At 44.5% G+C, this 144,179-nt stretch overlaps 1 protein-coding gene across 1 annotated transcript; it reads right to left on the bottom strand.

The window, feature by feature from the left end:
- Positions 1–50,748: 50,748 nt before the first annotated feature.
- Positions 50,749–119,168, bottom strand: LOC127299835 (uncharacterized). Its single transcript, XM_071823326.1, has 3 exons — positions 119,083–119,168; positions 51,570–51,925; positions 50,749–51,335 (listed from the first exon to the last, which is right to left on the bottom strand). Exons 1-3 carry the CDS (start codon positions 119,166–119,168, stop codon positions 50,749–50,751), a joined length of 1,029 nt encoding a protein of 342 aa, XP_071679427.1.
- Between the last annotated feature and the right edge of the window lie 25,011 nt (positions 119,169–144,179).

Raw genomic sequence — 144,179 nt, 5'->3', positions numbered from 1 at the left:
GGAAGTGCGGACGAGCCTGCAACTCGGTTGGCACCAAGGTTAAGATATCTTATGGGTAAAGCAACACACCTCTGCAGAGTGTAATGAATCGTGACCTGTCACTCCCTGTTCCGGGTATGGAACTACGAACGCTGCCAGAAAGGAACTCCATGAAGTTCTAGTAAACCGGTGAAGGCTGACGGACATAGTTCTTCTGAATAAAAGCAACCTTTTGAAGAAATGGTTATGAAAACCTGCATTGGTATTAGAATTTCTGGTCTAATGCTGTAGCTAGTGCATTAAACACCTCTTTCCTATAATGAACTTGTTGAGTACGCTCGTACTCATCCCACTCTTAAATCCCCTGCTTAGATATGGAGGCATCGAAGGAGGATCTACAGTGCAACTCTAAGGCCGAGGAGTCAACAACTACTTCAAGAGACAGGACCCTGTCAGAGGAGTCAGATACCACATCCAACAAGGAGAAAACCTAGTTTAGCCATAGAAGGGAACTAGCTTCCTAAACCTAGCTCCTACTTAGCTAGAATCTATTCTTAGCCTCTATAGCTAGTTAAATACTCTACAAATAGAGTTCGTGATAAGACTAGACTACGAGTCGTTCTTCTGGAGTTTATTTGCAGCTTTACCTCATTGTAAAGTAGGAGGCTATGATGATCTTATGTAATAGAGTCAATATTGTAATTCTGTAGACATGCCTTGGACCCTCATATGTTTCTGTTGTACCACTCTGAGCGATATAATACTAGTGGAACAGTATTTCATTGGTGTTATATCAGACTTGCATACTACACCATGTAGTGGTATGCCGGGTCACCACAGTTGGTATCAGAGCAAATGCTTTGACCCTAGGATTAAAACCCTTTAAAGGAGACCTATAGGATTGGTAGTGTCTATAGGAAGTTTTCTTAGTTAAACCAAATGCTTCTTATGACTTGAGATGGATATTCACTTGAGAATAATCCTGACACATTTGAGTCAACATTTCTTTCCTATCTTTCCTAAGTTAGTTAGCTAATCCCAAATATATAGCACACCATTGAAGTCTGAAAACAATAAATGAGTAGATCACAGTTGGTATACAACACATGATAGTCCAAAGAGAGGATACAACCATAAGGAAGATATCCTATTGGAAGATGTGTGCCAACACATGTTATGTTAAGTAAGAATTGTTCAGATCTGTAATAGGAGTGATATCAAGTGATGAAGGTAAGTAAGATATCCTACTAGAATAGGTATACCAAGACAAGTAATGGGTAAGTAAAAATATCCCAACTTGTGAAACATTTGATAGTAAGTGGTAAAAATAAGTTAGATGCAGTAGTATAGACCATGATGAGTCAATCATGGGACGTAAGAAAGAGAGATAGGAAAAAAATATGTCTATTTACAGGGTAGAGTTGTTAATCATATATGATTCACCTGTGAATCGTTATGTGATGGACTAGAACATCATAAATACTTAGGAGGAGTACAATAAGAAGTCAGGTATTCATCAAAAGTGCCAGAACTGTGTTCCAAAAATATGTGAAGTGTGCCAAGCACATCATGACCATATGCTTATGATAGAAACGCTTAGAAGTAACTATATCCTAATAAATATGTATTCAGAGTAACCATATTAGAACTAGTGGTATCATACAAAACAGTCCTCTATAGCACTTATATATGGTATAATACTTTGTTAGTACTTCCAAACAAAACTAGGTTAACTTTAACTATCCTAGGCCACTTTGTTCCAAATTCATCACATTGCAAATGTGCAATTACGGTAAATGTTGAGATAAATAGTAGAAATCCACGTATTCGTGCTAAGTATCACGATATAAACCTATCTTATGTGGTCTTATATACTACACATCAGAACCTGATGTTTAGAGATGTCTTACTCAACTATTTTATTTAGGCTTATGATGGTGTGTATTATAAACACAAAGCTGAATCTTCTTGGATTTTTATTGGATTTTCATTGATTGACTAGATCCATACATGAAGTTTGACTTTGATATGCAAATGCATGTTGCAATATCAAGTTCTTACTTGATGCTATAGATCTAGAGGGTAATGGTATTCGTGTGAGGAAGTGACGAATTCTGAAGATCTTGAAGACATGAGGAAGGTTCATCAGAAGAAAGGAGTAAAGTTGTGGGAAGCAACCACAAAACTCCGAAGGAAGTATCAACCAAAACTCATGCTTTGCCTCAACAGAGGAGTACTTTAGTACATAAGAAGCTTGAAAGTGAGAAATATGGTGATTATGGTGAAGCTAAAGCAGATCCATAGTCAAGATGGAAGAGGGAATGCATGGGATATCACTTAGGATACTATCTATACTCATAGTGTCAGCTAGTGGTGTTCTTGCAAAATAAACCCTGAATGAAGGAAGATGATATATGAAATTATAGCAGATATAAGAAGACCACAGTTGGTATCAGAAGACCACAGTTGGTATCAGAAGACCACAGCTGGTATAGGGACAATATTGCGAGGTAAAGTAGAGGATGTCTCGTACAGTTGATCAAAACCTATAATAGAGTACAATTTCAAATAAAAAATAGCCACAATTGGTATCAAGTAGTCCATAATTGGATTATTCATACCAAGAAGTTGTGAACAAATAAAATTTTGTTAGCCAAATAACAATGACCTATAATCATTCAGCCGAAGGATTCACATGGGATGTCCACAATTGAGTGGATACACCACAAAGATTCTTCACAAGACCTTAGAAGAAGTACAAACCATAAGCTAGACCCAGACCAATATTCTAACCATAAGTCCAATGGTTGGAAGAAATGGAGTTGAAGACCATAAGAAAACTCAAAGATTGAGTTGGATTTACAATAACTCAATACTTTAAGCCAGATAGAAGCAGAAGGTCTGAACTGAGAGGAAGTTCGATCTTATTTTCATAAGATTGTTGAACACTACTTTCAGAAAGATGTCAGACCAGAAGCCGAGGTTCATACCTCGAGGAAGTAAGAAGTGGACTATAACTTGAGAAAGTGAGTAATAATTATGATAAGGGGTGGCCCGATCTTCTCAGTAAGCAACGGTGGTGATGATGATCACGGGGTGATGGCAGCGGAGATACACGATGATGAAGTGGAAGATAACTTGTATGACGCAACGAGATCTCTTGATTGGTCCCTGTCGCCAATGTAACAGCTCTCAACCCTGCAAGATATTTGAAACTCCACACACTTGCGCACGTAGCCGCTGACCACGAAGTGGTAAGTTGCAACCGTCTAATTCCCAATGGAACAACAGATCACACAAGACTTTTTCAGGATCTACACAATATCAAGCAATATGGTGTAGGGATTCAATAGTTTTGCTAGAGCAAACAACTAAGAACTAGGGTTTATCTTAAACGTGGTCTAAAGCAGCTAGGGGGGTGATACGTCTCCGACGCATCGATAATTTCTTATGTTCCATGCTTGTTTTATGACAATACCTACATGTTTTGTTCACACTTTATGATGATTTTATGCGTTTTCCGGAACTAACCTATTGACGAGATGCCGAAGTGCCAGTTCCTGTTTTCTGCTGTTTTTGGTTTCAGAAATCCTAGTAAGGAAACATTCTCGGAATTGGACGAAATCAACGCCCAGAATCTTAAAATCCCACAAAGCTTCCAGAACACCCGAGAGCCACCAGAGGAGGGCCCTGTGGGCCCCAGATGATAGGCTGGCGCGGCCAGGGGGTGGGCCGCGCCCCCTAGTGTGTCACCGCCTCGTCAACCTTCCGACTCCGCCTCTTCGCCTATTTAAAGGTCCCTGACCTAAATCTTCGATACGGAAAAGCCACGGTACGAGAAACCTTCCAGAGCCGCTGCCATCGCGAAGCCAAGATCTGGGGGACAGGAGTCTCTGTTCCGGCACGCCGCCGGGACTGGGAAGTGCCCCCAGAAGGCTTCTCCATCGACACCGCTGCCATCTCCACCGCCATCTTCATCAACGCTGCTGTCTCCCATGAGGAGGGAGTAGTTCTCCATCGAGGCTAAGGGCTGTACCGGTAGCTATGTGGTTAATCTCTCTCCTATGTACTTCAATACAATGATCTCATGAGCTTCCTTACATGATTGAGATTCATATGAGTTTTGTATCACTACTATTCTATGTGCTACTCTAGTGATGTTATTAAAGTAGTCTATTCCTCCTCCACGGTGTAATGGTGACAGTGTGTGCATCGTGTAGTACTTGGCGTAGGTTATGATTGTAATCTCTTGTAGATTATGAAGTTAATTATTGCTATGATAGTATTGATGTGATCTATGCCTCCTTCATAGTGTGATGGTGATAGTGTGCATGCTATGTTAGTACTTAGTGTAATTGCAATGATCTATCATGCACTCTAAGGTTATTTAAATATGAATATCGAATGTTGTGGAGCTTGTTAACTCCGGCATTGAGGGTTCGTGTAATCCTACACAATTAGTGGTGTTCATCATCCAACAAGAGAGTGTAGAGTATAGCATTTATCTATTCTGTTATGTGATCAATGTTGAGAGTGTCCACTAGTGAAAGTATGATCCCTAGGCCTTGTCTCCAAATACTGCTATCCCTGCTTGTTTACTGTTCTCGCATCCGTATCGTCTGCAATATTACCACCATCAACCACACGCCAGTTGTAGCATCAAGCTATTTTCTGGTGCCGTTACTACTGCTTATATACATTCATACCACATGTATTTCACTATCTCTTCGCCGAACTAGTGCACCTATACATCTGACAAGTGTATTAGGTGTGTTGGGGACACAAGAGACTTCTTGCTTTGTGGTTGCAGGGTTGCATTAGAGGGATATCTTTGACCTCTTCCTCCCTGAGTTCGATAAACCTTGGGTGATCCACTTAAGGGAAAACTTGCTGCTGTTCTACAAACCTCTGCTCTTGGAGGCCCAACACTGTCTACAGGAAAAGGAGTGTGCGTAGACATCAAGCATATTTTCTGGCGCCGTTGCCGGGGAGGAAAGGTAAAAGGTACTCACACTCCGGATCTCGGCTACTAAGCTATTTTCCGGCGCCGTTGTAAGTACTCGAAGCTCTTTCCTTTAGATCCTGCAATTGCATCTTTTTGTTTCTTGTTTATCACTAGTTTGGCATAATGGAAAGCAACATGGAGCTTTTTATTCTTTTTCCCGAGTTAAGACATGGATGGTTTGATGCGAAAATTAAAAAACCGATGGAACATATTAGTATGAATACTTTGAACACCATTGTTGCTAATGATATGGAAAATTCTAAGCTCGGGGAAGCTAGTTTTGATGAGCATGATCTTTTTAGTCCCCCAAGCATTGAGGAGAAAATTTACTTTGATGATACTTTACCTCCTATTTATGATGATTATAATGATAGTAGCCTTTTGGTGCCGCCTGTTATGGAGGATAAATTTGATTATGATTACAATATGCCTCCTATATTTGATGATGAGAATAATAATGATAGCTACTTTGTTGAATTTGCTCCCACTATTACTAATAAAATTGATTATGCTTATGTGGAGAGTAATAATTTTATGCATATAGCTCATGATAAGAATGTTTCCTTTGATAGTTATATTGTTGAATTTGCTCATGATGCTACTGAAAGTTATTATGAGAGAGGAAAATATGGTTGTAGGGATTTTCATGTTACTAAAACACCTCTCTATGTGCTGAAATTTTTGAAGCTACACTTGTTTTATCTTCCTATGCTTGTCACTTTACTCTTCATGAACTTGTTTATTTACAAGATTCCTATGCATAGGAAGCATGTTAGACTTAAATGTGTTTCAAATTTGCCTCTTGATGCTCTCTTTTGCTTCAACTCTTATTTCTTGGGAGTGCATCATTGAAATTGCTGAGCCCATCTTAATGGCTATAAAGAAAGCACTTCTTGGGAGATAACCCATGTTTTTGTTTTGCTACAGTAATTTTGTTTTATATTTGTGTCTTGGAAGTTGTTACTACTGTAGCAACCCCTCCTTATCTTATTTTATTGCATTGTTGTGCCAAGTAAAGTCTTTGATAGCAAGGTTGATACTAGATTTGGATTACTGCGCAGAAACAGATTTCTGTCTGTCACGAATTTGGGCAGGGTTCTCTGTAGGTAACTCAGAAAAATCTGCTAATTTGTGTGAGTGATCCTGAGATATGTACGCAACTTTCATTAAATTTGAGCATTTTCATTTGAGCAAGTCTGGTGCCTCTTTAAAATTCGTTTTTTACGGACTGTTCTGTTTTGATAGATTCTGCCTTTTATTTCGCATTGCCTCTTTTGCTATGTGGGATGGATTTCTTTGTTCCATTAACTTCCAGTAGCTTTGAGCAATTTCCAGAAGTGTTAAGAATGAATGTGTCACCTCTGAACATGTGAATTTTTGATTATGCACTAACCCTCTAATGAGTTTGTTTCGAGTTTGGTGTGGAGGAAGTTTTCAAGGGTCAAGAGAGGAGGATGATACAAGGTGATCAAGGAGAGTGAAAGCTCTAAGCTTGGGGATGCCCCGGTTGTTCATCCCTGCATATTTCAAGAAGACTCAAGCATCTAAGCTTGGGGATGCCCAAGGCATCCCCTTCTTCATCGACAAAATTATCAGGTCACTTCTCTTGAAACTATATTTTTATTCGGTCACATCTTATGTACTTCACTTGGAGCGTCTGTTTGTTTTTGTTTTTGTTTGAATAAATGCTTGTGTGGGAGAGAGACACGCTCCGCTGGTTCATATGAACACATGTGTTCTTAGCTTTTAATTTTCATGGCGAAGGTTGAAACTGCTAAAATTTGGTTTGCATATTTGGTCTCTCTAAAGTCTAGATAATTTCTAGTATTGAGTTTGAAAAACAAGGAAGACGGTGTAGAGTCTTATAATGCTTGCAATATGTCTTTTATGTGAGTTTTGCTGTACTAGTTCATACTTGTGTTTGTTTCAAACAACCTTGCTAGCCTAAGCCTTGTATTGAGAGGGAATACTTCTCATGCATCCAAAATCCTTGAGCCAAACACTATGCCATTTGTGTCCACACCATACCTACCTACTACATGGTATTTCTCCGCCATTACAAAGTAAATTGCTTGAGTGCTACCTTTAAAATTTCCATCCTTTATCTTTGGAATATATAGCTCATGGGACAAATAGCCTAAAAACTATTGTGGTATTGAATATGTACTTATGCATCTTATCTCTTATAAGTTGCTTGTTGAGCGATAACCATGTTCCTGGGGACGCCATCAACACTTTGTTGAATATCATGTGAGTTGCTATGCATGTTCGTCTTGTCTGAAGTAAGGGCGATTTACCATGAGTTGAATGGTTTGAGCATGCATATTGTTAGAGAAGAACATTGGGCCGCTAACTAAAGCCATGATCCATGGTGGAAGTTCAGTTTTGGACAAATATCCTCAATCTCATATGAGAATATTAATTGTTGTTGAATGCTTATGCATTAAAGAGGAGTCCATTATCTGTTGTCTATGTTGTCCCGGTATGGATGTCTAAGTTGAGAATAATCAAAAGCGAGAAATCCAATGCGAGCTTTCTCCTTAGACCTTTGTACAGGCGGCATAGAGGTACCCCTTTGTGATACTTGGTTAAAACATATGTATTGCGATGATAATCCAGGTAATCCGAGCTAATTAGGACAAGGTGCGGGCACTATTGGTAATCTATGCATGAGGCTTGCAACTTGTAGGATATAATTTACATAATACATATGCTTTATTACTACCGTTGACAAAATTGTTTCTTGTTTTCAAAACCAAAGCTCTAGCACAAATATAGCAATCAATGCTTCCCTCTGCGAAGGGCCTTTCTTCTACTTTTATGTTGAGTCAGTTTACCCATTTCTCTCTATCTTAGAAGCAAACACTTGTGTGAACTGTGCATTGATTCCTACATACTTGCATATTGCACTTATTATATTACTTTATGTTGACAATATCCATGAGATATACATGTTACAAGTTGAAAGCAACCGCTAAAACTTAATCTTCCTTTGTGTTGCTTCAATGCATTTACTATGAATTTATTGCTTTATGAGTTAACTCTTATGCAAGACTTATTGATGCTTGTCTTGAAAGTACTATTCATGAAAAGTCCTTGCTATATGATTCATTTGTTTACTCATTGTCTTTACCATTTCTTTGAATCGCTACATTCATCTCATATGCTTTACAATAGTGTGGCACCCCCGGGATCAGGGTTAGGCAAATACCAGATCTTCGTCTGACATAAGCCTAACCTAGATCTCGAGAGACTACAGTGAGAGAATCGGTAACACAATAGTGACTCTACGACTCAAAAAGTAATACAAGCTCATAATTGAGCAAAGAACCAAAACGTTACAAGCAGAGGTCACTGACCTGGCATACATCAATCAACGGAAGCGAAGTTATGCTATTAGACATAGCAAGATAGCAAAAGGCCTAAGAGGCCAGGAGCATAACGGCGACGTCCCAGCCCATAGATTCCAGGCTGCCACCTGGGAACCCCAAGCTACTCGTCGATGTCGACTAGAAACCACCATCTATTGGAGCAACTTCGTCTGAAACAAAAGCATGCAAAGCTGAGTACAGGGACTCAGCAATACTTAGTACAACCTTTTAGCAAAGCGGGTATGCAGGCTTTCTGTGGAGCTTCTTTTGCGTAAAGCTAGTTTTCCTTTGTAAGACGAGAGAGAGGAGAAGCTCGACTACTCAGAACCTTTGAAAGGGGATAAGAGAGCGACATCTCTAGCTCTACTGATCATCATATTGTATCCACCAAACTTCATCATCTCGAACCACTATCCTCGGATTACCCCCTCAACACCCGAAGAAGGTATCCGTAAACACACATTGTTTGCCAAGTTTTACGATCAGGTTCAAGTTGTCTATGATCACATAATCCATTCCCAAGTCGTCCGTAACCGTGGACACGGCTTTTCGAAAAGATTTAACCCTGCAGGGGTGCACAACTTTACCCACACGTACCAGCCGACTCTTAATGCCAGATCATAAGCTCTCTTCCTTTGAAAGCCGGCAGAGGGTGGCTGACCACGACCTTTACCTTGCTGTCGCCGAGACCATGAGTCACGCGCTAAGGATTGTTCCGCCGTAACGGGTCAAGTCCCGAAGTCGGTCCTTAACGATGTGAGCCAAGGTGGGTTTCCCCAGAGGCCGCAACCCCCAGCCACCACGACCACGCTTACCTGCCTGTTATGTACCTTTAACCCCCAAGCAAAATGCAATGCATATGACCAGGTAACGCGCAAACTATGTGACTCATGGAATCTACTAGGCAAGTTAGTGAGTCGAGAGGGTACCATAATAGGGCCTCGTGTGGTTGTACGCTCGATCTTGGTTCAAGAGGCGAGAACTCGGTTCCTAGGGTCGGCAGAAACGAATCAACCCACCACATCCCAATGTGGCCTCTCGTCTAAGCCTTTAATCATGTTTATCAACATCTCTACACTTACCACGTCAACCTGTCATGCTAGATTCATTTCATTGTATGGCTCCAGTCCGAAGACCGGAGTAGTATCGTAACAAACTAAGCATGGCTAAGCATAAAGAGATAAAGGCTCTAGCGACGCACACATGCCCAACCTAGTTATGCTAGGAGCAGTGGATCAGGTATTTGAGGCTACAAGGGTGGAACATGCAATAGATAGGATAACTCTACCTATCGATAAAAGAAAGTTGAATCGTATGCAATATGTAGGAACCAGAATAAAAGCAGTTCAAAATCATATATGAACCAGGCTAGGGCTTGCCTTTGTCCCTGACAAACCAAAGTGGATCTTCGATAAACTTGTACTTGACTTGTTCGTCGGAGAATAGGAATTGATCATCACTGTTGTTGATCTTCGTCATCTCAGACTCGTGCTTTATCGGTCGCGAAGAAGCGAATACTAGAAATAGAGAAATAACATTCAATACATGGCATCGATGCAATGCGCATACAAGGATGATGATATGGCATGTGAAAGTTATTGAAACTAACCCTATTGCATCATTGTCAAATTAAATGGAATTTCGAATGCATAAAACATTGCATTTCGATGACTTCCATAAAGTGGTATTTCGTTATTCTAACAAAATTGTTAATTGAAGTTGCTTAACTATGCATGATGATAGCATAAGTAGATAGGTTTCATTTTTTGAACATTTTGACATATTATACACATTTTTCTGATTTAAAATGAAATAGTTATGAATTTACAACATTTAACTCATTTTAAATCATTTCTGAAAATAGGGAAAAAGCAATATGACGTGGGCATGACGTCATGATGACGTCAGCCGGTGCCATCTGCGGCTCAGACGAGCATGGCCCCGACGATTGGAGGCACGAGGGACGCTGCGGAGGGGCGCGTTCGAACGAGGAGGTCGCGGGCGACCTGTTGTTGGCGGCGCCGCCCCGTTTGGGTCGCCGGAGCGACCGTGGCGGCGAGCAGTGTGGCGGCCGAAAGCGGGCGCACGGTGCTGGGCCAGCACAGGGGGAGAGGGGGAGGGCGACGGAGTGCAGGAGCACCAGTAGCTCACCAGGAGCGTCATGGTAGGCTGAGCGTGGCCGGGGGAGGCCTGCAGGCGTCGTAGCGGCCGTCGGCGTCCTCGCGGGCCGCGGAGAAGATGGAGTCGTCGGGGGTGATTCGAGCCCTCCCCGTCCGATTCCTTTGACGGGGAATCTCAGGGAGGCGAGGCAGAGCCAATAGCGGTGTCGGTTGGCCGCGGGGGTGGCTGGAACGGCGGCGACCAACGACGGCCGGAGCTAGGGTATCGGGTAGGCTAGGGAACTCGGGAGAGAGAGGAAAATTGGGAGGGAAAGGATAGGGGAGAGAGAGGGCTGAGGGAGAGGGACTCCAGGACGTCCTCCCCGTCTAGGCGGCGAGCAGGAGGTGGCCGGCGTCGGCCTCCCTGCGCAGGACACGTAGGTGTCTGCCTGGCAGGAGGAAGATGACAAGGGCATTTTGCCCTTAGCCCCCTGCCCTATTCTGTTTTCTTGAAACAATTAAAAACGGGCTAAACCATTTGCATTTACTATTTTGGGCTAAATTTTGAAAAGAAAAAACTTCCAAAATCTTGTACCAACATTGTGTGGCATCATTGATCATTTTTAAAAATATTACACAACAAGATTTTGAAGGTTTGAAACATTTCAAATAGAGGTAGAACTTTGGAATTTAGGTTTTCCTCTTCACTTTTAGAATGCAAATTTTTCCTAATGCATTTTACATGATGCTCATGAATGCACAAACAAATACTAATTAGGGTTTAGCAAAACAGGGATGTTACAACTCTATCCCCCTTACAAGAATCTCGTCCCCGAGATTCCTAAGGTAGGAAAAGAGAAGGTAACAAGGACTACACCGGTCTTCAACGAACTTGTCGACACCACGATGATCTTCTTTGTTGAAGAAGTTGATCCACGACACCATGAAGAAGTTGACCCACAACATCATGAAGAGCTCTTCATTTTACTTCTTCACTCTAAAAGAAAGAGGGAATAACTCTAGACGGTGGATCTTTACAAAGATCGAGTATCTCATGATCAACTCATGGAAGGAGTGTTCAGAAACAACATTTGAGCTGGCAAGCATGAAACACGTCAAGGTAATGAAGGAGACTAAAGAAGTTTCAAATTTGGTAGGCAATTGCTCCACGCTTGACAAGATTACGAAGGGACAAGGTAGCGAGGAGTTAAACTGCCTTTGATACCATGACGAGGCACTCTTAGAGAGGGTGACTCGTAGAAGCATAGAAGATTACCAACCAGAGCTACTTTGAATTTAAGAATCATAGTCAATCATTTGGTATGGGTACATGAAACGATTGAAGTGTATTCAAAAGGCTAGGGCCCTAGATGGCTGACGAATTCACACAACATGTGAATTGACTGGAACTTCAGGTATAAGCCAAAGGAAGGGGAAAAACTTCATCGAACGACGTAGCAAGGATCACGAGGAGTGAATTTCTCTGAACGAAGTGGTCATCACCGGAGAAATGATTTCAAGGGATTGACCGAGAGACATTTAGCAACTCTACTTCTGATGTTCTCATTGACGTTCTAGACACCAATTTTAGGCTATTCACGAGCCTTCAATAGGTCATCAAGTGAAGTTCAAGTTCAGACTTCGGAATTGAAAAGACATCATAAGGGCAACTCCTAGAATAAGTCACAGAAGATCCTTATGGAGTGTGGTTATTCTTGATGATTCAAGAGATTATGGCATTAGGCCTTCCGACTAATTGTGTTAACCACGACATCAATCTTGTCAGATTTACAAAGAGACCTATGTCAAAATCCTTGAGAAACACTAACCATCATTGCCGCTTGAGATTCAACTTAGGTTAGGTGTAAAGGTATTTTAGGCTCAGCATGTTTGAATGTAAGATTTGCAACAGTTACCACCAAGGTAAAGTCGCTAGATTCTCAAGACATGGACCACAATGTCAAGCTCCAAAGGATTTGAGCTAGATTGCGTAATACATGTGGTTACAACTACGATGGCAATTGCGTCCATATGACTTGCAATGTAACACAAGTGAGTCCTGGTGGGGACATCGTAGAAGATATTGAAGCTCTTAAGCTACTGCTCTTTCTTGAACAAAACTGTTAGTGGCTTAGTGTGCACAAGGAACTTTTCAAGCAAATGGAGGCAACAACCTTCCATCTCAAGAATACTTCGCACATGCCTGACCGACTTGCGATGCTTCCCGAGGAAAACAAAGGGAACTCTACTCGAATCCACGGCGACATCTTTCAACAAGTGCACGTGAACCAGAGAATGTCACTTCCAACATCCAGAACACATACTTCGTGATGACACAAAGAGGGTTCTCAAACGTTTCCAATATTAGTGGCAACTGTTCAATATGAACCTCTTTAAACATGGAGAAAATAGGAATGTCATCGATGGTCTCAACAACAAACTTATCAAGATAATCCAATGAGGGACTCATATTCTATATGGACTCGGCAGAATTATTGGTCAGACCAAAGGACATGAAGGTTGTAATAACCCAGAACATAGGAACAACGAAGGGTAGATTTAGAAATGGGATGTGCATTTCATCGCAAAACGGGGGAAATTTTCGCGCCTTATTGCAACTAAACCTAAGAGGGATCGAGGTTCTCTCTCATTTTGCACTTAGGGTTAGGCAATGTGAGTTAGGGAAATTTCGACATGATCTCTTTTGTAACTTGTTACTTTGGGGAATGTTTGCATTTGATAAGTGTTAAACAATTAACTATAAACATCACACCCTATAAACATTGAATTTAGAATTCAAACACAAGATATAAAATTCAAATCACTTTGAATTTCAAAGTGAATATCAAATAATATTTCATCAAGAATATAAACATTATATAATACAAAGCTCATAAACCAAAACTTGAGCTTTATTGATCATCAACACAGAATACATAGTCTTTACAATATTTTTGATACAAGAATTGATGTATAATAATAAACAGAAATGAAAAAGGAAAATTACAAGATTTTCCTAAACTAAAACCTAGACTAAATGCTTGAAGGACATCTTCTGGTCATACTCAACTTCAAAACCTGCAACACAAATCACAAGTGTTAGATAGGATATTAAGTGTTAGAAATTCAGTTTGGACAGAGTGAAAAACATCACAGAAATTCAGTTTGGACAGTGAACACTGTCACTGCACACTTGTGCTTGTCCAAAACCTGGACAGCACATGATAGGATCAGGCAGACCAAACCTGAGCAGCCACAGAGGGCTCAAGTTTCACCATAGCAAGGCTGTTGCTAGGCAAGCAACAGCAAGGCAAGGCAAAGGATGAGTCATAAAGTAAATGAGCCTATGTGTCATGGCCAGGGATGAAGTAGAGGCCATATAAATAGCACACAAACCCTAGAACCATGTCAGTCGACCACAATTGCAAATCATCAGGTAAGGGTGAAGCAAGAACAAGCACAGTTCATCCAGTTCATAACCAAGAACAGAAACCAACACAACTAACTTAGCCACCAGGAATCATGGTGACCTGAGAAGATCAACCAGAGATTGGAGGTGAAGGGCTGAGTACAGAAACCCCAAGTCTGCATCAACCAAATATTTCACACTAGGAGCTGGAACAAGGTATACCAAATACCTGGACAGTAAATCCTAAGCTATGAACCATCAGTAAACCCTAGATTTTCATCAGGCAAGCATATTAGCATTCATCTCAAGGATGATTCCCAAATATGCAAGCAAAGGTTGAGTAGCCACAAGATCCAACTATTTTGGTGAGCAACCAATCAGGAGCAAGGCCACTGAGGTCACATCACACTTAGCATCAACTAAAATGAAGCCAAACATAGCACATCATTATCCAGGAATGGATTCAGATTTAATTGCTTGCCAGATAATCATGAACATCTAAGTCATTTGCAAGCAAATCATTTAAATCATTACTGCATAAGCAGTTCATCATAATTTAATTAATACAAGCATGAATTTATCACAGATCCATGCTTAGCACTGACAGTAGCACACTATTAAGCAACACAATTTACTCACTGCACCATAACCACTGGAGCAAGTCCAGTAGCTTAAGTAAGCAACAGCATAGTGATGCTTGAGCATCAGTATCACAAAGGAAATTGAATCACTTAGCCACAGTATTAATCAGTAAGCCATTACTGACCTTGAATTGATCAAATGGATCAATTGCAGCAAGCCAAGCTACACAGGGAAGTTAGCCAACAAGCAAGGAATGATCCAATGGATCATTGGCTTGCATAGATAGCACTGAAGCAGATCACAGGCACCACTGGCACACACACAAGTGTCACTGATGCATCACAAATACACCTAGACAAGCAAGCATGATATACCAGTAAGCACAAGCAAGTCATAACCAAGCATAGCATGGCATAGTTAGCTTTTGAGCAAGCACAGTAGAGCATGGAAAGTACAGAGCATGCTAGGAGCAGCAGAGAAGCAAGCACAGCATGAATAGCAAGCAAAGCAGCATGTGCCAGTACCAGTAAATGGTAATTGGGTCATGAGATTGCAAGAAATGTGGTTACTGGTGAAAATTGCGCAGCAATAGCATGGCTCTGCGTGATCACAGGATCACCAGAGAGCAACAGAGCATGAGGAGGAAGAAGAACAGTGGCAAGGGAGGCACAGAAGAGAAGGAGGAGATGCAACACTTACTTGCGCCTGGAAGCAGAAGCTAGGGCATGGCGAGGCAGTGCTCGCGCGGCCCTAACAGCTGCGAGTCCAGGGTAGGCACCGACGTTACGCCGGCGAACCCAAACACGAACCCAACACCACCGTAGCAGAAGCACCTGAGGCGACGGCATGAGTACTGCGAGTGTTATCACCAGATTTTGGCCAAATCAGGAGGTGGGCCGTAAGGGAGATGGGCTTGGAAGATTACACATGGAAGATCTCTGAAGCGGCCTTGCACGAAGAGTTTGGGCTAGATTGCCCGTGTATCTTTAATTATAGTAGATTACATCTTAGATTAGAAGATAGAGTTTTACCCGTGCACGGTTAGGTGCACGCCTGAATTAGAAAGTCCCCTGGACTATAAATATGTATCTAGGGTTTATGAAAAAACAACAACCAACGTTCAACCAACAAATCAATCTCGGCGCATCGCCAACTCCTTCGTCTCGAGGGTTTCTATCGGTAAGCAACATGCTGCCTAGATCGCATCTTGCGATCTAGGCAGCACAAGCTCCACGTTGTTCATGCGTTGCTCATACTGAAGCCTTGTTGATGGCGAGCAGCGTAGTTATCATAGATGTGTTAGGGTTAGCATAGTTCTTCGCGTAACATGCTATCGTAGTGCAACCCTTGCATGTCTAGCCGCCCTCACACCTATCTCAGGTGTGGGGGCGGCACCCCGCTTGATCGTTATTTAGTAGATCTGATCCGTTACGATTGCTCCTTGTTCTACAAGGATTAGTTTAATATCTGCAATAGTTAGGCCTTACAAAGGGGTGGAGGATCCAGCGGCACGTAGGGTGTCGTTCGCTGGCCCTAAACAGGATGTTCCGGGGATCAACCTCTTGTTGGTTTTTAGGCCTTGTTTAGGATCGGCTTACGATCACCGTGCGTGGCCGCGAGGCCCAACCGTGAGTAGGATGATCCGATTATGCGGTGAAAACCCTAAATCGTCGTAGATCTCATTAGCTTTATCTTGATCAAGCAGGACCACCATATATTCGTGCACCTCGTACGAATCATGGGTGGATCGGCTCCCTGAGCCGATTCACAGGATAACCTGAGAGCCGATCGAGGCTCGTATTTAATGTTTACGTGTATGCCATGCAGGAAACTAAGCGAGGCATCTCCATCACCTTCCTGACCAGGTATAGGTCAAGTGGCACGCCCTTGCATCAGCATCGGACGTGTGACCAGAAGGCTTTGCGGGCCGTCGCTCGGAGGGACCTCAGCCAGCCGCAGCTCTAGGTTGTTCCCGGCTCTACGGTGTTGCCCGTCGCTGCCCGCCGGTGGGTTTCTGACGACAACACATTCTGGCACGCCCGGTGGGACAAGCTTCTACATCAACCACATCGCCATCTACATCTGAGATGGCGGACGGCACGCCAGTCACGTACGAGGATCTGATGGACGAGCTCAAGAAGAAGTATGACGAGATCAAAGTCATCCTCGAAGCCGACCTCATCGGCTCTTTCCACAGAACCCGTTCACATGGCATCAGGTGGAAGGGGTTCTCGCCTAATGGTGCACTAGATGGGATAGACCTCTCTGCCCCGTCGGAAGAACGCACCAGGTCCCTGCGGCGGAGATCAACTACTTGGTGGCTCACTCGCTACACCGCCACTCGAGAACCTGGTCAACACGTTGGAGCGTGTCGCTCTTCGCGTGATCCAGGAGATCATGAGGCACCGCACTCGCCGTCAGGACCAGCTCTCGGGACGCATCAAGGAGAGTTGCCACTCCAGTCCCGTCCACCGCTGCCATATGCGTTGGCAGCACCAGAAGTGCCGGCTACACCAGCATTCGTCGTCTACAAGATCGGTGGTGACCCTAGTGACTACCAGTTCTTGCCCGAGGCGCCTAAGGAGATCCCTCACGGGTACACGTGCACGTATGTGCCGATCGTGGCAACCGGGCACTCACAAACCAGGCCACAACATCGTGGACTTCTGGGAAAACAGAGGGACGTCGCCGACGTAGCTTGAGAAGCGTACGTGGCTAACTAAGTACGCCACCCCGACGAACCTCCGCAGCTCAGCTCCTGCAGTTGGCTCAGAGCTGGAAAAGCAAACATGGCTGGCTAGGTACGCCACCCCGGCGAATCTTCAGAATTCAACTCCGCAGCCCAAAGACAAATGGATCAGATCAGTACCATACTGAGAGACCAGTTCGGCATGGTGCCGAAAAGAAGGGCCATCGGCTATTCCAAGCCGTACCCCGACGATTACGAGATGATCCCGCTACCACCTAAATATCGGCTCCCTGACTTCTCCAAATTCAGTGGATCAGATGGTTCCAGCTCCATCGAGCACGTGGGCCGATATTTGGCGCAACTAGGACCGGCTTCAGTGTCGGATCAACTACGCGTGAGGCTCTTCTCACAGTCCCTCACGGGATCGGCTTTCGGATGGTACACCTCTTTGCCACCAGACTCCATCCGGACTTGGAAGCAGTTGGAAGAGCAGTTCCATATGCAGTACCATTCAGAGGCTTCCGAGTCCGGCATTGCCGATCTAGCACAACTACGTCGAAGCGCGGAGAAACCGTGATGAATACATCCAGCGCTTCAGAATCTTAGGAACCGATGTTATTCGGTTCGTATAACTGAAAAAGAAGCGCCGAGTTGGCGTGAGCAGGCCTCGCAACACAGCTCAAGGACATGGCCTCCCAAGCAGATTATCCCTCACTGGCGCACATGGTTCAGAAACTATCGGCATATGAACAGCGCCACCCGGACCTGTACCAAGACAAGTTCAAGCGTGCAGTAGTCCTGGTCGATGCAGAGGAAGACGAAGTTCCTGCGGGAGACCAAGAGGTAGCAGTGGCTGAATGGACTCGAGGAGGAACCCCCATGTCCTGCAAATGGGTAAAGCCACCAGGCCCGCCCAGGGGGTTTGATTTTGACGTGACCAAGACTGAGCAAATCTTCGACCTCCTGCTCAAGGAGAAACAGTTGACGATTCCTGAAGGTCTCAAATTCCCCACGGTGCAAGAGCTGAACGGAAAGCCATACTGCAAATGGCACAACTCGCTCTCCCATGCCACCAACGACTGTAGGGTATGGCGTCAGCACATCCAAGCGGCGATAGAAAAAGGGCGTCTAATTTTCAACCAATACGCCATGAAGGTCGACACCCAGCCCTTCCCCGCCGTTAACATGGTAGAGTGCACTTACCCTGAAGGTTGCCAGCCAGGATCCTCGTTCAGCATCAACATGGTAGGACCTGGGCACCACTCTGGCAAAGATGGAGACGAGGGCAGCTGCTCTCGTAGCAAGGACACAGAGGAAGCCGCTCCACGCGATCGGCTCCGTCATGATGGCAAGCGCTACGTCACAGAGGGAGAAGTGAAGAACATAAGATATCAGCGACCCCTCTCTGATCACCTCCTCAACAAATATGTGAGTCAGTATGACCAACGCCGACGATCCAGCGATGATGATGAAAGAGATCGTCTAGCTAGAGAAGCCAGAAGACATCGTCGGCACGATCACGATGAGGAGGAGCACGAGCGCCGTGCCAAAGGAGAATCAAGGGAGCAAGATGACAACGACAGGCACTGGGACTGCCCCTTCTTCGTATTAATCGCTGGGATTCAGGAATGAGCCGATTGCCCACAATCGGCAATTGCCCAGAATGCAACCAGAAAAAGAAGGAGGCAGCCAACGTGTCTGTGTTCAAGCGCCTAGGGCCTCTCCCGCCACAAAGCAAACGTGCTGAGTCCCCTCGGTGGGCAGATCTCGAGGAGTCCGAAGACGAGGGACAAGAAGAGGAAGAAGACAGGTACCACCGGCCAAGGTGGTGCCCTGATGGACTCAGCCGTTCACAAAAGCGCAGGGTTCAGCGATTGCGCGGCCTGGAGGAAGCCGAAAGGTTGTACTTGCATACGTTAAGGAAGGCACGACCTGATCTGGCTGCGAAAGTTCAGCGAACCCTGGACGAAGAAGGTCGTCCACGGAAAATGGAGTGGCGCCCCAAACAAAGGAAAGCCGATGATGAAACATCGGCTGGCACAAACATGGTGTTCATCCTCCCTTCGGAGTTCAGTGCTCCAGGATTAGACGAGGCACCTGTTGCACAATTTGACTGCGGCCCGAGGCCGGTTATCTTTGAGAAGCCACGAGAAAGAAGCTACAGACATCTGAAGGCCTTGTATTTGCGAGGTTATATCGATGGGAGGCCTGTAAATAAGATGCTGGTGGACACCGGAGCGGCAGTCAACATCATGCCGTACTCTATGCTACGTCGGCTGGGACGCTCTAGCTCAGATCTAATCAAGACCAACGTGACATTGAGCAATTTCAACGGTCAAGCGTCTGACGCACAAGGTGTTCTGAACGTGGATCTGACCGTAGGAAGGAAAACTATCCCTACAACGTTCTTCATCGTCGATAGCACGAGCACTTATGCTGTTCTGCTAGGAAGAGATTGGATCCACGCCAACTGCTGCATTCCCTCCACGATGCACCAATACATAATACAGTGGGATGGAGATGAGGTAGAAGTCGTCCAGGCCGATGATTCAGCCGAAATTTCAACGGCTGGCATGAACGCATGGGAAGCAGCAGGCCAAGAACCCCTCTCAGGTATCAATTTGGACGACTGCGAGAGCATCGACGTGACGAAGGGAAGGGTTAAGCTGGTTTTATCCACTGGCCTGACCATGTAGCTGAGGCAAAGCAATGAGCAAACGGGGCGAGGCTGATCCTTGTGATCGGCCCCAAAAATTATGAAGGAGCATTACGTAACCTTCATCTAACACTTCAATAGATATGGAGGCCGATTCCAGCGATCGGCCAAAATTATCCTCACCACATGTTCTGCTTGTGTTCGTCCTTGATCCTATCAGGAGCCGACGTGCGAATTACAGAGCCGATATCTGCCATTCCCTGACAGATTCGGCTCGGGGGGCACCTAAACACGATGAACATGGGAACAGGTGCAGGAGGACATGTGTGCAGCGAAATATTGGTGCCGATAGGAAAAATCGGCCAGTAAAAACACGATGAACATGGGAACAGGTGCAGGAGGACATGTGTGCAGCGAAATATTGGTGCCGATAGGAAAAATCGGCCAGTAAAATTTTTTTTTATCACAGCCGATGCAAAGCCATCGACTCTAGTACAGTTACACAAGACCAGTGGAACATCGGCGCCCAGTGGAAGGAAACTGATCGATGGGGGCAAGTCTGGCTGATTCTTCATGGTGGCTATCTCGGATTACCAGATTACCTAAGGTCAGAGCCTATTCTCGCCGTGATTGAGGCTCGGGGGGCAGCTCGCCCTGAAAGTTCTCTGCTCTGGGGAGCCGATTTCGTTGAAATCGGCTGGCTCTGCATCATGACTCGGAAAGCAGATGGTGGCATGTTTGGTTGACTCACTGCTGTTCTCACCTTAATGAAGGCTCGGGGGGCAACTGACTGTGCAGAAATTTTGAGGAACTGGTGTGTGGCAATCGGCTCATTAGCCATTGACCGAATTGACAATCGGCTAAATGAGCATAAAAGGACTCGGCAAAGTCAAAACTGGAGGAATTCTTCATTGATAAACAAGACTCCTTACAAAGAATAAGTCGATTGCTCAAAGGGAGAGGTACAAAAAGAAGGGTCTGCTGACCAAACTGCTACTACTAGACCTACACTAGTGGATCCTATCTACGGACCGTCGCTGCCCTCGTCGTCGTCCTCGGAGCTCTCATCGGCACTGCTGCCGATGGGCTCTTCGTCGCTGCTTCCGTAGCCCTCTATGGGAGCTTCATCCTCCTCGTCATCATCGCTGTCGTCGTCGTCCCACCACATGCGGAGACGTTTCGCCGGTGGGTAGCCCTCGAGGGAGTCGTCTTCGTCTTCCTCCTTCTCTTCTTCGGAAGAGGGACAGCCGTCCCAGGGGAGCAAGTCATCCTCGCTTTCCGATTCCAGTTCCCCATCGGCTAGGAAGACCCATAGGAAAGATCGGAGGAGGAAGAGGAGGAAGAAGACATGGTAGCGTAAGAGGGTTCTTTGGGTGCCAATGGCTGGAACAGAGAAAGGATGAAGAGGGCTAATCAATCGGCACGGTTAAATAAAGAGGAGCCTAGTAGAGATTCAATGCCGTTGCAGTTTCCGAGGGGGTGAGGCCAGAATTGTCAAATCATACAGAGAAGGTGAGAAGGCAAGCCATCATGATGAAGAATACTGCGACAGGTCTGCTCTGCCACGACATGACCCTTCGAAGGAAAAACAGAGTGGTTTTGAAATTATCATTGCCAAAACCAGGGGGGCATGTGTTATCACCAGATTTTGGCCAAATCAGGAGGTGGGCCGTAAGGGAGATGGGCTTGGAAGATTACACGTGGAAGATCTCTGAAGCGGCCTTGCACGAAGAGTTTGGGCTAGATTGCCCGTGTATCTTTAATTATAGTAGATTACATCTTAGATTAGAAGATAGAGTTTTACCCGTGCACGGTTAGGTGCACGCCTGAATTAGAAAGTCCCCTGGACTATAAATATGTATCTAGGGTTTATGAAAAAACAACAACCAACGTTCAACCAACAAATCAACCTCGGCGCATCGCCAACTCCTTCGTCTCGAGGGTTTCTATCGGTAAGCAACATGCTGCCTAGATCGCATCTTGCGATCTAGGCAGCACAAGCTCCACGTTGTTCATGCGTTGCTCGTACTGAAGCCTTGTTGATGGCGAGCAGCGTAGTTATCATAGATGTGTTAGGGTTAGCATAGTTCTTCGCGTAACATGCTATCGTAGTGCAACCCTTGCATGTCTAGCCGCCCTCACACCTATCTCAGGTGTGGGGGCGGCACCCCGCTTGATCGTTATTTAGTAGATCTGATCCGTTACGATTGCTCCTTGTTCTACAAGGATTAGTTTAATATCTGCAATAGTTAGGCCTTACAAAGGGGTGGAGGATCCAGTGACACGTAGGGTGTTGTTCGCTGGCCCTAAACAGGATGTTCCGGGGATCAACCTCGTGTTGGTTTTTAGGCCTTGTTTAGGATCGGCTTACGATCACCGTGCGTGGCCGCGAGGCCCAACCGTGAGTAGGATGATCCGATTATGCGGTGAAAACCCTAAATCGTCGTAGATCTCATTAGCTTTATCTTGATCAAGCAGGACCACCATATATTCGTGCACCTCGTACGAATCATGGGTGGATCGGCTCCCTGAGCCGATTCACAGGATAACCTGAGCGCCGATCGAGGCTCGTATTTAATGTTTACGTGTATGCCATGCAGGAAACTAAGCGAGGCATCTCCATCACCTTCCTGACCAGGTATAGGTCAGGTGGCACGCCCTTGCATCAGCATCGGACGTGTGACCAGAAGGCTTTGCGGGCCGTCGCTCGGAGGGACCTCAGCCAGCCGCAGCTCTAGGTTGTTCCCGGCTCTACGGTGTTGCCCGTCGCTGCCCGCCGGTGGGTTTCTGACGACAACAGCGAGCAGCACCCGCGCCAGGTCAACCCAGGAGCACACCCATCGTCGGCGAGGATGAGCGCTCGCCGGAGTTCGTCGAGGCGAATCTCCGCGAGATCCAGAACGGAGGCGATTCGCCAGGAGAGGAAGAGAAGGGGAAAACTACGCGGACAGATCGATAGATCTGCACGCGGCGGTTCTAGTTCGGTAGGTGGCTATGGCGGAGGAGCACGGCGATGGCCGGAGCGAGGCGGCGGCCATGGCGGCGACGCCATCGCCAGAGCGTCGCGAGAGGTTAGGGTTAGAGGTGGACGAGAGAGAGAGAGGGCCGAGTGAGTGAGAGCGGTGGGCCGTTCGGTGCCACCGAGCCGCTACGGGGCAAGCCTTAGTGGGCTGTCCCATGGGCTTAGGTCATTGGGCTGGGCCCAATAAGGTCCAGGGGGTATTTTAGTCTTTTAACATTTAATAAAAAGCCAGAACTTTACCAAATTTTAATAAATCAAATACAACTCTAAAAATCCATTAAAAATTGGATTAATGAATGAAAAATCAATCTTAACAAGAATAAAATATGAATGGAATTTATGAAACAAATTCAAAATTATGAATTTTAAAAATTTAAATAATAACTTGGAATTTAAAATTATTATTTCCTTGTAATTAAAATTCAAGGAAAAATCTCAAATAAGTTCAAATACTTATTTTCAAACATTTCAAAATGAAATTCTAATATTCCAAGTCATTTCTATTGAAAAGGGTATTTTTCCAAGAAAAATACTATATTCCTTTTTATTCCAAAAACTATAGAGGTAACTCAATAATTTCAAATTATTTTTGGAATGATTAAGGAAATCATCAAGTAAAATAGTTTTACTTTGAATTGTGTACTTTGTGTGAATTACAATGATTTATACTTTTAAATCAATTGTAAATTACTGTCGAAGACATAAATCTTAAACGCAACCCTAAATTGATATAACTCAGCGGGGTAAAGGGATCCAACATAAAATAATACATCCATGATTGCATTATTTGGATTTTATAACATTGTCCTTACCGGACAATGATGCTTCTTACAGAACCTGAGGTCCAGGTTCCATCAACTGCATTGAACTGCACTATCTCGCAGTCCACATGCAAGTTCACCCTTGCTCATGTCAATTTGAGTATTTTCTACTACTTTAATGCAAAGCTATATACTTATCATTCCTGCATCGCAAATGAAATGTTACTTTCCAACTATGAATATGACTATGTGGCTGGCAATGGAACCATGGTATGTGTTGATATGGTGGAGGTTCCATTGCAATGGGTTATATCACCCTAGGATTAATTACCAATGCCGTCCAGTGATTCTAGCGCCGTACAAATCGCGTTGACCATGAGATCTATAATGGCTCTAGGGAAGCCAGCCGTATCTTTTCCCTTCTGCACGCCAACGGATTGGTAGAGCCGGTGGGGTGTTGGAGGCACTTCTGCAATAGGTTGGGATATCCTTTTAAATCCCCATCCATTAGTGATGATAAGCTCTACCATCTATGAAGGATTGTCCGGAGTACACCGTGAGTAAAGCCGTATTATCGGGGGAAGTCTACTGGGGGTGTACGGTTGGACAAAAGGGTGGGTTTGCAGGCGCGGAGAAGGCGGTATGGGCTTGGATCTTTATACCTGGCCTCACACCAAAGGAAGTGTGAACGGGGGCAAGTCCCTGCGGATGGCAAAAAGGGTGAGATCTCTTGTGCGAAAAGTAATGCACCTCTGCAGAGTGTATCAAATTGTGGCTGTCACTCCTTGTTCCGGGAAGGGAACTGCGAACGCGGCAGGAAAGGAACTCCACGAAGTCCTAGTCAACCTGTGAAGACTGACGGGCATAGTTTTCATAATAAAAGCAACCTTTTGAAGAAATGATTGCAAAACATGCATTGACCTGCGATTTCCTGATCAATGGTCATAGCTAGTGCATCAAACACCTTTTTATTCTTTTAGAACTTGCTGAGTACCCCTGTACTCACTTTCTTTCGACACCCTTGCTAGACTGTGATCCGGAGGTGGAGGCCATCAACGATGGAGCACCAGAAGGAAGTTACGAGCTGGTCTACGAAGAACCTGATCTTACCGGCGGAGTGGAAGGCGTAGACTATGGGATAGTCTACGGACCAGATGACACGGAGGTGGAGGAGTAGTGACATACCCTAGCATCATAGAGCCGAGCAACGTAGAACTTACCTAAATAAGTTGTTGAGCTCTCTTTATATTTGTTATGAGTTGTAATCGTACTTAAGTAGTATCTTAGGGTGTTCTCATAGGACCTGTGAAAATACCAACTTGTTAAGACAATGTCTATAATAAAGTATGGAGTGTTATGACCTGCAATGTTTCTGTTGTACCACTCTGAGGGATATGGCAAATTGTGAAGAAGTCCCTTCGCAAAGATCATATCAACGACTTGTATACTACAACATGCAGTGGTATGCTGGGTCACCGCAGCTGGTATCAGAGCAAATGTTGCGACCTTAGGTTGGAAAAACCTAGTATAGGGAAGAAACCTGTAGGAGTCTAGTAGAAATAGTAAAGGATTCTCTAGAAATATGGTGATTATTCACTTGAGAATAGCAAAACCATATATTTTAGTGCGATAATTCTTTATTATAGCTATTATGATGCATTATCACTACTAATATTCTGTTTTTGTATACAGCCATAATGGCGAACACTTTTCCTAAGAGGACTTTGAGGAAGGTTGAGGGATGGCTTGGTGATTATGATGGACCAATAACAGCTCTCCTGTGTGGGATGCTGAAGGAACTTCATTGTGATCCACGGATACCTGTTATCAAGTATACCTACTATGATGGGGAAATCCTAGCCAAGTGCAGAGTATCGGTCCAACTACCGGAAAAACTGCTGATGAGTCGTATAATGCCATACGGAGAAGCCAAAACTATCACCACAGCCTACCACATGGGCCTATTCAAGGCAATCCTTGAGATAAGGCAGCATAAGTCAGTAGAACTGCTATGTTCAGAGTTTTCTCATATACCTCATGCCGAGGAAGATGAGGATCCCACTCTAAATCATTTGGTGTTAGCACACAGAAGTCCTGAAGCTGCAGCACAAAGACATGGATAGCTGTAAGTCTTTATTGACCACGATGTACCTTTTACACATGAAGATGAGAGGTGAGATTGACCACATGCTAGCTGAGTTCACGGACCCTGATAAAGTCCAAACTCGGATGCGTGATTTGAGGGCACAACCACAACATACTACACCTTTCTTTAGCCTAGACAGCTATGTAGATTTGAGTGACCAGTTATCCCATAAAGATCCACTCACACCCAACTTTGTTCCACATTATCCACATGTGTCAGCATCATATGAGTCTGGATATGGGGGAGATGATTCCAGGAACCTAAACTGCTCGGAGTCACCAATTGAGAATTCGACTGGTTGGCGTTTCAGGGAACCATTTGGAGATGAAGGAGAACCCATCACTTGTGAGTCAGAGGATGAAGGAGGCGCGGTTAACCAGAATGTTAACCAAAGCTTTGGGCAGGAAGAGAAAGACACCAACTCCATTTCTTTAGATTTGGAGATGGGGTTACCCAAAACATCCCAGTACGTCGTAGGTGAGAGTTCTGGAACTAAGAAAAAGAAGAAGAAGAAGATGAGGGGTCAAGTGAATAGGAATCCTCCATGGATGACAGGAGAAGATGAGTTGTATCCCACTGGGGATATATATGAGTCTTTGTCTAGTTACTTTGGCATGACAGATCTCTGTCTCGGCACTTCGTCCGATTCAGACTACATACCTACGGGAAGAACCTTCATTCCGGACGGTGTTCGGAGGACAAACCGCTGTACCGGATGGACCCCAGGGATGTACGCGGAGGCGAGCTATGATGACGAGGAGTAGAGCTCCGAGGAAGAATAAAGTAATCTAGGTGGTATTGTAATAGAGCGTATTTTAAATTCCCGTTGGCTTGGGCTTTGAGCCAAATAAGTGGTTTATATGTACCACATGTAATATAAGTTTGTGAGTGTGTTATGTATTATACAAAGTATATGCATAATAAATGTTTGTTTTGTATTTGCTTCTTGATTTCATTGTGTGACTAGTTCTGGGCATTGAGTTGAGCTCAGAAAGCATTTGCATGGTGTAATTATGAGTAATCGCTCTTTGTTACAGGACTAGGGGAAAATGGCGTTAGTAGAAACCGAAGAGGCTCGCAGAGAGCGGGAAGCAAGAGAAAAAGAGGAGGCAGATGCAGCAGCTAGAGCAGAGAATGCACCACCACCACCACACCCAATGATGCACCCAGACTTCCAACAGTATATGAGGTCAATGGAGGAAGATAGGAGGCGTTACCAGGAAAGCCAGAGCAAGAACATGCAAGATTTCTTTACCCACGTCATCAATGATAGGGGTAATGAAGGCAAGGGAGTAACTCTATCGGACTTCCAAAATGCAAGACCACTACCATTTACATCAGCTCCAGAACCAATGGACGCTGAAGATTGGCTTATGGATACGGAAAGGAAGCTGAAGACCGTTGGTTGCAACGATGAGGAGAAGATCAGATATACCACTTATCTGTTGTCAGGACCAGCAGCGTCATGGTGGGAGAACCTTGTAGCAGTACACCCTCCTGATAAGGTGTTCACCTGGGAGGAGTTCAAGAAGAAGTTTCGGGAAGCTCATGTTCCGGACAGCGTGGTGGAGCTGAAGAAGAGGGAGTTTGACGAACTACGACAGAATACTGCACCCATTATGCAATATGTTCGGGATTTCAACAGGTTATCCAGGTATGCACCTGAGGATGTAGATACAGAGGAGAAGAGGAAGAAGCGGTTCATGAAAGGCATGAATCCATACATGAAGATGCAACTAAGGTTGGCACGGACTGCCGAATTCCAGGAACTGATTGACTCGGCAATCACTTTCGAGGATGATTACCGGCAAGTCCAAGAGGATAGGAGGAAGAGGGCTCGTATCGAGCCAAGGAAGTACCCAATCAGTAAACCAACACCTGATCGGAGTTTCAAACCCCGATACCGACCTACTACTGGTAATCAATACAACCGGGGAGGTCAGAGTCAGAATCCAATCAACCAAATCATCTGCAACAATTGTGGCCTGAGGGGTCATTTGCAGAAAGATTGTCAGAAACCCAGAATCATCTGTTATGGTTGTGGGAAGGAAGGACACATTAAGCCGGATTGTCCAAACAAGGCGTCCTGGAGCGGACAGAGCTCTGGAGGACGAGGTGGAAACAACAACAACAACCGCAACAACAACAACAACAGCAACCGCAACAACAACAACAACAACAACAAGAGGGGAAAGCCTTATGGAAAGCTGAATTGCACATCTTTGGAACAAGCGGAAGAGTCGGATCAAACAGTCTTAGGTACGCTAAGCATTCTTACTCATCCTGGCAAAGTATTATTTGATACTGGAGCAACCACATCGTTTCTTGCATTGGAGTTTGTGGAAAAATTCGGGCTTAGATGTTCTAAGTTAGAAACCCCTATAACTGTTCTATCCGCGGGGGGGACGATCTTAGTAACCCACGTGAAAGAAGCACAAGTCCTAACCATATGTGACTGTGTGTATTTCGCGGACCTATTCATCATACCCATGAAGGACATATCAGTCATCCTAGGTATGGATTGGTTGACAGAAAATGGAGCGGTGATTAACTGTGGAGACAAAACAGTATCACTTCGCAACTCCATCGGAGGTCGAATAGTGTTCCAAGGAGATAAGTACAGTGAGTTGGAGATCGGATTGGAACTAAATAGCCTGAAGGAGGTGAGAATTGAAGATATTCCTGTAGTGAATGAGTTTAAGGATGTATTTCCTAAAGAACTACCGGGAATGCCACCCGATAGAGAGATAGAATTCACAATCGATCTGATTCCAGGCACAGCACCAATAGCACAACCACCATATAAGATGGGGCCAAAGGAATTAGTGGAACTGAAAGCTCAGATTGATGAGTTAGAACAAAAGGGATTCATTCAAGAAAGTGTATCACCATGGGGTACACCAGTTATTTTTGTGGATACAAGAGATGGAGGAAAGAGAATGTGTGGAGATTACAGAAATTTGAACAATGTAACTATCAAGAACAAGTATCCTTTACCTAGAATTCAAGACCTTTTTGATCAAGTTCAAGGAGTGGGAGTCTTCTCAAAGATAGATTTAAGGTCAGGATACCATCAAATCAAGATCAAGAAGGAGGATGTACCAAAAACAGCGTTCGTATCAAGGTATGGACACCATGAATACTTGGTTGTACCATTTGGACTAACAAATGCACCAGCAATTTTCATGAATTTGATGAACAAGATATTCATGAAGTACTTGGACAAGTTTGTGATAGTGTTCATAGATGATATTCTAATCTATTCCAAAGATAAAGAAGAACATGCCAAGCATTTGAAGATAGTTCTGCAAACTTTGAGGGAACATCAGCTATATGCAAAGTTTAGCAAGTGCAAATTTTGGTTGGATAGTGTTGAGTTTCTTGGACATGTCATAACCAAAGAAGGCATAGCAGTGAATCCAAGCAAGGTTCAGTCCGTATTGGAATGGAAATCACCTAAAAATGCTAAGGAGATACGAGGATTTCTTGGTATGGTAGGCTATTATCGGAGATTCATAGAGGGATTTTCGAAGATTGCAGGACCAATGACCAAGTTACTCAAGAAAAATACTCCATTTGTGTGGACTGATGAGTGTGAAGCCAGCTTCCAAACACTCAAAGATAAGTTAACCACAGCACCAGTGTTAGCAGTTCCTGAACCTGGAAAGGATTACACGGTGTATTGTGATGCTTCCAAGAATGGACTTGGATGTGTTCTTATGCAAGATCGGAAGGTAATAGCTTATGGATCAAGACAGTTGAAACCCCATGAACACAACTACCCAGTACATGATCTAGAGTTAGCGGCAGTTGTGTATGCTCTGAAGAGTTGGAGACAATTTCTATATGGATCCAAGTGTGAGTTATACACCGATCACAAAAGTTTGAAATATTTCTTCACTCAGAAGGAATTAAACATGAGACAGAAGAGATGGTTAGAGTTGATTAAGGATTACGACCTTAAGATCAACTATACACCAGGCAAGGCTAATGTAGTAGCAGATGCCCTAAGTAGGAAGAGTACGGAGAATCAACCTACGGAATGGGAGATTCCAAAGGAACTTCGGAAAGAGCTAGAGGAGGCTCAGATTTTGTTTATTCAAGGTGATGATAAGGGAAGTATAGCAACCATGAGGATTATGGATGAGATGTATTCAGATTTGAAATATGAGATTATCCGGAAGCAAGCGGATGATTTGTTCATACAAGAGGAAATCAAGAGGATTGGTGAAGGAAGACCATCGGAATTCCATCTAGGGGATTTTGATTCATTATACTTCCAGAAAAGGATCTGTGTACCAGATGATCCAGAAGTGAAGTCAATCATATTAAAGGAAGCACATGAAACCCTTTATTCCATACATCCAGGAAGTACTAAGATGTATATGGATTTGAAGGAGATGTTCTGGTGGAACAACATGAAAAGAGAAATAGCACAATATGTCTCGGAATGTCATACATGTCAACGAGTGAAGGCAGAACATCAGAGTCCTGCGGGATTACTCAAACCACTAGAGATACCGGAGTGGAAATGGGATGAAATCGGAATGGATTTTGTTACTGGTCTACCAATGACTAGTAAGAAGAAGGATATGATATGGGTAATAGTGGACAGGCTTACCAAGAGTGCTCATTTCATAGCCGTAAACACAAAGGATACTGCAGAAAAGCTTGTGGATATATATGTGAAAGAGATTGTGAGTAAGCATGGAGTACCAAAGAAGATAGTTTCAGATAGAGGTTCAATTTTCACATCAGCATTCTGGAAACGACTACAAGAAGCTTTGGGATCCAAATTGGATTTCAGTACAGCATATCATCCACAAACCGGAGGACAAACCGAAAGAACCAATCAGATACTTGAGGACATGCTTAGAGCCTGTGCTCTGAACTTTGGAGGCTCATGGGAGGACCATTTACCTCTAGCGGAGTTCTCATATAACAACAGTTATCAGAGTAGCATCCAGATGGCACCGTACGAAGCATTGTACGGAAGAAAGTGTCGATCACCAATTTGTTGGTTTGAAACCAGAGAAAACAAGGAGTTTACACCGGACTACATCAATGAGAGACAAGACGTCATCGAGGTGATCCGGGATAGACTCAAAATAGCTCAGAGTCGTCAGAAGAGTTATGCCGACTTAAAGAGAAGAGATTGGGAACCGAAAGTGGGAGACATGGTTTATTTAAAGGTTAGCCCAATGAAAGGACTTAAGAGGTTCGGAGTGAAAGGAAAGTTAAGTCCTCGATATATTGGACCATTTAGGATACTCAGAATCGAGGAACAGCTTTTGAGTTGGAGTTACCAGCACAACTAAGTCAAGTTCATAATGTGTTTCATGTTTCACAACTCAGAAAGTGTTTGAAGGCACCGGATGATCCCATCACATATGAAGAAATAGAATTGCAATCTGACCTAACTTATGTGGAAAGACCGGAAAAGATCTTAGAAGTACAATGGAAGAAGTTAAGAAACAGAGCAATCAAATACTGCAAAGTTCAATGGCAACATCATCCTGAGCGAGAAGCAACTTGGGAGACGGAAGAAGAATTAAGGAAGTCTTACCCCGAGATGTTCAGGTACCAATCTTAACTTCGGGACGAAGTTTCTGTTAAGGGGGAGAGGCTGTAATAACCCAGAACATAGGAACAACGAAGGGTAGATTTAGAAATGGGATGTGCATTTCATCGCAAAACGGGGGAAATTTTCGCGCCTTATTGCAACTAAACCTAAGAGGGATCGAGGTTCTCTCTCATTTTGCACTTAGGGTTAGGCAATGTGAGTTAGGGAAATTTCGACATGATCTCTTTTGTAACTTGTTACTTTGGGGAATGTTTGCATTTGATAAGTGTTAAACAATCAACTATAAACATCACACCATATAAACATTGAATTTAGAATTCAAACACAAGATATAAAATTCAAATCACTTTGAATTTCAAAGTGAATATCAAATAATATTTCATCAAGAATATAAACATTATATAATACAAAGCTCATAAACCAAAACTTGAGCTTTATTGATCATCAACACAGAATACATAGTCTTTACAATATTTTTGATACAAGAATTGATGTATAATAATAAACAGAAATGAAAAAGGAAAATTACAAGATTTTCCTAAACTAAAACCTAGACTAAATGCTTGAAGGACATCTTCTGGTCATACTCAACTTCAAAACCTGCAACACAAATCACAAGTGCTAGACAGGATATTAAGTGTTAGAAATTCAGTTTGGACAGAGTGAAAAACATCATAGAAATTCAGTTTGGACAGTGAACACTGTCACTGCACACTTGTGCTTGTCCAAAACCTGGACAAAGACAGATAGGATCAGGCAGACCAAACCTGAGCAGCCACAGAGGGCTCAAGTTTCACCATAGCAAGGCTGTTGCTAGGCAAGCAACAGCAAGGCAAGGCAAAGGATGAGTCATAAAGTAAATGAGCCTGTGTGTCATGGCCAGGGATGAAGTAGAGGCCATATAAATAGCACACAAACCCTAGAACCATGTCAGTCGACCACAATTGCAAATCATCAGGTAAGGGTGAAGCAAGAACAAGCACAGTTCATCCAGTTCATAACCAAGAACAGAAACCAACACAACTAACTTAGCCACCAGGAATCATGGTGACCTGAGAAGATCAACCAGAGATTGGAGGTGAAGGGCTGAGTACAGAAACCCCAAGTCTGCATCAACCAAATATTTCACACTAGGAGCTGGAACAAGGTATACCAAATACCTGGACAGATCCAATTAATGGATCTGATCCATCACATATGCATGAAATAAGCATGGGATGAGCAGATGCTCATATGGGTAGATCATCACTTGGTTTTCACCAAGGATTACTGCCAGTCAAAAGCTACTAAAAATAGAAAGCATCTAGGTACAGATCTTGTACACAGAAACTAGCACACATGCACAGATGCACACCATAGCCAGATCACATGCACAGATAGCACCAGTAGATGAATTGCAAGGATTAGCAGCTAAGACTACACAGTAAATCCTAAGCTATGAACCATCAGTAAACCCTAGATTTTCATCAGGCAAGCATATTAGCATTCATCTCAAGGATGATTTCCAAATATGCAAGCAAAGGTTGAGTAGCCACAAGATCCAACTATTTTGGGGAGCAACCAATCAGGAGCAAGGCCACTGAGGTCACATCACACTTAGCATCAACTAAAATGAAGCCAAACATAGCACATCATTATCCAGGAATGGATTCAGATTTAATTGCTTGCCAGATAATCATGAACAGCTAAGTCATTTGCAAGCAAATCATTTAAATCATTACTGCATAAGCAGTTCATCATAATTTAATTAATACAAGCATGAATTTATCACAGATCCATGCTTAGCACTGACAGTAGCACACTATTAAGCAACACAATTTACTCACTGCACCATAACCACTGGAGCAAGTCCAGTAGCTTAAGTAAGCAACAACATAGTGATGCTTGAGCATTAGTATCACAAAGGAAATTGAATCACTTAGCCACAGTGACGAGGGAATACCTCGGCAATGCCTACGTATTGTAGACTAGGGTTTTCGGGAAGAGCGACGATGGAGATTCCGGGGACGAGATTAGGCACACGACGTACCCAGCTTCGGGTCCCCTCGGTGGAGGATCCCTACGTGCTGCTAGCAATCCAGTATATGATCATAGATGTGTTTACAGGGTGCCGCCATAGGCGGAGCTATGTTGTCTATATTTTGTCTATCTGTTGGCCTCTCCTATTTCGGGTGTCCTGGCTGGCTTTATATATGCAACCAGCCTAGGGTTTTTACAAGAGTCCTAGTCGACTACTTCTTCGGGTTGTCTCCATATTGGGCCGAGCCGAACCAGGTATAGTAATAATGGGTACCCGAAGGGTATGCCCATGTCAGTAGCCCCCGAGTTTATAGGGAAGTCGAAGACTTGCGTATAAACTCCAAGCATAACCATCTCCGAAGTCGAAGAAAAACAAGGCGAGGTCCAATGCCGAAGATCATGCGTAGATGATGTCGATGATTCTTGAAATTATTTTTCCTGTCGGGTGCGCGCCAGTGCTCCTGATAGGAGTAGCCCCCGAGTCTATGGACAAGTGCTTGCGCTTGAGCATAGACTCAAGTTGTACTACTCGATGAAGAACTTAACTATATTTCCGGAGAACTTGATGAAATCCATGTGCTCCCGATGGGAGTAGGCTCCACTCGAGTCGTAGAATCGAGTTGAGTCTATAAACCTTGATTGTCATAGATGCTGTCGAAGTTATTTTTCTATCGGGTGCGCGACCAGCGCTCCCGATGGGAGTAGCCCCCGAGGCTACAGCCAAGAACTTGTGCTTGGTTGTAGGCTCAACTCTTTATGCCGCTATATTGTCCTTCTTTCTTGAGCTTTTCACATTTATCGGGCGCGCGACCAGCGCTCCCGATGGGAGTAGCCCCCGAGGCTACGGCCAAGTGTTTGCACTTGGGTGTAGGCTCAACTTGCTTGTAATTTACTCCACAATTTTTCCTCTTTCTTATCGGGAGGGTGAACAATACTCTCGATAAGAGTAGCCCCCGAGCCTATGGGTAGGTGCTTGCACTTGGACATAGGCTCAAGTTGTACTACTCGATAAAGAACTTGGCGCAGGCCATATTTGTCGGGTCCAAGCCATTGCTATTTTTATTTGTTATCCATATCTATATTGTACAGGGATATTGGTAGTTGGGGCTGGTTCATCTGACGGATCAGGTACCGATTAATCGCTCTAGTGGCAATCCGCAAAAACCTACTTCAAGATCACGTCCCTGGACATGATCCCGGGATACTGGTGTAAACATCGACAGGTGCCGCTTAAGGTCTTACCATTCTGTCGAGTCCCAGTCATGTTTATCGGGTACCTAACGCGTCCGTTAGGATTTTTCTTCGTATCTGTTGATACGGATAAAAGTAGCGTAGCGCAGCTTCGGCGATGCCACGCCCAGCAGAACGGATCTGGGGTCTTACCTTCGCAAATTTGCGGCATTCAGAAATTGATCGCAACTTTGGCGTTCTGAGAATATATTGTCGAGTGCCTTGTTCGGCTGATGCAATGACCCATTTTGCGGGTTCTTCTATATTTTTCTCTCGGGCTTGATGAGACAGCCGAATATATTGGTTCTTCTATATTGTCGGGTACATCACCGATGCTCTTGCTCGGAACAATATGACGAGTCAATAGACCCGAAGATTTGTCCGTCCTTTTTTTTCTCTCTTTTTTTTTTTTTTTTTTTTTTTTTTTTTTGGTTCCTCCTTGATGATAATTTCGTCGAGTTCCTCCTTCAAGAAATTTTTTCCGGGTCCTCCCTAATTCTTCGGGTTCTTCCTGAGGATAATTCTTCGGGACCTTTTTGAGGACAATTCTTCGGGACCTCCTTGAAGATAATTTTTCGGGACCTCCATGAAGATAATTTGTCGAGACCTCCATGAAGATAATTTCGTCGGATTCTCTCAAGATTTCGTCGGGTACTCTTTTGAATTCGTCGGGTTCCTCCCTGAAGACAATTTTGTCGAGTTCTCACTGTAGACAATTTCGTCGGGTTCTCTTTTATATACTTTGAAATTTGCTTTCTCCTGCACAAATGAACAAACTTTTTCTATCTTTTCCTTGACTCTCTTTTTCACATGCGGTGTCAGATGCTCAGATTCAATGATATGTAAAGTAAATTTATGCCGCACAGCCCCCGAGTGTCGTGTGCGGCAAAAGTAAATGATAATCAACTTTATTAAAAAGAAACACTTAGCTTATTAGATACGACGGAGTTAACGGAGATATGCCGTGTAGCTAAGTCGATGAAGTCTTCGAATGAAACCAAGAAGTCGAGCCGAAGTAGGAACCACCAAATAGCAAAAAATAGATGTCGCCAAATTGTTGATGAAGAAATAGCCGAGCCCCCGAGCGTTGCTGGGGTGATGTCATGATTGTTGTTTAGACGCCATGTCACCGTTGTTACCCGGGGTGAAGTCGTTGTCGAGCCCCCGAGTATTAGCCGTGATGTCGAAAGAAGTTGACGGAGTCGCAACGTCATATAAGGTGAAGCCATTTAGGATGAAGCCATTGTCAAATAATACAATATGAGTCCATGAAGATGAATCCAAGATGAAGTATTTGATATGAATCCATATTGAAGATTACGCCATTAAATATAAAGCATATATTGATGATAAATCCGTCGATATCATAGAGGATGAATCCATTGACCCGAAGAATCCAGTAATAATCGTAGAAGATGAATTCACTGATATCAGAGAGGATGAATCCATTGATCCAAAGAAAATAGTTCCAGTAATAATCACAGAAGATGTATCCATTGATGCCTCGGATAGTATTGTATAAGAAGAAACCAATGATAACCCGAAAAATATATCCAGCATGCCGAAGAAGATAAATCTACTAATCCGAAGAAAAATAATTTCACTGACCCAAGATGCGTAGGGTAATAGAGGAAACCGATGATAATCTTATAAGATGAATCCAAAGAAGATGAATCCAGTAATCCAAAGAAGATAAATCCACTGAGCCGAAGGAGATACTTTTACTAAGTCAAACAAAATAAGTCCACTAAGCCGAAGAATATGTATCCAAAGCCGAAGAAAATTAATCCGCTGAGTCCGGAAAAGTTATATTCACTAAGCCTTTCACTAATCCTGAAGTACATCACGTAAGTAATATATATTTTGCGAAAAAATCCCGATAAATTTTACTTCATAGTATCCAAGTAATCAAGTTTATTTTTATGGTAACAATGTAATGGTGCAGCTTCCGATTGGTTGGGAGCGACGAAAATAAACGATAATCAACTTTGAAAAGGAAATACTTAGCTCTATTATTGGATGCGACGAAGTCGGTGTAAAAGTAGGTCATCCGACAGATGGAGTCGATGAAGTGGACACAGCCGATGAAGTGTGCCGTTGTTGTCAAAACGTTGAAATTTTCTGGATTCGCGATGAAATTGCTGCTTGATATCGACGAAATTGACTCTATCGAAGATGAACTTGAAGGATGTTGGCGATGAACTCGACGGATTCTTCCACGCAGTTGCGATCTCGACATAGCTGATAACGATGACTTCTTTTTCTTGACTTCGATCTTGCCGATGATGTTGACGATAAATCTGATGGATCCCGCCCAGATGACAAAATCCAGTCGTCGCAAATTCCCACAGACGGCGCCAATTGACGAGGGAATACCTCGGCAATGCCTACGTATTGTAGACTAGGGTTTTCGGGAAGAGCGACGATGGAGATTCCGGGGACGAGATTAGGCACACGACGTACCCAGCTTCGGGTCCCCTCGGTGGAGGATCCCTACGTGCTGCTAGCAATCCAGTATATGATCATAGATGTGTTTACAGGGTGCCGCCATAGGCGGAGCTATGTTGTCTATATTTTGTCTATCTGTTGGCCTCTCCTATTTCGGGTGTCCTGGCTGGCTTTATATATGCAACCAGCCTAGGGTTTTTACAAGAGTCCTAGTCGACTACTTCTTCGGGTTGTCTCCATATTGGGCCGAGCCGAACCAGGTATAGTAATAATGGGTACCCGAAGGGTATGCCCATGTCACACAGTACTAATCAGTAAGCCATTACTGACATTGAATTGATCAAATGGATCAATTGCAGCAAGCCAAGCTACACAGGGAAGTTAGCCAACAAGCAAGGAATGATCCAATGGATCATTGGCTTGCATAGATAGCACTGAAGCAGATCACAGGCACCACTGGCACACACACAAGTGTCACTGATGCATCACAAATACACCTAGACAAGCAAGCATGATATACCAGTAAGCACAAGCAAGTCATAACCAAGCATAGCATGGCATAGTTAGCTTTTGAGCAAGCACAGTAGAGCATGGCAAGTACAGAGCATGCTAGGAGCAGCAGAGAAGCAAGCACAGCATGAATAGCACGCAAAGCAGCATGTGCCGATTTCAAGAATGGTAATTGAGTCATGAGCTTGCAGTAAACAGAAGCACAGGAAAATTGCGCAGCAATAGCATGGCTCTGCGTGATCACAGGATCACCAGAGAGCAACAGAGCATGAGGAGGAAGAAGAACAGTGGCAAGGGAGGCACAGAAGAGAAGGAGGAGATGCAACACTTACTTGCGCCTGGAAGCAGAAGCTAGGGCATGGCGAGGCAGTGCTCGCGCGGCCCTAACAGCTGCGAGTCCAGGGTAGGCGCCGACGTTACGCCGGCGAACCCAAACACGAACCCAGCACCACCGTAGCAGAAGCACCTGAGGCGACGGCACGAGTACTGCGAGCAGCACCCGCGCCAGGTCAACCCAGGAGCACACCCATCGTCGGCGAGGACGAGCGCTCGCCGGAGTTCGTCGAGGCGAATCTCCGCGAGATCCAGAACGGAGGCGATTCGCCAGGAGAGGAAGAGAAGGGGAAAACTACGCGGACAGATCGATAGATCTGCACGCGGCGGTTCTAGTTCGGTAGGTGGCTACGGCGGAGGAGCACGGCGATGGCCGGAGCGAGGCGGCGGCCATGGCGGCGACGCCATCGCCAGAGCGTCGCGAGAGGTTAGGGTTAGAGGTGGACGAGAGAGAGAGAGGGCCGAGTGAGTGAGAGCGGTGGGCCGTTCGGCGCCACCGAGCCGCTATGGGGCAAGCCTTAGTGGGCTGTCCCATGGGCTTAGGTCATTGGGCTGGGCCCAATAAGGTCCAGGGGGTATTTTAGTCTTTTAACATTTAATAAAAAGCCAGAAATTTACCAAATTTTAATAAATCAAATACAACTCTAAAAACCCAATAAGTTCAAAATTATGAATTTTAAGAATTTAAATAATAACTTGGAATTTAAAATTATTATTTCCTTGTAATTAAAATTCAAGGAAAAATCTCAAATAAGTTCAAATACTTATTTTCAAACATTTCAAAATGAAATTCTAATATTCCAAGTCATTTCTATTGAAAAGGGTATTTTTCCAAGAAAAATACTATATTCCTTTTTATTCCAAAAACTATAGAGGTAACTCAATAATTTCAAATTATTTTTGGAATGATTAAGGAAATCATCAAGTAAAATAGTTTTACTTTGAATTGTGTACTTTGTGTGAATTACAATGATTTATACTTTTAAATCAATTGTAAATTACTGTCGAAGACATAAATCTTAAACGCAACCCTAAATTGATATAACTCAGCGGGGTAAAGGGATCCAACATAAAATAATACATCCATGATTGCATTATTTGGATTTTATAACATTGTCCTTACCGGACAATGATGCTTCTTACAGAACCTGAGGTCCAGGTTCCATCAACTGCATTGAACTGCACTATCTCGCAGTCCACAGGCAAGTTCACCCTTGCTCATGTCAATTTGAGTATTTCCTACTACTTTAATGCAAAGCTATATACTTATCATTCCTGCATCGCAAATGAAATGTTACTTTCCAACTATGAATATGACTATGTGGCTGGCAATGGAACCATGGTATGTGTTGATATGGTGGAGGTTCCATTGCAATGGGTTATATCACCCTAGGATTAATTACCAATGCCGTCCAGTGATTCTAGCGCCGTACAAATCGCGTTGACCATGAGATCTATAATGGCTCTGGGGAAGCCAGCCGTATCTTTTCCCTTCTGCACGCCAACGGATTGGTAGAGCCGGTGGGGTGTTGGAGGCACTTCCGCAATAGGTTGGGATATCCTTTTAAATCCCCATCCATTAGTGATGATAAGCTCTACCATCTATGAAGGATTGTCCGGAGTACACCGTGAGTAAAGCCGTATTATCGGGGGAAGTCTACTGGGGGTGTACGGTTGGACAAAAGGGTGGGTTTGCAGTCGCGGAGAAGGCGGTGTGGGCTTGGATCTTTATACCTGGCCTCACACCAAAGGAAGTGTGAACGGGGGCAAGTCCCTGCGGATGGCAAAAAGGGTGAGATCTCTTGTGGGAAAATTAACGCACCTCTGCAGAGTGTATCAAATTGTGGCTGTCACTCCTTGTTCTGGGAAGGGAACTGCGAACGCGGCAGGAAAGGAACTCCACGAAGTCCTAGTCAACCTGTGAAGACTGACGGGCATAGTTTTCATAATAAAAGCAACCTTTTGAAGAAATGATTGCAAAACATGCATTGACCTACGATTTCCTGATCAATGGTCATAGCTAGTGCATCAAACACCTTTTTATTCTTTTAGAACTTGCTGAGTACCCCTGTACTCACTTTCTTTCGACACCCTTGCTAGACTGTGATCCGGAGGTGGAGGCCATCAACGATGGAGCACCAGAAGGAAGTTACGAGCTAGTCTACGAAGAACCTGATCTTACCGGCGGAGTGGAAGGCGTAGACTATGGGATAGTCTACGGACCCGATGACACGGAGGTGGAGGAGTAGTGACATACCCTAGCATCATAGAGCCGAGCAACGTAGAACTTACCTAAATAAGTTGTTGAGCTCTCTTTATATTTGTTATGAGTTGTAATCGTACTTAAGTAGTATCTTAGGGTGTTCTCATAGGACCTGTGAGAATACCAACTTGTTAAGACAATGTCTGTAATAAAGTATGGAGTGTTATGACCTGCAATGTTTCTGTTGTACCACTCTGAGGGATATGGCAAATTGTGAAGAAGTCCCTTCGCAAAGATCATATCAACGACTTGTATACTACAACATGCAGTGGTATACTGGGTCACCGCAAAGGTATACTCAGACGAGACATCATGAGTATAAACATCATCAAGATAGTCCTTGAGACTGAGTTTGATTTGACGATAGCCCAAACTCAAATCAAATATGGGGAAGATAGCATATCCATAAAGGAGATACTTTCTGACTTCAACACAAGCACTAGACATCCCTTTATGAAGGAACGAAGTTGGATAGAGATTTTTTCTTTCAACTCTCCAAATTGTTGTTTAAGCTCAACCAATTAGTCATGGATATCCAGTATGGTTTCTTGGAGAATGAGTGATTCAGAGAACCAGCTTACTCATGAACTCGACAACACGGTCATGTAACAACATGGCGATACTTCTAGAAGACAACTAGAATATCACGAACCACCGGTATATCACTGAATTCAAGAGGGGAACTTGCTTTACAAAGCAAACGATATGGTCTTGAGAGCTTCAGCATAACCTAACTCTTTGACCGAAGATGTGCGCCTGAACGAATGGACTTGGCAGCACAATCAAACTTCGCTTAGTAATTGGCGAACCAATCCTGCTAAGAATGACACAAATGTCCATGGATTTCGAAACAATAAGAATTGCTAAGAAAATCTCGGATAGCTACATCAATACGCACACCCCAACATTCCCAAGCACGGACAGCTCGGAGGAAGGGCGAGTAAAGATATGTAAGAGCATCACTTCATCAATAAGGCCATGAGACTCAGCACGACCTCATGATATAAAAGAGGGTGATAATCTAAGGTAGAACAGAACAACAGAAGCTAATGAGGCATCTTAATTTGCGGACTACAACACTTTGACCAAGTCCTAGAAATGGACAAGGTACTGGAGTTTGTTTCTCCTGACATGCCAAAGTGAAATGTCTTGACGAAACACAAGAGTAATATGCAGTGTAAAACACCAATGCACATTTACAACCTTGTTGAAAACTAGCAAACAAAGGTCGGAAAGGAGCTAAAGAGGAGGAACATGATCAGGAACAGGAATCCTGAGCTGTAGATGCACAAGATAACACTTTTGTGAAACTCATGCTGAAAAAGGAGGTGTGGTGGAGTCACAAACATAGATATAAGACTCTGAAAGAGCATTCTTGTCGTGATCCATTTAGTTTGATGAAAGAACCTCTGCGATAGCTAGTGGAAGGGAAAGTCCTTTGTTGCCGCAATTCAATCACGACAAGTAACCACAAGCTTGAAGGATAGCTTCATTTGAATTTAGCCAGCCCGATGTAATGTTTGAACATTAACACCAGTGTTTAATGGAATTGATCTTGGGTTAAAGGCCAGCTTCATGTACTAGGATTCGGATACCAGAATCTAGCACAATCGGGGACCTTCGGTTCAAATCCAAGGATTAAAAACCGAGAAAGGAATACTAGATGAGTGACACGAAGGACACTGCGAGGTAGTAATCATAGTGTAGCTTCTAGAAGCAGTGCAACGCTTCCGAAGTACCAAGCAAATAAAAGGAGGCATACAAGGCAAAAGGAAACCTCGGAGCCTAGAACAGAAGGATGTGGAACCCACAAAATGGAGAGATCATGATGGAAAGGAATCTCTCTGTTGAAACAGAACAAGGAGGATGTAGAGAACACACATGACTCTAGAGAACTCTGCACTAGATCAACTGGTTTAGAAACAATATGCCTTTGAGGCACCTAAGTTTGAAAGACTAGAAGAGATAGAAAAACTTTTAAATCAACACAAGGTAAGGCACCTTAAAATTAGAGCGATACCAGATAAGGAGTAAAAAGAATCCTAATCATATTTTCACAAATACTTTTAGCTTACAAATAGTTTTCACAAACACTAGACTCAACATCGACCAGTAGAAAGGGTTTTCCTACAGGCAGTCCTGCTCTGATACCAAAACCTGTGGCACCCCCGGGATCAGGGTTAGACAAATACTAGATCTTCGTCTGACATAAGCCTAACCTAGATCTCGAGAGACTACAGTGAGAGAATCGGTAACACAACAGTGACTCTACGACTCAAAAAGTAATACAAGCTCATAATTGAGCAAAGAACCAAAACGTTACAAGCAGAGGTCACTGACCTGACATACATCAATCAACGGAAGCGAAGTTATGCTATTAGACATAGCAAGATAGCAAAAGGCCTAAGAGGCCAGGAGCATAACGGCGACGTCCCAGCTCATAGATTCCAGGCTGCCACCTGGGAACCCCAAGCTACTCGTCGATGTTGTTGGGGGGATAACCCCCGGTATGCCAAAGGCATGCCAAACCGGATGGTTTGAGCCATCAAGATACCGGTTTAATGTTCTTGCCGGAAGCCTAGTAGGAATCCGGGAGAGCAAGGCTAAACCGGTATCCCCAAAGGGGTATGCCGGAACCCGGTATAGAAGATACCGGAAAGGAGAGCCTGTCGGCAGGTCTGGTCAAAGATTCTCTTCAGAGCAAGAAGACAAGGATGAGCCAAGCAAAGTAACTTTATTCAGAGCCCTGGCGCCAAAGAGAGAGGTGACGTCCAAAGAAGCCGGAGGACATCAGCAGCCCTGATAAAAGAAGGCCCCGGTGTCATCTATGGTTAAAGTAGCTTTGTACAGTAGCTCTGTAAAGTAGTTTGTCCAGTCAAAGATGCCGTTAGGGTTTCTTGCAGTGTAAGCCACCCTCTCCCCTATATAAGGAGAGGGGGCAGCCCATCTTCACAGGCAAGTGGGTACGCGTGTATGTAGGAAGGCAAAGCCTGTAACTTGTATGAATCTAGGAACATGGTGATCTAGAGGGAGTTCTTCCTTGTGTCTTTCTTCTTCAACCTCTGGCCTTGGCCAAGTTCTTGAGGAAACCATCCGGAATCTCTTCCCACCTGATCGCAAACCCTCCCCCGAATCCTCTTGCGTCCATTCGGCCCCAATCTAAGCCATCCTATGGCATCTGCTCGTTCACCACGACGACAGTTGGCGCCCACCGTGGGGCCTGAAGTGGCGCTTGATGGAGTTCACATTCGGGCGGGCGTTCTCGAGATCTCCGGCGAACGTACGGTGTCCGCGTTGGTGCAGAGCATCTACGCCATGGACTTCATCAACGACAACGCGGGCTGCTTCGCCAACGGCGGCGTCTTCCCCAAGAACGGCCGCATCATCGAGTTCGGCAGCCATCGCGTCTACTTCGGCACCGTCCCCGTGCGCCAGCGCCTCTCGCCGGTGCTGGTGGCACCGGACCCGCCAAGATGGCTCTGTGCTGGCCGCGCCGCCGGCAGCGTCGAGGTAATGATGACCGGTGTGGCTGGTGCAGGAAAGGAGGTTGCGGCTGAAGGTGCCGGTCGCGCGGTTTCGACCCGTGCGGCTAAGCCACCGCTGGAGCGCGGCGCAGGCGCAGCGGGAGCATCATCCGCGCCACCGGAGACACCGCTCCAGGCGGCGATGAACGTCCTCGCCACCCCCATCGCGCAGAACATCGATCCGGCAGCGGCTCAGGCGGAGCTGGAGGCGCAGCGCCAGAAGATGCTGGAGAGCGGCAAGGACATCGTCAGGGCGCAGCGCGAGCTGAACCTAACCGTACGTGAGTATAACGCTGCCCATGGCTTTGCTTCTGTTAGCGCGCATGCTGCTAGGATGCCGGAAAACCGGCTAAAAGCTCGCAACCTAGATCAAGATTTGCGCAAAGAGATTCTTACCGGCAAAAGCGCCTCTGCATCTGTTAGCATCGTGGAAAAGCCTAAGTATAGCAGCCCGGATAAAACTATAAAAGCTGCTAAGGCTGCAGTAGAGCTATGTGAGTCGCTTTCCGGAGAGGCTTTGGTAAAGCAGCAAGAGCGTGTTAGAGAGCTGCTGGAAACCATTGAGCAGCAAAATGCTGAGCAGCTGGCTAAGCTGAACAAGGCAGCGGCCTCAAAATCCGCGCGTTCAACAAAGAATGCCGGTAGCAAATCCCATGGGCAGGCTTCGTCCCCCCATCCGGATAGAAGGAGAGAAAAAGAAGTGAATGCGCAGCAGATGACCGTGTACGATCCGGTTCTTGCCGGAAAGCAACAAGCCGGGCAACACGATGCCGGTAGAAAAAGCCAAGGGGCAGAGCGAGGCTACGCCAGAGGCTATGCCGGAAACAATCATGCCGGTAGATATGAGACCGAGCAAAACTATCGAGCTGCAAGGGCAGCGTACGACGAGGAGGAAATGGACCCCCCAAGGTACCGGCAGGCAAGGGCCGCGGTACCGGAATGTTACGATGAAGCCGATTCCACCAGACCGGCAGCATACCGGAACCCGTTGGGAGAACGCTTGGGAGAGAGATACTTACCGGAACGGGATGCGAGGCACCGTCTGGATAGAGTGTACTTGTCAGAAATGATCGAGGAGGAAGGTCCTCCAGGTCCAAAGTGTTTTGGCCCAAGGATCATGAAAGAAAAACCACCGGTTCGCAACTTTATGTTGCCCCGTGACACAAAAACGTATGACGGCACCACAAAGCCGGAAGATTGGCTCGCGGATTACGTGACCGCGGTATACGTTGCAGGCGGTGGAGGAACCGTAGCAGGAGGAGGAAACCGGCGTTGGGCCGTGAGAATCATACCATCGTTTTTGGTTGGACCGGCAAGAATCTGGCTAAACAACTTGCCGGCAGGAAGCATAAATGGCTGGCTGGATTTTGAGGAGGCCTTTGTGAGCAATTTCAGCAGCACCTATCAGAGGCCAAACAGGCCGCAGCAACTTGCTCTGTGTGTGCAGCGTCCAAACGAAACAGACCGGGATTATCTGGCCCGGTGGAACACCACAAGGAACTCCTGTGAAGGGGTAATCGAGGCACAAGCCATTGCTTGGTTTAGCAGTGGATGCAGAAGAGGTTCACCGTTGTGGCAAAAGTTGCAGCGCAACATGCCGACAACGTTGGCAGAAATGATACGTGTGGCGGATAGCTATGCGTTGGGAGACCCAACGCAGCCGGCAGTGCAACCGGAGCCGGAACAGCTGCGCCACGAACAGCATCGGGACAACCGGAATAACAAAAGAAGAGAAGAGTTTCCGGATCGAAGGTACGGTCCGCAGCAAGTTGCTGCTGTGCAGGAAAACTTTGAGGCCAGCGACAGCCAGAGGCAAAAAACCGGATCGCAGCCATGGGCGGGTCCTAAGAAACAATGGGTGGAAAAGAAACCTTGGGTCCAGAAGAAGAACTGGCAAGAACCCGCAAAATACACCATGGAAGCTGCCATGGATCAACCTTGCCGGTGGCACACGCCGAATCCGGCACATCCGTCAAACCATCTGACAAAGGATTGTACCTGGACCAAGTACTTGATGCAAAAAGGAACAGTGAAAGATGCGCGGCCACCGCAAGACATGCCGCGGCAGCAACAGCAGCTACCGCCACCACCACCACTTACCGGGGCAAACGCCTTACCGGTGCAGCCAAACCGGCAGCAGTACCAGCAAGTTAACCGGGTGGAGCAAAATGATAACCAGCCACCTCCACCGGCACCTTTAGGCCGGAATGTTTACGAAGATCCGCATCTGTGCTGTGTTGTCTTTGTCACTGAGCCAACAGACCGGCAAAGTGTACACCGGCGCTCCATGGAGGTCAATGCTGTGATGCCGGCAGTTCCCAAGTACATGATGTGGTCCAATCAGGAAATTACCTGGTCATCCAAGGATCACCCAAAGATCATGCCGAATCCGGGTGGATATGCTCTTGTTGTGGACCCGATCATGAAAGGGCCGCAAACTCGAGTGAAGTTCAGCAAGGTGCTGATAGACAATGGCAGTAGCATCAACATCATGTACAAGCACACCATGCAAACGCTGGGCATAACAGAAAACATGCTTCAGCCAACGCGCACAACGTTCCATGGGATCGTCCCTGGCTTGTCCTGTGCCCCGATAGGAAAAGTTCGGGTGGACGTGGCATTTGGAGGACGTGACAATTGCCGGGTGGAAAATCTGGAGTTTGAGGTGGTGGATCTGGACAGTCCCTACCATGCATTGCTGGGGAGACCGGCGTTGGCTGCTTTCATGGCCACCACTCATACGGCTTACCTCAAGATGAAGATGCCGGCACCTCGTGGGCCATTGACTCGTGGTGGGAAACTATAAGATCTCACCGGAAATCGCATCTGCCGGATCAAACCTAGCAGAATCGCTGGTGATCGCGGAGGAAAAGAAAAGAATGCAGACAGCTGTTGCGCTGGCTCAATCCTCACAAATGAGTTTGGCGGCAATGAGTGAAAACATGGGCACACCGGCATTCAAGCCAACCAATGAAACAAAGAACATTGTGCTGGATCCGGCTTACCCAGAGCGCACCGTTCGTATCGGCGCCGGCCTTGATCAAGCATAGGAAAGCGCGCCGCCTTCCTCCGTGAGAATCGAATATCTTTGCCTGGTCAACTGATGATTTGGTAGGTGTTCCGAGGGAGCTGGCTGAGCACTCTCTAAACGTCCGGAAAGATGCCAAGCCGGTGCGGCAACCACTGCGTCGGTTCGCTGAAGACAGAAGAAAGATCATAGGAGAAGAAGTAACCAAGCTGCTTGTTGCCGGATTCATTGTGGAGGTCACGCACACAGAGTGGCTGGCCAATCCGGTAATGGTTGAAAAGAAGAAAGATGAGAACCTGGAGGCAAAAGCTCCGAAGGTGTGGCGCATGTGCATCGACTACACCAACCTGAACAAGGCTTGCCCAAGAGATCCTTTTCCTTTGCCACGAATCGATCAAGTGATTGATTCAACTGCTGGGTGTGAGTTGTTGTCCTTCCTGGATGCTTATTCCGGTTTCCACCAAATTCCCTTAAATAAGGAAGATCAAATAAAAACTGCGTTCATTACCCCGCACGGGGCTTATTGCTATGTCACTATGCCTTTTGGGTTGCGCAACGCTGGTGCAACGTACCAGCGCTGTATGCAAAAATGCTTGTTTGATCAAATTGGAAAAAATGTGCAAGTCTATGTGGATGACATCGTGATAAAAACTAAGGTAAAAAACACTTTAATCGATGACATCCGGCAAACATTCGATAACCTAAGGCGGTTCCGGATGAAACTCAATCCGGCAAAATGTACCTTTGGTGTCCCCGCCGGCAAGCTGCTCGGTTTCCTGGTTTCAAGCCGGGGCATAGAAGTTAATCCGGTAAAGATCCGGGCGATAGAAAGAATGGCTATCCCTCGAGAGTTAAAAGATGTGCAAAAGTTTACCGGAAGCTTGGCATCGCTGAGCCGGTTTGTAAGCAGGTTGGGAGAAAAAGCTCTGCCACTCTATGCTCTCATGAAGAAATCTGACACGTTCGTCTGGACCCCTCGAGTGTGAGACGCAGCGTTTAAGGAGCTAAAAACGATGCTAGCCACAGCACCCATACTGGCTTCACCTCTAGAAAGGGAGCCTATGCTGTTATACATAGCAGCAACAAACCGGGTTGTGAGTGTAGTGGTTGTGGTTGAAAGAGAAGAGGAAGAAAAAACCGTCCAGAGGCCGGTATACTACTTGAGCGAGGTGCTCTCCCTCTCAAAACAAAACTACCCTCACTTCCAGAAAATGACTTATGGCGTGTACATGGCCGCCACAAAACTCAAGCACTACTTTGAGGAACACCCCATGAAGGTGGTGAGTGAAGCACCAATTTCCGACATCATGTGCAACAAAGATGCCAGCGGCCGGATTGCAAAATGGGCGATCCAGATATCACCGTACGTGCCGGTATATGAAAGAAGAGATGCCATAAAATCACAGGCTTTGGCTGATTTCCTTGTTGATTGGGCGGAGATGCAATACAAACCGCCGCATCGTAGGATAGAATACTGGAAGATGCACTTTGATGGATCTAAGCTCAAGGAAGGTCTAGGTGCCGGTGTGGTGCTTACTTCACCAAAAGGAGACCACCTCCGGTATGTTTTGCAAGTACATTTCAGGCATCGAACAATGTCGCTGAATATGAAGCTTTGATCCATGGGCTTAAGGTCGCAAAAGAAATCGGTGCACACCGGATCATTTGCTATGGCGATTCAGACCTTGTGGTACAGCAGTGCTCAGGAGATTGGGATGCAAAAGACGCCAACATGGCCTCGTACCGGTTTCACGTGCAAAAGATTGCCGGATTCTTCGAAGGATGTGAGTTTCACCATGTGCCGCGAGCAGAAAATGAAGCCGCGGATGCTTTGTCCAAATTGGGCTCATCTAGGCAAGAAATTCCTCCCGGAATAGCTTTGGCTCACCTAAGAGTGCCATCGATCAAGCCGAGCCCGGAATCAGAATCAATTTTTGTACCAGAGTCACACGTAGTACCCATGGATATCGATGAAGGGAACCTGGGACTGCTCCGGCAAGCTCGGGACTGCTCCGGTAGGCTCGGGACTGCTGTACCCATACCGGAAGAAACGATGCTGGTAGATAGCATGGAGATAGATGCACCGGTGTTTTTGGTTCGAGAAATACCATCATGGGTTAAACCTATTAAGGAATTCCTGATCAGCGGCACCTTGCCGGCTGACGAAAATGAATCAAGGAGGATACAAAGAAGGTCCAAAGCTTACACATTCATCAATGGTGAGGTGTACAAGAGAAGCGTTACCGGTGTCCTTCAAAGATGTGTGGAACCGGAGGAGGGAAAAGAAATGCTTGAGGAAATTCACCAAGGAGAATGTGGGCATCATGCTTCATCAAGGGCTTTGGTAGCAAAAGTATTCCGGCATGGGTTCTATTGGCCCACTGCTTTGGAGGACGCTGAGGATTTGGTAAGAAAATGCAACGGCTGCCGAGGTACGCCAAGCAAAACCATACCCCAAAGATCCGGTTTAAAGACAATACCGCTAACATGGCCATTCGCTGTTTGGTGCCTTGACATGGTTGGACCATTCAAAATCGCAAGAAGCAGCATGACTCACATCTTGGTCATGGTGGATAAGTTCACCAAGGGGCTGGAAGGAAACCCTATCGCACAGTGTGATGGGCATACAGCTGTGACATTCTAGAAACATGTCATTTTGCGGTATGGATACCCGCACACAATCATCACTGATAACGGAACCAACTTTGCACTAGGTTTGTAAAAAAGGTTCTGTGAAGAAAAGAACATCCGGTTGGATTTGTGCTCGATGGCACATCCACAGTGGCAATGGCCAAGTAGAAAGAATGAATGCCTTGGTGCTTTCCGGTATCAAGCCTAGACTCATTGATGCGGTGGAAAAGTCACCGGGATGTTGGCTCGATGAGCTACCATCAGTACTGTGGAGTATAAGAACAACTCCAAACCGGTCTACCGGATACACTCCCTTCTTCATGGTTTATGGAGAGCGTAAGCGGTGATACCAACCGATATCATCCATGATTCACCAAGGGTACAACTCTATACTGAGCAAGAGGTCAAAGAGGCCAGAGAAAACGATGTGGACTTGCTAGAAGAAGCAAGAGAGCTGGCTTTGGCAAGAACAGCCATTTACCAAAGAAACCTAAGACGCTATCATAACCGGAAGGTTAACCCAAGAGTTTTCCGGGAAGGAGATCTTGTACTTCGCCTGGTGCAGCAGACCAAGGCCGGCATAAGCTTTTGCCACCGTGGGAAGGTCCCTTCATTGTAAGCACGGTGCTTCACGATGATGCATACTACTTGATAGATGCACAGGAATGGAAGAAAGGAAAGGCGGACAGGTCCGGCGAGGAGAGCAAGCGTCCATGGAACGTAGCTCATATGCGTCCTTTCTACTCTTGAAGTGGTGGTGTAAGAAGTTCCTTTTTGTACCTTATATGCTATGAATAAAAGATGCCGGAACCTTGAATGAATCTCGGGGACTACCCCAACTTAAGTTGCATGTAACTTGTCTATTTTTTCAGTTTACCGGTTGCTTATTGAATGTTTTTTCTTTCCGGTTTAGTAGTGTGCTAAATCCTACCGGAGTCTTCGACTCTGCTGCTGTCCGCAAACCGGCTTCATGGCAAGCAAGATAAACCGGTAGGGGATAAGCACATGAACTGCGAAAAGGGAGAGCAGGAAAGAACAATCTGAAAAATTTAATTAACCCCGGTTAAACCGGTTTTTTGCAAAATTTCAAAGTTATTTCTAAGTTCAAGAAGATGCTTGTTTGGTGAAAGAACCTTGTGCTCATACGCCAAAGAACGCCCAGAGAAGGCAGGCAGAGCCAAGGCAAAAGAACCAAGTATGCATCAAATTGGATGCGGAAGCAATTGAGAAATCTTTGCGGTGCAGGATAAAAGCGGAACCAAAAGCAAAATATGCTAAGGCAAACTCATAAATACTTAGCTACCGGTATAACTTACCGGCAGGAAATGTTGTAGCACAACCACAGGCAAACTTAAGTTTTACATCATAAGCCCCGGCATTCCGGGGCAGAATTTAACAGATATTGTCTTAAAGCAACAGGACCAACAGATATAATGAGCAAACACTTCAAAGGGAATCATCATGCGGCAGGGGTTTCCGGAGGAGCAGCACCGGCATCAGCGTCATCCAGAAGCTCTTCTTCGGCTTCATCCTCCTCCTCGTCGAGATAGTCCGTGACGCCAGGAGGGGGAGGGATGAAGGTGCGCATGTCGGCATACTCCGCGATGCGGTACGCGCGATCCTGCCGCTTGGCGGAGAGGATCGGGTCCAGATCCGTTTCTGCACCTTCGCGCACACCGGTAAGTGCGTCCAGGTTGAGCTCCGGGTACCAGGAGCAGGCGACGCGGAGGGCGGAGTCCGCTCCAGCGCGGGCAGCAGAGCACTGCCACTCGCGGATCCTCTTGCCGGCACCTTTCAGACGGTCGCTGATGAGGGAGAAGGTGTCCGGCACCTCCTCGCCAGGCCATAAAGTCCTGTATAGCTGGGTAGCTACATCAGGGATGTCCGAAAGATTGCGGTCTATGCAGCGCATATGGGACACCCGCGCGTTAAGCGCGACCAGATGGTCCTTGGGCGTCCATGGCACGGTAAGATCCGCTTGGCCTTTGTCCTTGCGCTGCGCGTCGACCTTCTTGACGGCATACCTCTGCGAGTCCGGAAAGAGGCCTGTGCAAAGAAAGAAAAAGCTTAAGGAAAAGAGTCCGGAAGAAAAAGAGACCGGAAGAAAAAGAGACCGGAAGAAAAAGAGACCGGAAGAAAAAGAGACCGGAAGAAAAAGAGACCGGAGAGAAAAGAATCCGGAAGAAGAGAGACCGGACGGAAAGATAGCGGAAACAAAAATGGGGTCGAAGGAAAAAAGGCTCGTATGCAGTAGTCAAAATGTAAAAGAAAACAACTTACGGAGGGCAAGTGTGTCGGTCTGCAGGATCAGCTGATCGCACTCCTTGTGCCCCTCCTCCAGCCGCGCGGCCTTCTCCTCGGCACCCTTCCGGGCCTTGGTCATCTCCTCCAGCTCTGCCCGCAACACCACAGTGGCATTGCAGGCATTCTCCAGAGCCTCGTCCAACTTGGCCGCTGCAGTCACTTCAGCGGCCTTGAGGGCCTTGGCGTGGTCAAGCCCCAGCTGAATCAACTGAGACTTGAGCTCCTGGTAGCTGGTCTTGAGGGCGTTTAGCTCCTCCTGGTGCTGCCGGCTGAGCTCATCCTTCTCCCCCAGAATCGGAAAAATGAGTGTTAGCAAGGCTACACTAGTAAAACTGAAAAGAAACCAAGTTCAAAGGAGAAAGGAAAAAATAGTACGTTGGGCCGTGGCGAGCTGCTCCTTGAGAGCATCGATGGAAGCTTCCGGGATCACTGTTGAACAGAAATTGTAAATATCACAAGGAAAAGAGGTTTCCGGTAGCAAAGATGCCGGTGAAACGAAAAACTTACCTTGGCACTTGTCATGTGCCTCAGCGAGCTCCCGGTGCTCCCATAAAAGCTCCTCGAAGAGGGCCTTCCGAGTGTCAGCGGTGACCTGTTCAAGAAAAAGAAGAAATAAGGTAAAATTTTGCGCTAAGAACAAAGTTCTTAACCCGAAACTCGGGGACTGGCAGTGCCGGTTTTGAGTTTCTAAGTTAAGTTTTGCGCTAAGAACAAAGTTCTTAACCCGAAACTCGGGGACTGGCAGCGCCAGTTTTGCGCGTTTCTAAGGTAAATTATGTGTTAAGAAGAAGAGGTTCAACCCGAAACTCGGGGACTGGCAGTGCCGGTTTCACGCTAAAATCTTAAGTTAAGTTTTGCGCTAAGAGCTGCGCTCTCACCACAAAACTCGGGGACTGGGAAGATAGACAAGAGAGAAACCGGCATGAAACTAAGGAAAAGATAAAGCAGAACCGGAAACGAAGAAACCGGCAAAGGTTGAAAGTTAATAGAACATACCGTCAAATTGTTCGTGGAATCGTACCACGCGCTGTCAAGCTCTTTTACGGCAGCCCGGAGCCGCATGAAGTGCTCCTCAGAACACCGATCCCCGACAGGATCAGGTGCCGGCAGCCGATCCTTGCCCATGCCGCGGGTCGCCGGAGTGATGTCCGCGGCGTTCCACTTTTGGGCATACGGCAGGAGGTGCCCCAGGTCCCGGCCTTGGCGCTGGAACTCCGTAATGCGGCCGAGGAGGCCGGTGGCCTTCATGCTGGCGCTTTTGGCAGCCTTGGAGACGTGCAGCACCAAGGGCTGCTGGCCGCCCGAAGGGGCGCTGGAGGCCGTCGCCTTCCCCTTGATGAGCTTGGAGGGCTTGGGCGGCGGCGCGGTAGAAGAGGCCCCGGAAGTCTTAGCCGGCGGCGCGCCAGGAGCGGCCTTGGAGGGCTGGGCGCGAGGAGCCTCAGGCGGAGGCATGAGGATGGTGCGTGGAGAAGGGGGAGCGCTAGGAGCGTCACCCGTCTTGGAGCCTTCCGGCGCGGAAGATTCCGGCGCGGAGGTTGTCTTTTCGAGGACGGGAGGAGCAAAAGGCTCCGCCCGCCCGGCAGCTTCTTCTTCTCCGGCGCCGGTGTTGCTGGCGCCGGTGTCTTGGTGTTCCGGGAGGAAGGAAAGATCCTCCTCCGTGCGGTGATCTGACAGTGAAGGGGCCGCACGCCCCGAATTAGTTGTGCCCCCCGAAAGGGAGGCAGAGGTGTTGCCGGCACCAGATGGTGCCGGGCTTGAACGAGGAGGAGGGGTTGAGGTCCTTGCGGATCCCTCAGAGCCCGATGGCCTCGGGCCAAGTTTGAGAGCGGGGCTGAGAAAAAGAGAAAAGACAAGTGGTTGAGAAAAAGCAACCGGAAAAGGAACTTAGCAAAAAAGGAGGCAAGCCGGAAAAGGAAATTACCCGGAAGCGGTTGGCATCGCTTTGCGCCCGTAGCGGCGCACGCCCACTTCTTTCTCCCCCAAGGGCTCCGTCCGGAAGCGCTTGGAGGGAGGAGCATGGCTGGAGCCGGCAGTAGATGCCGGCTGCTTGTTCTTCTGGCCCTGGGCCATGAGTTTGTCCACAAACTCAGGACCGGCATCGGCGCGCAGGGGCGGCACGCGCTCGTGGATCTGTGAGTTGGATATGGCTAAGAAGCGATTCGCAAGAAAGCGATAATGGCAAAGTATAAGAAGCCGGAAAAGAAAATACCTCGAGCACAACCAGCTCCTCGGGGTTTCCGGTGGGCTCCGGCGGGTCCCGGCCAAGGCGTGCAGCCGGGGTCTTCCCCATCTTCAGGTCCTTCCAATAGATGTAGGGATCCGGTCGAAGGAGTCAAAGGCACGCTTCGAGAGGTCCTCGCGGCTCTGCCTGGATAGAGGGGAAGCGGTCCCTGGCCTGAAACAAGGTAAAAAAGAAGGTTAGCAAAAGCAGAAACTTACCGGCAAAGACAACCCCAAGTGCGTAATCTCTTACTTCTTGGGTCGGACGGTTAGAGGAACTGAGGGGAAGGAGGCCCCATTCCCAAGTAAAAGGCATAGCAGTTTGACAAATCTGCTTAGCCTTGAGAACAACATCTTTCTTGCTGAGAGCACGGCCGGTGATCTTGGTAGGATCGCCTGGGCCATACATCTCGCTCATCCTATGTGCGCGGCGCTTAAGAGGAAGCACCCGGCGCGATATGAAAGTCCGGATGACATCGTCGGAACAGATGTTGGTCTCCTTCTTCAAAGAGGCCAAGAAGCGCACCACCCGATTGGTTTCGGCATGTTCTGTCCTCGGGTTGTAGCTCCAGTTGGCTCTGCTGGGGGGCCCCTCTTGGTATGGAGGAAGGTTGATGCGATCGGCGCGGCCGGTGTTCTTCACGTAGAAGAAAGTTCCTTGCCAGGTGCGGCAAGACTCGAGGCCGGTAAACTTAAGAAAAGTGCTCCCTTGGCGGGAGCCGACGATGCAGGAGCCGCACTGCACGGGCGGCTTGGGCTTAGGAATCTCCTTGCCCTGGACGGAGTTGATCCGCAAGTTGAAGAAGCGGGCAAACGTCTCACAAGTGGGACGAATGCCGATGTAAGCCTCCATGAAGGTGGCATAACAAGAGAGATAGAAAATGGCGTTGCCAGGAAGGTGGTGAGGTTGGAGTTCGTAGAAATCTAGGAACTCCCGGAAAAAAGTAGAGACGGGAAGGCCGAAGCCACGCTCAAAGTGAGCAAGAAAAACAACAAACTCGTCGTCTTCCGGATCCGGTTCGATCTCGTCATCCGGAATCCGACAGGAAACTCCTTCCGGAATCCTTCGAGACCGGTACAGCCAATCAATCTCGAACTCAGTAACGTTGGAGCCCATCCAGGCTCCGCGAGTGGGTGGGGAAGGCTCCTCGCCGGAAGATTGGCTGGAGCTGCTAGAGGCTTGGCCAGAGCTGCTGGCCTCTTGGCTACCGGAAGCTTGGCTAAAGCTACCGGATTCTAGGTTGCCGCCGGACTCTTGGGGGTTACCGGATTCCTGCTGGCTGCCGGAATCGGTTTCCATTGGATCTGAGGCCGTAGATTCACCGGGAGAAGGTCTACGGCGCTTAAGAGAAAGGGAAGAAGAAGATGCGGAGGAGGATTCCTCGTCGGACATCGCGAGGGTAGGTGGAGAAACAGAAATCCCAGACTCGAACCCCGCGTGAAGATCTACGAGTAAGAGGAAAACCAAAGAAAAAGGAGCAAATGAGAACACCAAAGGCTCAAGATCTGGAAAGCAAGCGAACGGCGAGTAAAGAGAAATTAATACCAACCTTGAGCGGCGCGGTCGCTGGGGAGAGAGTTTGCTGGCGAAGAAGCGGGTCTACAGCCGCCGGCGAGCACCGTCGACGGCGAGGCGGAGAAGCTCGCGAAGAAGCACAAATGCGGCAGACGCGAAGAAGTTGCTGCCGAAGATCTCCGCACAGCGAAGTCCGGCGGCGGCACGGCGTGAGTTCGCCGGGCACCGAAGCTCGAACGGGCGACGGCGGACGGAGAGCGGCGGAGGCGCAAAGGCGTGGAGCTCTGTGCGCGAAGGAGAAGAATGCGAAGAAGATGAAGAGGAACGGGCAGTTGCGTTTATATAAGAGAGAGAAAGTGAGCGTGGAACCGCTGGGCCGCGGCGGTTCGCCTCGCGGCCCACGGCGGTTCGCATCATGGGCCGCCACGTGTCAAGGAGATACACGCAAAAACAGGAGGCCACACGGAGATACCCAAAGGATCCGTAGCGGCTAGTGGGATCCGCTGCGGTGCATTTAATGCGTGCGCGGAGTCGAAACGATGTGACGGCGGACACCGGCGCGTCGATTACTGATGCGCATGTCACTGCAGGCGCGGGACCCGATATATTCTCGACTTCGCCGAGGAGGGAGTAAGGACACAAGGTGCCGTAGAAAAGAGGTGCGGAACAAGCCTTGCGAAGAGAAGAAAAGGAACAAGGGTAAAGGTGCCGGAACCAAGCTCAAAAGATGAGTGACTAAACCGGTATCTTAAAAAGATGAAAACCTGGCATGGTCCGTAGGATAGAATCCTCCAGACTATACCAGCTTCGGGGACTAATGTTGGGGGGATAACCCCCGGTATGCCAAAGGCATGCCAAACCGGATGGTTTGAGCCATCAAGATACCGGTTTAATGTTCTTGCCGGAAGCCTAGTAGGAATCCGGGAGAGCAAGGCTAAACCGGTATCCCCAAAGGGGTATGCCGGAACCCGGTATAGAAGATACCGGAAAGGAGAGCCTGTCGGCAGGTCTGGTCAAAGATTCTCTTCAGAGCAAGAAGACAAGGATGAGCCAAGCAAAGTAACTTTATTCAGAGCCCTGGCGCCAAAGAGAGAGGTGACGTCCAAAGAAGCCGGAGGACATCAGCAGCCCTGATAAAAGAAGGCCCCGGTGTCATCTATGGTTAAAGTAGCTTTGTACAGTAGCTCTGTAAAGTAGTTTGTCCAGTCAAAGATGCCGTTAGGGTTTCTTGCAGTGTAAGCCACCCTCTCCCCTATATAAGGAGAGGGGGCAGCCCATCTTCACAGGCAAGTGGGTACGCGTGTATGTAGGAAGGCAAAGCCTGTAACTTGTATGAATCTAGGAACATGGTGATCTAGAGGGAGTTCTTCCTTGTGTCTTTCTTCTTCAACCTCTGGCCTTGGCCAAGTTCTTGAGGAAACCATCCGGAATCTCTTCCCACCTGATCGCAAACCCTCCCCCGAATCCTCTTGCGTCCATTCGGCCCCAATCTAAGCCATCCTATGGCATCTGCTCGTTCACCACGACGACAGATGTCTACTAGAAACCACCATCTATTGGAGCAACTTCGTCTGAAACAAAAGCATGCAAAGCTAAGTACAGGGACTCAGCAAGACTTAGTACAACCTTTTAGCAAAGCGGGTATGCAGGCTTTCTGTGGAGCTTCTTTTGCGTAAAGCTAGTTTTCCTTTGTAAGACGAGAGAGAGGAGAAGCTCGACTACTCAGAACCTTTGAAAGGGGATAAGAGAGCGACATCTCTAGCTCTACTGATCATCATATTGTATCCACCAAACTTCATCATCTCGAACCACTATCCTCGGATTACCCCCTCAACACCCGAAGAAGGTATCCGTAAACACACATTGTTTGCCAAGTTTTACGATCAGGTTCAAGTTGTCTATGATCACAGAATCCATTCCCAAGTCGTCCGTAACCGTGGACACGGCTTTTCGAAAAGATTTAACCCTGCAGGGGTGCACAACTTTACCCACACGTACCAGCCGACTCTTAATGCCAGATCATAAGCTCTCTTCCTTGGAAAGCCGGCAGAGGGTGGCTGACCACGACCTTTACCTTGCTGTCGCCGAGACCATGAGTCACGCGCTAAGGATTGTTCCGCCGTAACGGGTCAAGTCCCGAAGTCGGTCCTTAACGATGTGAGCCGAGGTGGGTTTCCCCAGAGGCCGCAACCCCCAGCCACCACGACCACGCTTACCTGCCTGTTATGTACCTTTAACCCCCAAGCAAAATGCAATGTATATGACCAGGTAACGCGCAAACTATGTGACTCATGGAATCTACTAGGCAAGTTAGTGAGTCGAGAGGGTACCATAATAGGGCCTCGTGTGGTTGTACGCTCGATCTTGGTTCAAGAGGCGAGAACTCGGTTCCTAGGGTCGGCAGAAACGAAACAACCCACCACATCCCAATGTGGCCTCTCGTCTGAGCCTTTAATCATGTTTATCAACATCTCTACACTTACCACGTCAACCTGTCATGCTAGATTCATTTCATTGTATGGCTCCAGTCCGAAGACCGGAGTAGTATCGTAACAAACTAAGCATGGCTAAGCATAAAGAGATAAAGGCTCTAGCGACGCACACATGCCCAACCTAGTTATGCTAGGAGCAGTGGATCAGGTATTTGAGGCTACAAGGGTGGAACATGCAATAGATAGGATAACTCTACCTATCGATAAAAGACAGTTGAATCGTATGCAATATGTAGGAACCAGAATAAAAGCAGTTCAAAATCATATATGAACCAGGCTAGGGCTTGCCTTTGTCCCTGACAAACCAAAGTGGATCTTCGATAAACTTGTACTTGACTTGTTCGTCGGAGGATAGGAATTGATCATCACTGTTGTTGATCTTCGTCGTCTCAGACTCGTGCTTTATCGGTCGCGAAGAAGCGAATACTAGAAATAGAGAAATAACATTCAATACATGGCATCGATGCAATGCGCATACAAGGATGATGATATGGCATGTGAAAGTTATTGAAACTAACCCTATTGCATCATTGTCAAATTAAATGGAATTTCGAATGCATAAAACATTGCATTTCGATGACTTCCATAAAGTGGTATTTCGTTATTCTAACAAAATTGTTAATTGAAGTTGCTTAACTATGCATGATGATAGCATAAGTAGATAGGTTTCATTTTTCTGAACATTTTGACATATTATACACATTTTTCTGATTTAAAATGAAATAGTTATGAATTTACAACATTTAACTCATTTTAAATCATTTCTGAAAATAGGGAAAAAGCAATATGACGTGGGCATGACGTCATGATGACGTCAGCCGGTGCCATCTGCGGCTCAGACGAGCACGGCCCCGACGATTGGAGGCACGAGGGACGCTGCGGAGGGGCGCGTTCGAACGAGGAGGTCGCGGGCAACCTGTTAGTGGCGGCGCCACCCCGTTTGGGTCGCCGGAGCGACCGTGGCGGCGAGCAGTGTGGCGGCCGGAAGCGGGCGCACGGTGCTGGGCCAGCACAGGGGGAGAGGGGGAGGGCGACGGAGTGCAGGAGCACCAGCAGCTCACCAGGAGCGTCATGGTAGGCTGAGCGAGGCCGGGGGAGGCCTGCAGGCGTCGTGGCGGCCGTCGGCGTCCTCGCCGGCCACGGAGAAGATGGAGTCGTCGGGGGCGATTCGAGCCCACCCCGTCCGATTCCTTTGATGGGGAATCTCAGGGAGGCGAGGCGGAGCCAATGGCGGTGTCGGTTGGCCGCGGGTGTGGCTGGAACGGCGGCGACCAACGACGGCCGGAGCTAGGGTTTCGGGTAGGCTAGGGAACTCGGGAGAGAGAGGAAAATTGGGAGGGAAAGGATAGGGGAGAGAGAGGGCCGAGGGAGAGGGACTCCAGGACATCCTCCTCGTCTAGGCGGCGAGCAGGAGGTGGCCGGCGTCGGCCTCCCTGCGCAGGACACGCAGGTGTCTGCCTAGCAGGAGGAAGATGACAAGGGCATTTTGCCCTTAGCACCCTGCCCTATTCTGTTTTCTTGAAACAATTAAAAACAGGGCTAAACCATTTGTATTTATTGTTTTGGGCTAAATTTTGAAAAGCAAAAACTTCCAAAATCTTGTACCAACATTATGTGGCATCATTGATCATTTTTAAAAATATTACATAACAAGATTTTGAAGGTTTGAAACATTTCAAATAGAGGTAGAACTTTGGAATTTAGGTTTTCCTCTTCACTTTTAGAATGCAAATTTTTCCTAATGCATTTTACATGATGCTCATGAATGCACAAACAAATACTAATTAGGGTTTAGCAAAACAGGGATGTTACAAATAGTATGATTAAGATTATGTCGGTAGCATGTCACTTCAGAAATTATCTTTGTTATCGTTTACCTACTCGGGACGAGTAGGAACTAAGCTTGGGGATGCTGATACGTCTCCGACGTATCGATAATTTCTTATGTTCCATGCTTGTTTTATGACAATACCTACATGTTTTGTTCACACTTTATGATGATTTTATGCGTTTTCCGGAACTAACCTATTGACGAGATGCCGAAGTGCCAGTTCCTGTTTTCTGCTGTTTTTGGTTTCAGAAATCCTAGTAAGGAAATATTCTCGGAATTGGACGAAATCAACGCCAAGAATCTTAAAATCCCACGAAGCTTCCAGAACACCCAAGAGCCACCAGAGGAGGGCCCTGTGGGCCCCAGATGATAGGCTGGCGCGGCCAGGGGGTGGGCCGCGCCCCCCTAGTGTGTCACCGCCTCGTCGACCTTCCGACTCCGCCTCTTCACCTATTTAAAGGTCCCTGACCTAAATCTTCGATACGGAAAAGCCACGGTATGAGAAACCTTCCAGAGCCACCGCCATCGCGAAGCCAAGATCTGGGGGACAGGAGTCTCTATTCCGGCACGCCGCCGGGACGGGGAAGTGCCCCCGGAAGGCTTCTCCATCGACACCGCTGCCATCTCCACCGCCATCTTCATCAACGCTGTTGTCTCCCATGAGGAGGGAGTAGTTCTAATCGAGGCTAAGGGCTGTACCGGTAGCTATGTGGTTAATCTCTCTCCTATGTACTTCAATACAATGATCTCATGAGCTGCCTTACATGATTGAGATTCATATGAGTTTTGTATCACTACTATTCTATGTGCTACTCTAGTGATGTTATTAAAGTAGTCTATTCCTCCTCCACGGTGTAATGGTGACAGTGTGTGCATCGTGTAGTACTTGGCGTAGGTTATGATTGTAATCTCTTGTAGATTATGAAGTTAATTATTGCTATGATAGTATTGATGTGATCTATGCCTCCTTCATAGTGTGATGGTGACAGTGTGCATGCTATGTTAGTACTTGGTGTAATTGCAATGATCTATCATGCACTCTAAGGTTATTTAAATATGTATATCGAATGTTGTGGAGCTTGTTAACTCCGGCATTGAGGGTTCGTGTAATCCTACACAATTAGTGGTGTTCATCATCCAACAAGAGAGTGTAGAGTATAGCATTTATCTATTCTGTTATGTGATCAATGTTGAGAGTGTCCACTAGTGAAAGTATGATCCCTAGGCCTTGTCTCCAAATACTGCTATCCCTGCTTGTTTACTGTTCTACTGAATCTGTACTGCCTGCAATATTACCACCATCAACCACACGCCAGTTGTAGCATCAAGCTATTTTCTGGTGCCGTTACTACTGCTCATATACATTCATACCACCTGTATTTTACTATCTCTTCGCCGAACTAGTGCACCTATATATCTGACAAGTGTATTAGGTGTGTTGGGGACACAAGAGACTTCTTGCTTTGTGGTTGCAGGGTTGCATGAGAGGGATATCTTTGACCTCTTCCTCCCTGAGTTCGATAAACCTTGGGTGATCCACTTAAGGGAAAACTTGCTGCTGTTCTACAAACCTCTGCTCTTGGAGGCCCAACACTGTCTACAGGAAAAGGAGTGTGCGTAGACATCAGGGGGCGTCCTGGGCACATATATAGGCGTCCGGGACGAGTTCTGGTCGAAAAGATACAAAAATAACCGACCCAGAATAGATCTGGTCGAGACAGACTCGGACGAATCCGGTCTGGAATCCGGTCAACCGGGCCAGGGACCGGATCGGCCGGTCTGGCGTCCTGTCAACCGGGCGGCAACTGAAAGTTGCGAGGTTTTCCGGTTTTGACCCGGTACGAGGCAACGCGTCCGGTTGGCGCCCGGTCAACCGGGCCAGGGACCGGACTGGCCGGTCTGGAGGCCGGTCTAACCGGGTGCTGGACCGGCCTGGACGTCTTCTTCTCCTCTCGCGCATGCCTCCCGCTCCTCCCTCGCGCGTCCATGAGATATCTTCATGTCCAGCTCCATGTCCAGCTTCACGTCCATCTTGACGTCCGTCTTCATGTCCAGCTGCTCCTCTCCTCCTCGTGCGATGCTCGTCTCCTCTTGATACCTGATGATACATAAGTAATAGGACTTAGGCAGTATAAAGTTCTCATCAATCAAAGTACCTTTTAGAAACAAGTTCACCTGTTGTTTAAGTAGCTTCGTGATACGTCTCCGACGTATCGATAATTTCTTATGTTCCATGCCACATTATTGATGATATCTACATGTTTTATGCATACTTTATGTCATATTTATGCATTTTCCGGCACTAACCTATTAACGAGATGCCGAAGAGCCAGTTGCTGTTTTCTGCTGTTTTTGGTTTCAGAAATCCTAGTAAGGAAATATTCTCGGAATTGGACGAAATCAACGCCCAGGGGCCTATTTTCACACGAAGCTTCCAGAAGACCGAAGGAGTCACGAAGTGGGGCCACGAGGTGGCCAGACACTAGGGCGGCGCGGCCCAAGCCCTGGCCGCGCCGGCCTAGTGTGTGGGCCCCCTGTCAGGCCCCCTGACCTATCTCCTCCGCCTACTTATAGCCTTCACCGCGAAACCCCCAGTACCGAGAGCCACGATACGGAAAACCTTCCAGAGATGCCGCCGCCGCCAATCCCATCTCGGGGGATTCAGGAGATCGCCTCCGGCACCCTGCCAGAGAGAGGAATCATCTCCCGGAGGACTCTTCACCGCCATGGTCGCCTCCGGAGTGATGAGTGAGTAGTTCACCCCTGGACTATGGGTCCATAGCAGTAGCTAGATGGTCATCTTCTCCTAATTGTGCTTCATTGTCGGATCTTGTGAGCTGCCTAACATGATCAAGATCATCTATTTGTAATGCTATATGTTGTGTTTGTTGGGATCCCATGGATAGACAATACTATGTTATGTTGATTATCAATTTATGTCTATGTGTTGTTTATGATCTTGCATGCTCTCTGTTATTTGTAGGGGCTCTGGCCAGGTTTTTGCTAGTAACTCCAAGAGGGAGTATTTATGCTCGATAGTGGGTTCATGCCTCCATTAAATCTGGGACAGTGACAGAAAGTTCTAAGGTTGTGGATGTGCTGTTGCCACTAGGGATAAAACATCGATGCTATGTCCGAGGATGTAGTTATTGATTACATTACGCACCATACTTAATGCAATTGTCTGTTGTTTGCAACTTAATACTGGAAGGGGTTCGGATGATAACCTGAAGGTGGACTTTTTAGGCATAGATGCATGCTGGATAGCGGTCTATGTACTTTGTCGTAATGCCCAATTAAATCTCACTATACTCATCATATCATGTATGTGCATTGTCATGCCCTCTCTATTTGTCAATTGCCCAACTGTAATTTGTTCACCCAACATGCTTATTCTTATGGGAGAGACACCACTAGTGAACTGTGGACCCTGGTCCATTCTTTTACATCGAATACAATCTACTGCAATACTTGTTCTACTGTTTTCTGCAAACAATCATCATCCACACTATATATCTAATCCTTTGTTACAGCAAGCCGGTGAGATTGACAACCTCACTGTTTCGTTGGGGCAAAGTACTTTGGTTGTGTTGTGCAGGTTCCACGTTGGCGCCGGAATCCCTGGTGTTGCGCCGCACTACATCTCGCCGCCATCAACCTTCAACGTGCTTCTTGGCTCCTACTGGTTCGATAAACCTTGGTTTCTTACTGAGGGAAAACTTGCCGCTGTACGCATCACACCTTCCTCTTGGGGTTCCCAACGAACGCATGCTGTACGCGTATGAAGCAGATTTTCTGGCGCCGTTGCCGGGGAACTGAAGAAAAGAAGACTTCTAACTCCCACGTCAACTACACGCCAGCAAACAGATTTTCTGGCGCCGTTGCCGGGGAGATCAAGACACGCTGCAAGGGGAGTCTCCACCTCCAATCTCTTTACTTTGTTTTTGTCTTGCTTTATTTTATTTACTTTCTTGTTTGCTGCATTATATCAAAATACAAAAAAATTAGTTGCTAGCAATACTTTATTTACTGTTTTGCACCCTATAAAAAACACAAAAAAATTAGTTACTTGCATTTTACTTTTGTTACCATGTCTAGCTCTGCACCTGTTACTTCTTCACCTGAGGAATTAGTCTTCACTTTTAAACAAGGGATGAGGAGAGTTTTAAAGATGCTTGGTCCAGAATTTTTGATTCTTATCGTAAAGCTGAACCTCAAATGACTCTAAGTTTGCTTCTTAGTAACTTTAATTTTGGTCTTATGATTCGCTATAGATATGCCTTGGATGCTATAGTGGGAGGAGATTTCCTTCATTGCAATGGGGATCAAGCTTTTAATGCCATAAAGAAGTTGGTTGCATCACATGATTCAGCTAATAACTTTGATTCAGCCCTTATTAGCATTTATAATAGATTAAACACTCTTGAGACAAGTGCATCTCGCTTGCACGAAAATTATAGCTATGTTCGTAACCGTCTTGATCAAGTTTTAGTGAACTCTGAACCTTCATTATGGGATCCCACTATTAAAGTTGTATTCGGTGATCAAACTTTTCATGCCAATTGTGATATTATGTCTGAATTTTGCCTTATGCCTAAGAGTATTTATGAATCTTCGACACTTTGGGGACTCGTTGAAGGGGGAGAAGGAATAACTCTTATTGATAACTCTGTTATAATTCCTAAGGGAATAGCCGCGGGTGTGCATACAACCATTTTTGGAAGAACAATATCCATTGATTATCTTGTTATTGAATGTGTAGGAACAGGACAAATCACACTCGGAAGATCCCTGCTGAAACTATTGGGAGCAGTCATAGATGTGGGAGAAGGCACCCTAAAATTCACCTCTACACCAGGGGGTAGACATGTATTCCCTAAATCAAAGAGTAAGAAAAAGAACAATAAGGGTAAGTGTAAAGCCCAAGGTAATGTTAATGCATCATCTCTTGATAACACTTGATACACACTTTCTGCGCCTAGCTGAAAGGCGTTAAAGAAAAGCGCTTATGGGAGACAACCCATGTTTTTACTACAGTACCTTTATTTTATATTTGAGTCTTGGAAGTTGTTACTACTGTAGCAACCTCTCCTTATCTTAGTTTTGTGCATTGTTGTGCCAAGTAAAGACGTTGATAGCAAGGTTCATACTAGATTTGGATTACTGCGCAGAAACAGATTTCTTTGCTGTCACGAATCTGGGCCTAATTCTCTGTAGGTGACTCAGAAAATTATGCCAATTTATGTGAGTGATCCCCAGATATGTACGCAACTTTCATTCAATTTGAGCATTTTCGTTTGAGCAAGTCTGTTGCCTCTTAGAAATTCGTCTTTACGAACTGTTCTGTTTTGACAGATTCTGCCTTTCATTTCGCATTGCCTGTTTTGCTATGCTTGATGGATTTTTCGATTCCATTAACTTTCAGTAGCTTTGTGCAATGTCCAGAAGTGTTAAGAATGATTATGTCACCTCTGAACATGTAAATTTTAATTGTGCACTAACCCTCTAATGAGTTGTTTTGAGTTTGGTGTGGAGGAAGTTTTCAAGGATCAAGAGAGGAGGATGATACAATATGATCAAGGAGAGTGAAAGCTCTAAGCTTGGGGCAGCCCCGGTGGTTCACCCCTGCATAATTCAAGAAGACTCAAGCGTCTAAGCTTGGGGATGCCCAAGGCATCCCCTTCTTCATCGACAACATTATCAGGTTCCTCTAGTGAAACTATATTTTTATTCCATCACATCTTATGTACTTTGCTTGGAGCGTCGGTTTGTTTTTGTTTTTGTTTTGTTTGAATAAAATGGATCCTAGCATTCATTGTGTGGGAGAGAGACACGCTCCGCTGTTGCATATGGACAAATATGTCCTTAGGCTTTACTCATAATATTCATGGTGAAGGTTGAATCTTGTTCGTTAAATTGTTATATGGTTGGAAACAGAAAATGCTACATGTAGTAATTGGTAAAATGTCTTGGATAATGTGATACTTGGCAATTGTTGTGCTCATGTTTAAGCTCTTGCATCATATACTTTGCACCTATTAATGAAGAAATACATAGAGCTTGCTAAAATTTGGTTTGCATAATTGGTCTCTCTAAGGTCTAGATAATTTCTAGTAAAGAGTTTGAACAACAAGGAAGACGGTGTAGAGTCTTATAATGTTTACAATATGTCTTTTATGTGAGTTTTGCTGCACCGGTTCATCCTTGTGTTTGTTTCAAATAACCTTGCTAGCCTAAGCCTTGTATCGAGAGGGAATACTTCTCATGCATCCAAAATCCTTGATCAGACCACTATGCCATTTGTGTCCACCATACCTACCTACTACATGGTATTTCTCCGCCATTCCAAAGTAAATTGCTTGAGTGCTACCTTTAAAATTTCCATTCTCTACCTTTGCAATATATAGCTCATGGGACAAATAGCCTAAAAACTATTGTGGTATTGAATATGTACTTATGCACTTTATCTCTTATTAAGTTGCTTGTTGTGCGATAACCATGTTCCCGGGGACGCCATCAACTACTCTTTGCTGAATATCATGTGAGTTGCTATGCATGTCCGTCTTGTCTGAAGTAAGGGAGATTTACCACTAGAATGGTTAGAGCATGCATAATGTTAGAGAAGAACATTGGGCCGCTAACTAAAGCCATGATCCATGGTGGAAGTTTCAGTTTTGGACAAATATCCTCAATCTCATATGAGAAAATTAATAATTGTTGAATGCTTAAGCATTAAAGAGGAGTCCATTATCTGTTGTCTATGTTGTCCCGGTATGGATGTCTAAGTTGAGGATAATCAATAGCGAGAAATCCAATGCGAGCTTTCTCCTTAGACCTTTGTACAGGCGGCATAGAGGTACCCCTTTGTGACACTTGGTTAAAACATATGTATTGCGATGATAATCCCGGTAATCCGAGCTAATTAGGACAAGGTGCGGGCACTATTAGTATACTATGCATGAGGCTTGCAACTTGTAGGATATAATTTACATAACACATATGCTTTATTACTACCGTTGACAAAATTGTTTCATGTTTTCAAAACCAAAGCTCTAGCACAAATATAGCAATCAATGCTTCCCTCTGCGAAGGGCCTTTCTTTTACTTTTATGTTGAGTCAGTTCACCTATCTCTCTCCACCTCAAGAAGAAAACACTTGTGTGAACTGTGCATTGATTCCTACATACTTGCATATTGCTCTTGTTATATTACTTTACATTGACACTATCCATGAGATATACATGTTACAAGTTGAAAGCAAACGCTGAAACTTAATCTTCCTTTGTGTTGCTTCAATACCTCTACTTTGAATTATTGCTTTATGAGTTAACTCTTATGCAAGACTTATTGATGTTTGTCTTGAAAGTACTATTCATGAAAAGTCTTTGCTATATGATTCATTTGTTTACTCATGTCATTTACCATTGTTTTGATCGCTGCATTCATTACATATGCTTACAATAGTATGATCAAGGTTATGATGGCATGTCACTCCAGAAATTATCTTTGTTATCGTTTACCTGCTCGGGACGAGCAGGAACTAAGCTTGGGGATGCTGATACGTCTCCGACGTATCGATAATTTCTTATGTTCCATGCCACATTATTGATGATATCTACATGTTTTATGCATACTTTATGTCATATTTATGCATTTTCTGGCACTAACCTATTAACGAGATGCCGAAGAGCCAGTTGCTATTTTCTGCTGTTTTTGGTTTCAGAAATCCTAGTAAGGAAATATTCTCGGAATTGGACGAAATCAACGCCCAGGGGCCTATTTTCACACGAAGCTTCCAGAAGACCGAAGGAGTCACGAAGTGGGGCCACGAGGTGGCCAGACACTAGGGCGGCGCGGCCCAAGCCCTGGCCGCGTCGGCCGTGTGTGGGCCCCCTGTCAGGCCCCCTGACCTATCTCCTCCGCCTACTTATAGCCTTCGTCGCGAAACCCCCAGTACCGAGAGCCACGATACGGAAAACCTTCCAGAGACGCCGCCGCCGCCAATCCCATCTCGGGGGATTCAGGAGATCACCTCCGGCACCCTGCCAGAGAGAGGAATCATCTCCCGGAGGACTCTTCACCGCCATGGTCGCCTCCGGAGTGATGAGTGAGTAGTTCACCCCTGGACTATGGGTCCATAGCAGTAGCTAGATGGTCGTCTTCTCCTAATTGTGCTTCATTGTCGGATCTTGTGAGCTGCCTAACATGATCAAGATCATCTATTTGTAATGCTATATGTTGTGTTTGTTGGGATCCGATGGATAGAGAATACTATGTTATGTTGATTATCAATTTATATATATGTGTTGTTTATGATCTTGCATGCTCTCCGTTATTTGTAGGGGCTCTGGCCAAGTTTTTGCTAGTAACTCCAATAGGGAGTATTTATGCTCGATAGTGGGTTCGTGCCTCCATTAAATCTGGGACAGTGACAGAAAGTTCTAAGGTTGTGGATGTGCTATTGCCACTAGGGATAAAACATCGATGCTATGTCTGAGGATGTAGTTATTGATTACATTACGCACCATACTTAATGCAATTGTCTGTTGTTTGCAACTTAATACTGGAAGGGGTTCGGATGATAACCTGAAGGTGGACTTTTTAGGCATAGATGCATGCTGGATAGAGGTCTATGTACTTTGTCGTAATGCCCAATTAAATCTCACTATACTCTGTAGGGATTCGTTGCATAGAAAACAAAAATTTTCCTACCGCGAGAACGCAATCCAAGCCAAGATGCAATCTAGAAGACGGGAGCAACGAGGGGATGATCAAGACTAACCCTTGAAGATTTCCAAAGCCTATAAGAGTAGGCTCTTATTGCTGCGGTAGACGATCACTTGCCGCCTGCAAAAGCGCGTAGAAGATCTTGATCACGGTGCCACAATCGGGCAGCACCTCCGTACTCGGTCACACGTTCGGTGTTGATGAAGACGACGTCCTTCTCCCCGTTCCAGCAGGCAGCGGAGGTAGTAGCTCCTCCTTGAATCCGGCAGCACGACGGCGTGGTGGCTGTGGCGGTGGAGATTTCCGGTGGAGCTTCGCTAAGCGTGCGGGAGAAGAGGAGGAGAGAGGGGGCGGCTAGGGTTTGGGAGAGGGGGTGGCCGGCCACCTATGGGTGCGGCCAAGCTATGGGCTTGTGGTGGTCAGCCCCCTCTCCTATGCCCCTCATTATATAGGTGGAAGCCCCAAGTGTTGGACTACAAGTCTTCGAATAAGACCCGAACCAAAAACCTTCCATGTGTAGGGAAACCTACCCAAGGTGGGAATCCCACTTGGGGTGGGATTCCCCCCTTCCATGAGGGGGGTTGGCCGGCCACCCTTGGGGAGTCCACCTTGGACTCCTCCCCTTTAGGGTTGGCTGGTCATGTAAGGTGGAGTCCCTTCGGGACTCTACTTTCCATGGTGATTTCTTCCGGACTTTTCTAGAACCTTCTAGAACCTGCCATAAATGCACCGGATCATTTCCAAACTTGGAATATGACTTCCTATATATGAATCTTATTCTCCGGACCATTCCGGAACTCCTCGTGATGTCCGGGATCTCATCCGGGACTCTGAACAAATATTCGAACTCCATTCCATATTCAAGTTCTACCATTTCAACATCAAACCTTAAGTGTGTCACCCTACGGTTCGCGAACTATGCGGACATGGTTGAGTACTCACTCCGACCAATAACCAATAGCGGGATCTGGAGATCCATAATGGCTCCCACACATTCAACGATGACTTCAGTGATCGAATGAACCATTCACATACGATACCAATTCCCTTTGTCACGCGATATTTTACTTGTCCGAGGTTTGATCATCGGTATCACTCTATACCTTGTTCAACCTCGTCTCCTGACAAGTACTCTTTACTCGTACCGTGGTATGTGGTCTCTTATGAACTTATTCATATGCTTGCAAGACATTAGACGACATTCCACCGAGAGGGCCCAGAGTATATCTATCCGTCATCGGGATGGACAAATCCCACTGTTGATCCATATGCCTCAACTCATACTTTCCGGATACTTAATCCCACCTTTATAACCACCCATTTACGCAGTGGTGTTTGATGTAATCAAAGTACCTTTCCGGTATAAATGATTTATATGATCTCATGGTCATAAGGACTAGGTAACTATGTATCGAAAGCTTATAGCAAATAACTCAATGACGTGATCTTATGCTATGCTTAATTGGGTGTGTCCATTACATCATTCATATAATGATATAACCTTGTTATTAATAACATCCAATGTTCATGATTATGAAACTAATCATCCATTAATCAACAAGCTAGTTAAGAGGCATACTAGGGACTCTTTGTTGTCTACATATCACACATGTACTAATGTTTCGGTTAATACAATTATAGCATGATATATAAACATTTATCATAAACATAAAGATATATAATAACCACTTTTATTATTGCCTCTTGGGCATATCTCCTTCAGTCTCCCACTTGCACTAGAGTCAATAATCTAGTTTACATTTGTAAAGATATAACACCTTGGCCTTCTGGTGTTTTATCATGTTTTGCTCACGGGAGAGGTTTTAGTCAACGGATCTGACATGCTCAGAAACGTATGTATTTTGTAATTCATTTGCGTCTCAACGCATCACTCATTTCCAAATGAGTCGGCATTAAATATGTTTGGTCTTCTGGTGGAACCTTAATTCCGCGGTCTGAAATATGTTACTAATATTGTCACACACAATATAGCTTCAAAGTTCTGACTCTGTCGGAACTACACCAAGTTCTCAAAGAACCTCTTGACTTTAACATCCTTTGTCATTGTCAAAACAATGACATGTTCTGCCTTCTTTTGTAGAAACCGTCATAATATTTAGAACTCTTCTAAATCTAGCATAGACAACTTCTAGCTCATCGTGCTACTTTTTAAACAACACTTAGTCTAATTTGAGATTGAAATTTATTTTCATATGTGACAAAACAAATATCGGTGCAACATCTTACAGCGATTTGTTTGTCATTTCCCATACAAAACTATATATATATCCTTAGTTCTTCTAAAGTACTCAAGAATATTCTTACTGTCGTCCAATGATCATCATATGAATCATTCTGGTATATGCTCATAACACTTTATAGCACATGACATCTGATTGTGTACATATTATTCGTGATCTATAATCACTCATGTGTTTTTACTCATTGAGTGTCAGATACACTCAAGTCTTGTTAAAACTTAACATGACAAGAATATTTTCTTAATATTTTTATATTGAACTATTTCAATATCCATTCTATGTACTTTGACTTGAACATATTATGTGTTTCAATCTATCTTCATAGATCTTGACACAAAATTTGTTTCAGTCCATATCACTTTCATTGAAGTTAATTTTTCAATGAAACCTTTTAATCAAGTATGTAATTACATTATTTATAACCAACTATATGTCTTCTACATAAGTATTATAAATATGTCTCAGCGCTCCCACTTAATTTCTTGCAAATGCAAGCCTCTTCATCGTCTCTGATGAAATCAAAAACTCTTTGACTATTTCATTCAGTGAAGATTCAAACTCCGCTATACTTACTTCATCAAATTGAAGTTTGTATACCTATCTAGTATTCCACGGACCAGCAAAACTCTTGGTTGTATCTTGTATACACCTTTTAATACATACTTCTGATAAGTAATGTATTTTGCCATCCTACTAGCATATCTCATAAAAGAAATATGTAGTGATTACTAGAATAATCCACATAGACTATAAGCATTGCTACGGAAGATCTAATCTTATCGTAGTCAACTCTTTGAACTTTGTCGTAAACAATTTTTCGACAAGTTGAGCTTCTTTAAGGATATTCCATCCAAGTCCATCAATTTTATAGATCCATTTACTTTCAAAAAGTATTTATCTATCTTGGATTTCATGGTATATAGCCATTTTAACGGAGTCAGGGCCCATCATAACTTCTTTGTTTGTAGTTGGTTTATCATTGTTCAAAATCAATCCTTTGTTCACAAATCATTTATTTGATCACAAAGTAAACCATACCTACAAGGTTCAATATGTACTTCGATCTTCATGGCTAAAACACTTTGTAGTCATGGGAGCCATGATCGTTATGGCCGCTTCCGGAACCAATTTCCGATGCTGCGCTACTCTGATCATTATGCTCAGGTTCATAAACCTTATCAAGTTCTATTGTCCTCCCACTCAAATACTTCGCTAGAAACAATTTCTTGGAAATAAGAAACATTGACAAACACTTTTGTCTTTGTCTCGTGGGAAGAATTCCCAATCAAATCTCTGGGATAACCAACAAAGACATTCATCCGATTTTGGTTGTAAACTCTTAGACCAAAATTTAAAGAAAGGACTATTAGGGTTTATACCCATGCCATAACTTGTATGGTGTCATTTCATCGGATCATGATGATGCTCTATTCAGTGTAAAAGCGGTAGTCACTAAAGCATAATCCACAAAAATATAATGGCGTCATAATATTTTATTTCATCATTAATCCAACAAGGTTTGGATACATCTCTCGGATACTATATCATCATTATGATACTCCAAGAAATGTGAGTTGTAGAACAATTTCATAACTCTCTTAGATGTTCGCTAAAACTCGTAATTCAAATATTTCCACCATGATCCAATCATAGATATTTGACTTTTTCTATTACGATGATTTCCACTTCATGCTGAAATTTATTTGAATCTATTCAAATGTTTCAAAATATATCCACATATATATACTCAATTCATTGTTGAAAGTTTTCATGAAGTAGAAGAATCTCCCGCACACAACTATGCCCAGTGAACCACATACATCATCATGTATTTTTCCACTAAGTTAGTTGCCCGTTCAACTTTTGGCCTATGAACGGTATTTTAATCATTCTCTTTAGAAAAGATTTGCAAGCGCCAAATGATTCAAAAATCAAATGACTCCAAAAATCCATTTGCATGGAGTTCCTTCATGCGTTCCTTTCTAACATGACCTAAATGGCGGTTCCACAAATAAGTGGAATTCAAATCATTTGCCTTATGGCATTTTAGCGTCAGTTTTATGTATGTGTGTTTCACCATTAAGATTTATAATAACTTATCCATCGTACATGGAGTAATGTCATAATTTGAACAACTCATTGTTTTCATTTGACCAGAGCAAAATACCAATTATTAAGTTCTTTATTATAAATTCTAAGGGCTAGATAGAATGCCAACGACGAACACAATAACACTTTATTTTGTTCCAGACGTGCATTCCTATCATATTCCTTGTCAGTCACTTAGGCCATTGTGTTCTTGTATTGCGTTGTTTTGTATGACACTTCATACCAACCAATATGGTACTAATACCCAAGAATTTCATTGTGTGACTTTAACTAGGAATACAACCATAACATGTATATCATTTATATACACCTGAGCTAGACTTTCTAGTCTTTTATTTCTTTTTGCCAAAATATCTTTTGCAGTTTCTCTTTTAGCTTTCCTCATTATTCATAAAAACAATTCAACATCAATAACTTCTAGGTTTGTTGGTCAAATACCAATAACCTTGAGGTTCTTAGTTTGAAGTTGATCATCATATGACAAGTGTTTCAGATTTCACTATTAGTTACTTTGTAATATGATGAACAATTTCACTCATAATTTTATCCATCATATCATGACGACTTTTCGAGACCATGTCTGTACATGCTAGGCTCGTAAAGTTTTAACCTTAGTATTTGCATGTGCAAATCTAACTTGCATCCGTTGTATGCACACGTAGAATCTATCACACCCGATCATCACGTGATGCTTCGAAACGACGAGTCTTACCAACAGTGCATACTAAGGATGATTACTTCATGGATATGCGAATATCGTTAGTGCCCCAATGGTTGGAGGATTGGGACGCCTTGCGTCTTCAACCTTCATACATTCCCATAAAACTTATGAGTTTATGTAGTCTCACCAAATTATATTCTATCATCTTGCAATAAGGTCTTAGATATCACATATATCTCATACCTTGATTATTTCTGAAAACTAAATTTCAGCTCCTTACTTTTCAAATAGATTTGAACTTCAAGTTTCACGGAGACAAGATAACTTTAGGTACTAATTGAAACCATAGCTCTTTGAATCAACAATGTGAGGTTTACTAAAAGTTTGCAGTAGAACTTAATCATTTCTTGATTCATTAACAATACGGCACCAGTCCGTAAAGTTATTTGTCAGATTTAACAGTATTTCTATCTCAATTACAAGACTAACGCATAGTAGAAAACGGATGCCAATTCTACAAATTAATTCAAAATACTACTCAGACTATGTTTATGATAATTAGTTCATGTTTTAATCTAATTACTAATGAACTCCCACTTAATACAACATCCCTCATAGTTGTTAAGTGGTACACGATCCAAATCCACTACACCAAAACCGATCATCACGTGAGATGATGTAGCTTCAGTGGTGAACATCAACATGTTGATCATATCATCCATATGACTCGTGTTCAACCTTTCAGTTTCCGTTGTCCCGAGGCCATGTCTGTACATGCTAGGCTCGTCAAGCAAACCCAAGTATTCCGCGTGTGCAACATGGCTTACACCCGTTGTATGTTGAGTTTATCACATCCGATCATCACGAGATGCTTCAAAATGTCAAACTATATCAACGGTGCATACGAGGGGAGAACACTTTATTATCTTGATATTAAAGTGAGGGATCATCTTATAATGCTACCGTCGCGTTCTAAGCAAAATAAGATGCATAAAGGATTAACATCACATGCAGTTCATATGTGATATGATATGGCCCTTTTGTCTTTGCGCCTTTGATCTTCATCTCCAAAGCACGGACATGATCTCCATCATCAACGGGCATGATCTCCATCATCGTCGTAGCGTCAAGGTTCATGGCGCCGTCTTCATGGTTGTTCACCTCATGTAGCAACTATTACAACTACTTTGAAATACTACTCAACATGAAATTTAAAGACAACCATAAGGCTCCTGCCGGTTGCAACAATACAATAATGATCATCTCATACATATTCATTATTACATTATGGCCATATCACATCACCAAACCCTGCAAAAACAAGTTAGACGTCTCTAATTTGGTTTGCATATTTTACGTGGTTTAGGGTTTTCGAGTAAGATCTAATCTACCTACGAACATGAACCACAACGGTGATACTAATGTTGTCAATAGAAGAGTAAATTGAATCTTCACTATAGTAGGAGAGACAGACACCCGCAAAGCCTCTTATGCAATACAAGTTGCATGTCGAACGAGGAACAAGTCTCATGAACGTGGTCATGTAAAGTTAGTCCGGGCCGCTTCATCCCACTATGCCACAAAGATGCAAAGTACTCAAACTAAAGACAACAAGAGCATCAACGCCCACAAAACCATTGTGTTCTACTCGTGCAACCATCTATGCATAGACCTGGCTCTGATACCACTGTAGGGATTCGTTGCATAGAAAACAAAAAATTTCCTACAGCGAGAACGCAATCCAAGCCAAGATACAATCTAGAAGACGGGAGCAACGAGGGGATGATCAAGACTAACCCTTGAAGATTTAAAAAGCCTATAAGAGTAGGCTCTTATTGCTGCGGTAGACGATCACTTGCCGCTTGCAAAAGCGCGTAGAAGATCTTGATCACGGTGCCACAATCGGGCAGCACCTCCGTACTCGGTCACACGTTCGGTGTTGATGAAGACGACGTCCTTCTCCCCGTTCCAGCGGGCAGCGGAAGTAGTAGCTCCTCCTTGAATCCGGCAGCACGACGGCATGGTGGCTGTGGCGGTGGAGATCTCCGGTGGAGCTTCGCTAAGCGTGCGGGAGAAGAGGAGGAGAGAGGGGGCGGCTAGGGTTTGGGAGAGGGGGTGGCCGGCCACCTATGGGTGCGGCCAAGCTGGGCTTGTGGTGGTCAGCCCCCTCTCCTATGCCCCTCATTATATAGGGGGAAGCCCCAAGTGTTGGACTACAAGTCTTCGAATAAGACCCGAACCAAAAACCTTCCATGTGTAGGGAAACCTACCCAAGGTGGGAATCCCACTTGGGGTGGGATTCCCCCCTTCCATGAGGGGGGTTGGCCGGCCACCCTTGGGGAGTCCACCTTGGACTCCTCCCCTTTAGGGTTGGCTGGTCATGTAAGGTGGAGTCCCTTCGGGACTCTACTTTCCTTGGTGATTTCTTCCGGACTTTTCTAGAACCTTCTAGAACCTGCCATAAATGCACCGGATCATTTCCAAACTTGGAATATGACTTCCTATATATGAATCTTATTCTTCGGACCATTCCGGAACTCCTCGTGATGACCGGGATCTCATCCGGGACTCCGAAAAAATATTCGAAATCCATTCCATATTCAAGTTCTACCATTTCAACATCAAACCTTAAGTGTGTCACCCTACGGTTCGCGAACTATGCGGACATGGTTGAGTACTCACTCCGACCAATAACCAATAGCGGGATCTGGAGATCCATAATGGCTCCCACACATTCAACGATGACTTCAGTGATCGAATGAACCATTCACATACGATACCAATTCCCTTTGTCACGCGATATTTTACTTGTCCGAGGTTTGATCATCGGTATCACTCTATACCTTGTTCAACCTCGTCTCCTGACAAGTACTCTTTACTCGTACCGTGGTATGTGGTCTCTTATGAACTTATTCATATGCTTGCAAGACATTAGACGACATTCCACCGAGAGGGCCCAGAGTATATCTATCCGTCATCGGGATGGACAAATCCCACTGTTGATCCATATGCCTCAACTCATACTTTCCGGATACTTAATCCCACCTTTATAACCACCCATTTACGCAGTGGTGTTTGATGTAATCAAAGTACCTTTCCGGTATAAATGATTTATATGATCTCATGGTCATAAGGACTAGGTAACTATGTATCGAAAGCTTATAGCAAATAACTCAATGACGCGATCTTATGCTATGCTTAATTGGGTGTGTCCATTACATCATTCATATAATGATATAACCTTGTTATTAATAACATCCAATGTTCATGATTATGAAACTAATCATCCATTAATCAACAAGCTAGTTAAGAGGCATACTAGGGACTCTTTGTTGTCTACATATCACACATGTACTAATGTTTCGGTTAATACAATTATAGCATGATATATAAACATTTATCATAAACATAAAGATATATAATAACCACTTTTATTATTGCCTCTTGGGCATATCTCCTTCATACTCATCATATCATGTATGTGCATTGTCATGCCCTCTCTATTTGTCAATTGCCCAACTGTAATTAGTTCACCCAACATGCTTATTCTTATGGGAGAGACACCACTAGTGAACTGTGGACCCCGGTCCATTCTTTTACATCGAATACAATCTACTGCAATACTTGTTCTACTGTTTTCTGCAAACAATCATCATCCACACTATATATCTAATCCTTTGTTACAGCAAGCCGGTGAGATTGACAACCTCACTGTTTCGTTGGGGCAAAGTACTTTGGTTGTGTTGTGCAGGTTCCACGTTGGCGCCGGAATCCCTGGTGTTGCGCCGCACTACATCTCGCCGCCATCAACCTTCAATGTGCTTCTTGGCTCCTACTGGTTCGATAAACCTTGGTTTCTTACTGAGGGAAAACTTGCCGCTGTACGCATCACACCTTCCTCTTGGGGTTCCCAACGGACGCGTGCAGTACGCGTATCAAGCAGATTTTCTGGCGCCGTTGCCGGGGAACTGAAGAAAAGAAGACTTCTAACTCCCACGTCAACTACACGCCAGCACTTCGCACGAGCCCTTGTAATTGGTCCAATCCAAACTTCATTGGACTTGAGCTTCACAGCAGATTCATCTTCATTTATCAATGACGGAGGTAATGGTGTAGTAGGGATGTCCTCATCATCTCCCCCCCCTTCAAAAGGCGTCGACCCCGACGCTCCAAGGTCTTCTCCGTCATATGGTGTCAAATCAGCAACATTGAAAGAATTACTGACACCAAACTCATCAACTTGAAGATCTATCGAGTATGCATTACCATTGATCTTGGAAAGCACTTTGTAAGGACCAGCACCACGAGGCTTCAACTTAGACTTCCGCAGCTTCGGGAACCTATCCTTGCGAAAATGTACCCAGACCAGATCACCAGGCTTGAACAACATCTCTTTGCGCTTCTTATTTATCCTTGCAGCACTGCTCTTGCCTTTCTTCTCTATCAACTCTTTAGTCTTCACATGGATTTTTCGCACAAAATCTGCCCTCTTGGATGCCTCCATATTAACTCTCTCATGTCTGGGCAAAGGCAACAAGTCAAGTGGGGTAATGGGTTTAAAACCATACACCACCTCAAAAGGACATAGCTCTATGGTAGAATGTACCGCCCTGTTGTAAGCAAACTCGACATGCGACAAACACTCTTCCCACTCCTTCAGGTTCTTCTTGATCATGGATCTCAACAGTATTGACAAGGTTCGATTCACCACCTCAGTTTGTCCATCAGTTTGGGGATGACAAGTAGTACTGAATAGTAGCTTTGTCCCTAGCTTTCCCCAAAGTGTCTTCCAGAAGTAGCTCATGAACTTCACATCACGATCAGAAACAATAGTCTTCGGGACTCCATGTAGTCGAACAATCTCCCTGAAAAACAGGTTAGCAATATGCGATGCATCATCGCTTTTGTGGCAAGCAATAAAGCGTGAAATTTTAGAAAATCTGTCCACTACCACAAATATAGAGTCATGGCCTCTTTTAGTACGCGGCAAACCCAACACAAAATCCATACTAATAACTTCCTAAGGTGTAGTAGGTGCCGGTAATGGAGTGTACAAACCGTGAGGCTTCAGCTTGGACTTGGACTTGTTGCAAGTAATGCACCTCTTCACATACCTGTCCACATCCCGCCTCATCTTTGGCCAATAAAAGTGATCAGCGAGCATGAGTAGCGTCTTCTCACGCCCAAAGTGACCCATCAAACCTCCAGCATGTGATTCCTGCAATAAGAGCAAACGCACAGATGATTCTGGAACACATAGTTTGTTAGCTCGAAACAAGAACCCATCATGTATGTGATATTTTTCCCATGCTTTACCAAGAGCACATAAGTGATATGGTTCAGCAAAATCATGATCAGTAGCATATAAATCACATAACACCTCTAAACCAGGAATTTTAACATCAAGTTGAGTTAATAGCATATTCTTCCTAGATAGAGCATCAGCAACAATGTTATCTTTTCCCTTCTTATGTTTAATAATGTACGGAAAAGACTCAATGAACTCAACCCACTTAGCAAGATGCCTATGCAAAGTAGATTGGGCTTTCAGATATTTCAAAGCTTCATGATCAGAATGTATGATAAATTCCTTTGGCCACAAATAATGTTGCCAAACCTCAAGAACTCTAATCAAAGCATACAATTCTTTATCATATATTGGATAGTTCAACTTAGCACCAGAAAGTTTCTCAGAAAAATATGCAATTGGGCGACCCTTTTGCATCAACACACCACCAATTCCAATACCGCTAGCATCATATTCAATCTCAAATTGCTTATTGAAATCAGGAAGTGCAAGCAACGGTGCAGAAGTTAACAATCGTTTCAGTTCATCAAAAGCATGATCTTGGGCAACGCCCCACTCAAATGCAACACCCTTTTTAGTCAATTCATTCAAAGGTGCAGCAATAGTAGAAAAATTGGGCACAAAACGGCGATAAAACCCAGCTAAACCATGAAAACTTCTAACTTGACTCACATTCATGGGAGTAGGCCAATTTTGAATAGCTTCAATTTTAGACACATCTACTTCTACTCCATGCTTAGAGACAACATAACCCAGAAATATGACCTTATCTTTGCAAAATGTGCACTTCTCAAGATTACCATACAGTTTACTATCACGCAACACTTGCAAAACATGTCGAATATGTATAATATGATCAGATTCATTGCGGCTGTAAATTAATATATCATCAAAATACACAACCACAAACTTGCCAATAAATTCTCGCAAAACATGGTTCATCAGTCTCATGAAAGTACTAGGTGCATTAGTCAAACCAAAAGGCATTACTAACCACTCATATAAACCAAATTTTGTTTTAAAGGGGGTTTTCCACTCACCCCCTTCTTTCATCCTAATTTGATGATAACCACTACGCAAATCAATTTTAGAGAAAACATACGCACCACTCAATTCATCTAACATATCCTCTAAACGGGGAATAGGATGACGATATCGAATAGTGATATTGTTTATAGCTCTACAATCTACGCACATACGCCATATACCATCTTTCTTAGGAACAAGAATAACAGGAACAGCACAAGGACTAAGGCTTATGCGGATATAACCTTTGTCGAGTAGCGCTTGTACTTGCTTCTGTATCTCCTTCGTATCTTCAGGGTTCATTCTATATGGTGCCCGATTGGGTAGCGAAGCTCCGGGAATCAAGTCGATTTGATGCTCAATACCTCGCAATGGTGGAAGTCCTGCGGGTACCTCATCCGGAAACACGTCGCCAAATTCCTGCAAAACATTAGAAACACCAAGAGGAAGAGGGGTCATGTCGTTAGAAACCAAAACCGTACCCCTGTACAAGAGCACAAGAGGCATGGCCATAGGATCCTCACTAAATTCTCTCATGTCTTCTTTGGTGGCTAATGAGACTAAGGAATTCACTCGCTCACTTTTCGTTATATCACTCACAACATTGCAATTCTCTCGCCTATCTAAAGAAGCATCCTCCAAGTTGACTTCAACTTTCTGACGAGACTCATTGACAATTTGTTGTGGTGTCATAGGCTGTAAATTGATTTTCTTGCCCTTGAACTCCAAGTGATATGTATTGGCACAGCCATTGTGTTGCACAGAACGGTCATAGAGCCAAGGCCGACCCAATAGTAGGTGACACACCGTCATAGGAACGACATCAAAATCAATGCAATCCTTATACGGTCCAATAGCAAACTCAACACGCACCATGTGGTTTACCTTCATCTCACCATTGTCGCTCAACCACTGAATATAGTATGGATGCGGGTGCGGTAGATACTTCAACTTCAGCTTGGTACACAACTCCTTGCTTGCTAAATTGCGGCAACTCCCGCCATCAATAATGACCTTGCAAGCCTTGTCAGGACCAACTAAAGCCTTTGTTTGGAACAAATTGCAGCGCTGAGTAGATGCACTAGGTAACACATTAAGAGCACGCTGCGACACAACAATGGTGCGAGCTTCAGACGGATATGCATCTTCACCATCAGTGTCATAGTCATCATCTTCTGGAGCATTAGGATCAACATCATCTCCAGTCTCGTACTCATTGTCCTCATTGATAACCATGACTTTGTGGTTAGGAAAATCTCTCTTGAAGTGACCCTTGCCACCACATGTATGACAAACCATATCATGGTTACGCGCAGTAGACACATTAGAGCCACCCGTACTTGCAGCAGTTTCAGACTTCTTTGTGTTAGACACATTGGAGACCGACTTACTAGGCGGAGGGGCAGAGCGCGTCGACGGCGCCGGCGGCATAGATGGGGCCGCGCGGGGTGTGAAACGCCCAGCTCATGTAGTGTAACACCCCAAATTTCAATAAAAAGAAAGTTAGAGAATTCCAGAAAAACAAAATTTTCAAACCAACAAAAACTTTTCTTTTTGCATATAGTACCATGCATAGGACTTGTGCATTTGAGTGATATGCCATGATGATTGTTATTACTTGTATTTGATATACTCTAAAACCCTAGTGTGATCATATGAGGATCACCAATCAAATAAATCAAAAAGGAAGAAATTCCATAAATTGAAAAACCCTAAAAACCCTAACATATGCCCTATGTCATTTTTATAAATTTTGACCCTAGACCTATTTGGTCTTCACCATTAGTTGAATAATGTTACTAAACACTTATTACAACTTTTGGAACCAAAGTTTCACAATTCAAATGAAATTCAAACACAATTCCCACTCACATGTGATAGTGGTCAAAACTGAAATTTATAGTCTGATCACCACTTTGAGCCCCTGCAATTCAATTTTCCCAAACCAATTCTTGCTAACTGTTTGCACCATTTCAAAGTCAACATCAAGGTGAACAACTTTGATGAAGATCACCCTGCCAAATTCATCTTTGATCAATAGCTATGCTCATCCAAAGTTGCAACATTTTAACAAGTGCAACAATCTCCACTTAGCCATTTTGGCCAATCTTTGAATTCAAATTTTTCCACCACCACCTCAAATCACCTCTGGTCAATTACAACTAATACCAACACTCACATTTCAAAAACATTCACCTTTTGAATTATTTCAAATTTGGACAATTTTGTAAATTCCAAAATTGAACACTATTGGACACTATTTGCTATAGTGATTCTACCCCATCTAATCTACCCCAACCTACACCAAATGGTTCCCTGCCCCCTTTCACCCTTAATGACCACATAGGAACCCTAGGGAGAGGAGGAGCAAGGCTAGACATGGCCATGCCGGCCATGTCGCCCAACCCGACAACCTCCCCCTCTCTCCTTTGCTTCTCTGCCCTGGCCCCCTCGCCACCATGCGCCAACAAGACCCCTACGCCACCCTAGCATCGCCGTTGTCGAGCTCGACGACGACACACACCGGAGACAGCGTGCCCAAACTCGCCCTGCATGCCGTGGCCGTCGCACGAGAGCGCGCCCTGGACACGCGCCGCGCCACCACCTCGAGCCCTCCCTGGACCCCCTGTGAACGCGTTGAGCACCGCAGTGACACCGCGACGCCGCCAGACACGCGCCCAGCCCAGACCCGTGACCGCCGTCGCCGGAGACGACGACCACATCCCGTGAACGCCGCGGCCGTTGTGGAAGCAATGCGACCCAACCAGGCCCTCCCCGACCAAGCTGTCGCCGCCAATAGCATCGCTAGGAGCCGTAGAACACTGCCACCACCTCGCCTAGCTCGACCGCTCGCCGGAGAAGCCGCGCCATGGTCGACCTTGCCACTGCCCCGCACCCCTTGCTCAATCCTATAAATAGAGCGTTCCCTGGAAGCAACTGAGCACACCACCTCACTCCCCACCCTTCACCACTTCGCCTCGCACCGTTAGCCACCTCGATCGTCGCCGGAGCAAGGCCAATCGCAAGCTCGGAGCCGCGGAAGCCCTGGAGAAATCGCCATTGATCCAGGCCACCTCGAGCTCCGCCACTGCTACCAGCTGCTTCGCCATCGTCCACACCTTCCCCGAGCACACTGCCATCCCTCGCTGGAGCCGCCGTAAGCTCTCCGACCCCCTACCAGAGCCGCCGGTGAACTCCCCTCTCGCCGGCGGGACGATGAACTGGAGCCGTTCGATCGGATTCTAATCCTACGCCCCACATTGAAACATACCGCTTCGGGCGTTATGAGCCGCTGACAGGCGGACCCCACCCTGTCAGGCAGCCCGCGCGTCCGTGGACCGTGGTGGGCTGGCTCGGGACGTTTTTAAATCTTCTGGCCCAACTAGTTTTCCCGCCGGCCTGTTAAATTCAAATCCAGTTTAATTATTACAAATCCATTTCAATACTGCCCAAACTTTGAAATTCAATATTTTCAAATTGGCTAAACCAAATTTAGTGAATTTTATATTGTTAGAAAGCCACTGAAATTCTCTACAACATGACACTGGCCCCATGGTCAGATTCTTTGTAGAATAAATATGATAAAAATAACAAGACAGGGACTTTTCCCTATTCAAATAATTCTTAAAAATCAACCAAAATAGATATTAAGTTAATTCCAACTCTAATAGCTCACATTTGACTTACACTAATTGTTTATGCAATAAAATGGTGTGGTCACTTTGCATGATCATGCCATGGTTTAATGAATGGATATTTTGACTAGTTTAACTAGTTGATATTGTCCAAAACTATTAAAGTTAAATTGTGTGAAGTCTTACACTTCATTTAAACTTGTCTCACATGGATTCATGGGATGTTTGGACCCCTGGTCCCAAACTCTCTTATATGAATTACTTGAGATTTAAATCAAATGTAGTGTTATTTAAATAGTATGAGGTGATCCACCTCATTTAAATCATTTTCTCAAATGATGATGATGAACATTGGACTTGGGTCAATATGAGTTCAGCCATGATTGTTTGAGAAATTAAATCTTAAGAAGATTTCAATGAGAGGAAATTATTTCTCAAGAATCCTATGGAAACTAGCATTTACATATGAAATACAAAGAAGTGAATTCTATTTAAACCCCACAACCCATGCACCCTAGTTAATTTATTTGTGTGCATAGAGTAGTTTGTGTGTTATATGTGATGTATGGAATAGCCATTGAATTAGTGAGTAATTATACTCGTATTCAAATTTAGACGGTAGCACCGGAGAGTACGCCGAAGAAGAAGGTTGCTACCAAGAGGAGGAGGAGGAACAGTTTGAGAACTACCAAGGCAAGCTACTACCAATGCAAGCTAATATTCTTGCAAAGTGCAAAGCCCCTTGGGGCAAGGCACCATGTTTCTTACCTTTTCTTATATGAACCCATCCCAAGTTTTTACTTTACAAGTTTTTACGTGTTTTCTAAATGAGTTACTTTTATAGTTAACTTTGGTCAAAGTACAAGGTGATTACTAGAGTAGTGAGTTAGTCTTCTCCAAGCAAAGCAAGTTAGCACCCCTCATGGATTAGAGCTAGTGCTAATGAATTAAAACTTGACTACTCTAGATGGGAACCATGTGATTTTGGAGGATTTTTGAAACCTTGGAATGAAGATGCATTCCATTGAATGATTTTTGAAGGTGAATATGACCAAGAGAAGATGGTGTTTTTTGATAAAACAATGATGTTGGTTTGAATGCGATACCTTTCCAATTATTAAGTACCCCCACAATACCTGATTATGGGTAGGGCTTAACTGGAAGTTTATGCGTCTTAGTATGGGTTCCCTCTAAACAAGCGTCATCGGGGTTATGCCGAAAGCTGCCTCTACCACAAAAGAAACAATATGTTACGATGCGAAATGAGGTGAATGTCCGGCCCAAGCCCTGTGCAGTTCCCAGGCTGACTGTCTGTCTTCACTGGGAGGCCAAGCTCATGGGGAGAGGTGCTCATACTAGGATTCGTAAGTGAAAGGTTATGGTTGATGATCCGCGTACTGTGCTACGATGATTCGGGGAAATCCCGACGGATGAAATCAAATGTTGTGGCACAAGTGTGCAACCTCTGCAGAGTGTAAACCTATTCGAATAGCCGCGTCCACGGTTACGGACGGTTGGAAAGGCCATACAGTTTCCGATGTCATATCTTCGAAAATGATGTTGAAAAGGAGTGTTGGTGAATGAATTGTGGTAGATTGAATTGAAATCACCACTTAAATGGTGGGAATGACACTAATGTTCCCACCTGAGTTAGTTAGCACTTGAATAAGCTTTTCTCAAACTTTGTGAACTAAAACTAGCTTTATGCAAATAAACTAGAGCTTAGCAAACCATACTAGAATGTCTAGCACTTACATTAGTATTAGTTTGCGAGTACTCAATGTACTCACGGCTTTGTCCCTGGCTATTCAAATGGCCAGAGTATGAAGATGACCAAGGAGATGACCAGCAGGACGCCTACGACAACTAAGCGCCTTCCGACGTCAAGCGTTGGCCTGTGGACTAGAGAGTCCTTGTATCTTACGCTTCCGCTATGTTGAACTATGAACTTGTGTTTGTTCGTTGATCAATAGATCAACTATTCGTGTAATATGGATCATGTGATTCCAATTTGTAAGACTTATGGTTTGTAATGAATGATGACTGTGATACTTAACTATTATGCCTCGCAACAACAATATTCCTGGGATTGCGATGTATGACATAATAGACATTCGGACTTAAAAATCCGGGTGTTGACAAGTTGGTATCAGAGCCATTGTTTGACCTTAGAAGACCTTAGTTAGAATGGGCGTTCTGAAAAATTTAACTTTGAAATCAAATGGAAGAAATTATTTGTGAAAATTTACTACACTCTTGCCTTTGAGACTTTGCCAAAATATGATGAATCATGTTCGATCTTATTTAAATCAACTTAAAATTTGGCCACACTTTGCACTCTCTAACTTACTCATCCAATTCTCTTTCAGATGGAGCCGAATGAACCCATCAACACCAAGTTTTATCTGCTTGGGGACGGAGGAAGCATGATCTTCGAACACGACCTCAACGCCGTCTCTGACTTCCTTGGGCGCCCACACCCCGAGTTTCACGGGGTTCAGCTGGACGACACGCCCGGAGGAGAGTTGCAGTGGGTGATCACTGCCGACTTGAGGGGCAAGATGGAGCCTCCCACTTCGGAGAGGATCCTCTTCTCCTTCCGTGAGAGCAACTGGCTCGACGGACTCGCACGTGGCCTACAGGAGGCACTTGCGCGCCTCTGTGGACAGAACGTGGTGCGCATCCTCGCCTCTCGCTACGCCCACCTTGTGAGGCGTGATGCTGCGGGAGTGCCCATGGAGCTGCAGCCGCACCCGGAGTTGAGGCACCATGCTGAGCACCTGGACTTCATGCTCTACCAGACTCAGAGGGACCTCGACGCCACTCGCGCTTACGCGAACCAGACCCATGCTCACATCACCGAGCAGGGTGAGGCGATCAAGCTACTCAACAACGACCGCAGGAGCCTTCGCCAGCAGCGTGCCAAGAAGGACGCTACGATTCGCCGCCTTCGCGCCCGGATCGCGTCACTTGAGGCCACTGTCAAGGCCCAGGAGGATCAGATTCGTCAGCTGGAGGATGACGATGGAGGCATCGACATTCAGGGAGGAGACGCCTTTCTGAGCGATGACAACGACTTTGAGGAGGACGAGAATACCGAGGAGGAGGACTACGAGTTCCTGGAGGCAGGACCTGACGACTACGTCCCGATCGATATCGATGATGAGGAGTAGTTGCACTAGTTCACTTAGAGTAGGTGTGAGTTGTATCCCGTCCTTTGTATCGTAGCATGGGAATGGTTCTTAAAACCATTGGAGTATGTGTGTAGTTTGTACTATGTGTTGCATGAATGAATGAATGTTATGTTGTCATGAAAAGGTTACAAGTTTTCAAATGTTTTTCAAACTTAACCAAAACGAACCATAGAATGTTCCCTCTTATCTCATAATCTTCTACATCTTCAGATGGCCCCTCCGAATCGCACCAATGACGCGATGCTGCAACTTCTGCAAACCATGCTTGCAGACCGGGAAACCGAAAGAGCCGAACGCCAAGCCAACCTCATCGCCTTGCAGAACATCGCCAACCAAGGCCATGGAAATCATGACCACCCCGGATCCAAGCTCATGAACTTCCAAAACACCAACCCTCCGGTGTTTAGCAAGACCGAGGAGCCCCTCGACGCCGACGATTGGCTCCAGACCATGGAGAACAATCTTGAGGTAGTGTTATCACCAAAATTTGACCAAATCGGAGGTGGGCCACGATCAAGAGAAGCTTGAAGATATACATGGAAGGAAGAACAAGAATTGGCCTTATACACGAAGTTGGGCTGAATTGCCCATGTATCTGTAATATAGTAGATCGCATCTTAGATTGGAAGTTAGAGTTTTATTCGTGCACGGTTAGGTGCACGTCCGAATTAGAAAGTCCCCTGGACTATAAATATGTATCTACGGTTTATGGAATAAACAACAACTCACGTTCAACCCAAAACAAACCAATCTCGGCGCATCGCCAACTCCTTCATCTCGAGGGTTTCAATCAGGTAAGCGACATGCTGCCTAGATCGCATCTTGCGATCTAGGCAGCAGAAGCTCCACGTTGTTCACGCGTTGCTCGTACTGAAGCGTCTTTGATGGCGAGCAACGTAGTTATCATAGATGTGTTAGGGTTAGCATAGTTCTTCGTATAACATGCTTACGTAGTGCAACCCTTGCATGTCTAGCCGCCCTCACGCCTATCTCGTGTGTGGGGCGGCACCCTGCTTGTTCATCATCTAGTAGATCTGATCCGTTACGATTGCTCCTTGTTCTGCAAGGATTAGTTTAATATCTGCAATAGTTAGGCCTTACAAAGGGGGGGAGGATCCAGCGGCACGTAGGGTGGCGTTCGCAAGTCCTAAACAGGATGTTCCGAGGATCAACGTCATGTTGGTTTTTAGGCCTTGTTTAGGATCGGCTTATGAGCACCGTGCGTGGCCGCGAGGCCCAACCTGGAGTAGGATGATCCGATTATGCGGTGAAAACCCTAAATCGTCGTAGATCTCATTAGCTATATTTTGATCAAGCAGGATCACCAAGTATTCGTGCACCCCGTACGAATCATGGGTGGATCGGCTTTTTGAGCCGATTCACAGGATAACCTGAGAGCCGATCGAGGCTCGGATTTAATGTTTACGTGTATGCCATGCAGGAACTAAGCGAGGCATCCCCATCACCTTCCTGACCAGGTATAGGTCAGGTGGCACGCCCTTGCACTTCGCATCGCCGCGTGTGACCAGAAGAGCATTGCGGGCCGTCGCTCGGAGGGGTCTCAGCCAGCCGCAGCTCTAGGCTCTTCCCGGCTCTACCTGTGTTGACAGGCCGCTGCCCGCCGGTGGGTTTTGGCAGACAACACATTCTGGCACGCCCGGTGGGACATCGAGCAAAGGAAAGCCGATGACGAAACATCGGCTGGTACGAACACGGTGCTCGTCCTCCCGACGGAGCCTAGTGCTCCACGATTACATGAGGGATATTACGAAACCTTCATGGAGCGCTTCGATCCAGCGAGTCGGCCAAGATTATTCTCACTACACGGCCTGCTTGGTTTCAACGGTGATCTAACGACCGGCGGCCACGTCGGCTACACGAATCCCAACGGAGCCGAGGTACGAGTATGGCGCATTGGCATAATACAAAGCCGATACCTGCAGTCACCTGTCAGATTCGGCTCGGGGGAGGCGCATATGCATATGGTTATCAGACAGACGCATGGGCAAGAAAATGTCGGGAGCCGATGGAAAATCGGCCAGTAAAAAAAAAAAAAACAAAAAAAAAAGTGTAGCAAGTACAGAAAGATCCAGTCCAATGAAACATCATTTGTCTCTGAAGGCCCTACTGAAGAAACACACCGAGGGCGAGAATGGCGTCGACACGGACGCGATCCGCCTCAGCAATCTCAGCTTTGTCATCCTCGTCCTTACCCGTCACCAGCTGATGGCTCAGGGTACGGATTTCAGCCAGATCGGTCTTCAGATCGGCTGTGAGGCTTTTTGCTTCGTCTTGAGAACGGGCAACAAGGGCTTCCTTGTCCTGGATGAGCTGTTTGGTCACCCTTACCCTCTCTTCAAGATCCTCCAGCTCCTTGCGCAGGGTCTCGAGTTCAGCACGAGTGGCAGAAGTATCCGTCTTGGCGTCCAGAGCAGCCTTCTTCTCATTAAGCCGTCGACATCTTTCGGCGATATCGGCCCTCAGCGGAAGTTGGGAGTGGCGAAGAGCAATCCTTTGGCAAGCCGATTGCACCCTTGACTTAAAGACCGGCAGGGTAACAGCGGGCCAGAGCTTCACTTGCAGGGTCATAGGGAGATGAAGCTGGATATCCTCGAGAATGCCTTTGGCTTCCTCGGAATTTTCAATCAAAGTCTCAGTTGGGGCAGAAAGCAAATCTTTGAGACGCTGGAGTGGACCACGGACCATACTAGGGATCGGCTCCCCACCTGCCTTGGAAGAAGTTGGTTCGATGGATTCTGGATCGAACGAAAGCAAGCTCGAGAGATCATAACCCTGGCAGGGCAAACAAAGTGAGTTTAGCAGGCAATGGTGGAATTGCTGGGGCCAAGGAGGAAAGACATACCTCTCCCAAGGAAGGGGGAACAGCCGATGCAGTGACGATCGGCTTTTCTGCGGACTGAGATGGGTTAACCATTTGGGCAGCCGCCACCGCCGGGGTGGCCAGGTCCAGAGTGGCGGACGGCATCTGTATCTCCTCGACGTCTCCGCTGGAAGTTTCTTCGGCCTGCAAGAGGAAATGATTAGCCGATCTGTACGTAACGACGGGAAAGCATTAAGTATGATCAAGAAGATGATTACATTTGAGACCTCCTGGCTTGATGAAGAGGGTCGTGGGTTCTTGCGAGCCCTTTTGACGCAGCGCTTCTTTGTGCGTGACCCCGATCTGTTTGGGGCTTGGGGGGCAGGAGGTTCAGTGATCGATTTTTCCTTGGGAGCCGGCGCTGGTGAAGCCGTCTGGCTTTGGGTGGTGGACCTCTCGGAATTGCCCGAGCTTGAGTCCCCTTGACTGGTTTCCTCAGCTCCGCTGGAGGTTCCTTCAGTGGAAGGCTGTAGGAAAGAGCATGAGCGTATTATAAGCAAATGATTGAAAGCGGACAAGCGTCTGCAGGGTCGGGACCGACTTACACGCAAGCTTTCGTGAGCCGGAGCTTTACGCTTCAGGGTTTTTCTAGCAGCCACCTTCCTCACCACCGTCCTCGCCTGAGTCGAGGCTCGGGGGGCAACCGGTCCCGAAAATGCTTTACTCTTGGGAGCCGATTTCGGTGAAATCGGCTGACCCTGCATTATGACTTTCTTCAGAGGTGGCGAGTTCTGGCAGAAGAGAACCACTGGTGCAGGGGGGAGGAATACGAAAGGGGAACCGTCAGCTTGAGTGGGAGCCGGACCATCTTGTTGCTGCCAGGAGAAAGGGTTAGGTCACAGATAATCGCCATAAGGCGGATACAGGAAATGCTTGATGGTACCTGGTCTGCAGGGATGTCATACTCGGCGTCGAGCTCTCTCAGCAGCGGTCCTCGAGCCTTCCGGAAGACGTGGGTCTTCCACATAGACCACCAAGTTTCAAAACCATCGGTGGTGAAGGAGAAGCGGAGGTCGTGAGGAATTGGGATGGCCAAAGCATCAAAGAAGGTATAACACCTTTGGGCGGTGATGATGTCAGGCAGGTCAGCTCTACTTGCTGTCAGATGATGTAAGAAGAAGTGTGGAGGCACCTGTCCGAGACCAAGCTGTCGGGCTGCCACTACCGGTTGGTAGCACTCATAACCGGGCTTTGTGATCCGGTTTGAGGTACTCATGCCAACAGGGAGGAAGCAAGGGCGAATCATGATGGAGTACAAATGCTGTGTGCCGGCGTCATCGGCAAGGTCACCCAATCGGAAAGAGACGGGGTTTTCAAAGTTTGCCGATTCAGTATAAGGATCAAACAGGGGGTTGTCCAGACCTTGGAAGAGAATCTTGAACCACCCTGCTGCTTCCTTGGGGATCAGCCTGCTGCCCGGGAGACCATACAGGGCTTGGCCGTAGCTGGTGCATCGGATTTCCTTTCCATTCACATCCGGAAAGGTGCAGGTGGTCAGTGGTGGGAAGTCTGGTATTTGGTTTTGGAAGTATAGTTGTGCCCACAGCTGAATGAACCACCAGGGGCCGCCAGTTTTGACTGTCTTTCGATGGAACAGTTTGACAGACATTAGTTGGAGGGATCGATAAATCTCTCCAAGGAATAGTTTGCCTAGGCCGAGTTGGGTGCCTTTAGCAAGTTCTAAGCCAGGGAGAGGTAATTCTTGGTAGGAGCAAGTGATGGGCCGCAGAATATGAAGTGCTCCAGCCAGAAATTTAGAATGGCTGTGTGCTCCCTCTCTGTCACGGGGCCTTTGTTTTTCATGTAACGATTGAGGTAGGCACCCCAGCTGGTACACTCTTTTTTGGAGGAGAGGGTGAAAGGGACTTTTGGCAGTTTGAATGCAGAAGGGCTGGGGGATGCAATGTCCAGCCCCGTGATCATAGCCACATCCAGTAAGGTTGGTGTCATAGGGCCATGACCAAACATAAAGCAGTTCAGTGCATCAGACCAGAAGTAGCCGATGGTTTTCAAGATGTTCTCGTTCTTCTCAAGAGGAGATAATGATAATGACAGAGCATCGGCTATCCCTATGGTTTCCCAAGTGGCATAGTGGGATTTTGATACTCTATTGTACCATGCCACCCAACCTTCAGGAGGATTAGGCCAGGCTCGTAGGCAGTCGGCCCAGGAAGTTAGATCTAGGTTTTGGCTCACAAAGGGGATTCTGTTAGCTTCACACGAAATTAACAGGGCAGGACTCTCAGAAGAACGAGGACCGAGGCACATCGAATTTGCGAGAGAAGGGTGTGGCAGAAGGATATCTGAAGCCTAAATTAGTAGCGGAGCGAAACATTAATTCAGGTGTTTGCCATTAATCTCATGTCAAGTCGAACAGCGAGAGGGGGTTGAAGATTACCTTCAGTCCGGAAGCTGTGGTATCGGTGTTGGATGATTCCGCCATGGGATGCGTTGAAGGAGCCGGGGGCGGCGTGGCCGAGATCTGTGTGGATGGTTGTGGGTTGGAGCTGTTCAGGCGGCGATTTGGGGATCTGAGTTCGCCTTTTCAGATGGAGGTCGCAGGTTACCGTTTGGAAGGGCGGTTAGGTCGACGTTCCTCGTATTTTTATAATGGAGACCGATGCAATGCCATCGGCTCTCTTTGGAGACTGCGTGACTTTGACCATCGGCAAAACAATTGATTGGAGAATACTTCTTCAGAGGAGGGTTTGTTGCAATGAAGAGCTGATGGTTCAAAGAGGAATAGAAGAAGAGCCGATTGCTCGCATCTTGCTGGTGCTATGTCACTAGTCCTCGCTGCCTTCGTCGTCAGCATCGTAGCTGTCACCGGCACTGTTTCCGGAGAATGCCTCGTCACCGCTGCTCTAGCCCTCGACTGGAGTTTTCTTCCTCTGCGTCATCGTCATCATCCTCACTAAAGTCCCACTCGGACTCCGACATTGGCTCACTTGGGGGAATAGATTGGAAAGAAAGGTCGGTGGCCAGATCAGAGGATGAAGAGGGTTGATTGATTGTCACGGTTGAATAATGGGGAGCTTGGCGGAAATTTAACGCCATTACAGTTTCCAAGGAAGTGATGCAGAGCTATCAAGTTTTCCGGAAGAGCTGACAGGGCATAATGATGACGGAAGCTGCGACGACTCTGCTATATCATGACATGACCCGACGAAGGAAAGCATAATGATTTTGGAAATGTTATTTCCAAAACCAGGGGGGCATGTGTTATCACCAAAATTTGACCAAATCGGAGGTGGGCCACGATCAAGAGAAGCTTGAAGATATACATGGAAGGAAGAACAAGAATTGGCCTTATACACGAAGTTGGGCTGAATTGCCCATGTATCTGTAATATAGTAGATCGCATCTTAGATTGGAAGTTAGAGTTTTATTCGTGCACGGTTAGGTGCACGTCCGAATTAGAAAGTCCCCTGGACTATAAATATGTATCTAGGGTTTATGGAATAAACAACAACTCACGTTCAACCCAAAACAAACCAATCTCGGCGCATCGCCAACTCCTTCATCTCGAGGGTTTCAATCAGGTAAGCGACATGCTGCCTAGATCGCATCTTGCGATCTAGGCAGCAGAAGCTCCACGTTGTTCACGCGTTGCTCGTACTGAAGCGTCTTTGATGGCGAGCAACGTAGTTATCATAGATGTGTTAGGGTTAGCATAGTTCTTCGTATAACATGCTTACGTAGTGCAACCCTTGCATGTCTAGCCGCCCTCACGCCTATCTCAGGTGTGGGGGCGGCACCCTGCTTGTTCATCATCTAGTAGATCTGATCCGTTACGATTGCTCCTTGTTCTGCAAGGATTAGTTTAATATCTGCAATAGTTAGGCCTTACAAAGGGGGGGAGGATCCAGCGGCACGTAGGGTGGCGTTCGCAAGTCCTAAATAGGATGTTCCGAGGATCAACGTCATGTTGGTTTTTAGGCCTTGTTTAGGATCGGCTTATGAGCACCGTGCGTGGCCGCGAGGCCCAACCTGGAGTAGGATGATCCGATTATGCGGTGAAAACCCTAAATCGTCGTAGATCTCATTAGCTATATTTTGATCAAGCAGGATCACCAAGTATTCGTGCACCCCGTACGAATCATGGGTGGATCGGCTTTTTGAGCCGATTCACAGGATAACCTGAGAGCCGATCGAGGCTCGGATTTAATGTTTACGTGTATGCCATGCAGGAACTAAGCGAGGCATCCCCATCACCTTCCTGACCAGGTATAGGTCAGGTGGCACGCCCTTGCACTTCGCATCGCCGCGTGTGACCAGAAGAGCATTGCGGGCCGTCGCTCGGAGGGGTCTCAGCCAGCCGCAGCTCTAGGCTCTTCCCGGCTCTACCTGTGTTGACAGGCCGCTGCCCGCCGGTGGGTTTTGGCAGACAACAGGTAGCCGGAGTGGAAGCCAACGAGAAGGTGTTGTTCGCCACTCACTATCTCGCTGGACCAGCCCGCGCTTGGTGGACAAGCACCCGTGCCATGAACGGAGGTCAATTCATGACTTGGGAGGATTTCAAACTCAAGTTCAGCAAGTACCATGTACCCCCGGGTCTTATCAAGAAGATGAGGGATGAATTCCGTGAGCTGAAACAAGGTCGCATGATGGTGGTTGAATACCGCGACAAGTTTCTCACTTTGTCGAGGTATGCCCCTGATGAGACCGACACCGTTGAAAAGAGGAAGGAGAGATTCCTGAACGGACTGCATGATGAGATGCAGACTGTCCTCGTCAACATCCCCTTCGCCGACCTCGAAGCCCTTGTTGACTCCGCCATCCAGATGGAGGGCAAGTTAAACCAAGCCAATGAGAACCGCAAGCGCCGCATGGCAAATCAAAGTGGATCAAGCCACCCCCAAAAGTTTCGCCCTAGCTCAAGCGGAGGTTTCACTCCGAGAAACAACAAACCCCAGATGCAGAACTCTCGCCCCGGTTATCAGAACCGGAGTGAAGGAAACTCCAAGCCAGGAGGCTACAACAACAACTACAACAACAACAACTACAACCGCGCTCCACCCCGAGCCCCTAACAACAACAACACCAACACCAACACCACTCCCAGAACCGGAAGCAATGCCGTTCCCGTTGCGAACAAGCAGGACAAGAGCACTATCACTTGTTATGAGTGTGGTGTAGTGGGGCACTACTCCAACGAGTGTCCCAAGCGTCTTGCCAAGCTCGCCGGCAACACCGCTGCACCTGCTCAGCAGCAACGCCGTGTCTCCACCGGCAAGAAGTTCGCCCCCAACAACCCCAACAACCGCAACGGCCGCCTCTACCACATGAACGCTGAAGAAGCCCAGGAAGCACCAGATGTTGTGCTGGGTATGTTTTCTGTCAACCACATCCCTGCTAGAGTGTTGTTTGATTCTGGAGCATCTCATTCTTTTGTCACCGAAGACTTTGCATCAACAAGTAAAATTCAACCCCTCAGTTTGAAGCATGTTATGATAGTTCAAATCCCCGGATCAACCACCAAAGCCAGAAAATTTTGTAAAAATGTACCCATCAAAATCCATGATGTAGATTTCTTTGCAAATCTAATCATACTTGGAACCAAAGGTTTGGAAGTTGTCCTAGGAATGGACTGGATGTCCAAGCACAATGGATTGATAGACTGTGCCAAGAAAGCCATAACCATGACTAGCAACACCGGTATCGTAGTTGAGCACGTCTCTGAAAAACTACCCAGAAAATTCACCTGCAACCAAAGTGTATCCAAGCCAACTCTGGATCAAATCAGGGTCGTCTGTCGCTACCCTGATGTGTTTCCGGATGATCTACCCGGTATACCCCCGGATCGGGATATCGAGTTTATCATAGAGTTAATCCCCGGAACTGGACCCATAGCCCAGAGAGCCTACAGCATGAACGCAACCGAGCTTGTGGAGCTGAAGAAGCAAATAGATGACATGTTAGCCAAAGGTTTGATTAGACCAAGTGCATCCCCCTGGAGATCCCCCGTCTTGTTTGTCGACAAGAAAGATGGTGCAAATCGTTTATGCACGGACTATCGTAAGCTTAACGATGTCACCATCAAAAACAAATACCCCTTACCCAAGATCGAAGATTTGTTTGACCAACTCACCGGATCCCGAGTTTTCTCCAAGATAGATCTTAGAACTGGATACCATCAACTGAAGATTCGAGCCACCGACATTCCAAAAACTGCCTTTACCACCAGATATGGGTTGTATGAGTACAACGTCATGTCATTTGGACTGACCAATGCCCCCGCTTATTTCATGAATCTCATGAATAAGATCTTCATGAACTTTTTGGACAAGTTTGTCGTTGTGTTCATCGACGACATCCTCGTCTACTCCAAGTCCGAAGAGGAACATGAACAGCATTTGGAGATTGTCCTAGAAACCCTTAGACAACACCAGTTGTATGCCAAGTTTAGCAAGTGTGAGTTTTGGCTGGAAGAAGTTGGATTCCTCGGACACATCTTGTCTGCAGGAGGAATTGCCGTAGATCCCGCCAAAATCAAAACTGTTATGGAATGGCAAGCCCCAACCACACAAACCGAGGTCCGCGCTTTTCTTGGATTAGCCGGATACTACCGCAGATTTGTAGAAGGTTTTTCGAGCATCGCTCGACCAATGACCCAAGTGCTGAAGAAGGACAGAAAGTTTGAGTGGACCGACAAATGCGAAGAGAGCTTTCAACAGCTCAAGAGTAGACTGACAACAGCCCCGATCCTGATCATGCCAGATATCGCAAAGCCCTTTGACGTATATTGCGATGCCTCCAAGACTGGACTTGGATGCGTGCTTATGCAAGAAGGCAAGGTTGTATCCTACCTTTCAAGACAACTCAAGCAACATGAACAGAACTACCCAACCCACGACCTCGAACTCGCAGCCGTGGTCTTAGCCCTGAAAGTTTGGCGTCATTACCTCATGGGTAATCGATGCGAGATCTACTCCGACCACAAAAGCCTCAAATACATATTCACCCAGAAGGAGCTAAACATGAGACAACGCCGATGGATCGAATTGATCAAGGATTACGACATGGAGATTCACTACCACCCCGGCAAGGCCAATGTGGTAGCGGATGCTTTGAGTCGATCGCCGTGCCGCTTGAACTCCATGCTCGCAACCGAACAGCCCAGCTTGCACCAAGAGTTTGAACAGTTCAGACTTGAACTTGTTAGTGAAGGATTCCTAGCCAGCATAGAACTGCAACCCACCTTGGTTGGTCAGATCAAGGAAGCCCAGAAGGACAACGCTAGCATTGACGGAATCAAGAAACAGATAGCCGAAGGAAAAGCCCCCGGATTCACCGTAGACGAAGCCGGAGTTCTTTGGTACAAAGAACGTCTCTGCGTACCGTCAGACTCTAACTTAAAACAAGTCATCCTGCAAGAAGCCCATGACACCCTTTCTTCAATCCACCCCGGAGGTACCAAGATGTACCAGGACCTAAAAGAACAATTTTGGTGGCACGGAATGAAGAGAGAGATCGGTAGCTATATCGCTAAGTGTGACATCTGTCAGAGAGTTAAGGCAGAACATCAACGACCCGCCGGACTGTTACAACCCCTCCAGATTCCGGAATGGAAATGGGACTCCGTAGGAATGGACTTTATCACCGGATTGCCCAAATCCAGCAAAGGCAACGATTCAGTATGGGTAGTGGTCGATAGATTGACCAAAGTCGCCCATTTCATCGCCGTCAAAACCACCTATCAAGGCCCCAAGTTAGCTGAACTTTACATCTCCAGAATAGTCGCTCTGCACGGAACCCCCAAATCGATAGTGTCAGATAGAGGATCACAGTTCACCTCAAGGTTCTGGCAGAAAGTGCATGAAGGACTAGGCACTCGCCTAAATTTCAGCACCGCCTATCACCCTCAGACCGACGGACAGACTGAGAGAGTAAACCAGATACTGGAAGACATGCTTAGAGCATGCGTACTGGAATACGGATCCAAGTGGGAAGACTGCCTACCTTACGCAGAATTCTCTTACAACAATAGTTACCAAGCCAGCCTACAGATGGCCCCATTTGAAGCCTTGTACGGAAGGAAGTGCCGTACCCCCCTGAACTGGTCAGAAGTCGGAGAAAGCCAAGTTTTCGGCCCAGACGTTCTTCGTGAAGCCGAAGAAAAAGTCTACAAGATCCGAGAGTACCTCAAGACTGCGCAATCCAGACAGAAGAGCTACGCCGACAAAAGACGTCGGGAGATGACTTTTGAGATCGGCGATTTTGTCTATCTCAAGGTATCCCCCTTGAAAGGAATGCAAAGGTTCCAACTGAAAGGAAAACTTGCACCCCGCTATGTCGGACCTTTCCAAGTCCTTAGTCGCCGAGGTGAAGTATCGTATCAACTGGAGTTGCCTGAAGAAATGTCGGCTGTGCACGACGTGTTTCACATCTCCCTTCTCCGGAAGTGCCTTGAAGTCCCTGAGAAGACCGAAGTGTTCAAGAACATCGATCACCGATCGGTAGATATCAACAAGGATCTGACTTACCGCGAAGTGCCGATTCGCATCTTGGAAGAAGCTTACCGAACCACCCGCACCCGAAGCATCAAGTTTCTGAAGATCCAATGGAGCAATCATACCGAGGATGAAGCCACCTGGGAACGCGAAGACTTCATGAAGAAGGAATACCCAGATCTCTTTAGTACCTAACTTTCTTTTCGATCTCGGGACGAGATCTTTTGTAAGGGGGAAGGGTTTGTAACACCCCAAATTTCAATAAAAAGAAAGTTAGAGAATTCCAGAAAAACAAAATTTTCAAACCAACAAAAACTTTTCTTTTTGCATATAGTACCATGCATAGGACTTGTGCATTTGAGTGATATGCCATGATGATTGTTATTACTTGTATTTGATATACTCTAAAACCCTAGTGTGATCATATGAGGATCACCAATCAAATAAATCAAAAAGGAAGAAATTCCATAAATTGAAAAACCCTAAAAACCCTAACATATGCCCTATGTCATTTTTATAAATTTTGACCCTAGACCTATTTGGTCTTCACCATTAGTTGAATAATGTTACTAAACACTTATTACAACTTTTGGAACCAAAGTTTCACAATTCAAATGAAATTCAAACACAATTCCCACTCACATGTGATAGTGGTCAAAACTGAAATTTATAGTCTGATCACCACTTTGAGCCCCTGCAATTCAATTTTCCCAAACCAATTCTTGCTAACTCTTTGTACCATTTCAAAGTCAACATCAAGGTGAACAACTTTGATGAAGATCACCCTGCCAAATTCATCTTTGATCAATAGCTATGCTCATCCAAAGTTGCAACATTTTAACAAGTGCAACAATCTCCACTTAGCCATTTTGGCCAATCTTTGAATTCAAATTTTTCCACCACCACCTCAAATCACCTCTGGTCAATTACAACTAATACCAACACTCACATTTCAAAAACATTCACCTTTTGAATTATTTCAAATTTGGACAATTTTGTAAATTCCAAAATTGAACACTATTGGACACTATTTGCTATAGTGATTCTACCCCGTCTAATCTACCCCAACCTACACCAAATGGTTCCCCTGCCCCCTTTCACCCTTAATGACCACATAGGAACCCTAGGGAGAGGAGGAGCAAGGCTAGACATGGCCATGCCGGCCATGTCGCCCAACCCGACAACCTCCCCCTCTCTCCTTTGCTTCTCTGCCCTGGCCCCCTCGCCACCATGCGCCAACAAGACCCCTACGCCACCCTAGCATCGCCGTTGTCGAGCTCGACGACGACACACACCGGAGACAGCGCGCCCAAACTCGCCCTGCATGCCGTGGACGTCGCACGAGAGCGCGCCCTGGACACGCGCCGCGCCACCACCTCGAGCCCTCCCTGGACCCCCTGTGAACGCGTTGAGCACCGCAGTGACACCGCGACGCCGCCAGACACACGCCCAGCCCAGACCCGTGACCGCCGTCGCCGGAGACGACGACCACATCCCGTGAACGCCGTGGCCGTCGTGGAAGCAATGCGACCCAACCAGGCCCTCCCCGACCAAGCTGTCGCCGCCAATAGCATCGCTAGGAGCCGTAGAACACTGCCACCACCTCGCCTAGCTCGACCGCTCGCCAGAGAAGCCGCGCCATGGTCGACCTTGCCACTGCCCCGCACCCCTTGCTCAATCCTATAAATAGAGCGTTCCCTGGAAGCAACTGAGCACACCACCTCACTCCCCACCCTTCACCACTTCGCCTCGCACCGTTAGCCACCTCGATCGTCGCCGGAGCAAGGCCAATCGCAAGCTCGGAGCCGCGGAAGCCCTGGAGAAATCACCATTGATCCAGGCCACCTCGAGCTCCGCCACTGCTACCAGCTGCTTCGCCGTCGTCCACACCTTCCCCGAGCACACTGCCATCCCTCGCTGGAGCCGCCGTAAGCTCTCCAACCCCCTACCAGAGCCGCCGGTGAACTCCCCTCTCGCCGGCGGGACGATGAACTGGAGCCGTTCGATCGGATTCTAATCCTACGCCCCACATTGAAACATACCGCTTCGGGCGTTATGAGCCGCTGACAGGCGGACCCCACCCTGTCAGGCAGCCTGCGCGTCCGTGGACCGTGGTGGGCTGGCTCGGGCCGTTTTTAAATCTTCTGGCCCAACTAGTTTTCCCGCTGGCCTGTTAAATTCAAATCCAGTTTAATTATTACAAATCCATTTCAATACTGCCCAAACTTTGAAATTCAATATTTTCAAATTGTCTAAACCAAATTTAGTGAATTTTATATTGTTAGAAAGCCACTGAAATTCTCTACAACATGCCACTAGCCCCATGGTCAGATTCTTTGTAGAATAAATATGATAAAAATAACAAGACAGGGACTTTTCCCTATTCAAATAATTCTTAAAAATCAACCAAAATAGATATTAAGTTAATTCCAACTCTAATAGCTCACATTTGACTTACACTAATTGTTTATGCAATAAAATGGTGTGGTCACTTTGCATGATCATGCCATGGTTTAATGAATGGATATTTTGACTAGTTTAACTAGTTGATATTGTCCAAAACTATTAAAGTTAAATTGTGTGAAGTCTTACACTTCATTTAAACTTGTCTCACATGGATTCATGGGATGTTTGGACCCCTGGTCCCAAACTCTCTTATATGAATTACTTGAGATTTAAATCAAATGTAGTGTTATTTAAATAGTATGAGGTGATCCACCTCATTTAAATCATTTTCTCAAATGATGATGATGAACATTGGACTTGGGTCAATATGAGTTCATCCATGATTGTTTGAGAAATTAAATCTTAAGAAGATTTCAATGAGAGGAAATTATTTCTCAAGAATCCTATGGAAACTAGCATTTACATATGAAATACAAAGAAGTGAATTCTATTTAAACCCCACAACCCATGCACCCTAGTTAATTTATTTGTGTGCATAGAGTAGTTTGTGTGTTATATGTGATGTATGGAATAGCCATTGAATTAGTGAGTAATTATACTCGTATTCAAATTTAGACGGTAGCACCGGAGAGTACGCCGAAGAAGAAGGTTGCTACCAAGAGGAGGAGGAGGAACAGTTTGAGAACTACCAAGGCAAGCTACTACCAATGCAAGCTAATATTCTTGCAAAGTGCAAAGCCCCTTGGGGCAAGGCACCATGTTTCTTACCTTTTCTTATATGAACCCATCCCAAGTTTTTACTTTACAAGTTTTTACGTGTTTTCTAAATGAGTTACTTTTATAGTTAACTTTGGTCAAAGTACAAGGTGATTACTAGAGTAGTGAGTTAGTCTTCTCCAAGCAAAGCAAGTTAGCACCCCTCATGGATTAGAGCTAGTGCTAATGAATTAAAACTTGACTACTCTAGATGGGAACCATGTGATTTTGGAGGATTTTTGAAACCTTGGAATGAAGATGCATTCCATTGAATGATTTTTGAAGGTGAATATGACCAAGAGAAGATGGTGTTTTTTGATAAAACAATGATGTTGGTTTGAATGCGATACCTTTCCAATTATTAAGTACCCCCACAATACCTGATTATGGGTAGGGCTTAACTGGAAGTTTATGCGTCTTAGTATGGGTTCCCTCTAAACAAGCGTCATCGGGGTTATGCCGAAAGCTGCCTCTACCACAAAAGAAACAATATGTTACGATGCGAAATGAGGTGAATGTCCGGCCCAAGCCCTGTGCAGTTCCCAGGCTGACTGTCTGTCTTCACTGGGAGGCCAAGCTCATGGGGAGAGGTGCTCATACTAGGATTCGTAAGTGAAAGGTTATGGTTGATGATCCGCGTACTGTGCTACGATGATTCGGGGAAATCCCGACGGATGAAATCAAATGTTGTGGCACAAGTGTGCAACCTCTGCAGAGTGTAAACCTATTCGAATAGCCGCGTCCACGGTTACGGACGGTTGGAAAGGCCATACAGTTTCCGATGTCATATCTTCGAAAATGATGTTGAAAAGGAGTGTTGGTGAATGAATTGTGGTAGATTGAATTGAAATCACCACTTAAATGGTGGGAATGACACTAATGTTCCCACCTGAGTTAGTTAGCACTTGAATAAGCTTTTCTCAAACTTTGTGAACTAAAACTAGCTTTATGCAAATAAACTAGAGCTTAGCAAACCATACTAGAATGTCTAGCACTTACATTAGTATTAGTTTGCGAGTACTCAATGTACTCACGGCTTTGTCCCTGGCTATTCAAATGGCCAGAGTATGAAGATGACCAAGGAGATGACCAGCAGGACGCCTACAACAACTAAGCGCCTTCCGACGTCAAGCGTTGGCCTGTGGACTAGAGAGTCCTTGTATCTTACGCTTCCGCTATGTTGAACTATGAACTTGTGTTTGTTCGTTGATCAATAGATCAACTATTCGTGTAATATGGATCATGTGATTCCAATTTGTAAGACTTATGGTTTGTAATGAATGATGACTGTGATACTTAACTATTATGCCTCGCAACAACAATATTCCTGGGATTGCGATGTATGACATAATAGGCATTCGGACTTAAAAATCCGGGTGTTGACATGTAGCTCGACCTTTGATCTTTGCTTCGTCAGCCAACTGTGATTCAGCTTCTCTGGCATGATGTAACAATTGATCCATATTGGTGTAGCTGTAGTGACGAACAATGCCTTTGATATCATACTTCAAACCGTTGAGGAAACACTGCATTGTCATCTCGAGAGACTCACAGACACGGCCACGCTGCATAAGCATCTCCATCTCCATGTAGTATTCATCCACAGTCTTCACACCTTGTCTCAATAGAGTCAGCTTATCATATATATTCCGCAAGTAATTTGTAGGCACAAAGCGAGAAGTCATCGCCTCCTTCATGGCACGCCATGTGCGTATAGGCTGCTCACGATCCTCTTCGCGGTTACGAACAAAAGCATCCCACCAACGCAAAGCATAGCCATCAAATTCGGAAGAAGCAAGCTTGATCTTCCGATCGTCAGTATAATGTGGATGTAAGCTCCACAACTTCTCAATCTTGAGCTCCCAAGTGAGGTATTCTTCAACATCGGCTCCTCCTTCAAACTTGGGTATAGAAAACTTGGGCTTACCCAAACCATCTTCCTCATCTTGTCCACGACCATTGCGGCCAAGTGGAACCCAACCACGAGCACGATTACCACGGGGCGCATCACGAGCATTGTGTGCGTCATCTTGAAGCTCAGGATCATCGTCATCGTCTTGTTGTTGTTGCGCGGTCAAATTCTCAACAGCTAAGCGCAAATCAGCAAGATTGCATTGTACATCCGTCATTTGATCTTGCATTGTAGTGACGGTCACATGAGTAGCATCCAGCTTTTGGGAAATCTCATCAATCTTCCCATTAAGCACCTCGTCCTGAGCGCGGAATTCACGTCGCATCTCATTACGAAGAGCCTCATACTCCCTCCATGTGATAATATCTGCAGCACTCTTGTTTTCCTGGTTAACAATTTTATGATCACTAGCAGACATCGTTAGTAGATTAGTGCACTAAATCAAAAGTATATGGTGGTACTCTCACAACTCACTCAAAACTGATAAGAAAAGGAGATCTTACCGTTCCAAAGTAAATTAGTGTTGCTTACCACTTGTAGTAACAACTAGTGCACGGATGTAGCGAAGCGAATATCAAGGGTATAAGAACAAATCACACGACAAAGCAGGGTATAGGTGGGGCTGTAGGTAGGCTACCTATTTGCACCAATAACAAGCTCTAGCGCTGACCGTAGACAACCAATGATACTCACACAAGGCGATATAATGGGGCAATGCAACTATATGTGGAAAAAGGTTGCAATGCACAAGGGAGACGCTAGCAAAGCTCAACGAGACAGGCACAACATTGCTCAACTACAGGTGCAGAAAAGTAAACTTAGGCCTTCACTTGATTCAACTAGCACTTCACTTTTCTTTTTGTATTTTGTTTGTAGAACACACGCAGCTATGTAGCTCTTTTTGCTTCTTTTCAATTTTCTCTTTTTTTTTGTTGATCTTTTTTTTTGACACAACCCCTTGATAACACGGCCAACAGTAATATGCAAAGCACCGATAACCTAATGAGCAGCCTGTCGAGCGGTAAAACTAGTCTCTTCTGGGGAAGTTCCTAGTCACTTGATATCGAAAGGCTGTGTCTATGGTTTGGAACAAGCACACCGTACGCTATGTGGACTCAGAGTAACAAAAACTGACACCACAAGATAAAGTAACACAAGATGATAGAGTAAACTCCAACCCTAAAATACTAGATGGAAAGAAAAGAGACGCAAAAACAACTACGAAAAACAACTAAAACTTGAAATTAGTGCAATCTAAGGCTATGGCAAACCCTAACCCTAATTTTATGGCTTTTTCTGGATAGGAAAACACTCACAACTCAACTATGGGGTGGATTGTGGATGGCTTACCGAGGAAAACTGGAAATCTGATACCAAGATGATAAGGGGTGGCCCGATCTTCTCAGTAAGCAACGGTGGTGATGATGATCACGGGGTGATGGCAGCGGAGATACACGACGATGAAGAAGATAACTTGTATGACACAACGAGATCTCTCGATTGGTCCCTGTCGCCAATGCAACAGCTCTCAACCCTGCAAGATATTCGCAACTCCACACACTTGCGCACGTAGCCACCGACCACGAAGCGGTAAGTTGCAACCGTCTAATTACCAATGGAACAGCAGAGCACATAATACTTTTTCAGGATCTACACAATATCAAGCAATATGGTGTAGGGATTCAATAGTTTTGCTAGAGCAAACAACTAAGAACTAGGGTTTATCTTAAACGTGGTCTAAAGCAGCTAGGGGGCGTCCTGGGCACATATATAGGCGTCCGGGACGAGTTCTGGTCGAAAAGATACAAAAATAACCGACCCAGAATAGATCTGGTCGAGACAGACTCGGAGGAATCCGGTCTGGAATCCGGTCAACCGGGCCAGGGACCGGATCGGCCGGTCTGGCGTCCGGTCAACCGGGCGGCAGCCGGAAAGTTGCGAGGTTTTCCAGTTTTGACCCGGTACGAGGCAACGCGTCCGGTTGGCGCCCGGTCAACCGGGCCAGGGACCGGACTGGCCGGTCTGGAGGCCGGTCTAACCGGGTGCTGGACTGGCCTGGACGTCTTCTTCTCCTCTCGCGCATGCCTCCCGCTCCTCCCTCGCGCGTCCATGAGATATCTTCATGTCCAGCTCCATGTCCAGCTTCACGTCTTGATGACCCACAAGTATAGGGGATCGCAGCAGTCTTCGCGGGAAGTAAATCCCAATTTATTGATTCGACACAAGGGGAGACAAAGAATACTTGAAACCCTTAACAACGGAGTTGTCAATTCAGCTGCACCTGGAAACAGACTTGCTCGCAAGAGTTTATCAGTAGTAACAGTTTTATAGCAGTAGCAGTAGTGAAATAACAACAACAGAGTAACAGAGACAGCAGTAGTGATTATAGTAAACAGCAGGATTAAAATACTGTAGGCACGGGGACGGATAACGGGCGTTGCATGGATGAGAGAAACTCATGTAACAATCATAGCAGGGCATTTGCAGATAATAATAAAACGGTGTCCAAGTACAAAGCAATCAATAGGCATGTGTTCCATATATAGTCGTACGTGCTCGCAATGAGAAACTTGCACAACATCTTTTGTCCTACCAGCCGGTGGCAGCCGGGCCTCAAGGGAATCTACTGGATATTAAGGTACTCCTTTTAATAGAGCACCGGAGCAAAGCATTAACACTCCGTGAACACATGTGATCCTCACGTCACTACCACCCCCTCCGGTTGTCCCGATTTCTATCACTTCGGGGCCATTGGTTCCGGACGGCGACATGTGTATACAACTTGCAGGTAAGACCATAAACAATGAATATCATGATGAAACAATAACATGTTCAGATCTGAGATCATGGCACTCGGGCCCTAGTGACAAGCATTAAGCATAACAAGTTGCAACAATATCATCAAAGTACCAATTACGGACACTAGGCACTATGCCCTAACAATCTTATGCTATTACATGACCAATCTCATCCAATCCCTACCATCCCCTTCGGCCTATAGCGGGGGAATTACTCACACATGGATGGGGGAAACATGGCTGGTTGATGGAGAGGCGTCGGTGGTGATGATGGCGATGATCTCCTCCAATTCCCCGTCCCGGCGGAGTGCCAGAACGGAGACTTCTGGCTCCCGCGACAGAGTTTCGCGATGTGGCGGCGTTCTGGAGGCTTTCTGGCGACTTCGACTTCTCTCCCGTACGTTTTTAGGTCTAAGGCAATATATAGTCCGAAGGAGGGCGTCGGAGGCCAGCCGAGGGGGCCACACCACATGGCCGCGCGGGCCCCCCTGGGCCGCGCCGCCCTATGGTGTGGGGCCCTCGGGCCTCCACCTGACTTGCCCTTCTGGCTCCGCCAATATTTTGGGAAAATAGGGCCTTCTGCATAAATTCCGAGGATTTTCCTGAAAGTTGGATTTCTGCACAAAAACGAGACACCAGAACAGTTCTGCTGAAAACAGCGTTAGTCCGTGTTAGATGCATCCAAAATACACAAATTAGAGGCAAAACAATAGCAAAAGTGTTCGGGAAAGTAGATACGTTTTGGACGTATCAACTCCCCCCAAGCTTAGCTTATTGCTTGTCCTCAAGCAATTCAGTTAACAACTGAGCGATAAAAGAACTTTCACGAACACATTTGCTCATATGATGTATATATTCTCATGATATGGCTAATACTTAAGCAGTTCATAATAAGATACATGCAAATAAGATCATCTAACAGCTATGTCAATCATAAAGAGATACCAACAATTAATAATAAGCATCATGAATCATGTATATAAGCAGGATTGCAATGTTCATAAGAAAGTATGATAAGGTGGTATCTCGCTTGCCCGTATTTGATCGGGAAAACATAAATGCCCAGGCACCTCTGGAGTTCATAGAAAGACTAGAAGTGGTGATTGTCAAAGATAAAAGCATCAAAGTTATACCACAATCAATCATATTTTGAGACAAGCATATTATACTAAGAATGACAGTTGTGCTCTCCAGATAGTGCTCAAAGAAAGAATGGAGACACAACATAAAAGTAAAAGATTGACCCTTCGCAGAGGGAAGCAGGGATTAACATGCGCTAGAGCTTTTCATTTTTAAAACAGGAGTAAAATTATTTTGAGAGGTGTTTGTTGTTGTCAACGAATGGTAATGGGTACACTAACTACCTCGCCAACCGGACTCCCAAGAGCGGCTCCCATGAATTATTTGCATGTTTATGTGGCACTCCTTCCAACCTTTCTTACACAAACCATGGCTAACCGAATCCTCGGGTGCCTGCCAACAATCACATACCATGAATGAATGCCTTTTTATTTTAGTTTTATTATGATGACACTCCCCCCAACCTTTGCTTACACAAGCCATGGCTAACTGAATCCTTCGGGTGCCGTCCAACAATCACATACCATGGAAGGAGTGTCTATTTAAGTTAATTAATTCGGGACTGGGAATCCCATTGCCAGCTCTTTTTGCAAAATTATTGGATAAGCGGATGTGCCGCTAGTCCATATGAGAGTCCTTCAAAAGTAAATGACAAGGTTGAAAGCTAAACACCACATACTTCCTCATGAGCTATGAAACATTAACACAAATTGAGAAGCATTTTGAAGGTTTTAAAGGTAGCGCATGAGAATTTACTTGGAATGGTTTGAAATGCCATGCATAGGTATTTATGGTGGACACTTTGGAACAACTTGGTTTTCAGGTGTTTGGAAGCACGAGCAGCGTTCCCGCTCAGTACAAGTGAAGGCTAGCAAAAGACTAGGGAGCGACAAATCAAGAGAGCAGTAACTGTCATAATCATGCTTGCGGCAAAATAAATTAACGGAGGCATAAAAGTGATACAAGAACTCTGAAGCAATATAATCATCGAGGCTTAATTGACTTTTGTTCAGTCGTATGCATGCGTGAGCATGTGCCAAGTCGATATAAATGAATTATTCAGAGGAGGATACCACAATGCCATACTTACTTATGAATAAAACAATGCAAGCAAACATCCATGATATGCTACTCATATTAATAAATTGGAGCTAAACATGAGAGATCATGAACTACTAGACTTTCTCAAATAACATATACCTCACATGAACCAACTAAGCATGCTCACATGGATGAGTATATGTACAAAAATGAAAAAAAATAGAGTTCATACCAGCCTGTCACCACAACCCAATTGTCGTAGATCGTCATTATTGCCTTTCAGTTGTGCAGCTTGGATAATATGAAATGAAAACCACGCTCCAGCCACCGAAGACCATTGAACTCATGATGAACTTTACAAACCAAAGAAGAACAGCAAATATTTTTGGTGTTTTCGAATTAGAAACAAGAACAAAAGGAACAAGCAAACAAAGCAAAATCTTTTTGGGTTTTCTTATAGCAAACTAGCAATAGCAAATAAAGCGAAACAAATGCAAGAAACCAAAACAAACAAATGGTAAAGAGAAACAACAGAAATATTTTTGGTCTTTTTGTGTTTTGGGAAAGAAACAAAGCAAAAACAAGAAATGGCAAACTAGAAGACTCACATAAACACAAAGCAGCAGAAATTCGTCAAACTTGACAGCAGTACAGTACCCGATTTTTAATAAATTCTTCCACTGCTCAAATCGAAAAGTGTTAAACTAATGAAAGTTTGATAACAACCTGGGGAACATGCACAAAAATAGGCTTCGCAAAATAATGTTCTGGCTATTTTTGAGAATTTTTTCGGTAACAGTCCAGAATCTGTTTTCAGGCAGCACTTCCCCAAATATCATCTCCCTCTCATTAGAAAACCACTCAAACAAACTAAACAAGTATATACAAGTATCCAGCAATCATAATATGCAAAGAATGAGTGATGCTGATATACCTCCCCCCAAGCTTAGGCTTTTGGCCTAAGTGGAGTTCAACCCCAACGAGGGTCGATGTTCCTTGCCGGTGGATAATGCATGGCGTAGTCATAGTAAGGTTCCTGTGCAGAAGAAAAGCGTGGAGGCTCCACATGCCCAACATGTTGATGCGAGGAACTTGCTGCATCGGATGATGAGTCGAGGTGTTCCTCGGCCTCCTCCGTGTTGTCTCTTGCATGATGGCCTCCTCCCTCTATGTGTGCATTCAGTGCACCTTCTTTGACCGACCAATTCTCCCTGGAATCAAGGTTAAATAGAACAGGCGCAGGCAATCTTACTAGTTTCTCAGTTTTCTTAGTTATTCTCCAGACTTTCTTATAAAATATCATCTTGTAAAACAGGTTACCCAAATTAGATGAATCAGAAACAAATTCATGTTTAATCATAGAGGCTATGTCAAGTTTTTCTATGGAAAGTGGAATATCAAGATGATGAGGTTCTACATTATGCAAAGCTAGTAAATGAGAGGCGATGAGACCTCCACAAATTCCACCTTTCTCACGGTTAGTAGTAAGTCTATAAGCTATCAATGCCCCCAAATTATAAGTCCTACTACCTTGCAGTGCCGCAGCTAGAAAAGCCAAATCCTGGATAGATAGTTTACCACCACTCTTTCTAGCAAGAACGCATTTAGTAATGAAATAAGCAAAGTAGCGGATAGCTGGGAGTTGAATGCTAGTGATTTTACCACCATCCTCTGAGAAACTCCTTCCATAACAAATCATCTCGAAGAGGCTTAAGAGTTCTCGCGGCGATCCCCTTATCTTCTCGCATGATCCCCATTGCGGTACTCTAATTGCTGCACAAAAATCACTGAATGGCAAGTTGACAGCTTTATTATAAATCTTATATTGAACCGTGGGGTTAGATCGCGACCAATTGAACTTAAAGTCCTGCACAACAGACATAGTTAATTTTGCATATTGGCTTGGTTCTCCATCAACAAAATCACTCAACCCTGCACGAGAAATTAGACTTTGAACATCTTCCAATATTCCTGCGCTTCTCATGAAATCTGCGCACGGGTAGTAAGAGGGGTATACTCCCTCTTCACGGTTCACTCTCATGACTTGTTGCACCTCCAATTCTTGTTGGTTTAGTTGATATCTATTCCACTCCATTTTCTGAAATTTTTCAACAAACAATATAAAACTTGATTTGGTGACATATAATCAAGGGGAACTACTATAAGAACTTGCTAGAGTACTAATCATGCATCAAAACTAATTTATACAACTTAGAACAAGCATGCAAGCTCACTAAACATGTTACCTACAGCAGCAAAATATTCAAGATATACTCAACCAAACAAAATTCTACTTGGATAATCGGAGGAGTCACATACCGGAGAGCAAATGTGCCAAATTTCAGACAGAAATCTGGGCTGAGCAAAGAGATCGAAAAATCCTGAGCTCTTGAGCAAAAACGCGAGTGAGAGAAAGCTGGTTCGAGTTTTTTCGGGAGAGAGAAGATTCTGGGAGAAAAAGATGAAGTAGTGGGGCAAGGAGGGGCCCACACCACAGGGTGGCGCGCCCCCCTCCTTGGTCGCGCCGGCTGGTGGGGTGGCCCCCTGGGGTGCCCCACTGGTCATCCCCAGGTGCTCCCAGGTGCCTCTTCGAAAAATAGGACCAACGGTATAATTTTTGTGAATTTTTGAAAACTTTGAAAAATGTACATTTCTGGGTATTAAGTTTATTATTACTGGCCAGGAAATTTTTTGAAATCTCTAATTAACTAAGGAACTTTGCAAATCAAAAGTGCTACAACAAATAAAACAAGTGGAGAAAGAAAGAGATGTTGTTTACCTTCTCTATGCATATAAAAGGTATTCGTTAACAAGGTTGATCAAGTCTTCCCACCGAATAATTTTTACATAACATAAGAAGAAATAAACCTCAAATCAATCATGTTACCTTGAATTGTATTGATATGGATTCAATCATAAGATTCTGATAACCTTCTTTAGGCTCATATATAGGACAATCGATAGTTCCAACTTTGATAGTTCTCACATTAGAAATAGTATTGACTCCACATACTTTATCAATCTTCTTGGGGAAATAAACAGTATGCTCCTTATCATCAACATTGAAAGTAACCTTTCCTTTATTGCAATCAATAACAGCCCCTGCGGTGTTAAGAAAAGGTCTCCCAAGAATAATAGACATATTATCATCTTCAGGCATTTCCAACACAACAAAATCAGTTAATATCAAGCAGTTATTAGTAACTTGAACAGGAACATCCTCACATATACCAACAGGAATAGCAGTAGATTTATCAGCCATTTGCAAAGATATATCAGTAGGTATCAACTTATCTAAATAAAGTCTCTTATAAAGAGAAAAAGGCATAACACTAACACCGGCTCCCAAGTCACATAGAGCAGTTTTAACATAATTATTCTTAATAGAACAAAGAATAGTAGGTATACCTGGGTCGCCCAACTTCTTTGGAACCTTGCCATTGAAAGAGTAATTAGCAAGCATAGTGGAAATCTCCTCATTGGGGATTTTCCTTTTGTTAGTAACAATATCTTTCATATACTTTGAATAAGGAGGCAATTTAATAGCATCAGTCAAAGGGATTTGCAAGAATAAAGGTTTCATCCAATCGCAAAATTTATTATAGTGTTCTTCTTCCTTTGATTTTAGTTTCTTAGCAGGAAAAGGCATTTGCTTTTGCACCCAAGGTTCTCTTTCATTACCATGTTTCTTAGCAATAAAATCTTCTTTAGTATACTTTTTATTTTTAGCATGCTTTTCAGGTTCATCTTCTACCTCTTCTTTATCAGAAGCATCATTCTTATCATTATCATTATCATTATCATGTTCATTACCACTTTCAGTTTCAGCATCGGAAATAGAAATACTATTAGGATCATTAATAGGTTCCGAGGATTCTACAACATTTTTATGTTTCTTCTTCTTTTTCTTCTTAGAATGAGCACTAGGTTCAATTCGTTGAGAATCTTGTTCAATTCTTTTGGGATGCCCTTCAGGATATAGAGGATCCTGGGTAGAGACACCACCTCTAGTTGTTACTTCATAAGCATGTTTCTCTTTAGAATTATTATTTAGCAAGTCATTTTGCACTTTAGTGAGTTGATCAATTTGAGTTTGAATCATTTGAAAATGTTTAACAAGCATCTTAACATCATTGGAGGTTCTCTCCACAATATCATGCAAATTGCTAATAGCTTGAGAATTTTCCATTAGATGATTCTCTACTCTCATATTAAAATTTTCTTGCTTAACAATATAATTATCAAACTCATCTAAGCATTGAGCAGGAGGTTTTGAATACGGAATATCTTCTCTAGTAAAGCGTTGAAGGGAGTTTACCTCAATCATGGATGAAGGGGGAATTATCTCACATATATCCTCTATGGGAGGTAGATTCTTCACGTCTTCGGATTTATTACCTTTCTCCTTGAGAGACTTCTTAGCTTCCCGCATATCTTCATCATTCAATTCAATTAAACCCCTCTTCTTCAATATTGGCGTTGGAGTTGGTTCAGGTGTATCCCAATCATCATGATTCCGGCTTATTCTAGCCAATAAATCTTCAAATCTGGAGTTCTTTTCCTGAAAACACAACCAGCACAACTATCCAAATATGCTCTAGATTCAATGGTTAGTACACTATAAAATATATCAAGTAGATCATTCTTTTCCAAATCATGTCCAGGTCAAGCTCTGATAAGAGAGCAAAATCTTGCCCATGCCGCAGGCAATTTCTCTTCATCTCCCTGGTCAAACCTATAAATTCTCTGTAAAGCAGCATGTTGAGCACTTGCAGGAAAGTATTTTTGAAAGAAAACATCACGCAAATCAGCTGGGCTTTTAATAGAACCAGGAGGCAAATTATTATACCAAGTTTTAGCATCATCCTTTAATGAGAAAGGAAAAATTTTAATGACAAAGTAAGTACGCATCTTGTCATCATCAGAGAACAAGCTACTCATAGAAGAAAGTTCATTCATGTGTTCTACAGCACTTTCTTTTTCAGTACCACAAAAGGGTGCTTTCTCTACAATAGCTATATGAGATAGATCAAGAGAAAAATCATAATCTTTATCCTTAATGCATATAGGAGATGTGGCAAATTTAGGATCAGGAGATAGCTTATGTCTAACAGTATATTGTGTGAGAAACTTTTTAATGTTTCTTGCATCAGTAGCATTGCATCTATTAATAAAATCATCATTAAGCTCCACATAATCTTCATCAGGATCATCACTAGAATAATCAAGTTCAGGAGAATTAACAGGTGTAGTGGCATTTTCATCAGGAGTTTCAGCATTTTCAATTTGTCTAGACCTAGCAATTGTAGCATCTAGAAAAGATCCCAATGAACCACTATCATCAAGCACAGCAGAAATATTATCAATATTATGAGAGTTTTCAGATTCAGCAGACGTACCAGCTTGTGGTGGTGAAACAAGTTGACTTATCACAGATGGTGAATCAAGTGTAGCAGAGGTACTCAGAGTTGTACCTTTTCTTGTAGTGGATGGTAATATGGCGACTTTAGAATCGCGAGCTTTACCCATGATGGAGAATTTGCAGCGAACAATATCAATCCAAGTGAACTTCCAAATAAAGCTATGCTCCCAAGAACGGCGCCTTAAAAACAGTCTTGATGACCCACAAGTATAGGGGATCGCAGCAGTCTTCGCGGGAAGTAAATCCCAATTTATTGATTCGACACAAGGGGAGACAAAGAATACTTGAAAGCCTTAACAGCGGAGTTGTCAATTCAGCTGCACCTGGAAACAGACTTGCTCGCAAGAGTTTATCGATGTAACAGTTTTATAGCAGTAGCAGTAGTGAAATAACAACAACAGAGTAACAGAGACAGCAGTAGTGATTATAGTAAACAGCAGGATTAAAATACTGTAGGCACGGGGACGGATAACTGGCGTTGCATGGATGATAGAAACTCATGTAACAATCATAGCAGGGCATTTGCAAATAATAATAAAACGGTTTCCAAGTACAAAGCAATCAATAGGCATGTGTTCCATATATAGCCGTACGTGCTCGCAATGAGAAACTTGCACAACATCTTTTGTCCTACCAGCCGGTGGCAGCCGGGCCTCAAGGGAATCTACTGGATATTAAGGTACTCCTTTTAATAGTGCACCGGAGCAAAGCATTAACACTCCGTGAACACATGTGATCCTCACGTCACTACCATCCCCTCCGGTTGTCCCGATTTCTGTCACTTCGGGGCCATTGGTTCCGGACAGCGACATGTGTATACAACTTGCAGGTAAGACCATAAACAATGAATATCATGATGAAACAGTAACATGTTCAGATCTGAGATCATGGCACTCGGGCCCTAGTGACAAGCATTAAGCATAACAAGTTGCAACAATATCATCAAAGTACCAATTACGGACACTAGGCACTATGCCCTAACAATCTTATGCTATTACATGACCAATCTCATCCAATCCCTACCATCCCCTTCGGCCTACAGCGGGGGAATTACTCACACATGGATGGGGGAAACATGGCTGGTTGATGGAGAGGCGTCGGTGGTGATGATGACGATGATCTCCTCCAATTCCCCGTCCCGGCGGAGTGCCAAAACGGAGACTTCTGGCTCCCGCGACGGAGTTTCGCGATGTGGCGGCGTTCTGGAGGCTTTCTGGCGACTTCGACTTCTCTCCCGTGCGGTTTTAGGTCGAAGGCAATATATAGTCCGAAGGAGGGCGTCGGAGGCCAGCCGAGGGGGCCACACCACATGGCCGCGCGGGCCCCCCTGGGCCGCGCCGCCCTATGGTGTGGGGCCCTCGGGCCTCCACCTGACTTGCCCTTCTGGCTCCGCCAATATTTTGGGAAAATAGGGCCTTCTGCATAAATTGCGAGGATTTTCCTAAAAGTTGGATTTCTGCACAAAAACGAGACACCAGAACAGTTCTGCTGAAAACAGCGTTAGTCCGTTTTAGATGCATCCAAAATACACAAATTAGAGGCAAAACAATAGCAAAAGTGTTCGGGAAAGTAGATACGTTTTGGACGTATCAACGTCCATCTTGACGTCCGTCTTCATGTCCAGCTGCTCCTCTCCTCCTCGTGCGATGCTCGTCTCCTCTTGATACCTGATGATACATAAGTAATAGGACTTAGGCAGTATAAAGTTCTCATCAATCAAAGTACCGTTTAGAAACAAGTTCACCTGTTGTTTAAGTAGCTTCGCACGAGCCCTTGTAATTGGTCCAATCCGAACTTCATTGGACTTGAGCTTCACAGCGGGTTCCTCTTCATTTATCAATGACGGAGGTAATGGTGTAGTAGGGATGTCCTCATCAAATTACTCAGAAGTACAGAAGCTCAAGTAAGCTAAGTTTAATGAAGTTGGACGAAGGAAATACCGTAGACCAATAAAGCCCAAGATGGCCAAAGAATGAAGAAGATTGAACATACCAATATCAAAGACTAATAGAATGATTCTTTTCATGGAACCTAAATAACCCAAAATAGTTATAGGTATCAACTATAAACCATGATTCGATGGACTAAATGAGTCCAATCCATCCTTTGAGGAATAAAATCATCATGAACATTTCCATGGTAAGTACCTTAGTAAGTACCATTATTGCAGTTTTGGTGGTAAGGGAAAACAAAGACCTACTCACGAATCAGGAGTATGTTATCCAATTAGTTTTCAAATAAGACTAGCAGCACCAGAATAAGTCCCAATCATTGAATCTTCAATGAGAATAGAAACAAGATTATAATATTGAAAGAAATCATGGAATTGAAGTAAGAAGCCATGGTTCAGAGACAAACCCTAATCGATTCCAGGAAGAATCTGGACAAGGGATATATTCAATGATATCCAGTAAGATCAATACGGAGTTCGAGAAAAGTCGTAGTCTGCACAAGTCAGATCCACACTCTGGAAACGTGAGAGAGTTCAAACTTTGAGGACGAAGTTTAGTTTAAGGGGTAGAGACTCTAATATCCCAGGTATTGGGGTCACAAAATTAGAGGAAACAGATGTGTGCATTGCATTCATGCATAGAAAATCTGGGGAATTTTCGCGCTTTAAAGTAAACTTGATCCACAAGAATTGGCGAAGTTTCACTTGACCTTGGTGGAACTGAAGTAGCTCATCAAGTTAAGCGCTATAAACCTCAATGTGACTTTGTTAAAACCTTGTTTTGGGTAGAGATAATTTGATCTAAGGGATTAGATCAAATGGAATTAAAATCAACACAAGAACCTATTAATCAAGGATCAACTACTTGATCTTATTAAAGATCACAACATGATATTCCTTTCCATAACATATGAACATCCATTTAATTGGAAATCAAGTAACCATAATTGGAGAAACTATTCTTCACTTATCTTCTCCATGTCTTAAACTAATCCATGCTCTTATCATAAACCCTATGATAACCATTCTACTTTAATCTTGGAAACAAGACAATGAGATCCAACTAAGGAATATAATTCTTCTCTATTCCAAATTATTGTATATCAAACCTAGAGAAGTGAGAGTCTATATGATTAGAGAAGCAATGATAAACCTTGAGCTAAACCTTGGATATACATCCATGCATCCAAATCCTTATCTTTAAGAAGAACCCTAGGATATTATTCAAGACAATTCCTAGAGAGAGAATCTATTTATGTTAAACATAGATATTGATGATCACATCATTATCTATGGAGCCTAACTTTAGGTTAGTATTGAAGTCCTTCCCAAATGAGAGAAACCAAAGATACTAATACTAGCTTTACCTATTTAAGAAATCAAGGACAACATTTGAACTAAAGTATTAGGAGGTAAACCATTTCATCTTGGAATGGTGAGATAACCAAATACCAAATGGAATAAGACTATACCCATGAATTAGTGAAATAAGGATAGGACTAATCCAACTAATTTAGACAATTGAATCTTTAGCTTAGCTACTTAAATAAATATCAGGAGTACACCATAAACCCTAGAATATCTATTCTTAAATGAGAGAGCTCAAGCTTTGGTGTCATACTCAAGATAGATGAGGCAACAATTGAAATGAAGGGAGAGCACTATCCATAGATCCTAATGATTAAATCATCATTCCTTGAGAAGAATCGTAAGTAATTATTTCAGGCATTCTCCTGGGATATAAAACTATTGAGACAACCATGGTCATGTCCATCCTAGAAAGTAAAATAGAAGTGCTATACATTAGTTGATCAAGACAATGCTTGATCATGGAAGTGAGAAACCTAATTCTTGAGAGATAACTTAGGAAGACAAACCTTGATCATTATAAATTAGTAATGATCATAAACCCTTAGAATTTGAGGTAGAAGATGTTAAGAACAAATTGATCATGACTAAACCATGATCATGCTCTTGAGTTATGTGAGGATAAGTTAAAACCTAATAGGATAAGTAGATATCATTCACCACATGAAATCATAGGGAGGTAACTAGTAAGTAACCATAGGCTTACATCCTAACCTTCACTTGTGAATCACCTGGTGATCATAAGAAGAAACCTATCACATGTGTATTCCATTTGTTCCTTAATTAAAGAACCTAAGAAAACCTTAGAGTCAAACTCTATACTTTATAGGGTGAGAAACTATTCATCCATATAACCAAAGTAACTATAAAAAAGAAATATAGCTACTTTAGTACTTTAACAATAGATTAAGGATATAAAAGAAGTCTAATGGTTTAAGATAGAATCAATTCTCGGATCCTTAGAAACTAAATAAGAACAATAACAATTAAAAGTAAGTAACCATCTTATTATTGTTAGAGGGGACTAAACACTAGCAAATACAATATGATGTCATCTTAATTCTGCAACCTATAATTGTATTTCAATCCTAGTTTGTGTATCACTATGGTGATCACAATATAAACCTAGATCATAATTGAGGATCCAACCAATTGCCATTAGGTACATACCATTAAAACCCTAGTATGGTACATTAAGTAAAATCTTAAGTTTCAACTATTAAACCTGAGAAAAACCCTTGTGATATATCTTATAATTAAAACCATAAGTGTGACTATCAATCACTTATCCTTATAATTAAGAACCAACCTTGAAGAGACTAATATCTACTATAGTATTTCTGAGTGTTATTAAAAATACAACACCAATGCAAACCATGAAAAATGGGTTATCATAAACCCCACAAGACCTTAATCAAATAGTGCTCACATGAAATAATATGCAAGTGATTAATTCCTCAAATAGAAACCATGATCTAATAACAACCTCTGGAATACTTTGAGATAAAAGTATCAACCCTCATACTTCTAAATTGAATTGAACTCCTAATAAAAAGGAAATAAAAGTGAGAATATAAATTCATGTCTAATTGCTATATTGAATTAATTCATAAATGTGCAATATAATCTCATTCAAAATATTTGTTTAAATAGAATTGGGGAATAATAGTCAGAAAACTAAATTTTTAATTAAATCAACATAAATGTAATATCTGTAAACAGAATTGAATTCAAATATGAATTCAAATAGAAAATTCAAAAAATAGAAAATAAGGAAGAAGAAAGAAAACAGAAAAATGGAGAGAAGCTTACCTGCCGTAGCAGCCCAACTGGAGAGCCCAATAGCAGCCAGAACCACGGCCCAGCATCTGGCCCAAACCCCACATACCCCTTCGCCTATTATCCACGCGAAGAGGACGAAGGAGTCTTCGTCTCCGTCTTCCTCCGCATGGTCGATAGCACGACGCCGGCGAACCACGTCCCGGCCGCCAACGTGGACCAGATGACCATCGACGACCGACGACGAGCCTATAAATACCCCGCCAAATCCTCCTATTCGTGTTCTTCCATTTCTTCCCTATTCTCACCGAAATTCCGAAACCCTAGCCTTCACCGTCGTTTGGAGCATCCCCGTGTCTTGCCATTGATGCCATCGTAACCGCCACCCTCGACTCGCTCCCCCTGCAGAAGGAATCGAGCTGGGGGGCATCGAGTACCGCGAAACGGCCGCGTCTCTGTCGCCGGTTATCGCCAGAAATGGCGAGACTGAGCTCACCTCCGCCCCTAATCAACATCGCCAAACCTCTGGAAAGCACCACGGTAAGATTTTCCGTTGATAGATACCAGTTTCGCGTCCTAAATCGTTCGGTAGTATTCCGTCGACGTGAGTCATCGTCCGCCGCCGCTGCCTGTGCTCACCGGAGCTATTCCAGCGACCATACCTGGGGGGCGCCGCCACCTTTAGGTTCAGCACAGCGCCGCGCAGCCACCCAAAACCTCCGCACGGGCGCGGGAGCACCGATTCCATGCAGTCGTTCTCGACTGGCCGTCGGCCAGGAGCTCCTCTGGCCTCGTCACCAATTATGACCAGTCAAGGCCACGGTGGCAGCCGACGTGGACTAAGGCCCGCGAGTCAGTGACTGTATGGGTGGAGTCCCCGGGTAGCTTTAGCTTTTAACTTTTAAATTCAAACTCAATAATCTCTGCAAGTTTAAATAAATCTAGAAAATTCATAAAAGCTCAGAAAAATACAAATTAGATATCAATATGCTCCTAAAAAGAAAATCTATCCAATAAAAATATAATATGAAATTTTTATTTTAAATAAAAAATTAAATTATTTAATACTTGTTATTTAAGCCTTTTATTCTAATTATGAATTCGATTAAAATCCAGTAATTAGGAAAACTTTCCAAATTAAATAAAAACCAGTAACTAAATAAAGAAAACATTAAAACTAATTTTCTTTATTTGTTAATTTGACAAATCCTTATTAGAAGGATTTAAACCCTAATTAAATATCACCTTAATTATTAATTCACTAAAAATAATAATATGAAAAATTCAATATTATTTTTATTTCAAAACTATTTATAACTTCAATCTTATAATGAAGTTATTAACCTAAATACTATATATTAATTAGGAAACCCTAGTTCCTTTATACATAAAGTAGTAGTTCCATCATTTTATGTGGAACCCTAAAAACCCTAATCCATTCAGGAACCCTAAGTCCATTATTTCATGTGAACCTTAATTTGCTTCTAACCTAAACCCTAGGTTAGAACATGTGATCATGATGCTTTCCTTTCAAACATAGAACCATAATAGCAACTAAATATTTGTCATGACCACATAAAATGTAAGAACCCTATCACTAGTTAATTGCTATGCTATGTTCTTATCTAAATAAAACTTGTTGGTCTAGTAGGATCAACCAAATGTAAAACCCTAGTTCCTATTCCCAAGACCACCATCCTTAACTATCCATGATTAGCATCACAACATTGTGATGAACCCTAATAGTAACCATGATTGATGATTACCTTACATTCCATACTCCACTAAACCTTACTAGTGTGGATACTTATCAACCATCCTATTTAGGAGCCAATTATTCCTTACTTAATAAGAACCAACAGTAAAACCTAGACCACCTCAACCATAATTGATATACTTCTTATTATTTAAGAAGTATGTTCTTCAAAAGTTATTCTTTTGAAGTAAATAAAGAATCATCATCAACCCTGCTTATAAGGACCTATAAACCCTAGCTGGCTATCACCAATAAGATGAACCAATCCTGATAGCAACCTTGTATGAATAATTGCTTAGGATTCTGATGACCCACAAGTATAGGGGGTGTATCGTAGTATCTTCGATAAGTAAGAATGTCGATCCCAACGACTAGCAGAAGGTGTTGACAAGCAGTTTCGATGAAGGATTCACTGTAAATGCTCACAAACAAGTATTCAGGGGGTTTTGATGTAACAGGTGAATAAAGTACGAGTAAGTAAAGTGCGAGAGTAACAATTGCAGCGAGTGGCCCAATCCTTTTTAGCACAAAGGACAAGCCAGTTTGTTTACTTATAATGACCAAACGTTCTCGAGGACACACGGGATTTTAGTCTAGTGCTTTCGCTACATACGGCTAATTAATCTTCATTGTTTTGATAAGTGTTGTGTGGGTGAACCTATGCCAATGTACCGCCCTTCCTAGGACTAATACATACTTGTGATTATACCCCTTGCAAGCATCCGCAACTACAATAAAGTAATTAAGATAAATCTAACCACAACCTTAAACTCTGAGATCCTGCTATCCCTCCTGCATCGATATACCAACGGGGGTTTAGGTTTCTGTCACTCCGGCAACCCCGCAATCGGCAAACGAGTACAAGATGCATTCCCCTAGGCCCATAAAGGTGAAGTGTCATGTAGTCGATGTTCACACGACACAACTAGAAGAATAACACAACAACTTAAATATCATAACATTGAATATTACTCAACCGTACTTCACTACTAACATTTAGACTTCACCCATGTCCTCAAGAACTAAACGAACTACTCACGAGACATCATATGGAACATGATCAGAGGTGATATGATGATGAATAACAATCTGAACATAAACCTTGGTTCAACGGTTTCACTCAATAGCATCAATAACAAGTAGAAATCAATACCGGGAGAGTTTCCCCTATCAAACAATCAAGATCAAACCCAAATTGCTACGGCGGTGACGATGTGCAGCGGTGGAGACGGCGGTGATGATGGTGGAGATGATGGTGATGGCGATGGAGATGATGTCCAGCTCGATGACGGTGACGATGGCGTCGATTTCCCCCTCCGGGAGGGAATTTCCCCGGCGGATTTCAGCCGCCGGAGAGCTCTTTTCTCTCTGGTGTTCTCCGCCCAACAGAGGTGGCTGTAACTCTTCGCGAGGTACCCTCTGTGGCTTAGGTCTTCGGGACGAAGGATTTCGCGAAGAAAAGGAGGCGAGAGGGGCTGTGGGCCCCCCTCCTCACCAGGTGGCGCGGCCAGGCCATGGGCCGCGCCGGCCTATGGTCTGGGCCCACCTTGGGTCCCCTCGGCTCCACCTTCTGGCTTCCTTCGTCATCTGGAAAAATAGGATTTTTGGTATAATTTCCTTCCACAGTTGATCTTCCGAAATATTGCGTTCTGACGGTGCTTTTTCCAGCAGAATCCTGGCTCCGGTGCTCGATCCTCAAATAATGATGAAACATGCAAAATAGATGAAATAACATAAGTATTATGTCCAAATATGAAATATATCAATGAATAACAGCAAATTATGATATAAAATAGTGATGCAAATTGGACGTATCAACTCCCCCCAAGCTTAGACTTCGCTTGTCCCCAAGCGAAATCGAACTCGAAACAGGACCACATGTTTATGGAGTGAAGAGTCGATAAATAAAATACGAACAAGAAGCATCATATTCATTCACACAAGACATTCTAGTAAACAACTTCCTCATATAACTCAACTTGAAACAAGTATAAGGTGATCACCAATAAAGGTGCATAGGAAATCATAGTTGGTGATGGCAAACTTCGTTCTTGGTCAGAGAACAATTAACAGGTTATACTTATCTATCGAGCAATGCTCTCATGTTAAATTTTATATTGCACAACTTGCATACTCAATCATAATAGTCTCCTCATGATCATTGATAACTTGCAAAGCTATATTCATTCAGATAAAACTTGTACTAAACAAGGAAAAGTAAAAGACATGATGAAGCAAATCACAATATAATGGTTTGATCACAACTACTCAAATGCTTGCTTGAGATGGAGGGAAATAGGTTTACTGACTCAACATAAAGTAAAAGACAGGCCCTTCGCAGAGGGAAACAGGGATTAAATCATGTGCTAGAGCTTTTCAGTTTTGAAATCACATAAAGAGAATAAAAGTAACATTTTGAGAGGTGTTTGTTGTTGTCAACGACTGGTAGCGGGTACTCTAACCCCCTTGCCAGACAAACCTTCAAAGAGCGGCTCCCATTTTATTTTTATTTTGTGTGGCACTCCTTCCAACCTTTCTTTCACAAACCATGGCTAACCGAATCCTCGGGTGCCTACCAACAATCTCATACCATGAAGGAGTGCCTTTTTATTTTAGTTTAATTATGATGACACTCCCCCCAACCTTTGCTTACACAAGCCATGGCTAACCGAATCCTTCGGGTGCCGTCCATCAATCACATACCATGGAGGAGTGTCTATTTAGTTTAATTAGTTTGGGACTGGGAATCCCATTGCCAGCTCTTTTTGCAAAATTATTGGATAAGCGGATGAAGCCACTAGTCCATCGGTGAAAGTTGCCCAACAAGATTGAAAGATAAAACACCACATACTTCCTCATGAGCTATAAAACATTGACACAAATAAGAGATACTAAATTTTGAATTGTTTAAAGGTAGCACACGAAGTATTTACTTGGAATGGCAGGAAATACCATGTAGTAGGTAGGTATGGTGGACACAAATGACATAGGTTTAGGCTAAGGTTTGGATGCACGAGAAGTGTTTCCTCTCGGTACAGGTCTTTGGCTAGCAAGGTTAATTAGCAAGCATAAGATTTGAAGGAAACAAACAAATATACATGTGATAGAAACAATCATGCATCTTCCTTGCAAGCACAAACAATTTTAACTTCGGAATAATAAGCTATGAGCTAACAAGAAAGAAAGACAATGAAACAACTACATGTATTTCTCTTTTCTACTTAAACCTCAAAGTGTTGTTGCTACTGACTAATGCTAAGTTTGCCAAAACCAAATAGATTTATTCAATGCTCCCAAAGTGATACCAATACTATCAACAAGATAAATCATATAGTAGAGATTGCAAACTAAAATAAGATGTGCAATACGTAAATGATAAGACTTCTCATTGATATTCCATAACGATAACTCACACCAATGGATACATAGACAACCAACTAAAGGAGAGATACTTCCAAACTGCAACCCATCTTATATGATAACTTCCCTACTCATGATATGACACTACTTGATAGTAAAAAGTAAAAGGTAGTGATGATGTGATACCGCGGCACTCCCCCAAGCTTGGAACAAACCAAGGGGGTGCCAATACCGATGATGAATTACTCCTTTGGCGATGGTGGTGATGAATTCCCATCATCAGACTTCCAAGGAAGAGGCTCTCCATCAAGAAACGACATCTTGGTCTCGGGGATCCTGAAACTAGCAGCACGGCTTATGTATTTAAACCTGTTTTCATACTCATAGTTCTGATTCTGAACGTCATAGAGTTGTGCTTGGAGTTTGTTGGTGGTGTCGTGAAGTGAGATGATGTCGCCCCATAGCTTTGCAGTTTCCTTCTCGTGTTCAGCAATGAGTTCAGACACAATCTTGTGGAAGATGTCCACTTCACGCTCAGCCATCTTCTTGTATTTGAAGACCTCTTGTTCTAGCTTCTCCATCCTGTCTTCCAAGCTTCCTTCTCCTTTAGGACCCTGAACATCCTTGATCTGCAGTTCTCCCTCGACGAGCATCAACTCCTTTGGGTGCATCCTCAGCTCCTCCATGTACAAGTTGCCAACATCCTTGCAGGAGCTGTCCTTCGGAGTTCCCGACGAAGACATGATGACTCTAGATCCGAAGCAAATCCTGGCAGAAACAGCTCGAAACAAAACACGTCGAGAAAACGATATACGGACCTCCAGGGGTCCGGGGGATTACATAGCAAAAAATTTCACGACAAAAGGAAAGTACCAGATCGAACCAGAGTCGGAAAGGGGCGACGAGGCGGCCAGCACATAGGGCGGCGCGGCCTAGCTGGGACCCGCGCCGACCTATGGCGGCACGCCCTCGTGCGTCTCTTCCACTCCGTTTCGATCTCGGAATTTTTCATATTTTCCAAAAACAGCAAAAACATTGTTCGAAAAGTAAATTGCGAACTTTCTGTTACCAGTACTGTTACCTATTCAAAGTCGAGTTCTGGCGGACTGTCAATTTGTCCTTTGATGAAGGCCTCCGGTGTTTCCACTCGAATAATATCAACATCAACATTATAAGAATCACCTGAGATATAATGCTTGAGTCTTTGTCCATTCACCACTTGTGTGGCTTTGCCTTGGAGAGAGCTAATTTTGATTGCTCCTGAACGATATACCTCCTCAACAACATATGGTCCTTCCCATTTCGAGAGTAATTTCCCTGCAAAGAATCTGAGACGAGACCGGTACAATAGGACTTTATCCCCAATATTAAATTCTCTTTTGATAATCCTTCTATCATGCCATTTTTTAACTTTCTCTTTAAAGAGTTTAGCATTTTCATAAGCTTCACTTCTCCATTCATCTAGAGAACTCAATTGTAGCAACCTCTTATTAACGGCAAGTTTAGGATCTTTATTTAATTCTCTAACAGCCCAATAAGCCTGTGCTCTAGTTCTAAAGGTAAATGACAAGCTTTCCCATAAACCATTTTATAAGGTGACATTCCCATGGGATTTTTATAAGCAGTTCTATAAGCCCATAGTGCATCCTTCAATTTACTAGCCCAATTCTTTCTAGTTTTATTAACAGTCTTTTCCAAGATAGATTTAATCTCTCTATTTGATAATTCTACTTGCCCACTAGTTTGAGGATGATAAGCGGAAGCAATTCTATGATTAATACCATATCTAGAAAGAGTTTTTCTAAAACCACCATGAATAAAATGAGAACCTCCATCAGTAATAATATATCTAGGAACTCCAAATCTAGGAAAAATAATATCTAAAAGCATTCTTAAAGAGGTCTCACCATCAGCACTTTTTGTAGGTATGGCTTCCACCCATTTAGTAACATAATCAACAGCAACAAGTATATGAGTGTTACCTTCTGAAGAGGGAAAAGGTCCCATGAAGTCAAATCCCCAACCATCGAACGGTTCAATAACAAGAGTATAATTCATAGGCATTTCATTGCGTCTAGAGATATTACCAACCCTTTGACATTCATCACAAGATAAAATAAACTTTCTTGCATCTTTGAAGAGAGTTGGCCAATAAAAACCTGATTGTAGAACCTTTTGCGCGGTTCTTTCTCCAGCGTGATGTCCTCCATAAGCACTACCATGACATTTACTTAATATCTCTTGTTGTTCATATTCGGGAACACATCTTCGCAGAATACCATCCACTCCTTCTTTATATAAGTGTGGGTCATCCCAGAAATAATGCCTCAAGTCATAAAAGAATTTCCTCCTTTGCTGAGCTGAAAAGGTTGGAGGCAAGTACTTGGAAACAATAAAGTTAGCATAATCAGCATACCAAGGACTGTCTCGCGAACTCACCTTTATTGCAGCCAATTGTTCATTTGGAAAACTATCATTAACAGGAACAGGATCATAAGCAATATTTTCCAATCTAGACAAATTATCAGCAACAGGATTATCAGCACCTTTCCTATCTACAATATGTAAATCAAATTCTTGCAACAGAAGTACCCATCTAATAAGCCTTGGCTTAGCATCTTTCTTTTGCATAAGGTATCTGATTGTAGCATGATCAGTATGTATAGTAACTTTTGAATCAACAATATAAGATCTAAACTTATCACAAGCAAAGACTACAGCTAACAATTCCTTTTCAGTAATAGCATAATTTCTTTGAGCAGCATCAAGAGTTTTACTAGCATAATGAATAACATTCAATTTTTTATCTACTCGCTGTCCAAGAATAGCGCCTACAACAAAATCACTAGCATCACACATAATTTCAAATGGTAAGTTCCAATCAGGAGGTTCCACTGTAGGAGCAGTTGTTAGGGCTTTCTTTAGAGTTTCAAAAGCTTCCTTACAATCATCATCAAAAACAAATGGTACATCTTTTTGAAGAAGATTAGTAAGAGGCTTTGAAATCTTGGAGAAGTCTTTAATAAACCTCCTATAAAACCCAGCATGACCAAGAACACTACGAATACCTTTAACATCCCTAGGATAGGGCATCTTCTCAATTGCTTCAACTTTAGCTCTATCAACTTCAATGCCTCTCTCGGAAATTTTATGTCCCAATACAATTCCTTCATTAACCATAAAGTGGCATTTCTCCCAATTAAGAACAAGGTTAGTTTCTTCACACCTCTGCAAAACTTTATCAAGGTTTCGCAAGCAATTATCAAAAGAATTCCCATAGACAGAAAAATCATCCATGAATACCTCTACAATACTCTCGCAAAAGCCATGAAAAATAGCAGACATGCATCTTTGAAAAGTAGCAGGAGCATTACATAAACCAAAAGGCATACGTCTATAAGCATAAGTTCCATAGGGACAAGTGAAAGTGGTTTTCTCTTGATCCTTAGTTTTAACAGCAATTTGTGAAAACCCAGAATAACCATCAAGAAAACAAAAATGAGTATTCTTAGATAACCTTTCTAACATTTGATCAATGAAAGGCAAAGGGTAATGATCTTTTTAGTAACTTTATTAACTTTTCGATAATCAATGCACATTCTATACCCTACAACTACTCTTTGAGGTATGAGCTCATCATTATCATTAGGCACAACAGTCATTCCTCCTTTCTTAGGAACACAATGCACAGGACTAACCCATCTACTATCAGCAATAGGATATATAATACCAGCTTCAAGAAGTCGTAATACCTCATTTCTTACCACATCCTTCATCTTAGGAATTAGACGACGCTGAGGTTCAACAACAGGCTTCGCATCATCTTCCATATTAATGGCGTGTTGGCAAATAGAGGGAGAAATCCCCTTCAAGTCATCAAGAGTGTAGCCAATAGCACCTCGGTGTTTCTTCAATATTTGCAATAATCTTTCTTCTTCAAACTCTGTAAGCTTAGAACTAATAATAACAGGATATATTTTCTTATCATCAATATGAGCATATTTAAGATTATCAGGCAAAGGCTTTAAATCAAAAACAGGATCTTCCTTTGGTGGTGGTGTTGTACCCAGATCTTCCACCGGTAAATCATGCTTAAGAATAGGTTGGCGAAGAAAAATTTCCTCAAGCTCATCTCTTTCTTTCCTAAAAACTTCACTCTCGCTATTTGATACGTCCCCGACGTATCGATAATTTCTTATGTTCCATGCCACATTATTGATGTTATCTACATGTTTTATGCACACTTTATGTCATATTCGTGCATTTTCTGGAACTAACCTATTAACAAGGTGCCGAAGTGCCAGTTCCTGTTTTCTGCTGTTTTTGGTTTCAGAAATCCTAGTAACGAAATATTCTCGGAATTGGACGAAATCAACGCCCAGGTTCCTATTTTGCCCGGAAGCATCCAGAACACCCGAGAGCCACCAGGGAGGGGGCACAGGCCCACCAAACCCTAGGCCGGCGCGGCCAGGGGGGGCCCGCGCCACCCTATGGTGTGGGCACCCCTTCGACCCTCTGGCGCCGCCTCTTCGCCTATTTAAAGCCTCCGTCGCGAAAACCCTATTACGTTCGACGAAACCCATAGAAACCTTCCAGAGCCGCCGCCATCGCGAAGCCAAGATCTGGGGGACAGGAGTCTCTGTTCCGGCATGCCGCCGGGACGGGGAAGTGCCCCCGGAAGGCTTCTCCATCGACACCGCTGCCATCTCCACCGCCATCTTCATCACCGCTGCTGCTCCCATGAGGAGGGAGTAGTTCTCCATCGAGGCTCGGGGCTGTACCGGTAGCTATGTGGTTAATCTCTCTCCTATGTACTTCAATACAATGATCTCATGAGCTGCTTTACATGATTGAGATCCATATGATGAGCTTTGTATCGCTACTAGTTGTGTGCTACTCATGTGATGTTATTAAAGTAGTCTATTCCTCCTACATGGTGTAAAGGTGACTAGTGTGTGCACCATGTGGTTCTTGTCGTAGGCTATGATCATGATCTCTTGTAGATTGTGGAGTTAATTATCATTATGATAGTATTGATGTGATCTATTCCTCCTTCATAGTGTAATGTGGGCAGTGTGTGCACTATGTTAGTTCTTGGTTTATTTTGCAATGATCTATTATGCTCTAAGGTTATTTAAATATGAACATTGAATTGTGGAGCTTGTTAACTCCGGCATTGAGGGTTCGTGTAATCCTACGCAATGTGTTCATCATCCAACAAAAGAGTGTATGTAGCACATATGAGAAAGAGTTATTTATTATGTGATCAATGTTGAGAGTGTCCACTAGTGAAAGTGTAATCCCTAGGCCTTGTTCCTAAATACTGCTATCGCTGCTTGTTTCTTGTTTCTTTAACGTTACTACTGCTGCAATACTACCACCATCAACTACACACCAGCAAGCTATTTTCTGGCACCGTTGCTACTGCTACTATTTATTCATACCACCTGTATTTCACTATCTCTTCGCCGAACTAGTGCACCTATTAGGTGTGTTGGGGACACAAGAGACTTCTTGCTTTGTGGTTGCAGGGTTGCATGAGAGGGATATCTTTGACCTCTTCCTCCCTGAGTTCGATAAACCTTGGGTGATCCACTTAAGGGAAAACTTGCTGCTGTTCTACAAACCTCTGCTCTTGGAGGCCCAACACTGTCTACAGGAAAAGGAGGGGGAAGTAGACATCAAGCTATTTTCTGGCGCCGTTGCCGGGGAGGAAAGGTAAAAGGTACTCACACTCCGGATCTCGGCTACTAAGCTATTTTCCGGCGCATTGTAATTACTCGAAGCTATTTCCTTTAGATCCTGCAATTGCATCTTTTTGTTTCTTGTTTACACTAGTTTGGCATAATGGACAAGAATGAGCTTCTTATTCTATTTCCTGATTTAAGACATGGATGGTTTGATCCGAAAATTAAAAAACCCATGGAACATGTTAGCATGAATACTTTGAACACCATTGTTGCTAATGATATGGAAAATTCTAAGCTTGGGGAAGCTGGCTTTGATGAGCATGATCTTTTTAGTCCCCCAAGCATTGAGGAGAAAATTTTCTTTGATGATACTTTGCCTCCTATTTATGATGATTATAATGATAGTGGTCTTTTGGTGCCACCTACTATGGAGAGTGAATGTTATTGTGATTATACTATGCCTCCTATATTTGATGATGAGAATAATAATGATAGCTACTTTGTTGAATTTGCTCCCACTACAACTAATAAAATTGACTATGCTTATGTTGGGAGTAGTAATAATTTTATGCATGAGACTCATGATAAGAATGTTTCATTTGATAGTTATATTGTTGAGTTTGCTCATGATGCTACTGAAAGTTATTATGAGAGAGGAAAATATGGTTGTAGAAATTTTCATGTTACTAAAATGCCTCTCTATGTGCTTAAATTTTTGAAGCTACACTTGTTTTATCTTTCTATGCTTGTTGCATTATGCTTCTTGAATTTGTTTATTTTCAAGATTCCTATGCATAGGAAGCATGTTAGACTTAAATGTGTTTAGAATTTGCTTCTTGATGCTCTCTTTTGCTTCAAATACTATTTCTTGCGAGTGCATCATTAAAACTGTTGAGCCCATCTTAATGGCTATAAAGAAAGAACTTCTTGGGAGATAACCCATGTGTTTATTTTGCTACAGTACTTTGTTTTATATTTGTGTCTTGGAAGTTTGTTTACTACTGTAGCAACCTCTCCTTATCTTAGTTTTGTGTTTTGTTGTGCCAAGTGAAGCCTCTAATCGAAGGTTGATACTAGATTTGGATTTCTGCGCAGAAACAGATTTCTATCTGTCACGAATCTGGGCTGTTTTCTCCGTAGCAAAATCAGAAAAATATGCCAATTTACGTGCGTGTTCCTCAGATATTTACGCAACTTTCATTAGTTTTGAGTTTTCTGATCTGAGCAACGGAAGTATTTATTAAAAATTCGTCTTTACGGACTGTTCTGTTTTGACAGATTCTGCCTTTTATTTCGCATTGCTTCTTTCGCTGTGTTGGGTGGATTTCTTTGTTCCATTACCTTCCAGTAGCTTTGAGCAATGTCCAGAAGTGTTAAGAATGATTGTGTCACCTCTGAACATGTGAGTTTTTGATTATGTACTAACCCCTCTAATGAAGTTTATGAGAAGTTTGGTGTGAAGGAAGTTTTCAAGGGTCAAGAGAGGAGGATGATATATTATGATCAAGAAGAGTGAAAGCTCTAAGCTTGGGGATGCCCCGGTGGTTCACCCCTGCATATATCAAGAAGACTCAAGCGTCTAAGCTTGGGGATGCCCAAGGCATCCCCTTCTTCATCGACAACATTATCAGGTTCCTCCCCTGAAACTATATTTTTATTCCATCACATCTTATGTGCTTTTCTTGGAGCGTCGGTTTGCTTTTGTTTTTGTTTTTGTTTGAATAAATGCTTGTGTGGGAGAGAGACACGCTCCGCTGGTTCATATGAACACATGTGTTCTTAGCTTTTAGTATTCATGGCGAAGTTTCTTCTTCGTTAAATTGTTATATGGTTGGAATTGGAAAATGATACATGTAGTAATTGCTATAATGTCTTGGGTAATGTGATACTTGGCAATTGTTGTGCTCATGTTTAAGCTCTTGCATCATATACTTTGCACCCATTAATGAAGAAATACATAGAGCATGCTAAAATTTGGTTTGCATAATTGGTCTCTCTAAAGTCTAGATAATTTCTAGTATTGAGTTTTGAACAACAAGGAAGACGGTGTAGATTCTTATAATGTTTACAATATGTCTTTTATGTGAGTTTTGCTGCACCGGTTCATCCTTGTGTTTGTTTCAAATAAGCCTTGCTAGCCTAAACCTTGTATCGAGAGGGAATACCTCTCATGCATCCAAAATACTTGAGCCAACCACTATGCCATTTGTGTCCACCATACCTACCTACTACATGGTATTTCTCCGCCATTCCAAAGTAAATTGCTTGAGTGCTACCTTTAAAATTCCATCATTCACCTTTGCAATATATAGCTCATGGGACAAATAGCTTAAAAACTATTGTGGTATTGAATATGTACTTATGCACTTTATCTCTTATTAAGTTGCTTGTTGTGCGATAACCATGTTTCTGGGGACGCCATCAACTATTCTTTGTTGAATTTCATGTGAGTTGCTATGCATGTTCGTCTTGTCTGAAGTAAGAGAGATCTACCACCTTACGGTTAAGCATGCATATTGTTAGAGAAGAACATTGGGCCGCTAACTAAAGCCATGATCCATGGTGGAAGTTTCAGTTTTGGACATATATCCTCAATCTCATATGAGAAAATTATTAATTGTTGTTACATGCTTATGCATAAAAGAGGAGTCCATTATCTGTTGTCTATGTTGTCCCGGTATGGATGTCTAAGTTGAGAATAATCAATAGCGAGAAATCCAATGCGAGCTTTCTCCTTAGACCTTTGTACAGGCGGCATAGAGGTACCCCTTTGTGACACTTGGTTAAAACATGTGCATTGTGATGATCCCGTAGTCCAAGCTAATTAGGACAAGGTGCGGGCACTATTAGTATACTATGCATGAGGCTTGCAACTTGTAAGATATAATTTACATGATACATATGCTTTATTACTACCGTTGACAAAATTGTTTCATGTTTTCAAAATCAAAGCTCTAGCACAAATATAGCAATCGATGCTTTTCCTCTATGGAGGACCATTCTTTTACTTTCAATGTTGAGTCAGTTCACCTATTTCTCTCCACCTCAAGAAGCAAACACTTGTGTGAACTGTGCTTTGATTCCTACATATTTGCTTATTGCACTTATTATATTACTCTATGTTGACAATATCCATGAGATATACATGTTACAAGTTGAAAGCAACCGCTGAAACTTAATCTTCCTTTGTGTTGCTTCAATGCCTTTACTAAGAATTTATTGCTTTATGAGTTAACTCTTATGCAAGACTTATTGATGCTTGTCTTGAAGTCCTATTCATGAAAAGTCTTTGCTATATGATTCACTTGTTTACTCATGTCATATACATTGTTTTGATCGCTGCATTCACTACATATGCTTTACAAATAGTATGATCAAGTTTATGATGGCATGTCACTCCAGAAATTATCTTTGTTATTGTTTTACCTGCTCGGGACGAGCAGAACTAAGCTTGGGGATGCTGATACGTCCCCGACGTATCGATAATATCTTATGTTCCATGCCACATTATTGATGTTATCTACATGTTTTATGCACACTTTATGTCATATTCGTGCATTTTCTGGAACTAACCTATTAACAAGATGCCGAAGTGCCAGTTCCTGTTTTCTGCTGTTTTTGGTTTCAGAAATCCTAGTAACGAAATATTCTCGGAATTGGACGAAATCAACGCCCAGGTTCCTATTTTGCCCGGAAGCATCCAGAACACCCGAGAGCCACCAGGGAGGGGGCACAGGCCCACCAAACCCTAGGCCGGCGCGGCCAGGGGGGGCCCGCGCCACCCTATGGTGTGGGCACCCCTTCGACCCTCTGGCGCCGCCTCTTTGCCTATTTAAAGCCTCCGTCGCGAAAACCCTATTACGTTCGACGAAACCCACAGAAACCTTCCAGAGCCGCCGCCATCGCGAAGCCAAGATCTGGGGGACAGGAGTCTCTGTTCCGGCACGCCGCCGGGACGGGGAAGTGCCCCCGGAAGGCTTCTCCATCGACACCGCTGCCATCTCCACCGCCATCTTCATCACCGCTGCTGCTCCCATGAGGAGGGAGTAGTTCTCCATCGAGGCTCGGGGCTGTACCGGTAGCTATGTGGTTAATCTCTCTCCTATGTACTTCAATACAATGATCTCATGAGCTGCTTTACATGATTGAGATCCATATGATGAGCTTTGTATCGCTACTAGTTGTGTGCTACTCATGTGATGTTATTAAAGTAGTCTATTCCTCCTGCATGGTGTAAAGGTGACTAGTGTGTGCACCATGTGGTTCTTGTCGTAGGCTATGATCATGATCTCTTGTAGATTGTGGAGTTAATTATCATTATGATAGTATTGATGTGATCTATTCCTCCTTCATAGTGTAATGTGGGCAGTGTGTGCACTATGTTAGTTCTTGGTTTATTTTGCAATGATCTATTATGCTCTAAGGTTATTTAAATATGAACATTGAATTGTGGAGCTTGTTAACTCCGGCATTGAGGGTTCGTGTAATCCTACGTAATGTGTTCATCATCCAACAAAAGAGTGTATGTAGCACATATGAGAAAGAGTTATTTATTATGTGATCAATGTTGAGAGTGTCCACTAGTGAAAGTGTAATCCCTAGGCCTTGTTCCTAAATACTGCTATCGCTGCTTGTTTACTGTTTTACTGCGTTACTACTGCTGCAATACTACCACCATCAACTACACGCCAGCAAGCTATTTTCTGGCACCGTTGCTACTGCTACTATTTATTCATACCACCTGTATTTCACTATCTCTTCGCCGAACTAGTGCACCTATTAGGTGTGTTGGGGACACAAGAGACTTCTTGCTTTGTGGTTGCAGGGTTGCATGAGAGGGATATCTTTGACCTCTTCCTCCCTGAGTTCGATAAACCTTGGGTGATCCACTTAAGGGAAAACTTGCTGCTGTTCTACAAACCTCTGCTCTTGGAGGCCCAACACTGTCTACAGGAAAAGGAGGGGGAAGTAGACATCACTATTCTCCAAATATTGCTGCAAAGGATTATTAGGAACAAGAACAATAGATGCACACTGTTCCATTTTAAAATCATTATTAGGCAAATCAGCTTTATAAGGAGTTTTGGTAAATTTAGAGAAGTTAAACTCATAAGATTCACCGGCAAATTTAGTCAAAATTTTCTCTTTCTTGCAATCTATAATAGCTCCACAAGTATTCAGAAAAGGTCTACCAAAAATGATAGGACAATAATCACTAGCAGCAGAACCAAGTACCAAAAAGTCAGCAGGATATTTAATCTTACCGCATAGAACTTCCACATCTCAAACAATACCAATTGGAGAAATAGTTTCTCTATTAGCCAGCTGAATAACCACATCAATATCTTCAAGTTCACAAGAATCAATTTTGTGCATAATCTCCGTGTAAAGCTCATAAGGAATAGCACTAACACTTGGACCAATATCACATAAACCATAATAGCAATGATCACCAATTCTAACAGATAGCATAGGAACACTAACTTGTTTGGGTTTATTAGGATGTGAAAGAATATTAGAAGCATCTTCACAGAAAATAATATGACCGTCCTCCACATTTTCAGTCACAAGATCTTTAACTATTGCAACAGCAGGTTCAACTTTTATTTATTCTTCAGGTTCTATAGGTTTCTTTTCACTTTTATGAACCGCACTATTTATAACAGAGTACTCCTTCATTTTAGCAGGGAAAAGAGTTTTTTCAATATAAGCTTCAGGAATAATATGATCAACAGTTTCAACTACAACACATTTATTATTAGATGGATCAATTTTATCTTTATACGGTTCATGATACTTATCAAAAAAATTCTTAGGCAATTCATAATGAGAGGCAAAAGCTTTATAAAGATTTGCAGCAACTTGAGAATCAAGACCATAAGTAGCACTCATATTACGAAATTTATCAGTATCCATAAAAGCTTCAATGCATTTATAATCATAATTTATACCTGATTCTCTATCTTTGTCGATCTCCCATCCTTCAGTATTTTCCTGGATCCGATTAAGAAGGTCCCTTTTAAACTCTTCTTTGTTGCGTGTGAATGATCCAGAACAAGAAGTATCCAGCAAGGTCTTGTCTTAGAAAGAAAGTCTTGCATAGAAATTATCAATAATAACATTACCGGGAAGCTCATGAATGGGGCATTTGAGCATTAAAGACTTCAATCTCCCCCACGCTTGGGCAATACTCTCTCCATCATGAGGCCAAAAATTATATATGCGGTTCCGATCCTTGTGAATTTCACTTGGAGGATAGAACTTAGAATAAAACCGGGGCACAATATCATTCCATTCAAGAGAATCCCCATTATCCAGTAATTTATACCAATGCGCCGCTTTACCAGACAGCGATATAGAGAATAGTTTCTTCCTCACTTCATCCATAGCAATACCTGCACACTTGAATAAACCGCATAATTCATGCAAGAACAGTAAATGATCTCCAGGGTGGACAGTGCCATCCCCTGTATAACGGTTATTCACTACGCGTTCAATAATTTGCATAGGTATTTTGTATGGTATTTCTTCCCCACCTGGCGCCTCATCCACTACCTTTGCAGTAGTAGCGGATTTCCCAAATAAACATTCAAAAGGAGATCTCTCCATAATGAATTATGGCAGCAAGCAGAAATAAAATCAGCACAAACAGTAGAAATTTCCCTTACCAATTCCACTTACCAATAGCGCTTCACTCCCCGGCAACGGCGCCAGAAAATAGTCTTGATGACCCACAAGTATAGGGGGTGTATCGTAGTATCTTCGATAAGTAAGAATGTCGATCCCAACGAGGAGCAGAAGGTGTTGACAAGCAGTTTCGATGAAGGATTCACTGTAAATGCTCTCAAACAAGTATTCAAGGGGTTTTGATGTAACGGGCGAATAAAGTACGAGTAAGTAAAGTGCGAGAGTAACAATTGCAGCGAGTGGCCCAATCCTTTTTAGCACAAAGGACAAGCCGGTTTGTTTACTTATAATGACCAAACGTTCTCGAGGACACACGGGATTTTAGTCTAGTGCTTTCGCTACATACGTTAATTAATCTTCATTGTTTTGATAAGTGTTGTGTGGGTGAACCTATGCTAATGTACCGCCCTTCCTAGGACTAATACATACTTGTGATTATACCCCTTGCAAGCATCCGCAACTACAAGAAAGTAATTAAGATAAATCTAACCACAACCTTAAACTCTGAGATCCTGCTATCCCTCCTGCATCGATATACCAACGGGGGTTTAGGTTTCTGTCACTCCGGCAACCCCGCAATCGGCAAACGAGTACAAGATGCATTCCCCTAGGCCCATAAAGGTGAAGTGTCGTGTAGTCGACGTTCACACGACACCACTAGAAGAATAACACCACAACTTAAATATCATAACATTGAATATTACTCAACCGTACTTCACTACTAACATTTAGACTTCACCCATGTCCTCAAGAACTAAACGAACTACTCACGAGACATCATATGGAACATGATCAGAGGTGATATGATGATGAATAACAATCTGAACATAAACCTTGGTTCAATGGTTTCACTCAATAGCATCAATAACAAGTAGAAATCAATACCGGGAGAGTTTCCCCTATCAAACAATCAAGATCAAACCCAAATTGCTACGGCGGTGACGATGTGCAGCGGTGGAGACGGCGGTGATGATGGTGGAGATGATGGTGATGGCGATGGAGATGATGTCCAGCTCGATGACGGTGACGATGGCGTCGATTTCCCCCTCCGGGAGGGAATTTCGCCGGTGGATTTCAGCCGCCGGAGAGCTCTTTTCTCTCTGGTGTTCTCCGCCCCGCAGAGGCAGCTGTAACTCTTCGCGAGGTACCCTCTGTGGCTTAGGTCTTCGGGACGAAGGATTTCGCGAAGAAAAGGAGGCGAGAGGGGCTGTGGGCCCCCCTCCTCACCAGGTGGCGCGGCCAGGCCATGGGCCGCGCCGGCCTATGGTCTGGGCCCACCTTGGGTCCCCTCGGCTCCCCCTTCTGGCTTCCTTCGTCATCTGGAAAAATAGGATTTTTGGTATAATTTCCTTCCACAGTTGATCTTCCGAAATATTGCGTTCTGACGGTGCTTTTTCCAGCAGAATCCTGGCTCCGGTGCTCGATCCTCAAAAAATGATGAAACATGCAAAATAGATGAAATAACATAAGTATTATGTCCAAATATGAAATATATCAATGAATAACAGCAAATTATGATATAAAATAGTGATGCAAATTGGACGTATCAGATTCCTAGGCTTAACTCAACCTTACAAGCCCTAGGTGTTGATGAATCCAACTAGGTTGTGATCCATCTACTACTTACTCCAGAAACCAATTAGAACCATAGAACACCATAGAACTCCACAACCCTAATTATCATACTTGTTCTTTATCAAAGAACATGTTCTTCAAAAGTTATTCTTTTGAAATATATGATAATTAATCATTAACCATGCCATATAGTGCTAAACCCAACCACTATTCATTACATGTTAGGATTATACCAAATGTTATTGTTATATGCTATTAGTGTTATTATTATGATTTATTACAGCACCTGTTTATGATAACAAGCAACCAATTCTTAATAAGAACCTTGTTTGTGAATCACTCTAAGAGTCCAACACACCTGAAACTAATCATTACCACTCACCAATCCTAAATCATCGGGGTTAGGTCACACTTAGTGATGTAGCCCCGCTCACCGACGTCGCTACACCAAGACCAACAAGTCCCCCAAGTGGACCGATGACACGAGCCCGAGTCAAAGCTCTACATGATGAGGTGAACTCGCTCCTCACCACCCTTGATCTTGGTACCCCTTTGGATGGATTGCTACCTCATGCCGACGTGCTATGTGTCATTAGGTACAAGGCGCATCAAGACCCCGGAGAGGAGGAGACGCCAAGGTCAAGGGAGGGAGAGAAGCATCTGGACATGGAGATGATCGTGAAGCCGAAGCCGACGTCGCTCGAAGCGCTCCAAGGAAGAGACGGACGCTGGCCGGTCACAGGCCCGGTCAGACCGGACCCACAACCGGACGCCCCGGTCACAGCCCCGGTCAACCGGGCGCAAACCGGCCCAGCCCCCTTGTACCAGACGACGACCGGACCCAGGACCGGATTCTTCGCAGATTCCCGGTTTGCGCCCGGTCGACCGGACCCATGACCGGACAGCCCGGTCACAGGCCCGGTCAGACCGGACCCAAACCGGATCTGACGGGAATGACCCACCAAACTGCCTTAACTTATCCATTCGCGTACCTGTTCGCCCTTGCTGGACATGTGTGCCTATATAAGTAGCTTGGACCCCTCCTTTACCCCTTAGACTTGTTTTGAACTCAAACCTACCTTTGAGCTTAGTCTCCCTTGGATATCATCCCTCTGTAATCAAGGCACCTTGGTTGTTGACTTTGATCTTGTTGAGTGAGATTCTAGTACTAGTTACTCTCTCTCCCTCACCAAGCTCTTCCTCTCCAACCCCAATCTCTCTCCGGGAATTCTGCCACGTGCCTCTTCTTCGGAGATTCTATTGGCGTGGTCCATCGAGCCACGGAGGTAAGCATCGGGTGTATCGGGTTGGTGTGCATGCGTGAGTCTCGGAGTTCCTCGTGTTCATCGTGTTCTTCGTGTTCCTCGCGTTCTCCCATCTCTCCCCTTGGTTTCGAAGTCAATCCGCGAGATCGGGCCACACACGGGGTCTTAGACCTCATCATATGGTATCAGCAGCTCTTGGTTACCGCGGATTTGACCTTCCACCCACCCGATTTCGTTCCTCGAAAATTTTCCAAAAAATCCCCAAAAATAGCCCCAATTTGCCTCTTGACCGATCTGTGATTTGGTTGCGTTTTGAGTGGTTTTGGTCCGTGGATCTGGTGTTGTTGTGCTTGATCTACTATTTCCCCAACTTTGAGCCTCCAATTCCATCGTTTTCCCGTCGATTTGCTCTTTGGATTTGGTTTGGGGAAGAACAGGAGAGAGAAAGCTCCAAATCGCGAAACCCGGTTTCGACCCGGTCAACCGGGCCCACGACCGGACGAGCCAGCCCAGAACCCGGTCGACCGGGCGGCAACCGGACAGGCCGGTCCAGGATCCGGTCCAACCGGGCCCCAGACTGGGCGCATCTTCGCGCCCTCCTTCGAGCTCGACTTCCGGCGATCTCCACCACCACCACCACCGCCACCATCGCAGGTATAACTTGCAGCTTTCACCTTGTAACCCCTCTTCCTTTTGCGATCTATCCCATCGAGCATTGCTTGTCTAGTGTTGCGAGACATTGCACGTGGCCCCGCATTGTGAGGTGTGTGTGTCGCGTTGAGTAAGGCATCCAAGCAAACACTCGTGTGGCAAGATAGCAAAAGCGAGGCTAACGCTAACATAGTGCGTGAAAAAGCCCCAAAACACAAAAAGAGTGCGAGTAGCGCCATACATCCATACATCCATACATCTATACGCCCATACATACAAAAGTGTCCACGTGCCACCAAAGATACAAACGAGTGCAAGTGCCACCATACACAAAAAGAGAAAAAGCTTTTAAGCAAAAGAGAGAGAGGAGAAGAGAGGCCGCGTGTGAATCTTGTTGTCTCTTCCTTTGCAACCGAAGCTTTGGCTCTCCTAGTGTTAGTGTGACACCGAGCACTTATACATACACTTTTCCGCTCACTTTTGGTTGCACTAACCCCGCTTATCTCGTGTGTGTGTTCCACAACTTTTTCCGTGTTTATAGTGATCTTCACATTGACATTTGGATTTTTGGACCTTACCCACTTTTAACAACATACTCGATCTTGGATTTGTCTTTTGGCTTTCCACAACACTCGTCTAACACCATATTTGCTAGCTTTTGCGTGTAACTTTGCGTGTGTCCCCGATACACTTGATCTTACTTTCGGCTTGGTGGATTGCCTCAATACTATCTTACCTTGGTAAGAGTGCGAGGTAGTCTCCTTCCACTAAGATACACAACCTAGTTCTTGTCTTTCCATCATGGATAGGAACGGAGATACCACAAGAGATGAAGAGATCCTCCGCAACACCGAGAGGTTGGCTACTCAACACAACCTATGGATGCAACGACAAGAGTTCAAGGAGCAACTCACCCTCTTCGAGATGCGCATCGATGAGCAATACGATGAGGTGGCTCACAACTTCTCCGCCGTGAACCAAGACTTGGCTCTTCTTCGTGAAGCTACGGACAACTTGAATGGCCAAATGGCGGCCAATGATGCCAACATGGAGCGGCGCATGGATAGCCTCGAGCGCGCCATCACCAACTTGGGTCGTCATCGTCGACACCGCTCTACTTCATCGTCCTCAAGCTCGCCACAAGATTACTATTCTCATGGTGGTCTTTCGTCCTCAAGCTCGTCCTCAAGGCATGAAGACCATCATCGACCTCATCGCCCACAAGCTCGTCATGAAGACTCTCGCTCCAACTCTTGGCATCGAGAAATACATCGCCATGCTCGTCCTCATGAGCGTCCTCCACAAGACCAAGTCCTACAACAAGATCGTCACCAAGCGGATCGCCATGCCCACCATGGGCGGGACGGCCAACCCCAAGACCAAGGTCCTCAAGATCAACCTCGGCGAGATCTCCGCCGCCACCCTCGCCATGACCAACGTGGACGAGGAGAGCCTCACCATGATCAAGATGAGAGACCCAACCTTGAGCATCGTCAACAACCACGACAAGATCTTCAACCACATCCTCACCGTGAACCAAGTGAAGCAAGTGTGCACCTCCAACGCCAACCCAATGCTATGGTTGGCCGTAGAAGACCTCCTATTCCTCCTCTAGCCGCAAGAGATGAAGGCGCCCCTCCTCGTAGAAGAACCTTGGAGGATGAAGAGAACATGTTCGGAAGGCTCAAATTCACCATGCCAAAGTTCAAGGGTGAAGAAGATGCCGAGGCCTACCTCTCATGGGCACTCAAGGTCGACAAGATATTCCGCATCCACAACTACTCCGGTGCCAAGAAGGTGGCTATGGCGTCTCTTGAGTTCGAGGACTACGCCAACACTTGGTGGGAGCAAGTCCTCACTCTTCGAGAAGAGAAGGGTGAACCTCCAATTGACACTTGAGAAGAAATGAAGAAAGAGATGCATGCCCGCTTTGTCCCAATGCACTACATGACCGACCTCTTCAACAAGCTCCAAAAGTTGAAGCAAGGCACCAAGACCGTTGAGGAGTTCTACAAGGAGATGGAGCTCACTATGATGCGAGCCAACATCCAAGAGTCCGAGGATCAAACCATTGCTCGCTTCTTCAATGGCCTCAATTACCCCATCAAGAGGATCGTCGAGTTCCAACCATACTCCAACATGGTTGAGTTGGTCCACCAAGCATCGAAGGCCGAGCGCCAAGTGATTGAGGACATCAAGTACTCCAAGGCCAAGACCTATTTCTCCTCCAAAATCGCTACATCAACTCCTCCTACTACATCAACTCCTCATGCTACAAGTGCCAAGGCCGACGTGTCCTCTACGCCATCCAAGAAACCGACTATCCAAAGTCGCATGAAGCAAACGGTCTCCTCCACCGCCTCCTCTAAGGAATCCACGGGACCATCTAGTGTCACTTGCTTCAAGTGTGGCACCCAAGGTCACAAATCATTTGAGTGCAAGAATACAAAGGTTATGATCACTATGGAGAATGGTGACATCGAGATGCTAGATGAAGATGAATACGAAGCCCTTGTGCAAGCCGCCGTGGAAAGTGAAGAAGCTTATGAGCAAGAAAGTGGAGAAGATCCTCTCTTATGTGAGCATGACCCAAGTCCCTCACTTGTGGTCACTAGGGTGCTAACAACACAACCTCATGCTATGGAAGAACAACGGTGCAACATCTTCCAAACCCGTGCCGGAATTGGTGGCAAGTCGATCAAGGTCATCATAGATGGTGGAAGTTGCCATAACCTTGCAAGCACCGAGTTGTGTGAGAAGCTCAACCTCACTCTCCGCAAGCATCCTCACCCTTACCATATCCAATGGTTGAGTGACAAGGGCAACGTCAAGATACAACATACCGTCACCGTCAACTTCAAGATCGGCCCTTATGAGGACACTATTGAGTGTGACGTGGTACCCATGACGGTGTGCCACATGTTGCTTGGCCGCCCTTGGCAATATGACAAGAAGGCTATACATGATGGACTCTCCAACACATACACCTTCAAGGTCAACGACAAGAAGTTCGAGTTGCGCCCGATGACTCCTAGCCAAATCATCGCGGATAATGCGAAGGCTTTAGCGAGGGCACGACTCCGCACACACCATAGTGAGATGAGAGGAGAGGGAGCGACCCACCACAAAGATAGTGAGCGCCACAAGCCATATATGAGTGAGTCCAAGAGTGTCCTTCTAGCCACCAAGAGTGAGTGGAGAGAGCTCCAAGAGAACCCATCCACCATATTGCACTATGTGCTCATATGCAAGGGACCCTCGTCGGCGACTAACGACTTAACCAACATTCCTCCGTCTTTGTTGTCTCTTTTGCAGGAATTTCAAGACGTCTTCCCCGACGAGCTCCCTCATGGATTACCACCACTCCGAGGCATAGAACACCGCATCGACCTCATACCCGGCGCTCCGCTTCCAAACCGTGCCGCCTACCGCACCAACCCCGAAGAGACCAAGGAGATCCAACGCCAAATTCAAGATCTCCTCGCCAAAGGGTATGTCCGCGAAAGCCTTAGCCCTTGTGCGGTTCCCGTGATTCTTGTGCCTAAACCGGATGAGACGCAACGGATGTGTATGGATTGTCGCCCCATCAATGCCATTACCATCCGTTACCGCCATCCCATTCCGCATTTAGATGACATGCTTGATGAACTTAGTGGTGCCACGATTTTCTCTAAAGTCGATTTGCGTAGTGGTTACCATCAAATCCGCATGGCTATTGGTGATGAATGGAAAACGACATTCAAGACCAAACTCGGTCTCTATGAATGGCTCGTTATGCCTTTCGGTCTTTCCAATGCTCCATCTACTTTCATGCGCCTCATGAATCACATCTTGCGTCCTCTCATTGGCAAGAGTGTGGTTGTCTATTTCGATGATATTCTCATTTATAGCAAAAGTCTCGAGGACCATGTGCAACATGTGAGAGAGGTCTTGTGCATCTTGCGCCATGAAAAGCTTTATGCTAACCTCCCCAAATGCACCTTTGCTCAAAACAAATTGGTTTTCCTTGGCTTTGTGGTTTCCGCTAATGGGATTGAAGTTGATTCTTCCAAGGTGGAGGCCATCCATAATTGGCCTACCCCTACAAATGTTGGCCAAGTCCGAAGTTTTCATGGACTTGCCGGTTTCTATCGCCGCTTTGTGAAAGATTTTAGCACCATTGCTTGCCCTTTGAATGAGCTTACCAAGAAGAATGTTCCGTTTGTTTGGGGCAAGGCCCAACAAAATGCTTTTGATGAGTTGAAGAAACGCCGGCCTTACCGAAGCTCCCCTTCTTATTCTTCCAAATTTTGCAAAAACTTTTGAGATTGAGTGTGATGCAAGTGGGCTTGGTATTGGTGGTGTTCTTATGCAAGAGGGCAAACCCGTGGCATACTATAGTGAGAAGTTAGATGGCGCACGCCTCAACTATCCTATATATGACAAGGAGCTCTACGCTTTGGTTCGTGTTCTTGAAGTTTGGCAATACTATCTTTGGCCAAAAGAGTTTATCATTCATTCCGATCATGAGACCTTGAAATATTTGAAAAGCCAACACAACTTGAACAAACGACACGCAAAGTGGGTCGAGTTCATTGAGTCCTTCCCATATGTGATCAAATACAAGAAGGGCAAGGACAATGTTGTGGCGGATGCTCTTTCCCGCAAAAACACCCTTTTGCTTACTCGTTTGGATGTCCATGTTTTGGGACTCGAAGAGATCAAAGAACTATATCCTTCCGATTCTTTCTTTGCTCCCATTTTTGAGAAGTGCTCCATTGAGCGAGGAGTGGATG

The sequence above is a fragment of the Lolium perenne genome, chromosome 1 (assembly GCF_019359855.2).
Source record: "Lolium perenne isolate Kyuss_39 chromosome 1, Kyuss_2.0, whole genome shotgun sequence".
In the NCBI taxonomy this organism is placed as follows: Eukaryota; Viridiplantae; Streptophyta; class Magnoliopsida; order Poales; family Poaceae; genus Lolium; species Lolium perenne.
Note: the sequence above shows the minus strand (reverse complement) of the source record. Positions and strands in the feature narration are given on the sequence as shown.

Coding starts and splice junctions, on each gene's coding strand:
- LOC127299835 (XM_071823326.1), bottom strand. CDS start 119,168: ATGGAATCGGTGCTCCCGCGCCCGTGCGGAGGTTTTGGGTGGCTGCGC. Junction 51,926..119,082: donor AAGGTGGCGGCGCCCCCCAG/GTATGGTCGCTG, acceptor GTTTCTTTTCAG/TTTTACTAGTGTAGCCTTGC. Junction 51,336..51,569: donor GACCGACACACTTGCCCTCC/GTAAGTTGTTTT, acceptor TTCTTTGCACAG/GCCTCTTTCCGGACTCGCAG.